Source organism: Perissodus microlepis, chromosome 18, assembly GCF_051167445.1.
Source record: "Perissodus microlepis isolate ML-2025 ecotype Zambia chromosome 18, ASM5116744v1, whole genome shotgun sequence".
NCBI classification, from domain to species: Eukaryota; Metazoa; Chordata; class Actinopteri; order Cichliformes; family Cichlidae; genus Perissodus; species Perissodus microlepis.
Window position 1 is genome coordinate 4,378,578 of NC_140478.1, and position 144,179 is coordinate 4,522,756.

The window sequence follows — 144,179 nt, forward strand, 5'->3', positions numbered from 1 at the left end:
AATTTATTTTTATATTTAATGAGTAACACTAAAATTTCTTTAGCTTTGGCTGGAGCAAAATCTTTCCCCCATTAATAATTGCAGTGGACTTTAGGGTAGTGATTCTGCAATGTAACTGAAAATCTTGCAAGCAAGAAGCTACACTGAGTAAATAGGTTTAAAAATAACGGTCCTGGTGAGTATAATGGACTGTCGATAATATTGATCCAGTTTTGAATAACCAAAGGTAAAAGGCAGAAATGCACTTACACAAAACCTCTGGAAAAGTTGACATATTTCAATTTCAACAGTTTATTCTGGCCAGCAACAAACATTCTAATGTTTCATTAGAAAATAAAAGTCATGTTATTTTTATATAATATAGTTACTAGCATTGTCCATGATATTACTTTATCTATGAACTATTTTTTTGTAACACTGGATAAGCACAAAGTTTCAGTCTCAAAAGCCCACCATATTAATGGTAACCTAGTAATTTGTTACACAGTGTTGCCTTTGGCCAATCAATGTTGACCTCAAGAAAACTTTCTTTCAAATTCAAAATGATATTGTCTTAAATTATTCTGCCAGAAAAAAATAAATAATTAACGATTCATCACAATCCAGTTCATTACATTTAAAGAACTCAAGCTCCCTCTGGTAGAGGCCTGGGAGCTTGAGGGTCCTGTGCAGCATCTTAGCTGTTCCTAGGACTGCACTCTTCTGGACAAAGATCTGAGGGCATCTCCCATTTTGACCATGGGACTTCCAGGCCATAGATGTTTCTGTATACTATGCCGGCCATTTGGTTATGGCGTTCCATGTATGCCCTGCCTGCTAGCATCTTGCACCCTGCTGTTAGGTGCTGGATTGTCTCAGAGGCATCTTTGCACAGCCTGCACCTGGGGTCTTGCCTGGTGTGATAGACCCCAGCCTCTATGGATCTTGTGCTCAGAGCTTGTTCTTGTGCTGCCATGATTAGTGCCTCTGTGCTGTCTTTCAGTCCAGCTTTGTCCAGCCACTGGTAGGATTTCTGGATGTCAGCCACCTCCTCTATCTGCCGGTGGCATGTACCGTGCAGGGGCCTGTCCTTCCATGATGGTTCCTCCACCTCCACTCAGGTATTGACTGAGAACGTGGTCGGTTGGGGCCATCTTCCTGATGTGGATGTCCGTTGTCTCATCCTGGTCTGTGTTACTGACACTCACCAGTCCCTAGCCTCTTTCCTTGTGGTTAGTTTATAGTCTCAGGGTGCAGGACTTGGGGTGACACCCTCCATGCAAGGACAGGAGCTTCCTGGTCTTAATGTCAGTGGTTTCTATCTCTTCCTTTGGCCAGCGTATTATCCCAGCAGGATACCTAATCACGGGCAGGGCATAGGTATTGATAGCCCAAATCTTGTTCTTACCATTCAAGTGACTCCTCAGGACTTGCCTGACCCTCTGCAGGTACTTGGTGATTGCTTTTCCAGCAGCCTCTTCATGGTTCCCATTTGCCCGTGGGATCCCCAGGTACTTGTAACTGTCCTCATTGTCTGCAATGTTGCCGTCTGGTAGGAACTACTCTCTCTCCTTATCATCCGAAGACACTTCTGCAGTCCGAACAACATTTCGATGTCCTTGGTATATATGCTGGCGGTGGGGATCAGTGAATCGATGTTTCGTTCACTCTTGGCATACAGCTTGATGTCATCCACGTAGAGGAGGTGGCTGACAACTGCTCCCTTCTGTATTCGGTATCCGTAGCCAGTCCTGTTAATGATCTCATTGAGTGGGTTCAGGCCTATGCAGAACAACAGCAGGGACAGAGCATCTCCTTGGTAGATCCTGCACTTGATGGTAGTGATGGGATTTCCGGCTCTTTTTAGAGATCCGGCTCTTTCGGTTTCGGCTCACTAAAAAAAGCCGGCTCTTTTGGCTCCGAACCGGCTCTTCAGGTTGTTTTCTTGCTTTAATTAATTTATTATTAACAATAATATGAAATTATGCACAAAAGGAATTACTAATGTAAAAAAAAAAAAGTGGTTTTATTTATATATGTTTATATATAAATATATACAGTGGCCCCTAGAGACAATGCATACAAACTCCAAAAAGCACATACAAACTCCAAAGCATGTACAAACTCCAAAACACATTTCTAGCGTTAACTGAACTTCAAAACAGAGCTACCTAGATCACTTAAATTACACAATTGAAAGCATATGTGTATTAATACACATATGCTTTCAATTGTGTAATTTAAGTGATAAATACACAAACAATTGTTTGAGTATTTCTACACAAGCACTCATATATATTCAAATAATTAAAAAAAAAAAAAAAAGTTAATTTACCTGTTACTACCACACACCAAATCCAGTCGTTGTTACTTGCTGGCTTGTGTAGCCTCTAGGTAACAAAAGCTCAACGCTGGGCGTAGCATCCTGGAGCACTTCTGTTGTGTTTTGTACGTGTTTTGGAGTTTTTACGTGCTTCTGAGTTTTTACGTGCTTCAGAGTTTGTACTTGTTTTGGAGTTTGTACGTGCTTTGTCTCTAGGGGCCACCATAAATATATTTTTATTTATTCACTCCACATAAAATGTAATAAATAAATCATATAATACAAAAACCAACTAGTCACAGTTCAACTTTTAACTATTTAAATTTTCAGCTTTGTCCTTTTAAACAAATTTAAAATGAAACAACACAAAACGCTGCAAACCACAACACAATTAAATATAAATTTAAATATGAAAAAAAAAGAAGATGCACATTCTCTGTCATATAGGCCTGCATGAATAAACTTTGTGAATCCTTTATCATCTGCAACTGAAAATAGTTGTGGATACTATACCTTTCTAATGTGAGGTTGTTGTCCTTGGCTCTCTTTCTCTCTCTTTCTCTCCCGCTCTGTTCCTGTGCTACTGAGTGTAACTACCGCCCCTCCCCCCTCTTCCCAGCGCAAAGCACAAGGCTCGCATGCGGAGTGAAGCAGAAAAAAGTGCGAGAGAGAGGGTGAGAGAAAGAAAAAAAAAACAAAAAAAAAACACGGCTCGTGATAAGGACCCGGCTCGCGTCGTTCACGTCAAAGACCCGGCTCTAAGAGCCATTTCGTTCGCGAGCGACACATCACTAGTGCCTAAAATGTTGCATAATGTTGCTGAGAGATCTTTTACTTTGTGGTAATCTTAGACGAGTAGTTTTATGGATAAAACCCACCAGGTCATTCAGTGTTCCCTTAGTGCTAATGTGTCAGAGATGTTGGTGTACTATAACTGAAGTAATGTTGTTAAGTCCTTAAAGTCATATTCTTTTATTGTCATGACTGTATTTGAAGCTATTTTTATTTTTGTATGATACCTGATTTATATGGAATATGGCTGAAGTAAACTAAAGTCTAAAATACTTAGTCAGTCATTTGTTTAATAGTAATTTAACATTATATAATTCACATATAAAACTATGAATTGTAATTTTAAACGGTTTAAAAGCATGTAGAATAGCATATGTAGGCAAGTATATTTCTCCTTTTATCAAGAAGCAAAAACAAAAAGGAAAAAATAAGAAACAGGGCAGGGTTCGATGGTTGAATCATCCGTCCCCACCAATGCCAAAACCAAATCTACACCCTTGTGATGAACGCTACACATTTGTATGCCAATTTACACCATTCTTTAAGCCACAACAGGACTGTAGACCAATGTGTTGTTGAGCATTTGTCATTCTGTTCCAAATCACAGCTAAATCACAATGTCAAATTAATATATAATGCCACTATAAAAAAAAGATTCATCAGATTCTCCTGTGAGATCCTCTTACATAGATACTGCATAGCTTTGTATTATAAGTTTAATGTACTATATTCACAGACATCTCAGAGAGCCACACTACATATACTTTTTCATTTTTCTGTTGTAACAGTAGGATGTCAGAGTGGCTCCGTTTGGATCTCCTGTTAACAACATGTATCCTGTAGCACTTTTTTAGGAAGTGCAGAGCATTTGTGTGAAACCAGGAAAGAGAGTGATGGACAGGTAGTTTGGTAGAGGCTGCCTGCTGAGCAGTTGTTCTTTGTGACTGGCTGGACCCTTGCTGTGCACACCAACACACCAAAGCCATACCCATATGGAAAAGAAATAGTAAAAACTTATATGTGATTACTCATGAAAGTGGCCACTTTCTCATTACTTTCATATATTGTTTTAGTAAGTATCCAAAACATACAAGTTTCATTATATAATTTTTCAACCTATAAACCATGGACAGAGACAGTATGATTGAGTTTGATTTTAGGCTGGGAATGAGCTACAAATGCATTTTGAAAAGCCTGGCAATGCAGGGAACCATTATTACGGAGAGGCATTTAAACAGGATATTGAGAGCCCAGTTGCTGTCACGGTCTGTGTGGCAGACCGTGGGTGTGTGGGGAAAGAGGACCCAAGATGCAGGACTCTGCGATGCAAACGGTGCGTTTATTTAGAGTGGAGTAAATGGTACACAAGCTAAAAAGTACCGTGCCGTGTCTCCGCTCCCGTGAAACTTGTGCTCGCTGCTCTCCCGTTCCCGCACTCCTGCTGGAAAACCACAAAGGCAGCCGTTAACCCACAACGGCGATAGACTTAGCATGCACTGACTTTGCTGGAAACACTGACGGGTAGTTACTCAACGATCCAGCGCCGAGGAGCTCTCAGCCACACTGCTTTGTAGCTCCTCTGATGAGGCTTGATCGGCGCCAGGTGTGTGTGGAGATCCTTGGGTGTGACCGGTCAACTGGCAGGGCCACACCCACCAGGCCTGAAGGTGCCTGTCACGACCGCGCCCACAAACACACACACACACACACCTGCCAAAACACAAACATGGAGCGCAGGAAAAGCAGCAGAGCAGAACACACCCATATAATATAATAATAATAATAATCATCATCATAGTCCATACTGCTCACGGACCCCGAGTCCCTGCAACCAGGTCCGTGACAGTTGCTTTACAGACGTAAGTACGACCTGGACGCCGGGATAGATTTTATTGTCAACCAACTGCAAGGGCCGGTTATCGGTCAAGTGTTTCGTGCCCACAAATTAGCATTTCGTGCGCACGTTATGCCTATTTCGTTCCCTTGATATAGTATTTCGTGGGCACAAATAAGTATTTCGTGGGCATGTTATACCCATTTGGTGCCCACGAAGTAGTATTTTGTGGCCACAATTTATTTATTTTTTGGACCATGTCATCAGAGGGGCTCCGTAAATTTCCCTTCTCGCCCCTGCTGGCGGTCTTTATGCTTCAAGCTATGGTCCTCTACCAGAGGCATGGGAGCTTGAGGTTGCTGCGCAGTATCTTAGCTGGTCCTAGGACTGCGCTCTTCTGGACAGAGATCTCCGATGTTGTTCCTGGGATATGCTGGAGCCACTTGCCTAGCTTGGGAGTCACCGCACCTAGTCCTCCGACTACCACTGGGACCATTGTTACCTTCACCCTCCACATCCTCTATCTCTTCTCTGAGCCCTCAGTACTTCTCCAGCTTCTCGTGTTCCTTCTACCTGATATTGCTGACATTCGGTATTGCTACGTCTATCAGTACAGCCATCTCCCTGAGCTTGTCGTGGGGTTTGTTGTCTCATCCTGGACAGTGGTTCTGACACTCACTAGTCCTGGCCTCCTTCCTTCTGCTTTGCATACAGTCTCAGTGTGCTGAACGGGATGAAACCCCTTCATCCATGGTCAGAAGCTTCCTGGTCTTAATGTCAGTGGCTTCCATCTCCTCCTTTGGCCAGCTTATTATCCCAGCAGGGTATCTGATCACGGGCAGGGCGTAGGTGTTATAGCCCAGATCTTGTTCTTACCATTCAGCTGACTCCTCAGGACTTCCCTAACACTCTTCAGGTACTTCGTGGTTGCAGCTTTTCTAGTGGCCTCCTCGTGGTTTCCATTTGCCTGTGGGAATTGCAGGTACTTGTAGCTGTCCACGATGTCTGCAGTATTGCCTTCTGGTAATTCAATCCCCTTGGTTCTGACTACCTTCCCTCTCTTTGTTACCATCAGAGGTGAGTAGTAGCGAGTTACATTTACTCTGTTACATTTACTTGAGTAAGTTTTTGAAAAAACAATGTACTTTTAAAGTACATTTTTTGCATGATACTGTTTACTTTTACTTGAGTACATTTGTGAAGAAGAAACGGTACTTTTACTCTGCTTCATTTGGCAATATTCGACTTGTTACTTTAAAAAAAAAAGATTCATTTCACACATTAGATAATACTACTAATAATGGATCATGCCACCAGTGGAGTTTCCTGTAACTCTTTTACCAATCATATGTGGCCATGCAGTCGCATGACCAGTTTGAAACAGTGGCGGTCAGAGCAGCCCAAGTGTTTTAAAGTAGCGGACACACGGAAAGAAGAAACACATGAAAACATGGCAGAGTCAGCTATATATATATATATATATATATATATATATATATATATATATATGTATATGAGAGAGGCAAAATGAATACACTGCCCCACCTGTGGTCCAGCTGTGACCCCCCCCCCCCACAAAACAAAAAAACCAAAAACAAAACAAGAAATGTGCATTATGTACATGTGTTTGACAGCATGTAGCACTGACTTGTTAGGTAGCTATACACACTCTATTTCATTTAGTAATGATTTATTTCTTCTTACCAACTGGCTTCACTACCTTCAAGACAAAAATAGGTTTGAATTTTCAAAGAAACTCTTGATCTAAAAGAAGTGAAACAAGGCTCTACCTTATCCCCATTTCTTGTTTTCTTAATTCCCTGCTGGCTTCTGGAATTATGGGAAAGCAGGTACTCGGCAGCATGCCAGCTACCCCTTAAAGTTTCCCAAAAGACACTTCTCAGGCTAGATCATCAGGCAGCGTGTGCACTGGCTTATCGATCCTTCCCAGGCTTTAAGAAGGAAAAAGAAGAGGAGAGGAAGTGGAAGATTCAAGCTGTGCTGCCATTGCAGCAGGATGAGCAGCTGTGAAAGAAGAGAGACAAACCAAAAGCAAAAGACAAAACAGCAGGAAAAGAGAAAAGAGACAAATATAGATTGTCGTGCCCTTAGGCCAGTTTGACTGTACAATGATACAAGCTCTGAACACACTCAGGCTGTGGTTAAGATCCTTCTGTAAGAGCACTGGGTTATAGTTTAATTGAATATGTTTCTTGCAGTATACAGTACAGACATTAAGCTAAGGCTAATTTAATATCTTAAATGCCTTCTATTAAGATAATTAACCCTCTTGTTATAATTAATTAAACTTTCAATTCAACTGCAGGCATAAATAAAACATTAATACTTTGAAAGGACAGCCAAGACTGCCAAAGTCTGCAACAGGTAGATACCACTCCCCAAAAAAACCCACCTCAACACATAACAGTGACCATGGGTCAGGTCTCAGGTCTGCATCCCAGTAGAGGTTCTTTTGATATAAGATGGAAGTGGGATCTTCAAAGTGTCCTTTTTTCCACAGAAAAATCTACAAGCACTGCGTAAGTCAGCATGTTTCAAGGCCCTATTGAAAACTTTCCCAGTTATCGATGAAGTTTAGGACTTTCTTGGAACTGAGACTTACCATTGATGCCAAACTAGTATGTTCAATTGAACATAAGATCACACAAGCTCTTCACAAACGGTGGTTTCACAGCAAATTAAATTAAAAGAAGTAGAGTTACATACTGATATGATATATGTATTTGATTACACTGATTTCTAAAAGTATACTTGGTTTATGATGCTGCCGCTGTCTGTAAGAATTTCAAGACATTGGTAGCTAAATAGTTTATAACACTTTTCTACTTTAACAGAACACTCAGAACACTTTGTGCAACTTGCCTCATTTACCTCTGTTCGTACAAACACTCTTTTTCTATCTGACATTCATACACCTTCATATTCTGAAGGAGTCATCGGAACACAACTTGGAGTTAGTATCTTTCCCAAGAATATTTGGCGTGCAGGTGGAGCATTGGGGTCAAACCAGTAACCTTCTCAAAAGTAGATGACCTGAGCTACAGCCAGGGGTGTACTGGGACAGGAAATCAGCATATATAAAGACATATTATGTACAGTACACATAGTAAAGTTGTTGGTTGCGACATGTTAGTTTTACTGCACTTCTGATGTGACAGTTTACTTTTAGCAATGGCTGATGGCTGATCTGTTCTGCTGTTGTATTTCTGTACTAACAGAGTACAACAACCAGCCTGAGTGTGTTCAGAGCTTGTATAAATGTACAGTGTAGAGTCCCAACAATGTATAGTTGTCTGTTTTCTCTTTTCCAATCATAATGATTGCTGGGCTTTACAAGTATTATTATATCTTGCTGGATGATTTTTCTTATTTAACAAGTGAACCATTTATAAAACAGTTGATGGAAAGCCAAACAAAGCTTACAAAAAATAAATACATAATAAATTCAATATGCAACTCAGTTTTTATCTGTCAATTTTTTTTTTACAGATGTTTGAGCGCCATGTACACTCTAAAAAGTAATTCAGAGGCTTAGTAAATATCACTATAAATATAAGTTAGATGAGCCTGATAAAATCTATGAATATCCTTTTAGTAATTATTTGAGTTTGATAAATCGAAATAAATGGCTAAAATGTTAACTTATGTGTACAATAACATTCATATTTGAATGTTAGGGGGTGATCGTGGCTCAAGAGTTGGCAGTTCGTCTTGTAATCGGAAGATTGCTAGTTCGAGCCCTGGCACCGACAGTCTCGGTCGCCTACTGGTTGCCTACTGGTGGTGGTCAGAGGGCCCGGTGGCGCCAGTGTCCGGCAGCCTCGCCTCTCTGTCAGTGTGCCCCAGGGCAGCTGTGGCTGCAATGTAGCTGCCATCACCAGTGCGTGAACGGGTGGATGACTGAATGTAGTTTAAAGCGCTATACAAATACAGGCCATTTACCATATTTAATATTAAGTACAATTTTGATTACGTTCAGTTTACAAAATTAAGTAAATGGAACAAAATTTTTGATTAACTGACATCTATATTTTAGTTACATTGACCAAGCATGTCAGTGTTATTTACTCAATTTTTTCATGTTTGTGTAACAACTATAATTGTTCATTTCAACTTAATATGTTTAAGCTTAAGTTATTCAATTGATCAAGTATATTGAACAGATTTGACTGGTTTCCAATGTACTCAATATTTTTAAGTGTAAAAGTGTTGCCTCAAAAATTTTAAGTAAATGTCAGTTTTAGTTTTTAGAGTGTACAACACAAAATCTGTTCGAGGTCAGTAAGCACACCAGAATTCATAAATAAGGCGCACCAGATTATAGATATAGATAAAACATATTTGTTTAATGATTGCAATTGATCTCATCCAGAAAATAATTAACTACGAAAGCATGATTCTTTTTTGTCATTAGGGCATAGCACCACCCGTGTTCCCTGGTTTCTTTCAGCAGCTCCTCCTATTGGCCTCCCTGTATAAATTTACACGTTCCATACATAAAATAAAGCAAGATCACAAGCAGCCCACATTTTGATACCATACTTTGCTGGTTTTGAAGGTGTATACTGCCTGAAATGGCAGCGGCCCCACAATCCATTTGTGCACAGTTACATTGGGTCCAGTGTCATGAAGCCAGGAAGCTGGTCCACCCACTGGTCCCACACAGTGCAGATTGACTCTGCCTTCTAACAGGTCTTGATTCCCAATCATCAAATCTGATGATCCTTGAGAATACATGAAGAGATATCGTAGTTTTAAAAATATCTCTCTATGTTTCAGAATGCCACAGACTTTCAATCAGCTCCGCTCTTGATCTGTAGACAACAGCAAGAATGACATTCCCAGGACAATTTGGCCCAAATACCATACAAGGGTTAAGTGTGGAGGCAAATTTACCCTCTACAGCATGGATGTCAAATATATGGCCCGGGGCCAGAATCAGCCCTGCAAGCACACTGCTGGATGACTTTGGAAAATAAGAAGAAGGGCATAAATTTTTGGCCTGTATTTTTTTTAGCAGTTTTACAGCTTTTCCTGCTGATAAAGACCTCCCCATACTACACCAAAGTAATTAAGTAATAGATAATAAAAAAAAATTGAATGATAGGAAAATTCCAGTTTTCCTCTGTCTGCTATAGAAATTTCAGTTAAATAAAGAATTTTTTTTTTCATATTAACAAACTCTTTCTGTGTTATAAATACAAGAGTCTCAGCAGTTAGCTACCAAAACTTTTTCTGTAACTTTTACTTATTTTTCATATATTCTTATATTGAGAAATCTCAGGATTTAAATGTGTACTTAAAAGGCTTTACACCGCCAGAAAGTGCAGTTTCACTTGTCCGGTCTACTTACAATTAAAGTGGGCCGTATGTGGCCCTCGATGTAATGTGAGTATGGCATCCGTGGACTGCAGCAGTTCATTCGAATAAAAATTGTGAGTGAGATAAAGCCAGAGGTGGAAAGAGTACTAAAATATTTTACTCAAGTAAAAGTACTATTACTTTGCTGAAATTTTACTCAAGTACATGTAAAATTACCTGTCTAAAAATGTATTCAAGTAAAAGTAAAAAGTAGCTCATTTAAAATGTACTCAGAGTAAAAGTTACATAGTTACTTTTTTGTCAGCAGGAGGACAGCCTCTTCTGAGTAGTGCAAAAAAGACAGTGGGATAAATCTCAAAGTAGTTGTTTTTTAATTAAAAGAAAAACTTTACAAATTAAAGTGCAGTGGCAGTTAAACTGCAAGTCTATACATCAAAATGGATAATGGTCACCAAACCAACCAACCAAACTGTCAAAAACATATAATTCTTTTACATGAGAATGTTTTCTAAACTGTCAAATAAGAGAACAAGTACTGAATTGAGCTGTACGGCAGCTGCTATAAAAACGTGTTTTAATTTTTTAAACTTGGCCCTGCTCTGTTAATTTTGAGGAGCAGTTCAATTCAATTCAATTCAATTCAATAAAACTTTATTGATCCTGAAGGTTGACCCCGAAGGAAATTGGGTTAAGGCTGCCGACCTTTGCCAGCGCCATCTTACCCTTCTGACCATACATACATTACACAAACATCACATGGGGAAGACAGGTCAGAGAGGTATAACAATGGAAAATGCACAACATGAGGAAAGATAAGGAGAAAAAAAATAACTCCTCCAGACTGAGCTCCAACAGGGAGATCAGTTTGAGAACAGAAAAAAACACCTCTGCACATAGCACATGTTATTCTTTTGCCTGCAGTGTGAACATATGTGGGTTAAGTAAGAAAGTAACCGCTTCTGTCTAATTTAACTATTTTTTTAAAATAAATTATTATTATTAACAAACAGGAAAAATGTAAGTAAACACATTTTCTTTTGGCAATTTACCAATCCAGTAAAAAAGAATTTAAGTTGCGTGGACAACAACGTGCCCAATAACAGCTTATGTCTTAACTTAATGTGATTAACACAGCCTTTTTGCTAAAATAAATGTACAAGTTTCATTTAACTTACCTCTACATGCTTGCGCAGGTTTGATGTGGAATTTTTAAAAGCTGCTAACTCGGTCTCTCTGGGCAAACACAGCTTACACTGCATAATAAAGCTGTTGCCTTTCTTGCACTTGAAGCCGAAATGGTCCCTTAAATACGGCCAGGGGTTCACATCGGTTTCTTCGAGTTCAGGGTCAGCAGAATTCGACGGGCTTTCTTTTTTCGCTGGATCCGTACCACTGATGTCAGACTCCATCTTTATCGTGACCCAACGCCAATTTGTTCTACTACCCATCATTCCCTGCAGTATTTCCGAAGTGCAATGTTGTTGTTGTTTTTTTGTTTGTTCTTTTAATTTACTCAGTAACGGGTGTGGTTGAAAATGTAGCAAAGTACAATACTTTTTAAAAAATATACTTAAGTAAAAGTAAAATTACCGACTTGAAAAATGACTTTAAAAAGTACAAATACACAAAAAAACGCAAGTAAATGTAATTCGTTACTTTCCACCTTTGGATAAAGCTGATATTCCCTTTTACAATTTTATTACATTAAAATAGCACAAGGCTTAGCATAAAAGCAGCTGATAGAAAAGTCTTCAGAAAAGTTACATTTTTTCATCTTGCTTTGAGTACATTTCCACTGGTGCCGAGTAGCTGGGGTTTATCGCTGATATCTAACTTTAGTTCCGTGTTATGGTTCTTCGCTTTTCTGCTCACCCGAGAGGTTTTCTTTGAGCAGGACTATGAGGGCAGGGAGAGTCATTAGATAGACTGGGGCACACCTACACAGAGCTTAACCCTCTGAGATCAAAGTCAACCCTAGTTACTAACCCTAAGTTTTGGAGAAAATAAAAATGGTTCTTTTGAAAGAAGATGCAAATACTATCAACCATATTTTATGTAAACATGCTGCAAATCTGCAGCTCTGCAGACTTTACCTGAGGAAATTAACTACTGTTAATTGAATTTTAAATAAAGAACTATATATCAACAGGAAAGCTAGAAAGTAAACCAGTCCAGAAGGAACAGCTGAACCCTGATATTAAAAGAAAAAGATGAAGGTTATAAGGTGTCATAAGATAGCGGAACAACAACATTTGAGCTTGTGTTGCTTAAAAAAAAAAAAAGAACATAATGACTAATCACAGATCATTCACCCATATCAATTTCCACCCAGATGCATTTACACTTTTTCAGTATCTGGTTAGAATACCTGTTAAAATGCATCGTGTGGGGGTTTGGATATCAGTCTATATTGAAAGCTTTTTCAAATAAAGGCTGGTAGGGGCTAAGTGCAAAGGGATTTTTGCCAGTAGATCATTTGATATATAAATTCAATTCAATTCAGTTCAATTCAATTTTATTTATACAGTGACAAAGCACAACAGCACAACAGGCGCTTTAAATTGTAAGGTAGACGCTACAATCCTACAAAACCCAACAATCATATGACCCCTTTTGAGCAAGCACTTTGGCGACAGTAGTAAGGATAAACTCGTTTTTAACAGGAAGAAACCTCTGGCAGAACCATTCTCAGGGAGGGGCGGAGCCATCTGCCGTGACCAGTTGGGGTGAGAGAAGGAAGACAGGATAAAGTCATGCTGTGGAAGAGAGCCAGAGATTAATAACAGGTATGGTTCAATGCAGAGAGGTATATTAACACATAGTGAGTGAGAAAGGTGACTGAAGAAGAAATACTCAATGCATCATGGGAATCCCCCAGCAGCCTGCACCTATCCGGTCTTTAAGTGATGATGTGACAAATCCCTCTTCCGGGCTTAAACTACTCTGCGTTTAATAAGGCTGTTGTGTATTTAACATGTTTTAATGCTTTATCTTGTATCTTGTTCTATTTAATCTCAACAAGCCCCTAAAAACAGTCAGTGATCACTGTCGGCCTCTCTCAGTTTTTATGACCTCTATTCATTTTAAAGCTCAGTTTGTAAAACCTTACGATGTAACTACAGCCCAGCCCATGCAGCAGTATATGAATGACTAACCTCGTATTGTGGATGGATTATCTCAGTTGTTCTCCCGACTCAAGTTTGGTCCGTTTACAGCATCCTGTCATGCGATTTTATTTGTTCGTAACCTTCAGGAACCCTCACGTTAACTTTTATCGAGTGGAAAAAAGTTAGTGTTCATCCTCCAGCTTCACTGTTTAATTATGCTAACATAGCTGTGTTGCTAGCAATCGCATAGCACATTGTTATATACCAGCTAGCCAAACTTCCGTAACCCTACAAATGTCACTGCTGTTTACTTTACTGTCTTCATTTATGTTGGAAGTGATAGCAGAGCTGTACGTCTTAATTTGTTTCGAAAATCTCTCAGTCAGAACATGGTATATTATATTTAGATGGAAACTAGCGAGCAAACTCCCTGCTAACTTCTAACTCCGTTAAATTTCATAAATTCTGTTTTCGTGGATGCCTGGATGTCAAACTTGATTGTTACACCTGGTAGAGCAGCCACACTGATCATTTTATTACAGATGAAAGAATTTAGACAGTTTTGAACTCTCAGTGATGCCGCAGTGATCGTGTGACTTAGGGACCTGCAGCCGAGTTTGGGCCCAGGCACGGCTAATGACGTCAGACTTAAAGACCGGATTGCAGCATAACTAGGGGAGGAGTCAGGGTCAGCTGATCCAGCCCAAACTATATGCTTTAGCAAAAAGGAAAGTTTTAAGTCTAATCTTAAAAGTAGAGAGAGTGTCTGTCTCTCGAATCCAAACTGGAAGCTGGTTCCATAGAAGAGGGGCCTGAAAACTGAAGGCTCTGCCTCCCATTCTACTTTTAAATACCCTAGGATACTCTATTCTAAATACTCTATATGTAGTATGATTAAACTCTATATCAAGTTTGAAGGAAAGAGTCGTAATTGATCCATTGAAAAGTTAGGATATATTTAGAGATACTTGACCTGAATTCCAGAATTGCCCCTGATATAGCGCTATTATTCTCACTTTGGCTAATCTCTATGAAAAACGAATGGAATAAAATGGCTTCTGAGGCCCTCCGGGTCAACAAAAGGAACAACATTAAAAAGCCTGTAGGCATTGTTTGTCAAGCCATTTTGAAACTCCTTTGCATGTTAAGTATTTTTCTAATACATCATGACCTAGATGATACATTTAAAAGTCTAAAGGGTGTTAGTGTTATGACACCAAAGGGTTTTATTAAATGGGCACACAGCAATTGTGATAGATCACACCAAGCTGCAGCTCCCTTGTCTTACACCAAGACTTTACAAAAGTCCCTGTCCCTGTCAAGAACAGCTGCTCTCATCTCTGCCTGCAGTTGAAAAAGAAGTGAAAAGTGAAAAAGATAATGCAAATAAAAAAGTGGCCTGCTGGATGATGATAGAGGCTTAAAAGTGGTTTGCAGCATATCTGCTCTCCACTGACAGTACTGTTTCCGCATTGCTTGTGAAATTAGGGAGGAGTGCTTATAATCTGGCTATTCAACACCTTCGTGTTTTAATAAGCTTAAGGTTGCCTTTATCCCCCTCTTCCCTAACCCTCTTACTGACAGTGCAACACTTCCATCATACAAACTAGGAACAAGACCAAGACTTTTTTCTTGCAGCTTGTTATTTTTTCCCCTTGCAGTCCTTTTTCAGTGTACTGGAACAAATTTTCCAGCACGCTGTTGTGGCTGTTAGTTATTTTTACTAGAATTTAATTCTACATTAGAATTTAGACTCATTTCCACTTGGCCTCTTTGACACTGATTAGCTATTGGATGTATCATAACAGACACAATGGTCATACAAATGTGTGGAAGAGAAACGTAATTGTTTTAGATGAGTTGGTTAGCCTTTTACTGCTATACTGCTAGAATCTGGTCTTATGTAAATAGGCCTGTTGGTCTGTTTGATTACTCGTATTTAGTAATTTCACAATTACTAAATATTTTGTGCCTGTGTTATTAACACAGCAATACCAGTACAGATTAAGGTCATTTCTCTAACACTGAAATTTGTCCACCGCAGAAGAAATAATCAACTCTCCTCTTGCTTCCATCACAGACGTTGTGAACAGCCACATTCTCTCCAGAGCCCAGGACACCATCAAAGACTGCTCTCACTCAGGTCACCATCTGTTTGAACTGCTTCCTTCTGCTAGACATTATCAATCCATAAAATCTAGAACTACCAGACTCAGTAACAGCTCCCCCCCCCGAAATGCAGTATTCTCTCTCAACAAAGACAGCTCCATAATGGTTTTACCTTACCTTTATCTGGCACCTTCATCAGGCACTTGATGTTACCTCATACATTTTATGTATATTATATGTTATATCAGATGTGAGTATGTGTTTATTTATTTTAAAGTACCACATAGGAGTACAACTTCTAATTTCATTTTAATGACAAGTACAATGACCCCACACCAAAGTGACAATACCCACTTCAGGTGAATAAAACCACAACTGCCTAGTGTTCCATCTCTACTCTCACATCATGTGAGAGCCTGTAAAAAATTACTAAAGAGTTTAATAATATGACTAAACAAGTGAAAAGGTTTACTGCAAGTTAGCACAGAGTGTTAATACTCCAAGAAGCCACGCTTGTCCTTAAACCTGGAAATACGGAAGGACGGCATCGAAAAAGCTCCTTCTAGCTATCACGGCAAACCTGCAGTAATGAACAACCCTGCAACAGAAGTCTGACTGACTGACTACATCACAGGGTATATACAGCTGATGCCTTTCGATCAAAGATCACTTGCAATGACTTTGGATCATTTGTTTTGCCATGCTATGCACTTGATATTAGTTACCTAATCATTATTTTTGCTAGCCTGGCACCATTTCCCAAATTTGTCATACATACCCTAATAGGACTGATGGAGAGGAGAATTCAGGCTACTTCCTCATGAATGATCTTTGTCTCTGCCTAGGCAGGTGAGAGAACAAAGAGACAGCCACACAGCAAACATGCACACACACAGACACATTCTTTTATAGTATAGCTAAATGCCACTAATTAGACCTTTGCATGTTTAATTACTTTTATGAGCAATTTCTCTTACACATGCATATGATGGTTTAATTAATGTTGTACTAGAGTGCTGCCATCCTCTGCCAGTAGGAACTTTTCAACATCTAAAATCTAAAATGTACCTGATGAACCCACTGGCTCTGCTCAAATGCTCTGCTCATGACAGGTTTGTTTATATGGATGTTGACAATGATTATTTTTGATCCAATTTCTCAAAAATCTAACCACATAGAGGTTGTCAAAAATGAAAGTAAAATAAAAGTAAATTAAAAAAAAAGCTGTCCCTGCCCCCTAACACAGATGGCAACATGCAGTCTCCTGGAAACCTTCTGGCAATAACACATTGATCTACAGGGTGGGCCATTTATATGGATATACCGTAATAACATGGGAATGGTTGGTGATATTAAAGTCCTGTTTTTGGCACATTAGTATATGTGAGGGGGCAAACTCCTCAAGATGGTTGGTGACCATGGGGGCCATTTAGAAGTCGGCCATCTTGGATACAACTTTTGTTTTTTCAATAGGAAGAGGGCCATGTGACACATCAAACTTATTGGTAATGTCACATTATGTCACATTACATACATTCTCAATATACAGAAACAGGAAAGACAGGCTGGAACCAGCCTGTGGGCTAGTGAGGATAAGCCAAGTCTAAACCAAGGCCTCTCCCCAACAGTTTTGACCAATTAGATAGGAGCACAATTTCGTTTATATAATGCTATGTAATGCTAAGTTAGGGTCACTCTCTTTCCGGAAGTTGGCTACAGCTAAGTGCTCTGCAGACTGTTATTATCTGATCAAAAGAGATCCATGTACATGCATTATTTTGAATTGCTTGAGATATTAAAAGGGGGCGGCACGGTGGTTAGCACTGTTGCCGCACAGCAAGAAGGTCCTGAGTTCAAGTGTTTGAAGTGTGGATTTGCAAATCCACACTTCAGAGATGCAAATTCAGCAGTGGATTGTCACTTCCTATTGTATTATTGGGCAGTGCATATCCACAAAATCTCATTTTGGTTCTGATCTATGGACCTTCATGCACGCCAGCCGACTCCCGTAGCCTTCTGTGCAATTTAGAGGCCCAGCCCTGTTTCTCATCCTCAGTGGTTTACTTACTTCCAGTGCAATACATTTTAATTTCATTTATGTCTACAATTTGTGATCAGTATAGACACAACAGCGGTCTATCCTTGAGGTGGGTGACTTTTAATATGCTTGAATGACTCATTGGTTAGTTTTACATCAAATAAGCAGAAAACAAACAAATCCTCCTTATTCATTTATTCAATCGTTTTTGACTCGCCCCACATACTTGTAAAACATTTATTTAATTCTTTAATAAAATTGCACCTGTAATAAATGAGCAATATTTTTGTATTCTCTTCTGAATGAGAGAATTTTTGACTAGGATTCTGCATGGTTACAACTAACCAAATCCTTCAAATAATATCCCAAATGAAATATTACAAGGACACCAGGATTATTTCATCTGCACACAGATTTTCTCCATGTTACAGTAAAGAGATAGTGTCTAGAATAACAACAATGCTGCTGGGGTGAAAAACACTAAAGGATGCTGCAAGAAACTACAGCTAATTTACTACAAAGAAAATGGAAAATAAGATGAACCAACTTGTTTTTTTATACAGGCACTGAATGGAAAGGATTTCTTGTTCTCTGAAGTAAAGAAAAGTTTGCCTAGAATTACAAATAACATAACAGAAGTGAGATAAATTATAAGGAGATAGCTCCTGGGCGTTGTTTTAAGTTATATTTTTACCTGACTTTACATAGAAGGCATCAAAAAGTTTCACAAGAGGAGGTGTTTTAAAATATCTCAGTTTCTAAGCAACATGCTATAATTATTTCCTCTGCATATCACAGGTATTTAAAAAGATGGGGAAGAGATAGTGTTCTGTCCTCACTAGAGGTGGGCCTGACTTAAATTATCCAGTTAGACAGACAATGAACAGAATGAGAAGAGAATGGTTTCAACTCAGATTCTTCTTTACTTTGGTATCTTCACTTTACAATGGCATGTTACTTTGAGTTTTCTATACTATCCTTTATCCATTGTCCTCTTTGTCTCTCCTTTCTCTTTTTTGTAAAACTAAATAAGCACTAAACAGATCATTGTCTTCTCATTCACTGAGCATACATAATGTATTAGTTGAGACTGAGTTTTAATGACAACCAGCAACAACATGAATCTTAAATTTGATTAAATTTAACATAACCTTCAGTGAACTAGCATTATTCCTTATAGCAAGTTAGCAAACACATGCTAATATATATTTGCTAGCATATAAATAGATATACAAATGAGTAATAGCCACACAGCTGAAATACAGTCCCGATCAAAAGTTTAAGACCACTTGAAACATGGCAAAAAAAAAAATCATATTTTGCATGGGTTGATCTTAACAAGGTTCCAAGTAGAGCTTGAACATGCAACAAGAAGAAATGGAAGAAGAAATGGAAGTGAGACAAAACATTTTTTGAGCATGCAGTTTATTGAAATAAAAAAAATGCTCAAACTGAAACAGGCTGTTTTACAACTGATCAAAAGTTTAGGACCGCATGCCAATAATAATAATGGATTGCATTTATATGCATATAAAAGGTCAAATCTGTGCAGATATGTGGATTCATTGTCATTTTCTGTCAGGTAGTCACACTGTCATGACGTTCTGATGGCAAAGGCAAAAAAACCGTTCCCTTTTTGAACGTGGTCAGGTTGTTGAACTCCATAAGCAGGGTCTCTCTCAGTGCACCATTGCTGCTGAGGCAGGATGCAGTAAGACAGTCATTTGGAATTTCTTAAATGATCCTGAGGGCTATGGAACAAAAAAGTCAAGTGGAAGACCCAAAATAATTTCACAGGCACTGAGCCAGAGGATCCAATTGGCTGTCTGTCAAGACACTGGACAATCCTTGACCCAAATTAAGGCCATTACTGGTGCAGACCGCAACCATCAGACGGCATCTGAGACTGAAGGGCTTCAAAAATGAAAAAGGTCTGTCCAAACGACTGTTTGGACTTTGCAAGAGAGCACCAAACATGGGACACTGAAAGGTGGTAGAAAGTTTTATTCTCTGATGAGAAAAATTTAACCTTGATGGTCGTGATGGTTTCCAACGTTACTGTCATGACAAGCAGATCCCACCTGAGATGCTTTCTACGCACCACAGTGGAGGGGGCGCCATAATTCTCTGTGGTGCTTTTTCCTTCATTGGAACAATGGAGCTTCAGGAGGTGTCGGGGCGTCAAACAGCCGCTGGCTATGTCCAGATGTTGCAGAGAGCATCCCTCATGACTGAAGGCATTCGTCTGTGTGGTATCGACTGGGTTTTTCAACAGGACAATGCTACAGTATGTGGCAGCACGAGGTGGGGAAGAATGGAGACTCTTCACAATTTGAATAAAACCCGACAATGCCACCCTGGGAATTTCACCCAGAGATTACTAGTTCGAGATGATACTAATCACCAAGAAGGCACTTAGGTTCGTTATACTCAGTACAGAGATGTGGTTCAATAATAAAACAGACTGACAATTTATTAATAATTATTTAAAACAGCATATAAAACAATTCAACAAAAGGAAAACTCACCAATGCACAAGTGCAGCACACTGTCACACGCTCACACTAATGAACTAAAAATGCAGGTGTGTAATACTCAAAGGATACCATCACCAAGGCACCCCAGTCCCTCCACGTCATGCCCTCCGCATCTGAATAAAAGAAACAAAGAAAATTGTAATATATTTCAAAAAAACTAATATGCACACGCTGGGGTTAGCCCAACTGCAGGAACACATTCATTCATTCATTCATTTATTTGTTCATTTTCAGGCACAACAAATACCTATATTGAACATAGAATGCACAAAACAAAAAAACTAAAATTGCCTGAAAAAGGAGTGGGACGAAGAAAACTTATTAAATCCCACCCCTATACTCACTCATCAACAAAAAACAATAAACTTCCCGCAGCTAAGCCCATCATTGCATACAGACCCATCAACAGCCCCAGGCACATACAAGCATCTCAACGGCAGCTCGCAAACAACAATTAGAGCCTTCATAACTGAATACAGAATATATAAATTATAAATTGCATTACCACAGGTAACAGGCAGTAATAATTACAAGTAACAAACACACATACATATACATACATACATATATATCTACACACACATGCACGTATATATACATACATACGCACACTCTTCTTTATTTTATTTTTTTTATTTTTTATCTCTTGGAATCCATACCAGCAATGGTAAGAGAACAGACATTACAGAGCACACTAAAAACCATCATTGAGTATACTGTGACCAGACCAACTGTTTGTAGAGGAATTTAAATCTATGAATATTTTTGCATTGTTTCAGTTGTAAACTCAGACTGTTCCAGATTTTCACACCACATACAGACACACAAAAACCTTTACGGGTTGTTCGAGTTCTAGGTAATTTGAATTCTCCAAAGCCTCTCACATTATAAACCTTTTCTCGAATTTCAAATCTAGTTTGTAAATTTGCCGGTAGAAGTTTAGTAAAAGCTTTATACAAAATTATGGATGTATTGTAATTAACCAGATCCTGGAATTTAAGTAACTTTGCCTGAAGAATTTGTGAGTATGATCTAGATAACCAGCCTTGTGAATAATACGCAGTGCTCGTTTCTGTACTGTGACTAATGGATTAGTTGTATTTTTATATGTATTTCCCCACACTTCCACACAATATGTAAGATATGGAAGAACCAGGGTACAGTACAGAGTACGAAGTGCATCTTTATCAAGGTATGGTTTCACTTTGTTCAAAACTGCGAGGCTTCTGGAAATTTTGGTTTTTATGTGTCTGACGTGGGGTTTCCATGAAATTTTGTTATCAATTACGACTCCCAAAAATTTGTTTTCACTCACATTATCAATTGGTACACCTTCAATGATAATTGGTAATTCTATATTATATTTTAAATTACCGAAAAACATTGCTTTAGTTTTATTTATATTTAATGATAATTTATTTATGTCCATCCATTTTTTTATTAATTTTAGCTCCCTGTTTACGGTTATTACAAGATCAGTATAATCATCGCTACTGAAAAATATGTTGGTGTCATCTGCGAACAGTATGAGTTTAAGTACTTGAGAAACATCAAAAATATAATTTATGTATACATTGAAAAGTTTAGGTCCCAACACTGACCCTTGGGGAACACCACATGTAATACCAAGTTTCTCTGAATGGTAATGCCCTATGCTAACATATTGTTCCCGACCCGTTAGGTAACTTTTTAACCAGTTACCAGCTTTCCCTCGACTACCATATCTTTCCAATTTATCCAATAAAATTGAGTGATTGATTGTGTCGAAGGCCTTTTTGAGATCGACAAAAATACCAACTGCATATTTATTTTTATCCAGTGTATCAGTAATTTCTTCTACTGCCTCAATTATCGCCATTGAAGTGGTTCTTTGCGTTCTGATACCATACTGACCAACATTAATTATTTGATGTTTTTCAAGGAATTTTTCTAATCTTGAATTTAAAAGTTTTTCTAGAATTTTTGAGAATTGAGGCAGTAGAGAAATAGGCCTATAATTGGTAAAACTGTGTTTGTCATTACTTTTATATAGTGGTATTACTTTCGCAATTTTCATTTTTTTTGGAAAACAACCGGACTGAAATGATAAATTACAGATATATGTTAAGGGACTAGCAATATTCAGAATAACCTGTTTAACCACAGACATATTTATGTCATGATAATCCATTGAAGACTTACTTTTACATTTTAATGTGATATTTATTACTTCTTGCTCATTTGTAGCTGAGAGGAACAGTGAAGAGGGATTTGATTTTATATTACTAATATTTTCATTTTTATGACACGGGATGTCCGCTGCTAGTTCAGGGCCAACATTTATGAAGAATTTATTGAACCCATCGACAATATTACTCATGTTGTGATTTTCACCATTTGCATCAATAAAATATTCAGGATATGATGTTCCAGAAGATCCTTGTTTAATTAAGTTGTTTAACACAGCGGTCCCCAACCCCCGGGCCTCGGACCGGTACCGGTCCGTGAGTCGTTTGGTACCGGGCCGCGAGAGTTGAGGCTCAGGTGTGAAATGTATAGTTTTCAGGGTTTTTATCAGTTTTCAGCGTTATTTTGTTATCGTTTTTATCATTTACTCGGTTTTCCTTGGACTTTTCACGTGTGTTATGAATAAATTTTCTTTTTTTCGGTACCGGTACTAGTTTTATTTTGTTGTATTTATCCGCGACACCTTAAAGGCCGGTCCATGAAAATATTGTCGGGGAATAAACCGGTCCGTGGCGCAAAAAAGGTTGGGGACCGCTGGTTTAACACATCCCAAGTTCCTTTTATATTGTTTTTATTTTCATATAATCTTCTTCTATAATAAAGTTGTTTGCTCGTTCTTATAATATCAGTCAATTTATTTCTATATGCTTTATATTGTAGTGGGTCAGGGCTGTTCGGGGTTCTGTTTGTACAGTTATGTTTTGTTTATGTTGCCATAGTGACAGGTGACGCCCTCTCGCTGCGACGGTGTGTCCTTCCGGGGTCAGAGGGCGCCCTGTGTTGTTGTTGTTGTTGCCGCGCTGAGCAGTTAGCTAGCGGCAGTGTTTTTCTGCGAATGAAATAAACGGCTGTGCTCCCTGGCTAGCTGAGGGGAAGCAAGACCAAACGATACCTCCGTCTCCTCCTTGTCTGAGCTCGCCACATTGGTGTCAGAAATGGGATAGCTCACCCTCGCCGTAATGGAGAGAGACATTCAGAGGCTGGAGCAAGCCGTCGAGGAGAACATTCCCCGCTTGGGAAACTGGCGATGGAAGAGAGAGGATGTGAGCGGCCATGTAAGTCCCCCGACGGGTCCCGATGGTGCGAGTGCACCGCGGCGGTGGCCCGTCGCGATAGATGCTAGGGCAATGCTTCATGGGCTACCTCTGTCGACCCACACGCCGAGCCCCCAACCGCGAGCAGTTATGCCTACCACGCCAGTTAAGGTACCGAAATACAACGGGCTAACCCCGTTAGAGCCCTACCTCTCACAAGTGCGGCTAGCCGCCAGACATAGTGGCTGGAGCGAAGAGGAGACTGCTACACACCTAGCACTAGCATTAGAGGGAGATGCACTGCAGATACTTCTTGACCTAGCCCCGGCAGAGCAGCATGAGCTCCAGGCCCTCACCGCGGCACTCGAGAGGCGATTCGGGCAGCGGCACTCCACTGATCAGAGCAGAGAGCAGCTAACCAACCGAAGCCGTTGACCAGGGGAGAGCCTGGGCACCTTTGCAGCAGACGTGTTGCTATATGCTCGTCGTGGCTACCCGGAGTTTCCAGCAGCGGCCCGTGAGGAGCTTAGCCTGCATGCTTTTCTGCGAGGACTTTTCCCAGAGCGACTACGCCAACACGTCCGCCTGGCCATGCCTCAGACCCTCCGTGAGGCGCTCCTTGAGGCTGAAAGGGCCGAGCCGGTGCTCACCTCGCGACCTAACCAGCAGGTGCCCCCCCCAAACTACCCCCAAATCAGAGCCGCAGACTGCGACGGGGAGGGGGAGGTCGCCGAGATGTCCCAGCTGCAACCCTCGGTGCCTCGGAGGCGTCCTCGTCGACCAACCGACCGCTGCTACCGGTGCGATGAGCCTGGCCACGTGGCGTGTGACTACCCAGCACCAGCCCCAAAGACCGGAACTACGCAGCCTCAGGGAAACAAGGAGGGAGCGGTGTAGCGAGGGGACCACCGCTCCAGCTTCCCGCCCCCTTCCAAGGACGATGCACAGTGGTGGGCCGAGTTGGGCACCTCAAGGGACTCCACCTGAGCTGCTGTGTTGAGGACCAGCCATGCCAGGCCCTGGTGTACACGGGGTCTACCATTTCCCTGATACGACCTGGCGTGCTCCCTGAAACATCCGGGCCACTGGTGAAGGGTTGGTTGCCCACAGACACCCAGCTGATGACAGTGACGGGGGAGAAAACTGTTATGCGGGGGAAGAAACCGTTGCGGATCCGACTGAAGGATCTAGAGCTGGTGCACGACTTCTGGCTCGCCGACATTCAAGACCAGTGCATCATTGGCCTGGATCTGCTGAGCCGCTGGGGGGCCTGCGTCGACACCGCAAAGCTGGCTATCACTCTTGGCGCAGAGACTTTTGCTCTCCAGCGCGGCCAAAAGCAGGGAGCGGGGACCAGACGAGACAGGCGTCGGGCAGCTGCCGCTCAGCAGATTTCGGATGCTGGTGGCTCCGGGTCATCTCCACTCGCCTCAGCCTCTCAGCCTGACAAACCTCCTTCGACCGAGACCATCGAGGCTGTTGATGACCTTTGGCAGCGCAGCAGCGTAGGCCTCAACGTCGACCAGCGCCAGCGGTTGAGGTGCCTCCTGGACGAGAATGTGGACATCTTTGCCGCCAGTGACAAAGACTGCAGGCAGACGAGTCTGGTCCAGCACACCATCGACACCGGCTCTGCTCAGCCCATCCGTCTGCCCCTCTCGAAATGGCAGGTAGCAGAAGAGAAGATCCGTGAGATGGCTGCGGCTGGGGTGATCGAGCCGTCCAATAGCCCATGGGCGGCACCCGTGGTTCTGGTGGGGAAGAAGGATGGCAGCCCGAGGTTCTGCGTGGACTTTCGCCGTCTCAATGCAGTCACCAAGAAGGACTCGTACCTGCTGCCGCGGATCGACGAGGCCCTAGATTACGTTACCGGCTCCAGTTGGTTCAGCTCCCTCGACCTACGCAGCGGTTACTGGCAGGTGGAGCTAGCCCCCGACGCAAGGCCTAAGACTGCATTCACCATTGGACAGGGGCTGTGGCAGTTCAGGGTCATGCCATTTGGGCTCTGCAATGCGCCAGCGACGTTTTAGAGGCTGATGGAGAGGGTGCTTGTGGATATCCCTCGTAGCCGCTGCGTTGTGTACCTGGATGACCTGTTGGTGCACGGTGGCGACTTCGACAGTGCACTGTCTCACCTGAGCGAGGTCTTGAGTGCCATCCGACGAGCTGGGCTGCGGCTCAACCCCGCGAAATGCCGCCTGTTGGCGAGAGAGACCACGTTCTTGGGCCATGTGATCAGCGCTCGAGGTGTCACCACTGACCCCGCAAAAGTGGCTGCGGTCCGGGACTGGCCGACTCCCTCGAACGTCCAAGAACTGCGGAGCTTCCTGGGCCTAGCCTCCTACTACCGTCGGTTCATCAAAGGGTTTGCGACAATGGCCAGCCCCCTCCACCGCCTGACTGACAAGGGACAGCTGTTTGGCTGGGGGGATGCCTGTGCTGCGGCTTTTGAGCAGCTGAAGGAGGCCCACACCAGAGCCCCAGTCCTGGCCTACCCCGACGCCCGGCAACCTTTCATTGTGGACACTGATGCTAGCAATGTAGGGGTCGGGGCGGTCCTTTCCCAGCAGGACGAGGCTGGAGAACAGGTGGTGGCATACTTCAGTCGTGCCTTGGGGCGAGCCGAGAGGAACTACTGCGTGACCCGGCGAGAGCTGCTGGCTGTAGTGCTAGCGGTGCGGCACTTCCAGCCATATCTGCACGGCTGCCGGTTCCTCCTGCGCACTGACCATGCATCTCTGACTTGGCTCCTGAACTTCAAACACCCAGAAGGGCAGGTGGCCCGCTGGTTGGAGGTCCTTCAGGGCTATGACTTCGAGATCCAGCAACGGCCAGGTCGACAGCATGGCAACGCTGATGCCCTCTCCAGACGGCCCTGCGTAGCCGTCGAGTGCCGCTACTGCCTGCGACAGGAAGAGCGGGCCCAGGAGGTGCTGGGGGTGGCTACTGCTCAGGCCACAGCTGGCGGAGGGGGGTGGCTCCCGTTGACAACGCAGCAGCTGAAGCGGGAGAAGGAGGCCGACGCGACGTTGGTTCAGGTGGGGGCCTGGCTGGAGGCGGCGCAACTCCCCACCTGGACGGGGGTGTCGGGACAGGAGCCCGAGGTGAAGGCCTACTACTCCCAGCACAACAATCTGGAGACCCACGACGGCCTCCTGTACCGGAGATGGCGGGCCCCCGGTCAGGGCAGAGATCTCCTGCAGCTGTTGGTGCCTCGGTCGCTGCGGTCGCAGGTGCTTGAGCTGGTCCATGGCTCGGTGGGGGCAGGACACTATGGGAACGCCAAAACTCTCCGCCGCCTCAGGGGACGGTTCTACTGGCCTGGCTGTCGACGGGATGTGGAACTCCATGTGCACTGCTGTGACACCTGCACGGCACAGAAGGGCCCAACTCAACGCTCCACTGCCCCCCTTCAGCAGTACCTGGTGGGGGCCCCAATGGAAAGAGTGGGAGTGGACGTCCTAGGGCCTTTCCCCGTCACAGAGTCAGGGAACCGGTATGTGTTGGTGGCTATGGACTATTTCACGAAGTGGCCAGAGGCCTACGCGGTGCCAGACCAGAGCGCAACGACGACGGCCGAGAAGCTGGCGGAGGAGATGTTCACCCGTTTTGGGGTCCCGGCTGAGCTCCACAGTGACCAGGGGCGTAACTTTGAATCGAAGGTCTTCGGGGAGATCTGCCGGCGACTGGGGGTGGAGAAGACGAGAACCACACCGCTCCACCCACAAAGCGATGGCTTGGTTGAGCGCTTCAACCGCACGCTGGCCACCCAGCTCGCCATTCTCACCAGCCGCCACCAGCGAGATTGGGACCGACATCTGTCCCTGGTCCTTTGGTCGTATCGGACTGCGGTGCAGGAGTCCAGCCAGTGCACACCTGCCGCTCTGATGTTTGGACGGGAGCTCCGGACGCCTGTGGATCTGGTGTTCGGGTCCCCCCCCGAGCCGGAGATTGATGGTGGGCCAGAGATGGACTACTACAGGAGGCTCAGGGAGCGGCTGCAGGTGGTTCATGTCTACACCCGCCAGGCCCAGGCCAGCGCCGGAGTACGACAGAAAAGAGCCTAAGACACCAAGTGCCGAGGGGGGGGTTTTCAGGCCTGGCGACAAGGTTTGGGTGTACTGCCCGGTTCGCAAGACAGGAGTGTCCCCCAAACTCTGCAGTCACTGGCAAGGGCCGGCAGAGGTCGTGGAGCGGCTAACAGACGTGGTGTACCGTATCCGCATGCCGGGCCCGGGGCGCATGGTGGTGTTGCACCGGGACAGGCTCTCACCGTACCGACCGCTCGCTCCAGCAGACGCCGGAGCAGGGGATGATGGTGGCACCCCATGTTCTGACCCAAGTGACTTTTCCCCCGCCGGTCGTGACCGGCCGGTGCGCCAAAAGAAGGCACCTGGACATTTGCAGGACTTTGTGTGGGGTAATGGGGTCGCCGGGGACGACTGACCCCTTAGGTGGGGGCTATGTAGTGGGTCAGGGCTGTTCGGGGTTCTGTTTGTACAGTTATGTTTTGTTTATGTTGCCATAGTGACAGGTGACGCCCTCTCGCTGCGACGGTGTGTCCTTCCGGGGTCAGAGGGCGCCCTGTGTTGTTGTTGTTGTTGTTGCCGCGCTGAGAAGTTAGCTAGCGGCAGTGTTTTTCTGCGAATGAAATAAACGGCTGTGCTCCCTGGCTAGCTGCGGGGAAGCAAGACCAAACAATACCTCCGTCTCCTCCTTGTCTGAGCTCGCCACAATATCTTTGTTCCACTTCTTTTGTTTTTACTTTGATGAACTGTTTATACAGATTGTTTTTCTTTTTGCAAGCATTAATAATTCCTTTTGTGAGCCAAGGACTTTTTATCTTTTTTTTCTTTGTCATGTGTTCGTTTACAGGACAATGTTTATTGTACAACATAGTAAAAATATCTAGAAAATTATCATAAGCCTTGTCCACATCTGACTCTTCATACACCGAACTCCAATCTTGTTGTGCGGAATCAAAATTGAAAGCATGAATTGCTTCTTCATTTATTATTCGCTTTGCTATCATGATCTTGGTATCTATTTTTTTTTTTAAATCACAGTCACACAAAGTAAAAACTGGTAAGTGGTCAGTTATATCACAGACAAGCAGGCCACTATTAGTTAGGAAATCCATGACATTAGTAAAAATGTTGTCAATAATAGTGGCGCTATGTAATGTTATTCTGCTTGGCTTCGTTATTGTTGGATATAGTGATAAGCTGTACATCGTGTCAGTAAAGTCATCAATGGCTTTTAACCTTGTTGGATTTAGCAAATCAATATTAAAATCACCACGGATGAATAGTAATTTTTGGTTCACCGAAGCAAACGTTTTTTCTATCCATTCATTAAAAGTGTCAATACTTGAACTGGGTGTCCGATATACGCAACTTATTATAACATTTCTCTTTTTTTCATTCATGATCTCAATAGTCAAACATTCCAAAATTCCATCAATAGCCATAGACATATGTCTGTGAAGGTTCTCAGTCATCCAGGTCATCGTAGTCAAAGGAGCTTGCAAAGAAAAGCGTCTGGACTTCTTTAAGTTTACTTGAAGACGTTTCACCTCTCATCCGAGAAGCTTCTTCAGTTCTAAGGTCAAATGGTGGAGAGTCCCAGATATAAACCTAGTGGGAGTATCCCCCGACAGAGGGACAAAAGGACCCCCTGATGATCTTCTAATCGCCTGAGCCAAGGTGTGAAACTGGGTGTGGGTCCCAATCAGCCAGAGTTTCGGGTGTGTTCATTGTGAAACCTGGCCCCACCTTATCATGCGAATTCCTGAGGTCAGATGGCCCAGGATGTGAGTGGGCGTTAAGGCGTCTGGGAAGGGATCTCAAAACTGGATTATAGATGGCAGAGAGTTGGTGTCGTAAACCCCCGCCTCTGTTCAAAGATGGTCGCTCACAGTGGACATAGATGGCTTCTTTCACTCCTCTTTCAAACCATCTGTCCTCTCTGTCCAAAATGTGAACATTGGCATCCTCGAAAGAGTGTCCTTTATCCTTAAGATGCAGATGGACTGCTGAGTCTTGTCCTGTGAACTGTTAACACAGACTTAACAATGTGGTGTATGCTGTACAGTGCAGCGAGGAATGCCCAGAATGCCCAGACCTCTACATTGGAGAGACCAAACAGCCACTTCAGAAGCGCATGGCACAACACAGAAGAGCCACCTCCACAGGACAAGACTCAGCAGTCCATCTGCATCTTAAGGATAAAGGACACTCTTTCGAGGATGCCAATGTTCACATTTTGGACAGAGAGGACAGATGGTTTGAAAGAGGAGTGAAAGAAGCCATCTATGTCCACTGTGAGCGACCATCTTTGAACAGAGGCGGGGGTTTACGACACCAACTCTCTGCCATCTATAATCCAGTTTTGAGATCCCTTCCCAGACGCCTTAACGCCCACTCACATCCTGGGCCATCTGACCTCAGGAATTCGCATGATAAGGTGGGGCCAGGTTTCACAATGAACACACCCGAAACTCTGGCTGATTGGGACCCACACCCAGTTTCACACCTTGGCTCAGGCGATTAGAAGATCATCAGGGGGTCCTTTTGTCCCTCTGTGGGGGGATACTCCCACTAGGTTTATATCTGGGACTCTCCACCATTTGACCTTAGAACTGAAGAAGCTTCTCGGATGAGAGGTGAAACGTCTTCAAGTAAACTTAAAGAAGTCCAGACGCTTTTCTTTGCAAGCTCCTTTGACAGCCATAGACATAGTTGTTACAACATTATATTTTATAGAGTTATGAACATATATAGCAACCCCGCCGCCCGCCTTATTTAATCTATTCATGTATTTTAAATCATATCCATTCAAACAAAAATCTATTCCTTTATCAACATTGAACCAAGTTTCAGTGATGGCTATAACGCTAAAGGGGCGAGAAAATTGTTGCAAATAGTCCTTAATGAAATCAAAATTAGAGTACATACTTCTGCTGTTAAAGTGAATTAATGAGAGCTTCCCGTCTAGGTTAATTTTTTTTTCACATTGTTCCTGAGTGAAATAATTACAATTTTTAACAAAATAAGAGAAAAAGTTACTTTCAGAATCTATTTCTGGATCTATTATATTATGCTCCTTTTATTCACAATCTAGATCAATTACTTTCTCTTGAAGAATTAATTTCAAGTGTCCATGTCATTTCCTGGTGTAATTGATACATTGGTGTCAGTTATACTTGTCCAGATCCTCCATGTTCCTCACTATCAATACTTTTGCCTCTTCTGGTGTCCCGTTTAGCTTAATGAAAATCTTACAGTTTGTTACCCATGTATGTTGTATTTTACCGTTCTTCTTCAGTTGCCTTGCCTTCCTCGCGATGTCTGCGTTTTTTCGTGTCAGATGCTCATTAATGAAAACGTCCGTGCCTTTCAGTTTGCGTCCTTGTTTCAGCAGTGCGACCTTGTTCTTCCGATTGACAAATCTCATAACGACGGCCGGCGGTCTGTCACTCCTCCTGGGCAGTGGGTGACATGCTTCTATGTGCTCCAGGTCCATCTCTATCCCCTTGCTTTGGAGGAAGGACGCCACCTGTTGCTCCACCGAGCGAGTCTCCTCGTCGCTGGGCTCCCCGACGTTCCCGGCCACTGCGCGCGCGTACGAGCGCGGCTTGATTTTAATACCGCTGATGACCACGTCGTTCGTACGGGTGTACTGCTCCAGCTCATCCACCCGCCGCTCGAGATCCATGATCCGTCTGTCCTTCTCGGCATTTTGGAGGCGTAGCTGTTTTACCTCCTCCAGAAGCAGCTCCTGCTGCGCCCTGACTGCGGCCACGTCTCCGCACAGCGCTCCGAGGGAGGTTTTAATGTCCTCAACCTCCTCTGGTGTCGGGCCTTTCTTGGGTGGCATACTGAAGCGAGAGCATGAGGCGGCCACCACGAGGGACGTTTATATTACTTTTTTTTTTCATACCTCATTGATGATCCGCAGCTAGAAAAAGGACCTCCTACCAGTGGTGTAACAAAAACCAAATTACAAATCAAAACAACAGAGAGCCAGACATACAAACTAAATAAAACCTTAAATTTGGAGCAGACGGAGTCACTGTATTATTGGAAATTGCCATCCGCCCAACTACTCTAATTTAAGTCAGTCAACATGCACGCCAGCCGGCTCCCGTAGCCGGTATGTATGTAGCCGGTATGTATGTAGCCGCTGTCCATGCCGCTGTCCACTGGCTGGCTGCAGCAGAGAAAAAGAACCCTCGCAAATGGAAACAGGCGGGGAAAGGCAAAGCAGCAGCACTTCTGTTGGCGTAGCTTAGAAAAGTCGTAGCGGCCCCACGGTAAAGCTACCGGGCGCCCACTAAGGTACGGAACTCCAAAGTGTTCAAAATTAAATAAATAAATAGGACATGATGAAATAAATAACTATGTGAATAAATAAGACACAGACATGTACTGTGAGAGTGATATTGTGAAATAATGGAACACATTTTGAAAAAAAAAAACTCATTATTGTGAAATATATTGCATTCTGCTATATAAATTTGCTTATTATTGTGAAATATTATTTCATGGTCATTATTTTTCCCAATAACAGAGATTATTGCTGAGGCATTTTATTTATTTCCAGCCGTTTTTAATCCAAAATGTCCTTTTTTCAAAGTCAGTCTTTATTTCAAAATCCCGTTCTTCCCGATGGCCTGTTTATTTCATAATGTGACTTTTCAGCAATTGTCTGTCAATCAAGAGAGACAGGGCGGAGCCAGTTGTATGATTCGTTGCTCCTTTACTCAGACATAAGTAAACAGAATTATAATTTAGAAATTGGCACGCCGTGTATGCGCTCACTCCACAGACAAGGTAGGAAAATATATCAGGCTAAGTCAATAGCGGTTGGTCTTCAGGGTTTCTACCGTATTTCATACGGGTCCACATTTCCAATGCATGCTATTTGCATCCGGACGCAATCTGTCTCTATACTGTCATTTTTCTTTTGAGCTGCTTTTAAGTATGGTTCTTCCTTCCAAAAGTTTAGGACCACATAAAGTGCTATCGGGCACTTCATGCCCTATATGGCATAGGGTGGATAAAGCAGAAGAGAACATTCAAACACTGGAAAACAAGGTGTTGGAGTTGTCTCGGAAACAAAGATGGAACCTGCGACTTCATAGGCTACCTGAAGAAGAAGGAGAAAATGTACGCAGTAAGGGTTATTGAAATTGCCAAAACATGGATCCTGACCACCGTGAAAAGTTCCCGGAGGTACTTGATTCAGTCCACAGGATCGGTCAACGATGTGAGTCCTCTTCTGCGCCACTGCACCGCGCCATAATCTTGCAATTTACCATGAGACACTTTCGAGACATCATCTGGAAGGCAGCGAAGCGATCTGACTACCTGAAGACAAGGAAGCTTACACACTCTTCTCAGGGTAAAAAGTTAATTTACTTTTCAAAATTTCATCTTTATCCTTTATTTCTTTCAATGCTCGAGGCCTAACGGACAATACCAAAAGGAAAGCTCTGTTTTTATATGCTAAAAGTTTGAATACTGACTTTTGTCTCTTACAAGAATCCCATTCTGAACCTAAGGACGCTAACTTCTGGAAATCCCAATGGGGCGAAGATTTATGGATGTCTCATGGCACAAACCATTCAGGGGGAACTCTGATTTAGAAGCATAAATTTAATGGAAAAATTATATCTTCAGAAACTGATCCAAAAGGACATTTTATTTTGCTGGTTATTTTTTTTAATGATCAGACCCTCTTACTGGGAAACATTTACATGTATAATAACAAACAAGAGAATATTGACCTAATACTTGTAGTAAATGAAAAAAATTGAGTCTTTAATAAGTAAATTTGCTAATCTAAAGATTATATTAGGAGGAGACTGGAATCATTCACTCAATAACACGATAGATAGATGGTCAAGTAAAAGTCAGGAAAGTAGTAATTATATGTTGGAATGAAAGAGACCTAATTGATATCTGGAGATTCAAAAATCCAACAATTAAGGAATTTTCATGGAAAAATAGATCAGGTTCATTACAGTCTCATGTTGATTATTGGTTAATTTCTGATCCTTTATCCGAATATGTTTCTACATCAAAAATTTTGCCAACACCCTTGACAGATCATAAAACAATTTTTTGGAGATATGTTTGTATGCCAGTAATCTGTCTAAAAGAGTGAATTCATATTGGAAATTAAATAATTCTCTTCTACTGAATGATTTTTTGGTAAAGGAAATTAAAACAAAAATAGATGAGTATTGGAATAAGGCATGTGTTGAGAATGCTTTTTGTAAAAATTGGGAGTTCATGAAATTTGAATTTAGGTCCCTTTTAATGAAAAGAGGAGCTGAAATAGTTAAAAATAGAAAAAAAGAAGAGTCGGAAAGAATTTCTGAAATTATCGCTTTGCCTAGATCACCTGATAATTTATCTGAAGATAACCAGAACAGACTTCAAATTCTACAATTAAAATTAGATAACATATACATATTTACAAGGCAAAAGGTGCCTTTGTGCGGTCAAGAAGGAAATGGCTTGAAGAGGGAGAACAAAACTCTAGCTATTTTTTCAAATTAGAAAAACATCACAATACACTTGGCAGCATGACTAAACTTTGTTCAGAAGCCATGGAAAAATTCTATAATTCCTTAGGTAATATTAAAACAATTAGTGACAATAATAAAGCTATGTGTGATGCCTCCATCACAACACTAGATATTGAAGGTGCTATTAATAAAATGAAACTTAATAAGAGTCCAGGGAATGATGGGTTGACTTCTGAATTTTACAAATTATTTTCAAAGGACTTATCACGCTTTTTACATAAAGTATATATTGAAAGGATTGCTAATGAAAAGCTCTCTCCTTCCTTGACTCAGGGACTAATTACTTTGATTCCTAAATCTCAAAAAGACACCCTTTTGATAGAAAATTGGAGACCTATTTCACTGCTGAATAATGAATATAAAATAATTGCTATGTGTTTGGCTAAAAAATTAAAATGTGCACTTAATGATATTGTTGATGAAACAGTCTGGTTTTATGACTGGCAGACACATAACTAACAATATAAGACTGGTAATTGATATTTTGGATCATTCAGGTTTAATCACAGATAATAGTTTCATTCTTTTTTTTTTTGGATTTTTATAAAGTTTTTGACTCCATTGAACATGTATTCATGTTCAGAGCACTTGATATTTTTGGTTTTGGAAATATGTTTAAAAAAAATCAATTCAAACTTTTTATGCAGATGCAAATACCTCAATCAAACTCCCGTATGGTACAACGAAAAGATTTGATACCAACTGTGGGATCCGTCAAGGTTGTCCAATTTCTGCATATCTTTTCCTTCTTCCTATGCAGTTACTCTCTATTCATTTAAAAAACAGCAGTGTAATGGGTTTCTCTGTTGCTGGCAGAACATTATCTATTACTCAACTAGCGGATGACACAACACTTTTTTAAAAGAATAAGTATCAAGTTGATGAAGCTCTCAAAGTTGTCAATAATTTCTTAATAACCTCTGGTCTTAAACTCAACATTCCAAAATGTGAACTTCTCCCTGTTAAATTCTGCACAGATACTATTATATCAGGTGTTCCTGTTAAATATCTTGGTATTATCATTTAAAAAGACCAAGATGCTAGATTATCTGAAAATTTCAACCCTCTCATAACTGCAATACAACAAAGATTTAATGTTTGGCTTCAAAGAGATTTATCCATTACTGGAAGATCCTTGGTAGCCAAAGTTGAAGGCCTCTCCAGACTTATTTATTCAGCTATGGCACTTGATGTTTCAAATGAATTATGCACAAAAATTGACAAAATATTATTTATCTTCATTTGGAAAAAGAGAATACATTATATTAAAAAAATGTAATGATAGAAGCATAAATTTAATGGAAAAATTATATCTTCAGAAACTGATCCAAAAGGACATTTTATTTTGCTGGTTATGTTGTGTTCTGGTGGCCTAAATTCTTTAGATTTCACTTCCCTAAATGCGTCTTTTAAAATCAAATGGATCAAACTCTTTAAAAAACAATCCCAATTCATTTTGGAATTTTATTACCAATCATATCTTTAACTCACTTGGAGGAATGCACCTTCTGCAAAAATGTTATTACAATATCTCCAAATTACTGATTAAACTCTCCAACTTTCATAGTCAACTCTTATTATCTTGGTTAATGATATACTCTCACAACTTTTCTCCCCATAAATATCTCATTTGGAACAATCAGGATATTAAATTTAAGAACAAATCATTATATATTTGGAAATGGGTTGATAGAAAAATTTTACTTGTGAGTCAATTACTGAATGATAATGGTCAATTATCTTCTTATAATTTTTGTCTGTTTATGATTTTCCTGTCACTCCAAAAGAATATGCTGTAGTTTTGGATGCAATACCAGATGGGGTGAGAAGGTTATTGGTGTCTGCTCCTAAAGGTAGAAATTGTATTATTCCAGAACTAAATCCCGCTAGCATATACAACGGTAACATCTGTCCTTTCACAAATGCCACAAATCAATGTATTAGACAAATTATTCAAAGAGATATTGTTTCCAAACCTGCAGCTGTATTCTATTGGAACAATATTTACAATGATGTAGACTGGAAAAACACTTGGATTCTATCAAGGAAATTTATTATCACTAATAAGGTAAGAGAAGTTACTCTTAAGTTGATCCATAGATGTTATCCGGTAAAGACATATCTGATTAAATTTAAGAAAAATATTGCTACTCTTTATACTTTTTGCAGCAATGCAGAGGAAACAATATTTCATCTATTTTGGGAATGCACGCATACACATATGTTTTGGATTGATCCAAATAATTTTATAAACACCAAAATTGATCCCTCATGTAAACTGAAGTTTCAACATTTTATTTGGCCTCTCACCTACTGATAAAATAAATCCAGGAAAAAAAAAAATATTATCAATCTTCTGATTATTTTTGCCAAATTTCACATACATTGTACAACAGCGTCCAAACATATTTGCTTTTAAAGCCCCGTTTTCCAATTATCTAGAGAATCTAAAGAACAGCACTAACTCCAAAGCATGTAAAACACAAGAGCTGTGTCGAATGTATAGTTTCACTTGTTTTTTATGTCGTTTATTTCTTTATTCTTTATTTATTAAGTCAGTTTCTTAGTTACTCAGAGAACTTGCTAACCGCTTAGATTGTACGTCTTCACCTCAGTCTGAGAGAGTATTGCAGCAGCGTACTGGAGATGAAGTGGTCCCTGGTCCAAGTTCTCATCAAAACAGCAAGGTGTTAACGTTAGCAAATGCTAACGCTATCACAGCTAGCTCCACTCCACGAAACGCTGTTCAGGGTAAATAACGATATGTTATTACTGCTTGGGTAGTCTGTTTGTCTGCCAAAAATTAACTTTTTAATCAGTTCAGTCACAGATTTTTTTTAATACTGTTTTTATCATAGCAAAGAATTCAATAAATTAGGGTAAGAGAAAATAATCGTCTTCTGGGTTAATGTCTGTGTCACTATTTACAGTTACATTGTTGTAGGTAATAGTTAATCATGACTGTTTTAAAGTGTCTTATCTTCTCTGCTAATATGGAAGACGAGTAATCTATGGAAGATGAGTAATCTATGTGAACGAAAAGAAAGCAATTTTAGTTCAATGTAGTGATTTTGTAAGCGGGTATAATGTTTGAAAATTAAATAGCAATTAATCTAAGCTTTTAGAATTTATTTTTAATATTGCTTTTCCCTTTTTAAAGCTGAAGTCGCAAGACTGTTTGCCCCGTACAGAGCGAGGCCTTCCTCAGAACCACTTTCATCTCTGACCCCGCAATCTTTCAAGAAAGCATGCCGCTCCATTTACACACACACCTTCTGTCAGACACAGTGCCAGCTAAAACAGTCAAATTTGACCTAGCAGCCGCTGGACTTGGAGAGAAACTGATTTCATTCCAAGGTGATGCTACATGTCATTTGTAAATATTTCAAGATTTAGTTTAACTACTTTTTTACTCTTATATGCACCGTTTTTGTAGTAATGTACAGTAAGTAATGTGTTTTACAGGAAGGGATGGTGACCCAGAAGTGGTCAAGGCGAAGATTGAGGATACCTTCCCTCAGCTAAAAGACACAGGAGGGTTTGAACTGCTGAGAATCTCGGGTACAACACAAAGCCGTAACCTGTGCACAATCCCAAGCCCAGACACTGGATATACAGTGTGATATCTCCACAGCCCATTGAGTGGAATTGGACAAGCTTTGATCTATATAAGGCCACTGCAGAAAAGTATTGATTTGGAAGACGTGAGTAATGACTTGGGTCAGAATATGTTTTTTGCATGTATTAATAAACTAGTTTAAATGGCTAGCTAAGCTTAACTATGTGTCAAATCACTTTAGCTGTCAGCTGGTTAGAAACATGACTGCATATGAATAATAATGGTTCTGAATGTGTATGTAAGCAATTGTTAGAAAAGGTTTAGAAGGAGACATGTCATTTTGTGTTTACAATTTATTTCTACTGCTCACATGTTGACAAATGCAATTGCAGAACTGTCAAAAAAAATTTTTTTAATCACAGCATGCACTAAGTGTGTGTGTATGTATGTATATATATATATATATATATATATATATCTATATATATATATATATATATATATATATAGATATATATATATATAGATATATATATATATATATATATATATATATATATATAGATATATATATATATAGATATATTAGTGGCGCAACGGATCAAAAATCTCACGGTTCGGATCGGATCACGATTTTAACTCACGGATCGGATCAATTTTCGGATCAGCGAAAAAAGACAAAAATTTAATATTTAATTATTTACTTATTGAAGTAATTTTTGCCTGTTAAAAACATTCAACTCTAGACTCATTCCACGCAATTATTAAAAAAAATTATGGTACAATATAGGGCAGTACAGGGCTTTGAATCTACCACTCAATTCAATTAAATTTTATTTATAAAGCGCCAAATCACAACAACAGTCGCCTCAAGGCGCTCTATATTGTAAGGTAGATCCTACAATAATACCGCTTATTATATCGCACTCCGCTGTGGTATAATGAGCGGTCACGTAGCTTTCCGTTGCCCTGGAGGTCCACCCATTTGTAGTAGTTTGAGTGGTGCTGAACCTCAGTCTGTTACTGAAAGTCAGGCTAGGCAGACTCGTAGTACTGCAGCAAGGTCAGAGGTCCCATCCTGTAGCAACAGTGATACCTGGAATCTGTCCTGCGGGGGTAGAGGTACCAGATGCTATCATCTTGGAATCCACCATAACCTCAGCAAGAGCAGAGCAATCGTCAGGTGATATGGTAGTGCAGGAAGATGCATCCCATCAAGTTGAGGAAAAGTCACTTCTAGGGGAAAAACCAGGTAGTGACAGGAATTAAGTTAGGAACATACCAGACAAATGGCAAAAAATTACATATATTTTTTTCTTTTGATTTATGTAATCCATACAAATGGGTACCTTTCAGAGTGGAAATGTGAACAAGATGCAACCAGAGCACCTGGCTCTACAAGTCCGAGTTACTTTCAAAGTATGAGACCAGAAAGGCAGTAGTCCTTATCGTCCCATAAGCATACTCCCGGTCATATCTAAAATAGCTGAGAAGTGGGTGGTTAAACTCCTCACTGCTCACCTAGAAAACACCCAACCCTAATTACATCCATTGCAGTTTTGATAATGCCAGCTTCAGTGCATAAAGAGGGAAACACATCATCATGTAGCAATTTCAAATATCTAGTGGCCTTGAGGTTTCCATTGATGAAGAATGGACCCACTATCGTTGTACCCCATATACCACACCAAACCATCACTTTTGTTGTTCCAACAGTCTTGGAGGGATCGATCCAATGTGGGTTAGTGTCAGACCAATAGCGGTGGTTTTGTTTTTTAACTTCACCATTCACATAAACGTTTGCCTCATCACTGAACAAAATCTTCTGCGTGAACTGAGGGTCCTGTTCCAATTTTTGTTTTGCCCATTCTGCAAATTCTGTGCGCCGATCTGGGTCATCCTCGTTGAGATGCTGCAGTAGCTGGAGTTTGTAAGGGTGCCATTTGTGAGTAGCTAATATCCGCCGAAGGGATGTTCGACTAATGCCACTCTCCAGTGACATGCAGCGAGTGCTACGCTGTGGGCTCTTGCTGAATGAAGCTAGGACAGCCACTGATGTTTCTTCATTAGTGACAGTTTTCTTGCGTCCACATTTTGGCAAATCCAACACTGAACCAGTTTCACGAAACTTAGCAAGCAGTTTGCTAACTGTAGCATGGGAGATGGGTGGTCTCGTAGGGTGTCTTGCATTGAAATCTGCTGCAATGACCCGGTTACTGCGTTCACCAGATATCAACACAATTTTGATCCGCTCCTCACGTGTTAACCTCTTCGACATGTCAATGGCTGTGAAGAAAGAGAAACTTGTAAATAACTCATGAAAGAATAAAGTTACGTTGAAACCAAATTTACCAAGTTCACTCAAATTTAGCTTTTCTTCGCTCAAAATAAATTTCTCCTCAAAATGCAACACTTGCACATGCAATTTCTTTTTACGTGCGCTCAGAATAGTGGCACAAAAATAATGCCATATCTCCCCTCTACTGCGCACTTGTACCGAACTAGCTGGGCATAACAAGTAGGGCTGAGTATCGTCACTGATTTCTTGAATCGCTTCGATCCACGATTCGATTCGATTCAATTCGATTTGAATCTGGGAAATTTTGCCTCAGACAGTCAGAAATATTATAATTCAGATCAGTACATTTACATATTTTTGTATCTATAAAAAGGAAGCTGACACTTTCCAGACTTTATCAAAGGTGTGAGCATCACAGCAGAGGCCTTTGTGTCAAAGTAGCTCAAGATAAAACACAGAAAAACATGAAGGTGATTTTCCTGGCCTAGGATTTTATAAAAATATTCTGCAATACATCAAAAATGAAAGAAAACCATTAATCAACTTATGAACATTACCTCTGAAGTTACAGCGGTTTTGCATTTTGTATAATTTTAAAAAGTTAAAATTTGTTCAGAAGCCTATTGAACGGCAGAAATTAGGTTTTCTTTTCGGAAGTAAGTAAAAGGGAAAAGAAACATCGGCCGACAGCGCTGTAAATAACTGTAGTCTTGTGTGTAACAAGCAAGCGAATAATGCAGAAAACAGATTTCGGGGAACTGTTCTTGAAGTACACTGAGAAAGAGAGAGAGAGCTCTGCATGAAGTGTGATTTTTATTGTGGTGGAAGCAAAACAGCAAAAGTAAGAGGGAGTCCATGACGATGTTTATGTGAAGCTTAGTTTGGATCTTCTTTTGCTGCTGGTTCGGTCAGTATTGTTTGGAGAGAGATCAAACTAACAGCTTTAGAATCAGCGCAAAAAGGGCGTAAACACAAAGCGCGGACCCGCCGAAACATCAGAATCAGCGAGCTGTCGGCTTTCAGCCCCGACCGTGTCCGTGCCGTCTGGTGAGAAAGGCGACATCTCACTGATTCTGGTCCGCGGGTCCGTGCTTTGTGTTTACATCTTTGTGCAGAAGCCGTGTACCTGCTCTCATTTACTGTTTGTACATGAGTTGTCAAACTATAACAAACTATAACAACACAGATAGAAAGAGGGCTCTCAAAGAATCAGCATGTAGTTATGTACCACCACTGAACACTAATATTTGCTATATATGCTATATACATAAATATATACTAGGACACTAATGAGAAGTGGGCTCATATGAGTATATATGAGTATATATGAAAGAGACTTTATGAGGTAAAATGAAAATTGAACTACAAAAGCCTCAGTGAGTTAACTTTTCATGTCCTGCAGCATGCCATTGCTTCCAGTGATGGCGTTGAGATGCCTGCTTAGTAATAAGAATTTAATGCTATCCCATTATGGTGTTATTTTTGTGCCACTATTCTGAGCGCAAGTAAAAAGAAATTGCAGGTGCAAGTGTTGCATTTTGAGGAGAAATTTATTTTGAGCAAAGAAAAGCTAAATTTGAGTGAACAAAATTCATTGCTGCGTGCAAAAACTGTATTTCAGTGTTTGCTATTATCCACACACACACAATAGCAGCCCCTCTCGCTCAGTTTTTGCATTTGCGCTTGCTCGCAATGTGAGCAAGCAATGTGGCATCTCCGAAAACGTTAGAGCACTTTTGCAAATATGTGATGTCTTGATAAATCGAGCAGATATTTGAAGTTTACACAGCAACATTCTCGCATGAAAATATCTTAAAAGTTTATTTTGTGACCCAGACAGAATAATATTTCAAACTCCGCCACTCTGCGTTCCTCCGCCACTGCCTCGTTTGAGTTTTGGACGAAATGGATTCTGGGATATTGCATTTCGTCATTTCGAGCTGATTGGAGACCAAAACAGCCAATCAGATTTTTTTGCATCCAAGTCTGTGATTGGCTGGTTTTGTGGCACAAATATAACGGTGTACAGACAGAGTTGAGCGCGCACGGGCAGAAATGTTGAGAGCACAAGCAACACATTGTGAGTAAGTGCAAATGCAAAAACTGAGCGAGAGGGGCTGCTGTTGTGTTTGTGTGTGTGTGGATAATAGCAAACACTGAAATACAGTTTTTGCACGCAGCAATGAATTTTGTTCACTCAAATTTAGCTTTTCTTCACTCAAAATAAATTTTTCCTCAAAATGCAACACTTGCACCTGCAAATTTTTTTACGTGCACTCAAAGTTTTTTTTACATGCTCAGAATAGTGGCACTAAAATAACGCCATATTCCAAGACATCCCCTTTTCCTCCTCATGCCTGGAATGAGTTCATATAGCAAAAGTAAAGTTGTGGTTGCAGTATTTCATCGTCTAGCTAGCTAGTAAACCGAAGTGAGCATAAAATGGAGTAATGTTTTTCAGTGCCAGGTAGCTTTCATTTGCAACTTTTCAAATAGGTCAACAAATATCACCAGACAAACAGTTCTGGGCAGTTTGTCAGTGTATATCTGTGAACTAAATGTACACCTGCTGTGTTTCCCAGGAAGTGAAAAAAATATTATTGTAAACACTGACAGAGGAAGGAAGATGTAAGAAAGAAAAGGAAAAGAAGATTTTTTTTTTTCCAAACAACGGACTCAGCAAGTGAAATTTGTGAAAGGGACTCTGGTCAAATCACAAGAACAGTCAATACATTTTATTTTGTAAAGTAACAACCCCACAACCTTATTTATTGTCATATTATAATACTGATTAGATTCACTTAATAATGATTGATGCTGACCATGCATAACTTTATGACATTTGAAGTGAAGTGAACAACATTGACTATCTCTTCATCATTGCATCTATTAGTGGGTGGGATATATTAGGCAGCAAGTGAACATTTTGTTGTGTTAGAAGCAAAAAAATGAGCAAGCAAAAGGATTTGAGTGCATTTGACGAGTGCATTTGGTCCAGCTGAAAAACATAATAGGGTTCAGCTTGATTTGGTTTACATGTAACCATAACTCACAATGGTTGTGAGGTATGGTTTACAGTTAATGAGATACATTTAATGAGTGTGAGCCAGACATAGTGAAAGCAGGATTCCTGCTGTTGTCAGCACAGGGTGGATCTCCTTTCTGAGATGTGTGAGCAGCTAACACTTTGTCATGTGCTGTTGTCCACAGCATGGCACTGGAATCAGTTAAAAGAGTTAATGAATGGACAAGAAAAAATATTTTGCAAAAAGAGCAAAAATAGAATCACTTTGGTTTCGTTATGCTTTTTTCACTGACTCACCAACATGGAGGCTCTGGTTTTGAACCCTCCTGGGTCCTTTCTGTGAGGACTTTTTATGTTGTACCTCTGCCTGCATTGGTGTCCTCCCACTACCCAAAGACATGCTCATTAGGTTAATTAGCTGTTCTAAATTGGCTGTAGAATTTTAGCATGGAGGGTTGTCTGTATCTGTGTGAAATCCCTGTGATGCACTGGAAACTTGTCCAAGGAGCCGGTTTCACCTCTGTGTTGGCTGTGATAGGCTTCAGCCCCCTGCAGCCCTGAGTTGCCCAGGCGCTTAGGAAAACAAATGAAGCGATTCTGCAAGATTCTCAAGCAGAGACCAACATACTGTTATAGGGCTGTTCGATATAACGATATATATTGGATGACGATATAAAAACGTCTATCGTTTCATTTTACGCTATTGTTTGTTTCGTGGTGTCACAAAATAAACTCTATACAGCAATATTTTTTCATCGTTTTGATGGTCACTGTAGTGGCTATATTAATTTCTTAAAGTTCTCTCTTTCTCTTACATTTTATATAACCACACTACAGACAGACAAGCGCCTGTTTTTATGCGCTGTAGTTAGCAACAACGACGGTAACACCATCGCGTGTCTGCTTGTTTATGTTCCACATAAACCTTTCACAATAAAGCTCAAGATCCTGTTGAGACTTTTCAAAATAAACTGAATCATGTGAAAGAGCAGATTATTTACGGATGAGAATTAAAAAAGAGCCGCCAGGTGCTAAAAAATAAACCTTAGACTCAAACGTTAGAACAGGCTTTTCCCTGCAGCACGCCGTGTAATAAATACTCACAAAGAAAACGGCGGCCGTTACAACTTATGTCTAAAAATGTATCGTTTCATGCATCGGTTAAAACACTCGACTCCAGCTACATGACGCGCAGCTGGAAACACTTCACACAAGACGAGCTGCCCGAGATTCACAGAATTTACAGAAAATGTTACATTTTTGTGATTTATATCGTTATTGGGACGATAAAATTCTTATATTGGGATATGAGATTTTGGTCATATCGCACAGCCCTATACTGTTACTACTGTTGTAGACAGAAGAAGGATGTTCTTTTTGCTCAAGCACAGCACTACAGTCACCATCCTGCCTCAACTGTGTGTGTTTTCAGGCATGGAACCTTCATTATACACAGATGACTCATATCCAGTTTTTCTTTTGCAAATGTATCACAGAAACTAAATGAACCTGCAAGTGTTTGAACCTCGGCAGGACCCTGCTGTATGAACTTTACACATTCTCCCATGTATGGTTTTGTTAATATTGTATGTAATATTCCTTTTTTAAGGCATTTTGGTTGAAATTTCGATCTTATGTCTTTTGAGTTATTGCACAAATTAATAATTAGGTCCTCTGGCAAACATCAAAGTAAGCATGTGTGATATTTCCTCTCCGTAACAGCAAGACAAAAATGATCTCAGAGTAATTATCTTTGAATATCAATAAAAAAGTAATAGCAGAATTTGAATTTTAATGACATTGTCTAAAGTAATCAAATTTAAAGTGCTATACAACATTTCTGTAATCTTGTAATCCTTGTACTTTTGCTAATTTTATTTTAGTTTGGCAAACTTTTTTGCGTTTACAGCAAATAAGTTATAGTTCCTGCTAGATTCCTGATGTAGCAGAGTGGCTTGACTACCTTCCAACATGTCATGTACAGAAAGCCTCTGAACACTTTAAACAAAAAGACAAAAAGATACTTTGAATCTTAACTTATTGATAATTTATGGATGACTTGTGCTCCGAGCTTTCTGCTTAGTGTTTCGAGTGAAATTATTCCAAAATGGAAACATTAGCTAAAATTATACAGAGGAACTTATCCAGTTCACAAGCAAATACGAATCTTTTTTTCATAGTTAAACAAATCAGGAGAAATTTTGTGACCCTCAAGACCTTCACATTCTGTGTCTGTTTCTGAAATGATCCCCCGAGGCAGCTATTGGACATCCACTCCAAGAGAATGTTTTACTCGGACCACCTGAGGTATTCAATGGCCTTTAATGACTGGATAAGGGCTCATTAAACATAACATCAGTGCTGAAGTTTTATTCCACCTCTGGATCATGCTGCTCCTCACAAAGACAGAATATATTTTTAAAGTGTTTTTTTGAGAGTTATTATGCTCATTTTCAGATTCTTATTTTTAAACTCTTGAAAAGCTTTGAATGATTCCAGGGTGAAAGTAATCCTTTTTATGCTATGTAGACCTTATTTCATCCACAATCTGAGACAGGCTCCCAGTTTTTTTTTTTTAGCATCTCATCTCATCCACCCTCCCTTCAGGACAACTTTCCTCTGATTAGCTGACACTCTTATTGCTCCCACAAATAGATCTCAGGAATCGCAGTGCATTCTGGGTAGTGACAACCATGTTGTTCATGCAAAACTAAACAAAGATTTCTGTGTAGGTAGACATGGTTGTCTTAATTGCAGTAACTGGACTAACTTTATTAATTTATTCATTTCACGCACGGGGGAAGTGGCCATCCTTGCACTGGCAGCTGTAAACAGTCTGTGTGATCTGTTTGCTCTGTGTTTAGTAATAATAACATAGCAGACCTATAACTCACACAAATGAGCGTAAGTGTCAGCTTTCTTTCTCTTATTCTTTCTTCCTGTCAGTCTCTGGATGTCAAACAATATCAAACAGATACTTTTAGACATGTCAATCACATGAGTCAAGAAGATGCAGGCCAGAGGGTAAGACTGTAGATGAAAAGATGAGAACAAATGTGCCAATCTGGTAGCAGGTCAGTGTAAAATGAACTAAAAGAAGATCAACTGGTTTCTACAGCTCTTGATTAGTGTGTGTGTGTGTGTGTGTGTGTGTGTGTGTGTGTGTGTGTGTGTGTGGTTTTGTTCTTACTCCTACAACGAAGCTTACAACAACAAGTTCTAACAAAAGTAATTCATCATCCCTTATTTCTTTATATTTTATAATAGTTACATTTGGCTTTGAATTTATCTCAGAATCTAATCTCACATGTTCACACTATTACCTGCCAGGTGTTGGGTATTGTTGATGCATTCTTCTTCTATAGTATAACCTTAAATCTTTCATAAAAATCAAGGAGCCATATAATTTTTTTAAATAAATGAATGGGTAATGGATCCTATTGTCTGTAGTTGCCAAGCAGAGATATTTGAAAAATCAATCATGTTTCAGAACTGGTTCAAAATGATTGCAATAATTATTTAATATTAATGTCTCAGGAGTTGTTAGGACCACATTATTTTGACTTTCCGTATCATCTGCTCTGTCTCCCTGTTTCTGCCCCTTACTCATTCAGTTATTACTATTTTAACTGTCAACAGCTTTTGATTCATTCAGGGTAATAATACTGATAGAACACTTAAGAAGACAATTCTGTTTTTATCTGGGCCATTAATCTACATTCAGACCCCATCAGCCTAACTCACAACCCAGCTCATTTCATTGAAATTTTAGATGAGCAAGCAGTATCTCTTCAGATCTTTTGAAAATGCAAATGCCACCGTTTCTTATTCAGTACAGTTGCATTCATGATTGCATATGCGACATGTAGAACTATAAAATACAGGACTACTTATTTGGCAGAATATAATATCAATAATATCAATAAAGCATGACGTTTCTCAAATCATTTTATGGAAAAGTGTCACGGTAAGTACTGGTTAGCTTTGGCCCAGGCACGTGCAGAGGGGGGGGGGGCTGGAGGGGCTTGAGCACCCGCCCCTTTCCTGATGTGTGCCCAAAGTGCCCTTTTGTTGAGGCAACTTTAAAATAAAAAAAAAAATTGTATTTATTTTTTATGTGTGTGGGCGTGCGGAGTCCTGTCTGTGCCCCTCAACAATAATATTTAACTATTAATCACAGTTTTGCTAAATAAAAGGATCTGGCTTGCATCAGTCACATGATCACTATTAACCAATGATCGCCCTTGACGGCAGAACGTGCTGGTTACGAGCCGGGAACGAGCTCACAAAGAGCACGCGCATTTTTTGCAGTCCGGAGCTGTAGGAGAAACACAAATTACCTCAGAGACACAGACTTACTATATTTATTCCATACAGACTGATGCGACAAAACCAGTAAGTAGGTGTACAGCGTACACCGTAGTGTGTAGCACCCAGGAGTATTGGCTTATTATGTACACGTTGGTAAGTTGTCTTGTGGCAACTGACGAACTGAAAGAAATGAGCGTGCTGTGTGTGCAACAACGCGACAAACATTACCTGTCCTTTTATTAACTGCACAGGTAGTGCTGGTCATAGCTGCTGGCTAACTGGGTAAGGCTGTCATGGGTCTGTAGCTCTGTCACCGTTTTAGGGAACATGTTTAGTTTTAAAGTAAGTTTCCGGGCTTTTCCTGCCTTTCTGGGGGGATTATATTTCACTAAAAAAGAATCTAATATGCATGTCCACATAATTATGCATTATTATAATATTTTAAAAAACACACTGTATTCTAAAGAACATACATTAAGAAGCAGATTATATTAGATTTATATTTTAAATAAGACAAAATTTGGATTTTACAGCAGTAAAATTATTGTATCTCTACAGTTTAAAAATGTAATAAGCTTTGCCCCTGCACAGAGTGGATAGTGAAACAAATGGAATCATCATAAATACATTAAATTCATATTTATTACTTCCCCCTCCTCATTGCTTTATTATTGTAGCTCTAGTAATAAATAATAATGTAAGGATTCTGAATCATCACCGTGATGCCCATAGTATATACAGTATTTGAAGAAGGTCTAAAATGTCACTGTGTGTGCGTGCATGTGTGTGTTTTATGTATATGGATTTTTTTAAATTATTACTCATGATATAACATTGTCTAGACATGGCTGGTAAGGACATGAGGAGGAAACAGTAGGAGCTGTGTGAGGCTACTAAAGGCAGTGGATCCCTCAGCAGCTGGATTACAAAGAGCACATGTACCAGTTGTACCAGCTATAACATTTTTCTGTCATCATTTTATTATAGATTAAGTGCAAGAGTTGTTAGGTGTGGATAATTAGATTATACAGGGAGTGCAGAATTATTAGGCAAATGAGTATTTTGTCCACATCATCCTCTTCATGCATGTTGTCTTACTCCAAGCTGTATAGGCTCGAAAGCCTACTACCAATTAAGCATATTAGGTGATGTGCATCTCTGTAATGAGAAGGGGTGTGGTCTAATGACATCAACACCCTATATCAGGTGTGCATAATTATTAGGCAACTTCCTTTACTTTGGCAAAATGGGTCTAAAGAAGGACTTGACAGGCTCAGAAAAGTCAAAAATAGTGAGATATCTTGCAGAGGGATGCAGCAGTCTCAAAATTGCAAAGCTTCTGAAGCGTGATCATCGAACAATCAAGCGTTTCATTCAAAATAGTCAACAGGGTCGCAAGAAGCGTGTGGAAAAACCAAGGCGCAAAATAACTGCCCATGAACTGAGAAAAGTCAAGCGTGCAGCTGCCAACATGCCACTTGCCACCAGTTTGGCCATATTTCAGAGCTGCAACATCACTGGAGTGCCCAAAAGCACAAGGTGTGCAATACTCAGAGACATGGCCAAGGTAAGAAAGGCTGAAAGACGACCACCACTGAACAAGACACACAAGCTGAAACGTCAAGACTGGGCCAAGAAATATCTCAAGACTGATTCTTCTAAGGTTTTATGGACTGATGAAATGAGAGTGAGTCTTGATGGGCCAGATGGATGGGCCCGTGGCTGGATTGGTAAAGGGCAGAGAGCTCCAGTCCGACTTAGACGCCAGCAAGGTGGAGGTGGAGTACTGGTTTGGGCTGGTATCATCAAAGGGGCCTTTTCGGGTTGAGGATGGAGTCAAGCTCAACTCCCAGTCCTACTGCCAGTTTCTGGAAGACACCTTCTTCAAGCAGTGGTACAGGAAGAAGTCTGCATCCTTCAAGAAAAACATGATTTTCATGCAGGACAATGCTCCATCACACGCGTCCAAGTACTCCACAGCGTGGCTGGCAAGAAAGGGTATAAAAGAAGAAAAACTAATGACATGGCCTCCTTGTTCACCTGATCTGAACCCCATTGAGAACCTGTGGTCCATCATCAAATGTGAGATTTACAAGGAGGGAAAACAGTACACCTCTCTGAACAGTGTCTGGGAGGCTGTGGTTGCTGCTGCACGCAATGTTGATGGTGAACAGATCAAAACACTGACAGAATCCATGGATGGCAGGCTTTTGAGTGTCCTTGCAAAGAAAGGTGGCTATATTGGTCGCTGATTTGTTTTTGTTTTGTCTTTGAATGTCAGAAATGTATATTTGTGAATGTGGAGATGTTATATTGGTTTCACTGGTAAAAATAAATAATTGAAATGGGTATATATTTGTTTTTTGTTAAGTTGCCTAATAATTATGCACAGTAATAGTCACCTGCACACACAGATATCCCCCTAAAATAGCTAAAACTAAAAACAAACTAAAAACTACTTCCAAAAACATTCAGCTTTGATATTAATGAGTTTTTTGGGTTCATTGAGAACATGGTTGTTGTTCAATAATAAAATTATTCCTCAAAAATACAACTTGCCTAATAATTCGGCACTTCCTGTAGTTTATTGCAATAACAAGTTGTGCCTTGTTCTCAGATAGACAGCAAGTGGAGAGTGATATATGAAATGATGGGATGGAAGGAAGAAGAGAAGCAAAGAGTGATTCACAGGAAGAGCCTAATTTATTTCTCACAGTTTTTGTTGCCTTATGGTTCCAAGCACTGTCACCAATCTTTGCATTTTGTTATTATCTCATGACACTTGTTTAATCAGCTACCATCTCTCCTATGGACTTTTTAATGTCTACAGTCTCAGATCAGCACAGCCCTGTCCTCCAGCACTATCAGCAGCAGGAGCAGCAGAAACCCCTCAACAGCAACATTGTACCCATCAGGTAAAACATAGGCTACGTTTGCTTTGCCTTGTCGCCACCTCACAACAGTGATATAGTATGATGCAATCCCATATTAGATTCTTGATGAATGTGTGTTGTTGTTATTCAGCCTGGTTCAATGTGCCCCTTTTTAACTTTGAGCACCCGCCCCTTTAAACGTCTCTCCACGGCCCTGCTTTGGCCTCCCTGTTTTCTTTGTCTCGCAGGTCCAGATCAGCTTGTCTCCACCCATTGTATCCCTGGTCATCACACCTGTGGCTCATTTCCCTGATTTCCCCTGCTAGTACATAAAAAGCAGCTGAGGTAACTAGTCTTCACCAGATCGTCTGCTTAGCCATTAAGAAATCAGGCTGTCAATCTGTTCAATCATCATGGTGAAAATTATTATTGTGTGCCAACCTCTCTGAGGAATCACTGCTATTGTAACCTACTCACCTGGTTCATTCCTGGAAAACATTCCCTGGAACCGCAACAACATTTTTATATATCATTCTTGTGTATATCCTCTCTCTCAGTGGATTACCTCCTTAGACTCAGATTCTGCCCTGAGCTTGCCCATCACTGTTGTTCTCTCTGGAGAGTATCTCAGTACAAGATTTCTGGGTTTCAAGAGCTGTGCTTTGTGTACAATTAAGTAATGAATATTGCACAATTCAGTCTCATTCTGATCATCTGTTTCTCCACTGGTGCTTGTGCCTTGATAGGAAAGTAGAAGCTTGGGAAACATATCTCAGGTTTACAACCATAGGATTAAAAATCCCAGTCACAGCGGGGCCACAGCCAAGTGTGCTCCTTATGCCATTACCAAATGTGGATAAACAAGTGGAGCATCAGCAAGAACATGTGGCCCAAAATCTGCCAAACCGAACATGTGGAACATCAAGAATAACATTTAGAAACTGTGCGACTGTTGGCCTCTAAGTTAGAGGCTTTAGAAAGGAGACTTTGCAAACCAATTTCTGATGTCAGTGGCTTCATCCATCATTTTTTTATAGTTGATGTGAATGAATCAGGTCACCTTTCAGCCTGTGGGATATGCCTGCTCACAAGTGTTAAGTGAAGAGTGCTTCAAAGTAACATTTTACTGTAATCACTTTACATTTTCCATAATACAGCGTTGCCACACATTACTCTACAAAATTCAGTAATCTTATTTCAGTTATGTTCGTGCTGTTACTTATGTTAAAAGGTTGTTCAGATATCTACATGATAGGCATATAGGAAAAACAACAAACTTTCTTTTTATTTTACTGCATGACATGACAAGAGCATGATGTGAAGTGTAAACTGCATCCAGGACAGGAACAACTGCTAACACAACATCGGCTCTTAGCAAACATCGTCTGCATTGGTTTACTGCTTCATCTCTGCCATTTACCAAACAGCATGTGATTTTTCTTGGGTTTGATACTAACAAAGTATCGCACTTCCCACCCATGACTAGGGATGGGTACCGGTATCCGGTGCCATGATGGCACCGGTTCTGACATAAACGGTAGTAACCAGACCGAAAAGCAGCGCACATTTCGGTGCTTTTTTTTCCTGAGATGTCATACACTTTGGATTCTAGCAGAATGATGACAGATGATGATGGCAGCAGCAGCCGTTCTTCTCTGCGTGAGTAGCTTAATGTTGTTCGTGTGTAAGCTAACCATGTTATTAAATTAATGCATGTAAGGTGAACTAGCAAACACCGTCGTAGTTACATGCGGCTGTCTTCTTGTTTGATGGCAGATACTCCCTTCACCCTGGCCAAAAAAGCTAAAATGACCAAAGAAAAAGTGGAAAACAGTTAAACATGAGAGGTTTTTGGACAAAGTTTGTGTTTTTTCCATTGTTTAAGCACTGCTTCCAGCCAAGAGTGGTACCATAAATCCCCTATAGCTGCAGAAAAGGCTAACATTGTTATCTTTTTACAAAAAAACAGCTGAACATGAGAGGTTTTTGGACCAATTTTGTGTTCTCCATTCTTTAAGCACCGGTTCGAGCACCGGTTCGAGCACCGGCACCGTTTCAAAAGTACCGGTTTGGTACTGGTATCGGATAAAACCTAAACGATACCCATCCCTACCCATGACACAATACAGTAGATTTCAGTGTCAAATATGTATCCCAGATTTCATCAGTAGGAGGTAGTGCACTACATTTGAATACTTGAAAAACTGGGGTTTTCCCTTTCTTTTCACAGTAGGATCAGTTAAGAGGAGTTACATTTTCATGAGTCTGTTTTGGCTCAGCTACTCAAATCTCTCAGAGCCCTGCAGGGATTTTCACCTGCGGCCAGGTGCACTCAGGGGATGCAGCGCTCGCAGGCTTTCTCTCCTTTTGGTAAAGTTGCAGCAGAGATTTTTACATTTGAACTTTTTTGTAGGTACTTTGCTGTTACTTTTTAGCAACTGGTCAACACAATCCTTTTCTGCAGAAGACTATGAATGATTTGCAAAAAACATGACACTGATACCAGTTCTTTTGTTTCCCTTTTTTTTTTTTTTTGTTAGTAATGAGTTCTTTCATTTACTTTTGAAACTCTGTGACACTTTCTCTACAAAGGTGTTATTAAAATAAGCTCTCTGTGCCTACTTCCCACATACATACAGCTAGAGCAGAAACCTAATTGGGCAGGATCATAAGAGAATGAAGAACACTAAAGAAGCAAAGCTCTTTTTTTTCTGGTATTCTCTCTCTGCATACTCCAGTCTCATGGTCTACTTCTAATTAGCAAATGTTAAATTTATATCCTTTGTTGTGAGAGGTTAGACAACTAAGTTGTTAGAGGATGCCCTTGTCTTTGTTAAAAATGGCAGTGTTGATGTTTTGAATCACATTTTTCTTTTTATCAAAGAAAATACAGCCAGGTATTGATTGCTGTCACTGATTACACCCTGCTACGTGCTGTCTCATCACTCAGCAACCAACTACATAACACCTCAGGGTGCTCATTTGGCTTGTTATTTTTGTATGTATTATTTAATTATTGTGTAAATGTAAAGTAACTTTTATTTCATCCAGTGGATTGTATAGCCCCCAGTTATATATTTGATTTTATTGTATGATTTTGACTGCGGCAGTCATGAGCCTAAAATTGATTATTGTGAAACTTAGTCTTATTGGTTGCATGCTTACTAACTATTTTTGCTTAGACAGATGTACCACATCTATGTATCGTGTATATAGTAGATTAGATAGCCAGCACATATTATTCTGAAGTGGCTATTCTAAAGACAACAAAAAAAAGTAGGGATTAAGAGTTGGCTGTATCTGAATTTTGTTACCTTTGCTATACTCTCCAAAATTTACTATTGTTAGGTGACTCTAAAGGGGTGGACTCATGCAGCAGAAACACACAGAGGCTCGGGAAGTTGCAGCGTATGCTGTTTAATTACAGTGACAGGGGTATTTACAAGGGTGAGGGCTATTTACAGTGGCAGGGTAAATGTAAGATGACGGGGAGAAACGAAAGCACAGAGCTGGGGCGTGCGGGGAGGATGGGTAGCGTACTGGGGCGATCTAAAGGAGAAGGACAAAACAGAGTTAGGGGGTGACTCATAAAAACCGAGAGCAAAACGGATGCGGACCGAGAGAGTTGGAGAGCTTACTTGATATAACTGAAATGCAGACATGGGCGGAGGCCTTCTAGAGCCACAGGTAGAGGCGAGGCAGATCTCCGTTCAGACCAAGGAACGCAATCTCCAGAGTCCAAGGCAGGCGAGCGGGCAGTGGGACAAGCTAGTGGAAAGGAAAACAGGCGAGGAGACAAATCCTGAATACTTAGCAGATGTAGTATAAATCTCGAGAGTCTTTACAAAAACACGTTACCACTTGTGGAAGCAATACTCTGACACCAGACGTCCATCGCATAGCTCTTTAAAAACGCTCCCTCTGATGACATCTGATGCACCGCACGTTTGCCAGGGATCCCGCAAAGCACCGCGCCACACACCTGTGCTGAAAAAGGAAAACAAACCCAATAACACCAGACACAACACACCAGCTCCTAATAACTAAAATTAAGATGAGGTATATCAGTCTCACCTTAATTTCAGCACAAAAGCAAATCTCAAAACATCTAATTTTTGGATCAGGTCTGTGAGAGGGTAAAGACTTCTATCATCAATTCTAAACCTTTAGAAGTATTTTCAAATTATTTCTAATTTAGCTGTAAATTTGCCACCAGGGGTCATTTGACTGTTCTATACAGTCCTATAAAGTTAACAGCCACTTGAAACAGTAATCTCTGCCTCGATTAGACAGATTTAGTCTGTGCATGCAGACTCAGATTATGCGTGTGGTTTTAGAGAGATAGCACTTTGTTGTTTGAAAAAGTTTGATTGAGGATTGATGAAATAGGATAAATAACATCTAGAGGATGAAGTCAGAGTGACTAAGCTGTCAACAGTGGAGGGGCAAGGATCTTTCATTCAGCTCTGTAATCCAGGTCCCTTCCCTCATTACCAGATCAACAATAAAAGCACGTTTCTGAAATGATCCTCCCAGATGACCTTGAGCTCCCCTACTCCCACATCCCCAGTTGGTATTCACCAGCAATGGCAACTAAGCCTGACCAGCAGTTATTTCACACTACATCAAAATGGCATGTAGGGGCACAGAACCTCATCCCACCACTGCTGAGTAAAGACAGGGAGAGGTGAAATAGACTTGGAGAGAGAGGATGAAAAAGACAGGAAAAGGGGAAAGGATTGAAAGGTGAATAGGGAGAGTATGAATATTGAATAGTTAATGTAATTTTCTTCATCTATGCATGTGTGCTTACACCATGGAAGGAATATCAGTAGCAGAAAAAGACTCACATGAGGGCAGCTGTAAGAATTGCTAGTACCCAATCTATTACTCTAAAGTGGCCCTTGACCCCTAGTGTGCCCACCTCACCAACTGAACTGAAGCTTCACAATGGTTTGAATAATTACTAATGATCTTTTTACTGTACACTCTTAACCCCTTAATGCCTTTTTTTCAATCACATGGACCATCAGTGTGTGGTCCATGTAAGTAGAAAGTAGCTGTCCATGAAAGTAGCTGTACGTAATGATACATCTGTGTGCTGGTTAGAACTTTTTTCGTCTAATGGTTACAATTTGTGAAGAAATTCATGAAGTTATTAATAAACAGGTAGTTGATTTCATTCTCACATTGTATGGGGAAAAAAATTAGGATCTCTTCAACAACTGACCTCAGTATCACTGTCACTGGACAAAAGTGGCTTCACTGAGGCAACAACTCTTTTCACAAAGTTTTATCTTCTCCAGAGTAAATAGACATTGAGGCATTTTGACAGCTAACATAAACAGTTAATGACAACCTACGCTTACTACTACTCACTGCAGATGAACAGCAGCCAGAGTTCTTTGTCCACTTTAGCTGGGATTAGAACAGAACCAAAAAATCAATCCACAGAGTTTCAGAGTCCCAACAACAGTCCAAGTAGTTGGCCTGGCAACAGAACACCTCTGGTGGGGAAACGGTATTGGAGATGGAGGCTCTTGAAACCAGGCGGCATGGCAGCATCGGCCTTCGGAGCAAATCCACTGGCTCTGGACTCCCTGGCTTGAACTTGGGTGGAGTGGGACACACACGGTCAGGCCCTGGTTTAGGTAGCCTGGTTCCCACAGGCTCTGGACCCACTGGTTCAAACAAAGCAGGACCCACTGATACAAGCTCTTAACTCTTTGGCTCAGGTGGAGCAGGACCCTTGGAAAAGATTTTTAGTAGATACACCTATGGAATCAATTTGAAAATCCTATATGACTTCCTTCCTGAGTTATCATATTCACAGGATTTTCAGAAAACTGGACATCTGACCTCTGACCTTGAGGTTGAAGTCACGGAGATTTTTTAGTAGATACACATACATTGCCTCGTTTTTTAATGATCACATTGACAAACTTAGGTGCCCATGCTGCCTGTCCATGGTGATGACATTACCCCATCACCCTTCTATGGCCGTGGCTAAAGCTAAAACATTAAACTCAAAGCGTGGGGTTAAAGACCCCGGATCATGACAGAAGCCAATATTTCAGTGTGATGTTTAGCATAGTGATACTAACTAGTATTAGTATTACTGTGCTAAACTAAAGTATTGAATTTAGTAAATATTAATACTGCTTGTCAGCATGTTAGCATGTATAAAAAATTTGCACTTGTGAAAGCACTTTATTATGAACAGTAGTTACACTTTGCAGCATCCTCTTATTGGAAGTAGTAATAGTGACAGAGTCCCCTGTGCGTGTGCGTTATGGCTTTCTTTCCATCCTTACTCTTACCTCCAGCACAGCTATGTCATGTTATGATGTGATGCAGCTGATCGTGGACCCTCAAAACAATGGTTGCTTTTGTCTGCACATTTCAGAAGTGTCGCAGAAGAGCCTCTAAAAGCTACATCACTAAAAAGTAGATGAGATGAGATGATCCCAAAGTGAGACACAGGAATGACACAGGAAATCTGTTCAATTTTTAAAATAAAAGAATAAAATAAAAATAAATTTGAAGCCATGTTAAAAATGAACTTCTCATGCATGCACCTCAGGTTTTAACTTACCTAATTTTTGTGAACAGCTTCTAAGTTTTGTATTGATTCTTTTAATTCTTGGTGATATTGGCACCTTAGCTCTCTCTTTGATTTTAATTTAGAATAAAAACCCTTTGTTTTGCTCGTGGTTCTAGCTCCCTGCTTATGTTTGCTCCCAGACACTTTTACTGTTATTTCCCCATATCCCCGGGAACTACAACACTATGTAAGAAATAGGTTGGCCTTAATAAATTAGTCCACAGAACTGGAACTAAAGGCAGAATACTTTGCGCTTCAGTTTATGTTTCAGCTAAATCTTGTTGTCCATTGACAAGGACATGGCAGCCATCCGTTATAAGAGGATGATCCTCAAATCATGACCAGTAACCCTCCATTCATTCCTTAAGCACCTATTCGGTTCAGGATTGTGCCTGGCCAAGTCACTAATCTATCACAGGCCAGATGAAAAACAGATTACACTAAATGTTAATTATAGCCATTTTGCTTCAGCTTGATTATCTGGTGCCTTCAAGTCATTGTGAGCTTCAGAGTATTTTTTTTGTTTGTTTTTGATTATTTAGGTTTATTAGGCATCTCTTTTGCGGTTTCTTTGAATGTGTTTTGGTTTCTTCTTTTTTGCGTCTCCTCTGGATTATTTTCTGTGTTTTGAAGTTGCTTTGATTTGTGTGTGAAATCATTTTTTTTCTCTTTAGGATCATTGGAAATATTGGATTTTAACATGGGAGACTACTGTAATTCCAATAACTGTTCCATCTTGCCAGTTGTTTTGCAGGTTTACAAGTCTGAGCTGTCTCTTCATTCAATGGCTCTGGCATTCTGTTATGTATGCACACATACATATAGATGATATAGTTAATCCTAACTGAAGATGGTTATATAATTTTAAAACTAGAATGTTTGAAACAATTCACTGCAAGCTTATTAAGTTCATATAATAACCTGTCAGATATTTTTGAAATGAGATAACTAACAAATATACAGTGTACCTGTTCAATCTAATCCAATGTCCTCACAACAAACCTTATTCTCTGGGAGTTATATTAGGTTTAGTTTTGTTTACATAGTTTCAAAAGGATAGTGATTCAACTCCACAGCAATTTTGCAGGTGTCATTGTGGTGGTTTATTGAGCTGAGAGATGCTTTGTAATATTCCGCTGTCAATAAATGGAGCAAAGCATGAAAACTCACTTGCTGGAAGATGATTAAATTGGTACATTCAGTTTCATCATCAGTTCAGAGAGTCTAAAAATTGACTGGTGCAGCAGCTGTCTTTTTTTCCCTCCCTTTTGCTGAAATGTTCAGATACAACTGGTGTTAATAATAATGATGAAATATTGTGTTAATTATACTTTAAATTCTAATTAGTTAACGTTATCAAGAAAAAGCATACACACCAATTGCTTTAAAAAACAAGTAAAAAAACAAGGAACTATGTTGTACTAAAAATGTATTTTTTAGTATAGGTTCCATACATGAAGGTTTAAGCAGCATGCAAAATTAATTTGAAAGTTTCTACAACATATGATTTCTTAGTTGTTTACTCGAATATCATATTTACTTGTTAAAGTAATGAAAAAAAAAGTGTAAAGGGCCATGAAGGCCAGTTTTGGACCGAAATGCAGACACAATGGACAGCTGTTTATTCAGAGCACAGGTTTTATTTCACTCCAGAATCTTAATCCACAGGTTTTGGGGGAGGACAAGTTCAATGCAAGAGAGGAAAAGGTAGATTAATCTGCTGGATATGAACAGGAACATCAAGGTGAGTACTTTTAGGAGTATGAGGGAAGCAGATTTGCTAAGTTGGAGAGACGGAGATCACTGAACACGGGACGTACAGAGCATCAGACTGAGCGAAGGAGTGAGAAGTCAAGACCTCCAGCTTTTTCTCCTTCCCAGAATCTGGAGGATTGTTGCCAGGGCAGGCAGGTAAGTGTCCAGCATGAAACGCGGAGACAGAGTTGGGTAGTGCCAAGAGTAAGGTGAGTAATGTTAACACAAGAAAGAACAAAACAATAATCCAATAACATGGATGTTGATTTACCAGTGTGAGGTAGTAGTGGAGTAGAAGTGGAGTGTGAGCTTGAGCTGGTCTTTAAATGCTGGCGGATGTTTGATGCTCATGATCTGCAGGTCAGGTCAGGAGGGAATCTGGACTCAGGGGCAGTGATGGAAAAATACTCCACAACATGACACTCAGCGTGGACAATGACGAAAAGGTCCAATCTCCTAAAACAGCCACATATATTCAATGGATGTAATTAAAATAAAGGTACAGTAATAAGCATTTTATTTCTTTTCTTTCTGATTACTAATAAATACTCCTGATCTGAAAATGTAATAACCAGTTTCCATACACTCATCACAGATGTGAATGTCATGATAATGTATGCGTGTGTGTGCGTGCGTGCGTGCGTGCGTGCGTGTGTGTGTGTGTGTGTAAGAACACAAATAGTTTCTGCTGAGCTAATTGATTATAATGACATAAACTAGAGAGGTCAGGCAACTAAAGAAATATCCACGTTTCTATAAATGATATTTAATATCAAGATTTAAAACTTCAGGTCCAATATGATTGTTAATTTAAAAACAACTAGCATGTTTGGCAAGATCAAATTACTGTTTTGCTATCGAGTTCTGATGAAGTATTAACTTTATCTCTTTGTCAGAAAGATCGAACAGTAATTACAGAGGTGAAAGTGTTGTTTTTTGCTTCTTTTCGATGTGTAAAGATCCATAATGTTGTTTATAGTGTCCACAGTGTTTCCGTGCAGGCTGGTGTTCCTCTCTATATATGGGGGCATGTGTACTGCCATCTACTGTAGGCAACATGCTGACTGGGGATCAGAACCTTATACAAACTCACTTCAAATAAACACAACTATCTCAAACTTACCGAAAAATATGTATCTAGTAAAACAGTTGCATTCTCTAAAACAATCACACAATATATAAATTGAAAGTTTACATTTGATAAGACGCTGCAGAGTAACAGGTAAAAAGATTTCTCAAGTTATATTACTTTCACAGAAAAATGCTATTATACATTTCTTCACCAAAGGTGTCTATAATAATGGTATTTGTATTTTTGATCCTCTTAGCAAATCTCAGATGTGTTCACACACACTCGTCTGCAAAAGCCCTTTTAAGCCAACGATGTTACACGCCGCAGGCATTTTGTGGGTATTTCTGGACTGTGAGGTGATAATTACAGTTTACACTCTGCAAGCTGCTGTAGAGATGCAAAAACCAGTAATTCTGTCAATTCAATGTATTTTTGGAATAATTCTTTGTTTATTCGTCTGTAGGCTGGGACAGTGACTTGTCTACTATCTTGCTGCTGCTACATCTGCTACCACCATCTGCACAAGGGCGAAAGAGACCAGGAAAGATGTCTGCATCTCAAGCTGTCAATAACCTCATCAAATTCCCAAAGGTGTGTTGTTTAAAATATACTTTCCATCACCTCTATTTACATGTACAGTGAGTTGAGCTAATCTACTGTCAGAGGATAGTCACTTAATACTGTTGTTTAATGTGTTGTTGTAGGCTGGAACCAGTGTACAGCAGCATCTAGACAACATCACCCGAAGCAGTTAGCCCTACCTTCTTACTCAGGGATCCACAAGAAGCAGCATTCACACCTTCATTGTGATTGAGAAGCATGCACTTCCATGTAAAGCGACAGGTTCAGTAGGAGCCCTTGATGAACTCTTTAGGGCCCATTATGTCTTTGGTACATCATACAGTTCATCCCTGACCAACTTTTTTACTTTTCTGCAAACAACTACGACATTGGGGAAATGTCATATTGCTTTCTCTAGTGAGCATCATAGAACTGTGAATTGTAAAGGTTTGTTACGTTAATTAAATGACACTGAAATGAGAAACATAATAAATGCTGTTACTTTAACCTGTATATTTGTTATTATTTCCATAATGTAGGATAGATCAGTTATTTAGTAATATAGCATCATAAGATGAATATGAAAAAAATCACACTACAGAGAAATAAAAATGATATATTATTACACATCAGAGTGTTATTATTAAACTAAATTTGGAGTAAAAATAGCTCTATAAAGTGTAATCAAATTACTCTGAACAGTGTGAATAACCCTCAGTGTTAAATATTTTTACACATTTTGTTGTTAATTTTGACACTAAATTGAGTACAATTAACACTGAAAAGTTAACACTGGCCATAGAGTAAATTTAACTCTAATTTTGAGTGGGACCAAATGTTATCTGAAGCAGAGTTAAAATCAACTCTGTAAGTGTAAAATTGACACTTGGTTTTTTACTGTGTAGGAGGCGTGAGCAGGATTTATAAGGTTTATATAGGCCAGGGCAAGACACGCGCAGGAATAGTTGTTTAGCAAAAACATTACAACCCCAAAACCGCAAATCAATTTAAATATATAGTACTGTATAAAGTTGTTGTATTTTGGATTTTCTCTAATCCACACAGGTTCAAAAGTATACATACAGTACATACATACAGATCAAATATATATGTATACTCACATCTTTCACTAAATGATACTGAAAGTTCTATTATGGATTTATATTTGACAAGACCAAAGCCTTTTAACTTCGTGTTAATGATCATGATTGATGACAACTGGTAGTTTCTCTACGCCAGCATAAAAAGGATTTGTTCATTGGTACTCACTGGATAGACCAATACTAGGAACAATGTACCAAGCCAAGGAATTCAGTGAAGGAGATGCTTGGATTTACACAAATTGGCAAGGTCTCTTAGAGCCATTTCTTAACAACTAGTGATTCAAAGCACATCATTTTAAACTATTGTAATTAATTACAAATGATTTAGATGTGTCTCCACTTTTCCAAGGCCTGGAAGAAGACCTAAACTGTCACTCTCAAATGACAGAAATTTGCTAGGCTGTTCAGTGACAACCCGGGAACCACCTACCGCCAAAATTGACATCTAGATGCAGCAATTTATTGAAAAATACATGGTACAAGTCCAACCAGAAACAGAGAAGCACATTAAACAGAAAGGTATCCCTACCTACCACTGTGGTATACCTACCACTGGTAGCAATGCAGCAGCAAACCATGTCTGAGATTCAACCATGTTTTACAGATGGAGCTGCACAAGCCATTGATTCAAAGTACCTGAGAATGGAACACAGAAAAATATGAAGGATATTTTCCTGGCCTAAATTTTGTTTTGTCTTTTATAACATATAACTCCTTTCAAAATATGCTGCAGTAGACAAAAACTGAAGAAAACCTCCATATGTTGGATCAACATATAGAGATTATCTGTGGAAAGATCAACGTTGTTGAAGTAAAACAGAGCAAAGTTACAGTGGTTTTATTAGAGATATAGCTAAGTGTTTTTAAATTTGGACACTATGGACACTTTGGCACCATCAAGTTTAAATTTCTTAGTTATTGAAAAACATAAATTAGGCTTTCTTGTCAGAGGTCATTTTTGCAATGGGGAACATTGGGGGTTCAGCAGGTTAACATTCAAAATCAAAGTGATTTCTTTAGTCAGGATAAATTCATTCATCTGCATGGATGAGCTAATGGAAATCAGCTTGAAACCCAATTTCTTGTCTTAGCTACCTAGTTAAGGATGTTAATTAGATCAATCGCCACTTTTAACTGTACTAGAGCAGGTCTCTATACACTCCACTGACTCCATTTTACACTATATTGTATATATTGTATTGTCGAGAAAGGTGGGATTGATGGATGCATGGTTAACCTGATCCAAAACCCAAAGAAATACAAAATCTAGTTCTTAAATTATGTTTTCTTTTATTAGGGGATTAAAAAGGCAATCGAACCTATCAAACTAGCTTTGACTTTAGACACTCAGTCAATAATAAAGGTTGATTAATAAATTTGTATTATTATTGTTGATTATTGTTCCATGAGAAAGCACAGTTTTCTGAAAAAGCATTTGACTGGATAAACTACAAATTTCTATTTGCAGTTCTACACACATTTGGATTTGGCTCATTCTTTATAGATTGGATCAAAACATGATGCGGCACTCCAAATACATGTTTTTGGACAAACAATCTTACTTTCCAAAGATTCAGTTTGCAAACGGCCTGCGTCTCCTTGGCCTTTCTCTGTCTGCCTCTGGCTCCCGTTGTTGCGGCTTCTTACCGTCATTACATAGCTGGACTGACCATTGGGCATACCGGGAATTTGCCTGGTGGGCCGATTGTGATTTTTCGGTTTTATGGGCCGATTTTTTTGTTTGTTTGTTTGGGGTTTTTTGTAACGGCATGAACAATGAAAGGTGGTGGATTGGCCAGATGCTGGCCAATGTGTAAAAATAACTCAGTTGCTTGGTGGTGGCTATGGCGGAGCCTCCACAGAGGCCAGCGGGTGGATGATGGAAAGGGGAGGCAGGAGGAGGAGAGACCTGAGGCGGCCGCTGGTCTGAGTGTCAGGTGAACTGAACTTCAGGTGAGAAGTTATGACCTGCAGTATATCTGGGTCAGTTATAAACCAAGTTTAGGTTCAATTCAATTCAATTCAATTTTATTTATATAGCGCCAAATCACAACAAAACAAACAAAACAACCGTCCCGTAAAAAATGGAATCGTCACGTATTCAGAGAAAATATTACGCGTTTTGTATTGAGCTGAAAAGGAAAACAGTTTGTCCCGTACTTCAGCTACAATGAAAAAAGACACAAAGCTGGAGTTATTCTGTGTCTTTATGCTGCACAGCTGCTGCTTCTTCTCTCATTCTCTCCCCTCCCTCTCATGTTTCTACTTCAATGAAACTGATCAATGATCAGCTGATTGGCTTTTCTGTCACAAGTCCCGTCTCTATTGTTTGTTTATCGCCCACTTTGCGCCAGAAACACGAAACCAACTACCAGCTAACCAGCTAAACAACAGCAGCACGTTTAAGATTGATCAGCTGTTATTAGAATTTATTTAATATTAATTTCTAGTATCAGCTGATGTTTGCTGGAGCCACAGCTGTAAAAGCTGCTGGTCATGATCTGGTGAGAGGGAAGCATGAAGATGAAACCGGGAGATGTCCTTACTGAATCATCACAGCTAAACAGGTGATGGAGAAACAGGTTTACCTTTTAGGTGACATGAATGAAAGTTATGAACTGTTTCTGAGAGACAAAAAACACCGGGATCCTTTTTCTACGTAACTGACAGCTGGTAACTGTGCAGGGGCGGGTCTAGCAAAGTTTTGCCAGGGGGGCAGGTAGGGCATTAACAGGGAAAGGGGGGCACAAAGAAATACTTTTCTTTCTTATTCTCATTTAAAATGTCTAGTTTTTAATAAATAATTATCTGAATCTTACAACCAAAGTTTTTATCTGATGTAAAATGTATAGAAATCATACATATACCAACAAGACTGTACATCACTGTCACAACAGCGTTTGTTTTCATTTAAAGGCTTTATGGCTTTTCCTAGAATACCTGTTGGGCCGGTCTCTAGTCAAAATGCCCGGGCTGATTTTTTGTCTCAGTCCAGCCCTGCGTCATTATGAAATACATTTCATGACAAACACTATCATGCTCTCTCTCTCACACACAGACATGCACACGAAGATCTTATGTTTGTGTATTTGTTGTTTTCTTTTCTTGTTCAGGTGCTATTTGACTTTTGTCTGTGTTTAGTTACAGATCCTGCAGGTGATGACCCTTTATGCTTTGGTAGAAATGTCCTTCCTTTTTTAAAATCCTGTACTAGCTTTTATTTTTAATAAGTTACCGTTCTAATGGTGAAACGAGAAGACTTCTGTTACATCAAAACAGAAAACCTACTTGGCTTTTAATGTCTTGAAAGTGTTCAATTTATTTTATTGCCTGACAGTGTAAATAAGTAACAGCAAATGTCACATTAATGTGAGTGATGACTCTTTATTTCTTCGTGCATTATGGAAAAATAAAATAAGCAGATCAAAAACAAAAATAAGTCTACTCCTTGTCTAGTATCTCAACCAATTAAAAGTTCATATTTTTTTGCCAGTGGTTTTTGTATTTTGTTTTTTTCTGGTTGAGCTTTTGGCTTATTTCCCTTTTCACTTGGCTCTGATTCAGCCTAGAAAGTAAATGTTTAAATGAAAGAATTGATGTAGTTGCTCAGTAATCAAAATTAAATTTGTGTAATGCAAAATGCAAGTGGCGATTTGGGAGATAATTTGTGCAAAGGTAAGTCATTTGTCAATATAGAAAAACTGTCTTTCCTGGTCCATTATTTATCACAGGGAAAGCATGTCAACAAAGGCTGGATGGAAGCCAATCCCCCACAGTCAATCCTGGTTCTGTATTTATCAATCTCTCCCAATTCTTGCAAAATTACAGAGTAGAGAACATTTAAGGATGAAGGTGCAGGAGTGTTGTCTTTTCCAGTGGTCTCTACACAAGAACTTTCTGTGGAAGCTTTTAAACCTTTTTTCTAACCACCATTTGAAAACCTTACTGGGTATTGTTCATTGTGCCTTAATACAAAAACACTGAGAAACAGAAGAAATAGATGAACTGACAATGAGGAAGCCAGTGAGAATTTGAAACAGTAATTTGCAGTGAAATCTATCTTAAAATGCACTGTATACCACAATCCAACCTTTCTCTTATTTAAAAAAAGAATCTTGAATGAGTCATTGTAAAACAGCTAACTGATCACTTGACAAGGAAATGATTATTTGAAGAGTTAAAAGCATAAGGTTACCAATGACTGCCTAATGACTCTGCATCTCTGCTTTTGTATCACATTATACCTCAGTGCGTCATTCGATATTGTTGATCAATTTTATTACATATACTGGAATATACTGATGATATTAAAGGACATGTACTGCATGCACTGCAGCAGTTTGAAATATATCTATCTGCCCTAAAAATCTTTAAATAAAAACAGATACTTACTCGGGATGGCATTACCTTGGCTTCCACCAATGCTTTACTACTTCTGTACTTCTTTTATACTTCTATATGTACTACTGACTATTTTAATTCAATATTATGAGCTTGTTCTAAAAGTTCCCAGAAAACCCTTCAGTTGATGTATCAGTCTTACTTGTTTCTCCTAGAGCTTCTAAAAATAGAACAGGAGGCAGAGAGGCAGATCATTTGGCCCCTCTCCTGTAGTTTCCAGTTTGTATTCAGGAGACAAGAGAGCCTCTATGCTTTTAAGATTATGTTCAAAACTTTCCTTTTTAATAAAGCTAAAGGATTCAGCTGGATCAAATGACCATAAACAAGTCCTTAGTTATGCTGCTATAGGCTCAGAGTGCTGTGGGACTTCATGTGATGCACTGAGAGTTTCTTCTATACTCAGCTCTTTTTACTTCCCACTGCTGTACGGTCATTAAATTTTGTCCTCTCTCTCAAATAGTGTATGTTTTGAAAGAGGAAAGAGGAACTCTAGACAAAAAATGTCTAGAGTTCCTCTTGTTACATCATTCTGTGGGACTATAGGCAATGACAAAAAAGCCATTTCGGATATAGTTTGCTTAATTGTAGCAATTATCATAATGCTTTAACCAGAACCAAATTGCAAACTTATGAAAAAATCACTCTGGAATTGGGTCAGGTTAATAAATTTAAGCACACAGTAATTTTACCCAGTTTTAATACAAAGTTCCACAGAGAACTGGAAAATAAAATCTTTCTACTATATATGTGAGATCATTAAATTGTCAGAATCTCCTTCCATGTGGCACTTAAAGATTAATAGCAGCCAGGACACCAGAGAAAGAAAATTATTGTTCATTTTGCAGTACCATATATTAGTCATCATTTTCTCCTTTCAACGCAGAGCTCTTTAAAGGAAATTGCAGATTTTTATTTTAATACAAACTTTTGACATTTTATTATTTCTTAGTGAATTTCAGGCCTCTCTACACATCTTATTAAAAAAAGGACTGGGAAATCAAACGTGCCAGTTCTAGTAGACTCTGTTCTCGAGTGATGTTTCCCTCAGGCAACATTTAAATGTTCTCATATCTACTCACAATTCTCCAGCTTCTTGGGCTTCAGGAAGCACAGTTAGTAACTGAGTGTACTCCTCCTTATAACTTATAAAATGACATGCGACAGAAAAGTTGGGGCTTCAATTCAGAAAAGATCTTAACTTAGTGAGTTATCTGCTATGACCCACTTTGTTCTCTTTTATATGGGTGTTCTTTGTGCTTGTCTTTAAAAGTGTACACTAGTGATATAGCATTTAATGTTGGTTGCATTAGTCACTACACTACTAGTAGTGGTCACTACAGTGGACAGCTATTCAAAGGTTGTTTTCTTGTATTTGTGTCAATGTTGATGGTATACTTGCACATAAACCACTACATTGGACACCTAAGTGAACATGTAAAAGACTCTTTGAAAAGTACATGTTTAAAAAAATGAAATTCAAAAATCTTTTTTTCATTCAGATGACTGAAAATACTTAAGAAAAAAATCCAGATTGAGGTTGTCATAATTACATTTAGATGGACCTCTGTTCTTCCAGTCGGTCTGTCCCACACAGCAAGCCATTTTATGGTAGATAACATTAATAAAATGCAAAACAAATCAAAACAAAAATAAAACCTCAGTTATTAAGGAGGTGGTTATCCATAGAGCCCATTGACTCCCCTTTGGAGTAAAAGTGGAGTCTTAAGTGGACACTACAGAAAAGCTGCTCTGAACAGAATTTGTTCAACACTAAATAATTGAACATAAAAATAAAACATCCTGTAGGTGTCAGGAGTGGTGATGAGCTGTACCACAGCAGTATCATTACCACTACTGCTAGTACGCTAATCTAGTAGTACATTGCTACTAGTTTAAAAAGTATATATCATAATATTATCTCATAAACAACATTACTGGTTTATTTAAGAAATGTTCATAAAATAAGATATATTGCTGCTCTCTTTTTCATTATTTCCTGTGGGATATTGCCTGCTCTCTCTAACTTTGATGCAATCTCTGCCTTTCATGTATTCTGTCCTGAATTTTGAAACACTTTTCACTACCTAAATTACATTTATTTTTCTATATGCCATGTAATTCTGGAAATGTATTAAAGTCAGCATTGTATGCTGTAAGTTTCAGATATTAATCTAAGACTAAGCAATCTGACTCCCATTAGTTATAGTATTTTGACAAATGTTTCAATGATCTATAGAACAAAGCTTAGGAAAAAGAAAAACAAGCTACATGGTAATTTGTGTTGTTGCAGAGCTGTTAGACTGCACTTGTTTGTATAATGGACTGATTTCTCACTTAAAATCTTAAACGCTACTAATCTATTGCCATACTTTAAAAAAAAGCAAATTGCCAATTCAATAATGTTGTGGTCATTGCTGACAAAAGTAATGTAATACACATTACTAGTTACTTTTCTTTAAAGTAATGCAGTGCATTGTTTAATTAATCACTGGATAAAATATTTAGTTACACTACTTGTTATATTAACTCAGTAAATTGATCTGAAATGTATTGTCACATAATTACCAATTTAAAATATATACTTTAAGGCTATGATTCTATACAGTAACACAAATCTCAGTCCTAATGACACATAGAATCTTTCCTGTATGGACACTGTATGAATCTCTCCCTATGTATGAACCCAAAACCAACAAAACAAAGCAAAGATGAAAACCTGCCCATAGTCTTTTGAAGAGATCATCTCAATGAACTGCAACCCTCATTGCTCATCACTGCCTTTGTTGGCTGTTGAAGTTAGCAGTATCAGCAGTCTGTCCTGGATGGAGTTTCCAGGCTATCAGTTTGTGCCCTGAAGCACAAGTTCAAAAAGAAAAGAAACCCTCCCGACACTCCCATGGAACATGAGAGAAAAAAAAGAAGGTCATAGGGACTTATGACAATTGAGATGCTTTTGGCATAACATGCTGGTTATGTTCAAAAATCCTCCAGTGTGGCCAAATTAAATAAATTCTGTGAAGAAGAATGGGCCAAACTTCCTCTACTGTAATGCGAAAGTTATGGAAAATGCTTGATTGCTGTTCTTGATTGAGTGATTGCACAACAGTCGTGGTGTTTAAGGAGGAGGTTCCCCACTGTTACAGGTTTTTGTCCATTTGTGGGTAATGGCTCTCACAGTGGTTCTCTGAAGTCTTAAAGCCTGTAGAAAAGGCTGTATATTATTATTATTATTATTATTATTATTATTATTATTATTATTACATTGTTCTATTTAAAGAATTTCATGATTCAACAAGTCTGGCAGTAGTCTAGCCAGGATGTGGAGGGTGAAACTGAACTCAGCTTTCCAAAGAAATTTGGATTTACTTTTTCAAATAGAACCAGCTATATTTTTTCTTTTAATAAATGAAGTCATCATTTTAAATCTGCATTTTGTTATTACTGCGTTTCTCTAATATTCAAATGTGAAATTTGTTTGCTGATTTGGAACATTTAGGCGTGGCAACGATGCAACAATCTAAGAAATCAAGAAGGGGACTAGCACTTATTCACAGCGCTGTATTTTGGTGGTTGGCTTGTAGTTTAGAGCACAAAACTGAATCATACTAATCATGCAGCACTGAACTGCAGGCAAATGAACAGAAGTGTGTTTCAGCTTTTAGTTGCATTTTTGCATGGATAATTGTGCATAATTAAAACATTTCTGCAATTCATTTCTCAGCAATGCACACAGCCATTTCAGTGTAGTTTCTTTTTAGTTTTTTATATCTCTACGGGAATCATAAATGATATATTGACATGCCTGTCAAAATGCAGTTAATACGCACATGTTCATGTGTCTGATTATATTCTGAAGTTTAAATTATGTAGTATCAATTATAATAATAGTGATTATAATTCCATGCAGCCTCACACTACAAATAAGGCTCTACCTCTACGGTCTTAATCTTTCAATTTAAAGTGCCTTGAGGGACTGTTGTGGTGTTTTTTTTTATCCTAAGAAAAAGTTATGCAAGGGTTTAATTTTGTTAATACTTTAACTCCACAAAGAGACATCCATTTACAAAGACTCAAAAAGACAGTCTCATGGTTGATGACTAAATTGCGTGTCAGTGACCCCGTTTGGTCACCGTAGCTAAAGGTGCTCTTCAAGTGTGTTCTTTTTTTCTGTACTGTTCTCATTGTATAAAAATTATTTTATCAAATAGTTTCGCTTTTAGTATAGCTGTATTTAAGTATAAGGATGTCCTTCCCTTGGATGGCCCTCTTCAGAAATCAAAACACTTAACAATTAAGCTGAGTATCATACTCAAACACCAGCTCTCTATTCACTGTGAAATATATAAATATTGATATTACTAGAGAACTAATATGTCAAGCAGACAGCTTACTGAAAATTAACATCTTCCAATTAGCATATATATTAATATAGACTTAGACTTACAGAAAAAATATTTTCAAGAAATGTGCACCTTAGCAATTCCATACTATGAAAATAAAGCTAACTCCAGTTTCATTGGGGACTTTTTATTTATTAATTTAATGCAATGCAATTGAACTCTGTCTCAGTCTGTAGTAAAAGAAATGCTATTTCCTGCATTTTTGACTGAAAACAGATTCTTTGTTTTGTTTTCTCTGTTGATGAGTTCTGATTAAACATGTTCAAATGTGTATGTGTTCAAAAAAATCTCTCAATTTTCATTAGGAATCTTGACTCTGCCTTGGCCATAAAACCAGCACCCTTAACTACTGCAATAGGAACAAGATCGGTGATCATCATCTCTTAAGTATTCTGTCCATCTACTGGGTCATCCTGTCTTGGTTTTCTCTAAGATTTGATTGTTGTCTGTGCCAGTGGTGCATCCTATTGCGCCTTATAGATGTCTTTGTAATTTGACTTTTTCCATGTGAGTACTTGCCACCTGTGAAAATATTAAAAACCAAACAGCAGGGTAAAATTTTTAAATTTGAAAAAGAACATTCAACACTGCTGCAGAAGCTACATCTACTAGTAGTAAAAATAAAAGCCAAAAAAATATTGCTTCTTCAAGATATTTATGTTCTAGAATCGATTGTCATATTAAATATCAATATTTTAGTAATTTGGGGTAAATTTGTAGATTATGATTAACAGGAACACAGTGAAAAGTAACTACAGTACATTATTGGGATTGTCTAAATGATTGGCAGGAACTACTTCTTCATCCTCCTGTCATAGTGATATACAAAACACAGCTGTATAAATGCATCATGGCTCACATGTGCTCAGTCACTCAGTTGAGGAGCAGTAGCTCTGAGCCCCTACTGGATGGCTGAACTCCTCAACCTACCTTTAAGGTAGAGGTCAGCCACCCTTGGTAGAAAGCTCATTTCCACTGCTTGTTTCTGCGATCTCGTTCTTTCGGTCACTACCCAAAGCTCATGACCATAGGTGAGGGTAGGGACGTATATCGACCATTAAATTGAGAGCTTTACTTTCACATTCAGCTCTCTCTTTACCACGATTGGCTGGTACAGCATCCACCTCACTGCAGCCGCAGCACCAATCTGTTTGTTGATCTCCCACTCCCCATTTTGTGAAATCCTGAACAGGACCCCAAAATACTTAAACTCCTCCACTTGGGGCAATAACTTGTCCCTGACCCGGAGTGGGCACTCCAGCCTTGTCCGGGTGAAGACCATGGCCTCAGATTTGGAGATGCTGATTCTCATTCCTGCCGCTTCAGACTTGGCTGCGAACCTCTCCAGTGCGAGCTGGAGGCTGCCACCTGATGAAGCCAACAGAACCACATCATCTGGGAAAATCAGAGATTCGATTCTGAGATCACCCAAGTGGAAGCCTTCCGCCACTTGGCTACGCCAAAAAATTCTGTCCATAAATATCATGAACAGAATTGGTGACAAAGGGCAGCCTTGGCAGAGTCCAACACTGCAGCAGAACATGATATCAAAAAAAGCCCTGAGTAAATGTGGTTATCCCAGCTGGACATTTGTCAGAGCTGGGAAAACACCTAAAGCATGCTCCAGCTGGTCCATGAGAAGAGAAGGACAACTGCTGCCTTAGTGAAAACCATTATGGTTCCTCTATGTGTCCAGAGTATCAGAACAGAGGAGACACATTTTCTCTAAATACTGCGTCTCTGTGGCAAAAATTGGTCCACCCAAAGGATCAGGTGCCCCGACACACAGACACAGTAATAGAGTATACGCTGTTAAGTGCCAGGAGGATTGCTGTGATTTATATATCAGGGTAACCAAACAACATCTCACTAGATGGATGGTACGACACAGAAAAGCTAACATGTTGGGACAGGCTCTGCAGTCTATTTACACCTATAGGCCAGTGGCCACTCTTTCAGTGATGAGCATGTACGCATCCTGGCCTGGGAGGAAAATATAATATGCAGTCCAGAATATGTTACTGAAACTGTTGTTAATACATCCGCAAACTTTGTGACATCACACTGAATTTATAACAGAGTGTAACTTAAAAATATGCAGAATTAATTTCTACTTGGTGCAATGATCTGACAGAATATGCCTGTTTATTTTTATTTAGGTTTCTCCAAGTCAAAAACAGTTTTCAGCGCAGAACTGCGTTCATGAAAACTCCAACGTCAGAGTATTAGTCTTTTTTTTTTATCTTGGGGAAAATGAGAGTGCATGGTCTCTTCTCCTTGAAACAAATTGAAGGTTTCAACAGAAACAACAAAAACTGAGGGAAAAAAAAAAGATTTTTGGAATTCACATTGAGTATAGACTGTATTTTTTGGTAGTCTTCTAATGTTCCACTTTCATTTTCATTTTCATTTTCATTTTCAGGAGTACACATTGACAAAAAACTGGACTGGGCTAAAAACACCACAGCACTTTACAGGAAGGGCCAGAGTCGTCTCTATTTTTTGAGGCGACTGAGGTCCTTCAACATCTGCCAGAAAATGCTCAGGATTTTCTATGAGTCTGTTGTGGCCAGTGCGATCCTCTATTCTGTTGCATGCTGGGGGAGCAGGCTGAGGGTCGCAGATGCCAACAGACTTAATAAACTAATCCGTAAGGCCAGTAATGTTGTGGGGATGGAGCTGGACTCCCTCAAGGTGGTGTCGGAGAGGCGGATGCTGTCCAAGATAAAGACAATGTTGGATAACACCTCCCACCCACTCCATGACATGCTGGTCAGTCACAGGAGCTCGTTCAGTGAGAGACTGAAATTACCGAAAAGCACCACTGAACGACACAGGAAATCTTTCCTGCCTGTGGCCATCTCCCTGTACAACGCATCCACTTAACACACTGGTTACTGCTACAACTACACATGTTTCTTTTCCAGCTATTTATTTATGAGTGACTTATGTATGTATATATATGTATATATTGTACTATTCTTAGTTAGCGTATTGTCTGTCTTGTCTTAATGTTGGTTTATAATGGAGCACTGTAACAAAAAATAATTTCCCCCAGGGATTAATAAAGTATTCTGATTCTGATTCATTAAGGCCCCATGAGGTTGCTTTGTTTGTTTGCTCATACTTCCAAAGACATTGTCCCAGCCCCCATAAAAGTCAGCCCAATCAGCTGATAAGAGTTACACGCACATTATCAAGTTAACACTGGTGGAAAACACTTTGATTTGTATAGTTGGAAGGTTAAAACAGAGCTTGAAAATACATTCTGACTTAAAATGACTTAAAAAACAGCCAATGTTCAAAGAACAACTTTAAAATTGGTCAACCTGACTTAAAGTTTTATCCATTTAATTTACATTTTCAAAACTTAACTTTAAGTTTTTGTATTAATGGGTGAAGAGGTTTACAACAAAAGCTATCAGAAGAATGTGAAATTCCATTCAGTTTTATTTATATAGCACCAAATCAAAACAGTGGCAATGCACTTTGCATTATGAGACAAAGACCCTAAAATAATACTGGGAAAATCATTTATAGCTAACTATCCACGTTAGCTAAGTTTTTTTTGAAGAAGGTGCCATCTCTCCTTCACACACTAAGCGGGAGGAAGTACCTCTAGTAAAGGACCTGTTGAGGAGTAGTAGTAAGTGAGGGCTAGTACGTTTAGGTTTAGCAGCTAACCAGATGGTGTATCGGTCAGGATACAGGAAAGAGGACAAGAGGCTTCCGCTTTTCTGAACTGTCACAGCCTGCTGGTTTATTATCGCCTCAATGCTCAGTGTTGCCAGCAGTTTCTAGTCATGAACCTGACACTTGGAGCATCACCGTGAAGGATGGCAAACAGGAACACAGCCCACATGAGGAGGTGAAAACAAAACCAACCCGGAAGTACAACCTCCCCTCTGGAGTAGCAGCGCAGCACCTCAAACTTATGGCTTGAAGGACCCGAGCTTGAAGCCTGCAGAGGTGAGAGGGAAATTCTTTCTTAAATGGGCCTTTCTATTTGTCCCAGTTCAGCCCTGGTTTATATACACCAATTGTGTATTTTCAAAGTGTATTGAAAAGTGAACGGTAAGCAGGGAATGGTGTGGTCTAGGTTTCTGTGAATGTTGTAAACAATTTTATGATCATGACCTGACTGATTAAAATTAAAAGGAGTATTATGTAAATATTAATGACTTCAAAATTTTATATAAAAAAAACTTAAAAACAAGTTAGTGATTTAAAGTGACAAAACTATTTAAAAAAGCAGCATTAGTTTTAATGTTTATATGCCGATTTCTGTAGATTATGAGATTATAAGTCTTATCTAGTGGTTATCTCAACTTGTGATAGCAGTGCACAGTAGGACACATACAATATTGTTTACTGACATAAATGTTATTAACAATGTATATGCAATACCAGTACTGTGGTATACCAACCTCTAACTGCCATGACAGAATTAGTGGAGTGATGTTTTCTCAGAAATTGAAAAGGAAACAACTTCATAAGAAATGTATCCTGTAAATTGAATAACTATATGAAGTATATGCATATAAAAAGTAAACCTATAACAAAAAGAAAATAAAACAAAATAAAAGGACATGGATAACAGTCTGAAAGTGTACTGTGAAAGAGATTGAAACACTCCTGTATGTTGTACAGGAAGGATAAAGGCAAGTTAAAAAAAAACTGGGAAAAAGTTCATGATGATTAATTTAGATGAAAAAGTGGTTCTAGCTTGCTGTATATTTTAATACAGTTGTAGATATACATTTCTGTTTCAAAAGTAATTTGCATTTAAGTCATTAATTTGAGAAACTCAAATCAGTAAATAGCTTTTCAACTTTACAGTCTACAACTCCGTGTCACACATCTCTAATATTTATTTTAGTGTTCTTTAACATCTCACTCATGTCTGTGCCTTTATAGTAAAGAGGGCTGAACTGATGAAGCAGCAACATCATATACAGTAAATAACACAGTAATGTTCAACAGAAACAGAATGAAAGAAGTGTGTGTGTGTGTGTGTGTGTGTGTGTGTGTGGCACTGGATATAGCTATTGGTGAGTTGCTTCTGCAAAAAAACAGTAAAGTTTATGAAGTTTCTGGTTGAGAATAAGAGCAAGAACATTTGATATTAAACACACAGTTATCAGGCATGCTAAATGAAAAATTTATGCTGAAAGTACCAAAACTTGCATGACAAATCAAAATACACCATTAATGTTACAGTAAATGTCAGTGTACCACGCCTCACCAAAACTAAACTGTGCTAGAAATCAAGCTATGTTTTGTTCTTTCCTAGCCAAAGGCAGCGGTACTAGTGAAAAGTCAACATGATGCTGAAGGCTCATTGCACACTGCATATAAACAACAAAGCCTTCCCAGGAATTCTTTTTGCTAAAGCATAAGACTTTTTTCCCTTTCTGATTATGAATCTTCCAAGATGTTATGTGTGGGTTGTGATGCAGGGTAGGGGGTATACTGTTGTCACTTACACAAAAGCTGCCTGATGAAATAACATAACTTTAAAATTGGACTTTATTTCCAAATATGGTCAGATTCATTTCAAAATTTGGGTTCTTCTCTGTGGTTGACTGTTCATATAAGCCAGGGGTGTCAAACTCAATTGCACAGGGGGCCAGACCTCAAGGCACACTTTAGGTCTCGGGCCAAACAAGATAAACATTTATTGAACACACTAAAACAATGTTTTTAAACATAAATTGAATAAAACAGACAGGAATATAATTCCAGAATAAATAAACTTAAAAAAATTAACTTTAACTTTAAATATTTTGCTCTCCATAAAAATATATCCTGTCAAAATTATGCAAGTTAGAAATAGAAATATGAACATGCTGCCAAAACCCCCAGAAAAAATAAATGAAAACATATACAATGTCCGAGCTGCATGTAGGCGGAGCTGGGGCATTGCTTCAGGAATGGAACTAATAAACTCTGCGGGACATTCAGTGTCGTACTTTCCCTTGAGTGTATCATTACACTGCAGCTCCATCTGAATCTGCACAGGTGCAGTTTCCACGTCAACTGTAAATGTGTTGTGAAGCAGCTCGAAATTCTCATTTTGTGCTTCAAAGTCACCAAAGCGCCGCGAACTCAGTGCGCTCAGTTTACCAGCAAAGTGCGCATTTGGGAACATTGTTGCGCTGACTTGGTTCAACATTACTTGGCAACAGGGAAAGTGAGGCAAGTTGCACTGGTGCATTTGTGACAGCTTCACTTGAAATGCCTTCACCGCATCATACATGCCATGTCCATGTCCTTGCTGAGCTCAAAAACTCTATTGAGAATTTTTCCCCAACGCAGCCAACGGACCTCTGTATGATAAGGAATGTCGGCAAACTCTGAATCTATTTCCCACATAAAAGACTGAAACTGACAGTGATTTAAACCTTTAGTTCGGATAAAATTTGCATGCTCCATTTTTAGGACTTTACCACACAGCGTTTCCTGGTGTATGATGCAGTGATGTGCTGTTAACTCACCAGTACAGTTCTCCTGCATCTTTACTCGCATCCTGCTGACTAGTCCACTTTTTTCACCACACAACACCTACGCTCCATCTGTTTTAAGTCCAACAAGTTTGTCCCAGGGCAGTTTCATGTTGGTTATACTTTGACATAAGTTTCTGCTCAGGCTCACATTTGCCAAAATCTGCGTTTTGTCTGGACACAAGACGTTGCACACCTTCATCATGCAGCTCTTCAGAAACTCTCCCTCGGTAAATGGCCGGCCTGATTTGGCTATCTCCTCTGCTACAATAAAACTTGCTTTCACAACAGCTTCACTTTGTGATTTTGCTCTGGTGAAAAACGTCTGCTGAAATGTCAGATTCTTCTTTAGCTCTTCTACTTTCTGTAGTTTCTGCTCTGCATTTAGGTTTTTCAGCTAATCCTGATGTTTTGTCTTAAATTAAATTCCTTAATTACAGCCACATTAGTTCCACTAATAAGACACACGGGTTTACCGGCAATGTTTGTAAACATATATTCAGTCTCCCACCGGTGCTGAAAGGCTCTGTTTTCAGAATAAACTTTTCTCTTGCCATTGTGAGGGGCTAGCTTCGCAATAACAGAAGTTTGACTTGATTGACGCGGGAATGTTCCCAGCTAGCCTAGCATTGGGCAAGGAGGCTGCAGCGCTGCATTATGGGATCTGCAGTTTGTGTGTTATTAGCGCCTCATATCGCCGGGCCATGCATAACAATAATAATAAATCTATATAAAATGATCTCGTGGGCCAGATATAAATGTCCGCCAGGCCAGATGTGGCCCGTGGGCCTTGAGTTTGACACATGTGATATAAGCAGTGTGTTGGAAGCAAAACAGTCAAGTCAGACGCAGGTCTCAAATTTATTGCTTCTCGAATACTCAAATTCAAGGTCATCAGATCCATTTTTGTCCAGAATAAAAAGAGTAAATAAAGGTCAGCACCAATTCTCCATGTGTCCCTGCACGCATAATGTACTCATATAATAATGATGACAGCATTGTTATGGTGTCACCATTAGCTTCTATCAAACAGTGTGGGAGTCCATATGCTCTACAATGGAGAGAAGTGATCTTACCCATCAAATACTGTATCATTTATCTGATTTAAAAATAAACAGTAGTGGACTTCTGAATCACCCAGAATAAGATGTTTCACTTAATATGATGAAAAAACATGAAAACAAAATAACACTTCTGTCTAGTATGGCATTTTTCTTTTGAGGTCAAAACTTAGACTCTGTCAAGGAGGTCCCCTGTATATAGAACCAAGTAAAGACCTTGTTGAAGGCTAATAGGTTAGTCAGCTGTTATGCGTATGGTATGCACACACTGCCTTGATATCTTGGTGTTTAAGAGATGCTTTGACAAAGTTTTCTAGCCCTAGCTAGCCCTAGCTAGCAAACTTTGGTAGGCAAGCAGGTTAACAGCTCCAAGGAACTGAACTACTGGGAACTGGTTCTTCACAATCCCTAGTTGTCCATAGGGTATTTGGGAAAGATTGTTGCAAGACCAGAAGTTCATTTGTACATATATTACTATGAATTTAGGAGTGGCAAAAAAGTATTTGGGGTGGTTTAGAATATATATGACACAGCAAAACTGCTGGAGAGGAAGGATAGTGGATATACTGGACAAAGGACGTTGAATATGGAGCTGTCAGGGAGGAGGAAAAGAAAAATGCCACAAAAAAAGAGTCACAGTGAAAAGAAAGTGGACATGGAGAAGGTTGACGTGTCAGAGGAAAATGCAAGAGAAAGGGTTAGATGTAGGCAGATGATCCACTGTGGTGACCCCTAAATGGACCAGCTGAAAAAAGATGTACTGCACAAACTCATGTTGACCATCATCAACGTATTGACAGATACATATTTGTTATATTTGGAGTTCAGAAAAGAGAACCTACTGTACATTTGTTATCTTTACTCAAAGGCATATTAATAAAAGTAATAACTGGTGGCAAATATGCGAGTATGCATAGCTGAACTGGCCATCGGGCATACCAGGCATTTGCCCGGTGGGCCGATGGTGATTTTTCTTTTTTATGGGCCGATTATTTTTTATTTTTTGTAACGGCATGAACAATGAAAGGTGGTGGATTGGCCAGATGCTGGCCGATGTGTAAAAATAACTCAGTTGTTTGGTGGTGGCTATGGCGGAGCTTCCACAGAGGCCAGCGGGTGGATGAGGGAAGGAGAGGCAGGAGGAGGAGAGACCCGAGGCGGCTGCTGGTGTTCTGACAAAACGTCCTACTTTGGCAAAACGTCCTACCGTAAGTGTATGCACATTTCTGCTGTCACAGAGTAATTCCAGCACAAATGTAAGTAGGTATGACGGTTTGCCACTTAACTTTGCCCATCAGAGTAAGCTTGTAGCTCACATTCATAAAGCCAGGACGGTTTGCCACTTCATTTTATCCGTTAAAGTATGCTTGTAGGTCACATTCACAAAGGTAGCATGGTTTGGCACGTAATTTTACCCGTCAGAGTATGTTTCTAGCTCTTATTAACAAAGGTAAGATGATTTGCCACTGAATTCTAGCTGTAAAATTATGCTTCTAGCTCATATTCACAAAGGTAGGACGATTTGCCACTTAATTATAGCTGTTAAAGTATGCTTGTACGTCACATTTACAAAGGTAGGACGGTTTGGCACTTAATTTTACCCATCAGAGTATGTTTGTAGCTTATATTCACAAAGGTAGGATGCTTCGCCACTGAATTTCGTGTTGTGCGCATGCGTGGAAACAACGGGTAGGATGGTTTGTCAGGAGGATGGATTCCCAGAACACCTGTCCGAGTGTCAGGTGAACTGAACTTCAGGTAAGAAGTTATGACCTGCAGTCTATCTGGGTCAGATATAAACCACGTTTAGGTGGAGTTTATTTTTGTTGTGCTGACTTTTTACAGTCAGTTACAATAACTCGTACTGTGTACTAGCTAGCATGACGGAGTTTCTATACAGCTGGGTGGGTGCTATAATGTTACTGATAGTGAACCTTATTTTATTCATAAGGTTAGTTAGTAGAGTTGCCAACCGCTCCTTAAAAAAATGGAATGGTCCCTCATTCAGAGAAAACATTACGCGTTTCATATTGAGCTGAGAAGGAATGCAGTTTGTCCCGTACTTCAGCTACAATGGAAAAAGACACAAAGCTGGATTTATTCTGTGTGTTTATGCTGCACAGCTGCCTCTTCTTCTCTCATTCTCTCCCCTCCCTCTCCTGTTGCTACTTCAGTCATGAAACTGATCAATGATCAGCTGATTGGCTTTTCTGTCTTGTTTGTTTATCGCCCACTTTGCGCCAGAAAGAGGAAACCAGCGGATGTCGCGTTAAACAACAGCAGCACGTTTAAGCTTGATCAGCTGTTGTTAGAATGTATTTAATATTAATTTCTAGTATCAGCTGATGTTTGCTGGAGCCACAGCTGTAAAAGCTGCTGGGCATGATATCGGTTTGGATATCCTGGTGAGAGGGAAACATGAAGATGAAACCAGGAGAATCATCACAGCTAAACAGGTGATGGAGAAACTGGTTTACCTTTTAGGTGAAGGGAAGTTATAAATTGTTTCTGAGAAATAACACCAGGATCCTGTGCAGGGGCGGGTCTAGCAAAGTTTTGCCAGGGGGGCAGGTAGGGCAGGGGGTTAGGGAGAGGGGGGCACAAAGAAATACTTTTCTTTCTTATTCTCATTTAAAATGTCTCGCTTTTATTAAATAATTATCTGAATCTTACAACCAAAGTTTTTATCTGACGTAAAATGTATAGAAATCATACATATAGCAACAAGACAGCGTACATCACTGTCACAACAGCATCTGTTTTCATTCAAAGGCTTTATGGCTTTTCCTAGAATACCTGGTGGGCTGGTCTTTAGTCAAAATGCCCGGGCTGATTTTTTCTCCCAGTCCAGCCCTGGGAGTATGTGTGTCTTTACAAGTGAATTTCACAATGAAAAGGCGCAAACTGGTCTGACAAAAACAAATAAAGAAACAAACCCCCCCCCAAAGATACCACAGTATAGAAAAGAGCTTCTGAAGCAAGTTAGATGTTTTAGTAGTGAGAGATTCTTTGTTTGTCATTTTTAGTGGAAATTGGCACATCAAATCAAAAGGCAGCAGACAGTGCTGGAATCCAAAAGTAAACCTGGCAGCCGTTTTAAATACTGTTTCAATTCTTGCTTTGCACAATCACAGAAAAATACATGGTATTGCCACTACCACCGGCATGTCTTTATCATCAGGGCAAAGGTCAGAGAAGAGCTCTAAGTAGTCTACCTCACACCAGCATGTTCTGCATCAGGCTTACAGACAGATCGTTTTAAAACTTATTGGACTGATTAAGGAGTTCTTGGTGTGTTTTGTGTGTGTGCGTGCGTGTGTGGCTAAAAGATAAGCAACAGCATAGCTGCACTCCCTTAGAGGCCTGTATAATTCAATCTGCAGAACCTTCAGAGAGTGTGTCTGAAACACTGTCTGCTGCTGGATCAAAGAGGGGTAATTGCCTATAGTCAGTGTTTGAACTCACACACACATGAGACAAGGCCTTGTTCTTTTTCCTGTTCACCACACTGAAGGCTCACGTTCTGCCTTCTGACTTAACAGAATGGCTAAGATAAAGTGCCTTTTCTTTGGTTCTCCTTTGTGCGAGCATGCATATGTGTCTATAAAACCAGTATATCTACCAGTGTTCTTTTCATTGTAGCCCTGTCTTGTTGTTGTGTTTAAACACATCACTGTTTCTCACTTTATTTGTGTAAACTGGACTACTTGAATGCTTTCCAGCATTTATTTATCCACTAGAAATAACTTTTAGCATCTTTTCTGTAGTGGAAAGCAGGAAAACTAAGTTAATCTTAGTTCTGCAGGCTCATGGAGGCTGCTCATCCCTGAGACTGGTTCTGCTGGAAGTCTCTTCCTTCTGACTGTCACTAAAGCATTTGCTCATAGGGGGTCATATGATTGTTGGAGTTTTCTCTGTTTTCTTTGTATTATTGTAGGGTTTTTACCTTAAAATATAACTTCACCTCTCGTCTGGACTACTGTAAAAGCTCCTCAGTCAGCTCCAGATGGTACAGAAGTCTGCAGCGACAGTCATCATCTGCACCAAGTCTACTGACCATACTACACCTATTCTCATCCAGTTTCACTGGCTCCCTGTTCCTCAACATAATAAATAGAAAATTGTGCTTTTCATCCCAATGATTTGGCACCCCCCTATATCAGAGACCCTTCACCATTACACCCCTTCCCATGCCCTCCATTCAGCTTCAACTGCTCTGACTACTCCTCACTTCAAACTTAACACCATGGGTGCCCTAGCTTTCAGTCGTGCTGAACCTTGTCTCTGGAACTCATTACCACTACACCTTCATCAGCAGTCAATGTTTTGCATTTTTATTATTATCTTTTAATGCTGTTATTGTTGTTTGTGTTGTAAGCTGACCTCGAGTGTTTTCAAAGGCACAAACAAATTAAATGTATTATTATTTTCATGTCACTTTCTTTTTTGTAGATTTGCCTTGTTTTCAGTAAAAGCCTTTCAATTTGTTCAGTTGACAAATTGTTCTATTTAGCTTGTAGTAGTACTACTTTTTCTTTATACAAATTTGGGAAACGGGAAATCGAGTGTTTACCAGCTAAATCTTGTATCTGCTGGGAAAGGTCGGCAAGACAGTGCCCTCTCTTTTTCCCATTATGAGTGTGTATAAAATTATTTAAACCTTTAGTAAGGGTTTCCTAGATAGTAATGTAAAATTTGGTGAATGTACAATTGATCTTAAGGAAGGGATTGATTTGATCACAATTAAAGTTTTGATATGGTTTGTGGGATAGTAGTAATATATCGAGGCACCATCTACTTATATGTCAAGGCTATAAAGTTTGGGAAACTTACATTTACTTGGACAGGGGAGTGGTCTTGGATCACAATACCATGGTATTGTGGTACATTGCCTGGAGTTGGAACTGGTATTCTTTCAAGGGTCACATAGTTTATATTTATTCACAATCTGGACATAGCGTTTTCAGTGGGAGAAACATATTGTCACTCATTCAAGTGACTTCTTCTCACCAGAGGTTTCCCCAACCTTATAAACAACATTATAAACAGGATGTGCACATCCTGGACAGGACAGAACGCTGGTTTGAGCAGGTAGTCAAGGAGACCATTTACATGAAAAGGGAAAGACCATCTCTGAATTGAGGAGGGGGCCTAAGGGCACATCTTTCACTATCTTTCAATGTTGTGATTATAGCTCTTCCACAACTCGTGGTACTCATGGTCATTGATTAATTGGCATTGATCAATGGGCTTTGATCAGTGGTTGTTGATCAATGGTCATGACAATTTTGCATAATAATGATCAAGACACTGACCTCACAGCCCATTGTTCACCACTGGTGCCAATTTCAGTCATTATGGATATGTACCGTTTATAAGGTTGGGGAAACCTGCAGTCAGCCAGGACTAAAGGGGAGAGTTTTGCGTTCAGTGCTTTTTATTTCCACACACAGCTCACTCTGCTCAGCCTGCTCAGTCCTTTCCTCCTCCTCCTCCAGACCCCATCAGCTACTGAAATAGGGGTAAAGCATAATTAGTGCAGGACAATGATCCAAAACACACTCATCCTTGCAGAATTCAAGCATGAACCAACTTTTTATAGTCATGCCACAGCATCTCAATCGGATTCAGATTAGGACTTTGACTAGGCCACTCCAAAGTCTTCATTTTGTTTTGAATCATTGTCCTGCTGCAGAACCCAAGTGTGTTTGAGCTTGAGATCATGAAGAGATGGCTGGACATTCTCCTTCCAAATGTTTTGGTAGACAGCAGAATTCATCCTTCCATTTACCACAGCAAGTTTTCCAGGTCCTGAGGCAGAAAAAAGGCGCCAGACCATCACACTACCACCACTATATTTTACTGTTCATATGATGTTCCTTTTCTGAAATACTTTGTCACTTTTGTGCCAGATGCAACCTTCCAAAAAGTTCAACTTTTGTCTCATCTGAATATTTTCCTGAAAGTCTTAGGGATCATCAAGATGTTTCCTGTCAAAATGCTGACCTTGACTGACCCCAGTGAGGTCTGCAGTTCTTTGGATGTTGTTCTGGGATCTTTTGTAACCTCTTGGATGAGTTGTTCCTGTGCTCTTGGGGTAATTTTGGTAAGCTGGCCACTACCGGGAAGGTTCACCACTGTTCCATGTTTTTGCCATTTGTGGATAATTGCTCTTACTGTGGTTTGGTGGAGTCCCACAGCTTTAGAAATGGATTTTACAGACCGAGAGGTTCTGAATTTCCTTAGATTGCGGCAAGATGTCTGGCTTTTGAGAATCTTTTGATCTACTGCGCTTTGTTAGGCAGGTCCTATTTAAGTGATAGGTTGATAATAATAATCAGGCATGGATGTGGCTAGAGAAAATGAACTCAGCTTTCCAAAGATGTGATTTAACATGTGAGTTAAAATGTCAAAATCTATGTACTTCATCAAATTATCTAAAGCCTTCCAGCAGGTACTACTGGAGTCTTTCTTGGGCCACTTCTGGACCCTGTCATTGTGTTTGACACCTCTGCTTCATGACCACAGTGTGTCCATCTTCTGAAGGGTGCTTCAGTAATGATACCACACCATATTACAAATATTATAGCTATACATATTTCAAAGTAGTTTCTTGAACTTGACAAAGAGCTCACTGTAGTCAAATGGCCTTCAAAGTCATCACCAAATATCATTCTATAGCATCACTGGTATGTGGCAGAAAAGGATATTCACATCATGTATGTGCAGCTCACAAATCTGCAGCAACTGCCTGATGCCATCATGGTAAATGGACTGAATCTTATATAATGCTTTTCTACTCTCCCAGAGTACTCAAAGCACTGTATACAACATGCCTCATTCACACCGACTTCCTTCTATACTTAAGTACAATCTAAGCATTCACACTCCGATGGATGCATCGGAAAGTAAGCAGGTTAGTATCTTGCCCAAGGATACTTGGCAATGCATACTGGGGAAGCTAAGGATTGAACCACCAACCTTCCAGTCACTGGCTGATCTGCTCTACCACCTGAGCTACAGCCACCCTGATCACAGAGCATCAGCTATCATAGTGAAAAATCCCAGAGGAATATTTCCCTGCAACAAAGAATTAAGACAGTTTGGACTGACAAAGTAACTAGTGAGTGTACCTGTAATATTGCATGTATTTGATCATAAACCAAAAGTTTGGGCAAAAAGAAATTTAATACTAATCTAAGTGCAACAATAATGGTAAGAACATGAAGACTAATTATTCTCTTGGGGAAGCAGCATATTTCTTAAATAAATTTCATACAATCTGTCAGTTTCTAAGACTAAAAATTTCTATTATGGTGACTTGAAAGAAAAAGCCACAGGAACACAATGGGCAGCATTAATGCACTGACCATGGACTATCAGTCAGATCCTTGTTTGTATCTGACTGCCAAAGTCTCTTCAACCTATTTTTCAACCTATCAGGAATAGTGATGGCAATAACACCGTTACTAACACTGTTATTTTTTTCAGTAACTGGTAATCTAACTAATTACTATTTCTATCGTTACAACGCCATTACCATTGCTAAAAAGAAAATGTGGTGCGTTACTATTTTTTAACACACAAACGATTGAAGCTGTCTTCAGCTTACCGGGACCAAGGGGGCGAAACAATCACACAAGTGCTACTGATTGGCTGAGAAAAAATAACGTAATCATGGTAAACCAATCACATGACCAGTTTAAGATGACATAGCAACAAGATGCTATGTGTCCAGGTGGAAAACAGAAGGAGTGATACCTGCCTGATACCTGCAGGCCTGAAAGTGATGTTCTCCTCTATGGAGGACAAATTATTTTTTGGAGTGGCACAAATAATTTGTGTGCCACATTATTTGATGCAGAATATCCGATTGTTCTGTAAATAGTTTGAAATGGTTATTTAAAAAACCCGGCTTGGCTGCATCTATAGGTAAATAGCTGCATATAACTTTGTTGTTTGCAAAACTTGTGCATAGGTTTTTAAAATTTACAATTTGTATTTGCGTTTCAAGTTATGAAAATGATTTGTTAAACATGTTTGTGGTTTTTACAGTAAAAAATATAAAGTGTTTCTACTTGAATTTTATGGGTTTTTTTGTCTCATTTTTGATCAATTGTGTTAACCCTTTAAAACCTGAACCATGAAATAACTGCCAGAAATCTTTTTTTTTTTTTTAATAATGGAGTGTTTGTTGAACTTTTAGACAAAATATATATAAATATATATCTATGGACCCCAGAGAGTAAGTAAGAGTTACTTTTCTTAGTAATAAGTTACTTTTATAATATTGTAACTCAGTTACTAACTCAGTTACTTTTTTGAAGAAGTAACTAGTCGCTATAACTATTACTTTTTCAAAGTAACTTGCAAACTGATCATGAATATTTAAAGTTCTATGGCAATCCTATAGTTGTTGAGATGTTTCAAATCAGACAATCTTTTAAATGTTTGGATATGTTCTTCATCAATCATTTTATGTATTGTGGAAAGTTTTAATGCCTTTTTACGTAAATTCTGGCAAGTACATACAACTTTACTTCCACAGCACCTTTGCAAAGCAAAATTGTATTTATTATTTATCCCAAGCTATTATCTCTAGGGCCTAAACCTAACCAAAAAGTACTAGACAGTGGAAAATATTGTGCAGAAGTTATGCTACTTTGTGCTCCTTTATCCCTGAAAAAGGCATTGCGACGAATTTACCCAAGAGACCTCTTCTACTCAGTCTGTGTTTTTTTATTCCAGCACAGTCACACTCTTTTCACCATCAAACGTCCTCTGAAGCACCAAGGGGCTAGCTTGCAGCTTTGACGGAAAGCTGCCTCTCATGTTGGCGTGAAAACAATGCAAAGGGCTTGAGCACTCTCTAGAACAAACTTGTGTATGTGTTTCCCAGATTAACTGTGCGTTTACAGAGCCCCATCCATCTGTGTAAGAGTCTGGATTGATGTTTAGCTAAGGAACAAAAAAATCTTTACAATGGAGTAAATCCCCCAACTCTAATTCTCATTCCCAAGGAGCACTCCATGTACTCTCCTTCCCATCTGGCCTTTCTGATCCCGTATTTCATATGGGCAGACATTTCCCTTCCACATTACTCTAAATCATAGATGAAGAAAGAAGGGATAGAGAATCTGAAGAACAGAGGGCAGATGATTAATAATGTTATGGTCTCAGATTATGCAAAAACAAAAGAGCAAGTCAACTGTATTAGAATATGAGTTCAGAGTTCAACCATATTATGACAAAGAGGTTCTGGAAGTGGTTCATCTACAGTTTAAATGCTCTGGCCCAGTTTACAAGTTTAAAAAAATGTGACCCAATTTATCTGCATTGTTAAGCACTTTATTTATAGTGAGCTACAAACTGCAATTTATCTTCATGCCCGTATTAGAAGTATAATAATATGCTTTGTAGCAGCAACCTTTTTTCTACATATTGCTGTTGAACTGTGAGGTATTTACTTAAGGGAGACTTACTTTTTTCTTTACACATGAAGGGATGGCACCAAGGTCTTGTGCTGGGAAACATAGAAGAAAACCTCAAGAGCTGAATATTATAAGATGGACTCATGCAACATTTATATTTAAAGCATCCCTAGCCAGAGAGATAATCTGTGGGTGGAATACAGATCTCACTGTACCTTTTACCAAATAAATGTAACATTTGTAAAAAGCAGGTGCAAAAATTGAAGCACTGTATTGTCAAGACAAGACAAGATAAGATAAGACAACATAAGATAAGAAAAGACCTTTATTAGTCCCACACATGGGAAATGGTCTTCATGTACAACGCATTTAGACTGTAGACTGTTTAAAATATGTTTCCAGGCACCAAATCCATGTTAGCATTTTGGCTGCAGCCACATTTGTAGTTTGGAGCCAGAAGTAAATATATTTAAATGAGGGTGAAGTGCTAAATTATAAGCTACTGTTAACAAGCTGCTTGCGTAAACTGTACAAGTGCAATGTACAGACACAGATATCTGCTAATTAGTTCTAAATAACATACTGAAGCACAGATTTCAAGCAGGCTGTGCCACACAGCAAGCCATATTATTAGTCATATAAGTCCAATCATGGTGGAGAGGCCGATTCAGCCATTTCAGTTAGGGTGAAACCAACAGACACCAATGCACTGTATCTCGCCACTTTGCCCATCTGTTATAGTGGCTTTGCTGCTAGTTCTGTTAACCCTACAGTCGTTATAAGCATGGGGAAACTATCAATAGAAGCCAAAACAGTTTTTTGTTCCAGGCTTTAAAATTGTATTTTATTGCTACTTAGTTGGGCATTTTAACACAGTAGTTTTAAGATCGGCAGGACGCAGACCATGTGGAGTAGAAACAGGACCCAAATGCAGACGACACAGCTAGGCAGGAAAAGGTTAACAGATAATGAACCATTTATTAATAATAAATAATAATTTGTATCAATAATACAAAACAGACAGGCAACAGTGAACTAAAAAAAAAAAAAAACTAAACTGGGAAACACTAGGAAATGGGAACATGAAACCTGATAGACAAAGGACAACGGAAGACTGAGACAATAAATACACATTTGAACCATGTTATATACCTGGAGACAGCTGGGGAACACAGCAGGAACAAATCAGACATAACGAGACAACTGAAGCAAACTGAATATAAGAGACAATAGACTATCAAAATAAAAAGGGAAACTGACAAACAGAGAACTCAAAATAATAATCATAATAATTCACAAGATATAAGACTCAAAATATAAAACACTGGGTAAAGACCCAGAACCATGACAGGTAGTCTTTGTGGACTGACTCGCTTTTTGCTGAAATTGCCACTAGCAGATGTTTTTGACACTTCCCCACAGTAACTTCATTTTTCAGCCTTAAAAATTTTAAACACACAACAAGACTAATAGTAGTAGAAGTGTATCTTGCAACATGTTTACCAAGCAACAATAACCAGCGCTGAATAATGTCACTGTTCTGTTTGTGAAAGTTTTTGGAATCTACTTACATCTGATGGATGTGAGGGTTACTGAAGTTGGGCTAGTTGACATATAATGATCTTACATACAACTGTGTGGCAGGCAGAGGTAAGATCCAAACGCAGGACTCAGAACCAAAGGGAGTGAACTAAAGGAGGCAGCTTTATTTGCTGTAACTTCATTCAAAAAAAGTACAAATGTAAAAAATCTCAGGAACTAGAAACTGGGAACCGGGGACTAGGAATTTGCGAGGGAAACATGACACACAAGGAAAAACACAGTAAACAGGGACAACACACCAATGAGCAGAGGGAGACGAAGGACTTAAATACACACAAGGTAATGAGAGGATGGGCAACAGGTGGATGCATAGCTTGAATGGATACAGGCTAATAGGACAGCAGAAAGAAAACTAACCACAGGATGAGAGACTGTCAAAATAAAACAGCAAGTATGATAAACACGGAGACAAAGACTAAGACACACAGGTTTGACACTGGGACTGGAGAGATACAGACTGGGACTGGGACCATGACTGGCTGAGGAGATGGAAAGAGAACACCAGACACAGAGACAAGAGAAAAACCACATGATGGTAGGGCTGACTGAACAGAGAAGAATACATAAAATATTGAGACTTTATACATGACGTAAAAATAACCATGAACCTAGGAATCACATAAAATATTTAAAATAAACAGTATAATGTCCAGAAGCATAGAAAACTGGGTCAAGGACCAAAAACCATTACAGATGTACTATCTGTGGCTAACTACAGAGCTATGGTTAGGTCAGAGGTTCCCAAAGTGTGGGGCCCACCACAGCCATTGCAGGGGGGGGCGTATGAAAAGAAAAAAACAAGAACGCTTGGACACTGCTAGCATAATGGACAGGTTTTTGACGGGGCTCCCACACAAACGCAAAGCAGGAGATGAAGCATCGCCAAATATGTTTCCAAACCAACTTCATTCTAAGCCAAATACTAGAAAATATGGTGAAGCATATCTTCCCTTTGGCTTCACCTGCACAAGTGCCAAAGTAGGTCTCTGCGACAGAATTACTTTCCCCTGCGTTGGGAGCACGTGCTGGGCTCTCCAAATCACGGACAATCCCACATTCTTGATTTTTAGTTCACAAACACTTGTTGTAATGACTAACTACTCCTGACATTTTGGAGATGTTTGCTCTTTATACAGTAAAGTTACAGCGGGATCCAAATAACATCAGGCTGATCCTGCCACGATTTGTTCCCCCTGTCTAAATCACAGACAAACAGTATCCCACAGCTGTTTATGTTTTTGCACAGAGAGGCATTTTTTGAAAAAAATTTATTGATAGCAATGTTTGAATATTACACAGGAAAAAAACAACGACACGTAAAATAATCACACCGTGAGGCCTCTGCCTTTCTAAATGGAGGGACAGTAACTGCGTGTGTATATGTAAGCGTGTAAAACCTGCAGATAGATTAACAGTGTTTTGTCTCTATCTGCCATTGTAGAAATTCATCTCATGTAAACAATAACGTGGCGCACAGCATGACGTAAAAAAAGGCACATACCTTTGACGTTGCGTGTATTCCTCGTCCACACGTAAAGGCAAAAAGTGATTTTTAAAAAATCCTCCGTTTTCGGTGATTTGAAACGCCGTTTACGTGTGGATGAAAAGCCCAAACACATAGAAACAGCTGCGTTTTCAAAAATACCCGTGTAGGTGTGGACGTAGTGTAAAAGAGTTAGTAGTTTATTTCATTGCTACCTGTAATTTATTGCAGTTTACTTTTATTCATGTAATTGTTTACTAAATGTTTGAGGTGTGAAATAAACCGCAATGGAGTTTGAAAACAAAATATGGGTGTGTGTAGTTGGTAGTGATGTGCGGATCGATACTGAAATATCGATTCCTCCGGTACCAGTCATTTATGTTCTAGAATCGATTCTCACATTAAAATATCGATATTTTAGTAATTTCGGGTAAATTTGTAGTTTATCATTAACAGGAACACAGTGGAACCTATTTCATTCGGATTGTCTACAATTGGAAGGAACTACTTCCTCTTCCGCCTTTCATAGTCATGTGCGAAATATGGCTGTATAAGTGTGGCAGCCGCTTGGCGTGCGCACTCACAACAATGGCTGAGCGTAATTGGAGTTATGTGCGGACGTATTTTACATCCACAAACAGCCGAGACGTGGTTTGCGATACATGTGGCAAGAAAGTGAGGTGCTGTGGCAACACCGCAAATTTGTCAAACACCCCAGAGTAAATCATATCGCAGAATATGACGAGCGTAATGTTAAGGCGAACTGAAGAGGAGTGGACAGCGGCAGGTGCTGCTAGGGCGAGACAGACGTCTCTCATGGAGTCCTTTAGTGCTGCAGGCAGGCAAGGTGTTCAAATAGCGCACAACTTCAGGTTTTTTATTTCTATATGATGAATTCTGCATTATTAAGTGATAAGAACAAGTAATCTGATGTCCTGTAATCATTATGACGCTATAATTTGAAATACAATAAATATTATCGGATCAGTATCGTCGATACCACCCTGAATTTTACTTGGTATTGGATCGGAAAGGAAATCAGTGGTATCGCAGCGGTCCCCAACCCCCGGGCCTCGGACCGGTACCGGTCCGTGAGTCGTTTGGTACCGGGCCGCGAGAGTTGAGGCTCAGGTGTGAAATGTATGGTTTTCAGGGTTTTTATCGGTTTTCAGCGTCATTTTGTTATCGTTTTTATCGTTAACTGGGTTTTCCTGGGTCTTTTCACGTGTGTTATGAATAAATCTTCTTTTTATCGGTACCGGTACTAGTTTTATTTTGTTGTATTTATCCGCGACACCTTAAAGGCCGGTCCGTGTAAATATTGTCGGGCATAAACCGGTCCGTGGCGCAAAACAGTTGACAGTTTCAAAACTGTCATTATCAAGTAGATCACTTATTAGCAGTTCCAAGACGTTTGTGCTTTGGTTTATGTAAGTGAAACTGATTAGTAGATATATCTACATGGTCACTAAATGTGGTCACAAATGTGGTCACTTCTGACTCCAAAAAGAAAATGGGGATTGTGAAAACTTTAACAGCGAGGCTTAAAAATGTGGAATTCAAAGCCAATCGGTCATTTCATCATCATCAGACACACACACAGAAGCACACACAGGCACACACACATACAAAACATGAGTGATAAACAGAAATAGAAGCTTCCGAGGTTTACAGTTTATGCTTACTTTGCTTTATGTTTACACAAAAATGTAAATAATCTGTCAAGTTAAACAAGAAAACAAACCAGAAACTGTCACTCAATTCTAAAAATGATTTGAATTTTAGTCAAATGTATTATACTTGTAGTAGACATTTCACACCCAGAAACTGAATGTGCTACATTTAAAATATATATTCAAATGAAACTTTAATCATTAAGATAGTAAAAGCTACTTCAGGCTGTCCTCTTATTCACAATGAGCTGCCACAACAGATAGAGCTGCAGATTTGAATCGGCAGATTTTATACACCGGGTGCCCTTCCTGACACAACCCCAAAGAGATTTGTGTCTCCTCCTGGGATCAAAACAGGGATGTTTCACTTGTTAGGCAAACGTGTAAACCACTACAAAATGGAGATTAAAGTTGTTTAACCAGTAGCTACACTGACTGTTTCCATGAAATTGCAGTCCACTGAGGCCTTCTGCCATGGCCTTCATTCAACAAAGATAAGTCTGATTCTGAATGTAAACAGAAGAAAGAGAAAGACAGAACGAGCAGTGAGACAAAAGCAGCTCAGCATAAGATCCCTGGACCACAAACAGATGTTAGTGGAGATGAGATGGACATGATGTCAATAACAGATTTTGCACAGTATGAACTGAACACTGACTTTATTATTTAATTCCTTTCCCGATGAAAAAGGTTTTGAGACTTGTCTTGAGAATAAAAGAGCTGAAAACTTCAACAGTTTAAAATGTCACAGACATAGCAATAACCATGTCAAAGAGCAAGGAACAAACTACACTGGTTTAAAATCATCTCAATGAATTCCAGCCTGTTTTAGAAGGGATTAGAAAATTGTATTGGTCACATTAGGGTTGCACACATTCATATTGTGTGACAGCTGAAATCCTGACCACTGATAGCCAGAATTCTATCTGTTAGTAAATGATTTCTTTCCACAGGTAAATCTAGAAATAGTCCTCAGGCTGCCATAGGAAACTGACAGGGTAAACTCAATGCCGTTTTTAACACCTTTTACTATTTAGACCTGTTTTCAGTTATTAATATTTAATGATTTCTGCTTTTATGTTATTATTTAATTATCAAAAATATTGACAAACACCACAATTACCTTGTAATTATTTGATTATTTTGGACTGATCCATCATAGTCTTAGTGTTACAGACCATGTACACAGCAAAATATGATGGCATACTTGGCAGAACAACCGCAATTAACCTGGATGTTTTCCTGGATTCAAATTTAATTAACTTGAAAGAAAGTATTTAATTGGAAACAACAATAACAACATCAAAAAAAGGAAAAGTTAATTGATGCCAAGCTAGAAGAAACACTTATTTAGGCATTCATTATTCATGTGCCCGAAGCAGCTCACAAATCTCAGTTTGCCAAATCACATTAGTGTGTTAGGACTATCCAGCAGGTGGCCTCAGCTCCCTGGAGTAGTGACGTAAAAAACAACAAGGATCCAAAAGAGACATTCAAAATAATATGAACCTAATTCCCTCTCTGTAGCTCAAGTTTTCATTCCAAAATTAGGCTTAAAAAGACAGATAATTTAGATATTCAGCATTGCTGCCAAGTAAGCCTTTTGGGTGCACAATATTTATAATTTAAAAGTATTGCTGAGAGATAGTACCTAATAATATTTTCAGTAGGGCTGGGCCATATCATACCGTTCACAGTAATACCGGTATAATGTTAGGCAATAATAAGAAAATGAAATATCGCAATAGAATATGCGCAGTGCCTTTGTTTTCATACGCACATGGCGGTGACGGAGAATGAGAAGGGCGAAAGTGGATTGTTGAATGAAACGGATGAACCAAAATTGGTTTGTAAAAATGCTGCAACTTCAGTGATGTGGAACTGGTTTGGCTTTCTTCTATCAGATACACACCAAAGCACTATTTTTGGTAGAGCATGCAAGCAGGCCGTCATTATTACCGTGTTTTTCGGAAAATAAGCCACACTTAAAATCAATCCTTTGAGTTTCTGAAAAATCGACAGTGCCCTTTATAATCCCGTGTGCCTTATGTATGAATTCTGGTTGTGCTTACTGACCTCGAACCGATTTTATGTGGTACACGGCGCTCGAAAATCTGTCAAAAATTCTTTAGTACGACTTTGACAAGCTACAAACCCGCACCGCTTGATGGATTGTCGGAGCATTATGGCTACTGTAGTCAGTAGCCATAATGCCTCGCAGAGTGATACGTACTGTGCCTCAACATAGTATTACAGTATTGTGTGTGTATAACCTCTTTTTAAGTTTTGTGGATATTATACATCGTTATGCTCAGGATACGTCGGCCAATTTCCACTGAAAATGATTTTGGTTAAACTGACAGCAAGGAATTTGCATTTGCACTGTTAAATTTTTATATAACTTTAATGCACATAAAAAACAGCTGCTTGTTTAAGTGAAAATACATTGATTTTTTTTTTTTTTTGCACTAATAAAGTTGTGGAGTTGTAAAGTATTTTGTCTCGCATCAATTATATTGTCAGTTATATCGTAATTTTCAAATATATACCGTGATAAATATTTTTGGCCATATTGCCCTGCCCTAACTTTCAGAGTTTGTCTTTAGACTATATTTAATTAATCTATGAACATTTGCATAACTTAAACAACATTTGCATGAGTATAATGCATACGTTTCTGTGCAATAGTAAAATGATGCTTCTGATGTTCCTTCTTCCCGTATGGACTTATGTAGCAAAGAAAAAATTTGACAAATAACTCTAAATATGTCTTATATTTTAGATTTCTGAAAGTAGCCACTCTTTGCTTTGTTGATCACACTGCAAACCATTGGCCTTCTTTCAATGAGCTTCATGATGGTTTTCACTTCACAGCTAGCCTCGTCAGGATTCATTTGTGGAGTTTCTTGCCTTATTAATGGGTTTGGGACTATCAGTTCTGGTGTGCAGAAGTCAGATTGGTACACAGCTGACAGCCCTATTTGAGAACCGTTAGAAGTCATATTATGGCAAGAACCAGTCAGCTAAATAAAGAGAAATGACAGTCCATCATTACTTTAGAACTGAAGGTCAGTTCATCCAGAAAATGAGCAAAAACTTTGAATGTGTCCTGAACTGCGGTTGAAAAAAACCATCAAATGCTATGTTTTAACCATGACATAAGGTGTGTCCAGACTTTTGGCTGGTAGTGTATCTATATATATATCACCCAAGGAGCAGTACCCTCCATGTAGAAGGAGGCTAGAAGCCAAGATCAAGGTAGCACAGAGGGAGGGTTAGCCAACTCTCAGAGCTGCAGAAAGGTGTAATGAAGAAGGTGCCTAAGAAGTACAGCAAGCTGTCCATAACTGCAGCCTTGGAAACTGTCAAGCAAAGGCTCACAGCCTTGGTCAGCCGCTTCAAGAGGTACACCAGAGAGCTCGAAAGCAAGAGTGGATTTAAGAGCAGACCACAGCAACCTCCCTGAACAGGGTCCAGTAACCATCGCAGTGGCAGACATCCAAGAAAGGGTCTCCTGTATGAAGAGTTGGACAGCACCAGGCCCTGACATGGTTCACGCCTACTGGCTGAAGAAGCTGACGGCACTCCATGAGTGTCTGGCAGCACAAATGAACCAGCTGCTAGTCGATGAGAGACGCCCAGAATGACTAACCAAAGGCCGCACAATCCTGATCCCCAAGAACCCCCATAAGAGGTCCATCCATTTACTGGCCAATAACCTGCCTCAGTACCACATGGAGGCTCCTGTCAGGCATCATAGCTGCTAAGATGAACAGGCACATGGGTCAATACCTGAGTGGGGCACAGAAAGGAATTGGCAAAAATTTGAGAGGCACAAAACACCAGCTCCTGGTAGACTGAGCAGTCGCCTGAGACTGCAAGACTAGGCCGACCAACCTGTGCACTGCCTGGATTGATTACAAGGTCAATGACTTGATGCCCCACACCTCGATCCTGGAATGCCTAGATCAGAGCTTCCCAAAGTGTGGGCCCCCGGGGGGGGGGGGGGGCAGGGCCATTGCAGGGGGGGCGCGGTACGAAAAGGGGAAAAAAAATGCTTGGACACTGCTAGCACGGGGCGCCCACACAAACGCAAAGCAGGAGATGAAGCATCGCTGAATATGTTTCCAAACCAACTTCATTCTAAGCCAAAGACTAGAAAACATGGTGAAGCATATCTTCCCTTTGGTTTGGTGCCAAGGTAGGTCTCCCCTGCATAATTGGTTTTCCCTTCGTGGGGAGCACATGTTGGGCTCTTCAAATCACGGACAAACAGTATCCCACATTCTTGATTTTTAGTTCACAAACACTTGTTGTAATGACTAACTACTCCTGACATTTTGGAGATGTTTGCTCTGTATACAGTAAAGTTACAGTGGGATCCAAATAATATCAGGCTGATCCTGCCACGATTTGTTCCCTCGGTTCAAATCACGGACTAACAGTATCCTACAGTTGTTTATGTTTTTAAACCCATTTTGCACAGAGAGGCATTTTTGACAAATGTATTGACAGCGATGTTGAATATTATTACACAGGAAAAAAACAACTACACGTAAAATAATCACACCGTGACGCCTCTGCCTTTGTAAATGGAGGGACAGTAACTGTGTGTGTATATGTAAGCGTGTAAAACCTGAAGATGGTAAGTTTAACAGTAACAGTATTTTGTCTCTATCTGCCATTCTGCAATTCATCTCATGTAAACAATAACGTGCGCACAGCATGACGTGAAAAAAGGCACATACCTTTGACGTTGCATGACGAACTCTGTAGTCCTCGTCCACACTTAAAGGCAAAAAATGATTTTTAAAAAATCTCAGTTTTCGGTGATTTGAAACGCCGTTTCCGTGTGGATGAAAAGCCCAAACACATAGAAACAGCTGTGTTTTCAAAAATACCCATGTAGGTGTGGACGTAGCATAAAAGAGTTAGTAGTTTATTTTCTTACTACCTGCAGATTACTTGTATTCATGTAATTGTTTACTAAATGTTTGAGGTGTGAAATAAACCGCAATGGAGCAAAATATGGGTGTGTGTGGTTGGAGGATGTGTTTGTGCGTGCGTGCGCATGCGGGGCGGGGGGTTTGTGTGAACATTTTTCTTGTAAAACAAAGGGGGGCCTAGCAAAAAAAGTTTGGGAACCACTGGCCTAGATCAACAGGACCCTAAGAGCCTTCATCAGGAGCTCAATGGGGATGTGTCGTATAGCACTAGAGGCCAACTTGCGGGTCCAACAAGGAAATTGTGAACACCACAGGCCCACACAGCATCCGATTCCAGTTGAACTGTTTATTTTACAGGCTGTCAAACACACTCAAATACTTTCTTTGCGGCAGCTCAGCCACAGAGCTTCCTGAATGTCACCTTGACTGCTCTGTCTCTGCACGCACACACCTCCTCTCTGGTCCTCAGCGTCACCACAAAACGAGAAGCTGGCGCTGCCCCTTGAGCCCACAGCCCCACCCCTCCACCGCAGCGGAGCCAGAGACCAGACCCCTGCCACACACCCCCACTGCCCGACTGAAGCCGGGGCTACATCCGGCTGAACCTACACCCCCCTTGAGCAAATTCTCTTGTGATAACCTTCCCAGTACAGCTTTGCTCTCAGGACAAGAACATACTGAATTTCACGGGGCTTGGACCTTCTTCCCAGTTTTCTTTAATAAGACTGAGCACCCCTTGCGGCTTCCTGCTGAACAGCAACTCAAAGGGATAAAATCTCGTGGAGGCCTGGGGCACCTCCTGCACTGCAAACAACAGAGGATCTAGCCACGGATCCCAATTGCAATTATCCTTGTGAAAGAACTTACAAATCATGGACTTCCAGCCCTCCTGCCCCGGCGTCCGTGCCGCTCTCCCTGGCTCAGGAACAGTGCCAGCCGCTTCCGGACCCTGGGAAGGCAGAGAGGAGAGAAATGGTTTGGTTTGATTTTATGCTCTAGTAATGAAATACTGTCCACTACTACTGATAGTTTTAATTATACGTTAAGGTTCCAAAATGTATTCTTTACACTCTCAGCTCGACATAATTTTTGTTTGATTTGCTATTTTTATTAAGATTGATCCGTGAGACAGTCCTGGTTGCATCTGCGGCTTAATTGTTTTAAGCTTTCATTAGCTCAGTGATCTAATATCCTGCAGTTTCAGCTGCAATGCTGCTTTTTAAACTTTTCTTGCAGACCGAAAAAGCTAAAAAGCTTTTTATTTTCATGACTTACAAAAGGACAAAAAGATGTTCTGAACTCCTCCTCTTTCCTAATTGCTGTGATGTGAGATCATTTTTGGTCCATTAACTTGCCATGAAACCAAATGACCTTCAATTAGTTCGCAGGTTCAAAGACAGAAGGACCTCAAAGTGAGTTACACATAAGTGTATCATAAGTAAGACCCATAGTGAAATCGATAGGCTGCCGAGTTACCCAGATAATAGAACTATAAGCAGTTAATGTTTAAAATATTTATTAAACACACATGCCACATTAAACACAACATTATTATATGATTTCTCAGCAATTTTAGTGGTGTGAAAAAGTGTTTGCCCCTTTTCTGATTTCGTTTTTATTTATTTATTTTTTGTATGTTTGTCACACTTAAATGTTTCAGATCATCAAACAAATTTAAAAATCAGAAAGAGATAACATAAGTAAACACAAAATGCAGGTGTTTATTATTAAGGGGGGGAAAATCCAAATCTACATGGGGCTATGTGAAAAAGTTATTGACCCCTAGACCTAATAACTGGTTGGGCCACCTTTAGCAGCAACAACTGCAATCAAGCTTTTGAAATAACTGGCAAAGAGTCTTTTACTCAGCTGTGGAGGAATTTTGGTCCACTCATCTTTGCAGAATCGTTGTAATCCAGCCACATTGGAAGATTTTCAAGCATGAACCACCTTTTTAAGGTCACGCCACAACATCTCAGTGGGATTCAAGGCAGGACTTTGAATAGGCAGCTCCAAAGTCATCATTTTGGTTTTCTTGACAAAATGTTTCTTCCAATGAAAACGCTACATCCAGATGAACAGAATTAACTTTTTGGAATTTCCTTACCTGGATAATTGATCATACATCAACACAAGTGCAATCAAGCATTTGCAATAACTATCAGTGATTCGACTTGTCCCCTGGCACTTCACACCCATACACTGTGTTGTGTTCAGTGCTTTTTATTTCCACACATAGGCTAGAACCGCTTGCTTTGTTCCTCTCCGGCTCTAACTCTGCTCAGTCTAATCAGCTCACTCTGCTCAGCTCACAGTCCGTTCCTCTTGCTTAAGCAGCTACTGAAAAAGGGGGTAAACATAATTAGTGCGACAGGAATCAGCTGTGTCCACAGCCTCCCCTGGCACTGCCCTCTGAACCCTCCCCTGCAGCTGAGCAACAAACCATACCCCGCCATAGACTCTTATACAGTGTGGTCGAGGAACTTTGACTCGGCCACTCCAAAGTCTTCATTTTGCTTTTCTTAAGCCATTCAGAGGTGGACTTGGTGTGTTTCGGATCATTGTCCTGCTTCAGAACCTGAGTGCTCTTTAGCTTGAGGTCATGAACAGATAGCCGGACATTCTCTTGACATCTGTGAAATATTTTTGTTTTTTAGTTTTTAGTGTTTATTTTTATTAATATTATTTTTCTTTGGCATTTTGCCTTAATTGGATAGTGATAGTAAAGATAGACATGAAAGTGGAGGTAGAGAATGGGGGACAACACACAGCAAAAGGCTGCAGATCGGACTCCCAGCCTTCTGCTTTCCGGCCATGTGGCATGTGGTCACCTCGTCATCCACTGAGCTATATTGTCACCCTGTTTTTAGTGTTTAATCAGTTCTTTAAAACAACTAAAAATTAGTGTACAACACAGTAAACATAATGAAATTTGTTTTTTAAAACACTATACTCTTTGTGTTCTAAAACTATATAGTTTTAGTTTTTCTTGAACTTTTATATTTCAGCTCAATAAGGAACACTTTAACTAAATGAGCACTCCATCAATTTTTGTGCATGAGCTTCAGTTTATTCAGAATTATGTGCTGCTGAAGTGTATTTACATAAGCTGCCAGGTAGTGCAGATTTCATTAAATAACATTACTGTCTTTCCATTTTGTTTTTGATTACATTTATTTTATATTTATTGTGCTTTTTCCTAATATTAATGCCTTATAACTGATGATAGATTATGATGATCATATGTTAGTAAAAATAATAAAGGGTGAAAGGAACAAATGCTGTCACCATAATTCTGTAATTTTTAGATAGATTTTATGAGTATTTTGCTTCTTTGTTTGTGACATTTAGTAAATGACATGGATGATTGACTGGTATGGCCTGAATCAATGATAATGAGTCACTCTTAGGTTAGCTCAAGGATAGTGGAATTAAATCAGCACAGACCATGTGTAGACTAAAGAAACAGACATTGATGCAAGATTCTGGAGGGATGAGCCTCATGACACCAGATTCAGGCCTCACAGGGGCAGAGAACACAAAAAGTCACAGGCCTCTGTCGGGTAGAAAAGGCCTCCACATGCTCCAGCTAAAAAAAGACAAACCACAAATCGCAACACTAAACAAAAAACCACAGATGGAGGGAAATAAACACAACAAGCCCCTTCTACAATGGGGAATTTGTCATGGAAAAATAGTCTGAGCATTGTAACCACACTGTCTTTTTCAGATGGACTGAGCAAAAAGGTCATAACAGCATTGGTACAGGATAGAAAAAAATCAACTCACAATATCGCATTTGGGTGCGGATGCATTTTTTTCTTTGTTTTCTCTCTGTTTCTCCACATCTGCAAAGTTGTATTTTTCCTACAGTCATGTAGACACCTGCTGATAAAAACGAAGTGCCTCAAGACCTTGGATATTGGAGCTGTTCATCTTTGCACACACTGAATACAAGAAAGTTCTTATCATATTCCAGTAATATATAAAGATTACAATTGTTGAAACAGTAATTTTCCACTACAGAATCCAGACCTAACTTCAGAATTTGAATCCGCCATTGTTAACTCTTCTATTTCCCTACCTGGAGCCAGCTGAATCTGAACCAGAGCAGATCATCACCATGTCCCCAGGCATGCTACACTTGGAGTCTGAAATACTATTCTACCAAATGCTGTGAACCAGAAGACTCACCAATGAAAGTACAAGAAGAAGAGAAGGGGGGATAGATACATGAGTGATTCTGAAGAAGTAAAAAGTAAAGAATATGGTATAATGAATCAGTATATAACCATAAACAGTGTGACTGACTGTGTGGGACTGTAATATCCAAGCTGGATAATGATTATTTGTAATGTAATCCAACAAGAAATTAGGAGATCCTTAAAACCTAGTGCATTTTATCCTAAGGGAAAAAAATGCCACCTTCCCACACTGCTGTGAAAACATTGCAACTGAAAATTAATTCTATTTTTTATTTTTAAATCCCCAAAATATAATTAATATTTGATATGTATATTTCTGGCTGAAGTACTTTTAAAAGACTGAGTCATTTTAGGTGGAAAGTTTCTGGGAAGCTGATATCCTATGACCCGTCTCTGTCATGATCCTGGATTTTGGACCCAGCGTTTTCTGTTTTTGACTCTCACCTTTTGTTTGATATTCTCTATTGGAATATTACCTTTGCTCAGGTTGCATATTCATTCATATTTGGTATTCATAGTTATCACTGTTTTTCTGGTTTTTCCTGTCCTCCTACATTACCGAAATCAACCAGCTCATCTACAACCACTGAGATGCTTGGCTGCAAGATGAACAGTCACAAGGAGCAGTGCCAGCTTCGTTGGAGGATACTAGAAACCGAGATAAAGGCAATGGAGGAAAGTTAGCCAACTATCAGAGCTGCATAAAAAGGTGTGTTAAAGAAAGGGATACCTAGAGAAGTATAACAAGCTGCCCATACCTGAGGCCTTAGAAACTGCCTTAGTCAGCTGCTTGAAGAAATACCGAAGCCAGGAGAATAAACCAGCTGTACTCCACTGAACCATCCAAGGTGTTCTTTCAATGGCAGGGGAAAAATATGATAATACAACATATGTTATTCACAGTTAGATCCAGCAAAAATTAAAATTTACAACACAATCATAGTTTTCCATCCATCTATTTTCTTCCACTTCTCTGGGACTGTGTCATGGGGCCAATAGCCAAGGCAGAGAAGCCCAGACCTCCTTCTCTGCAGCCACCTCCTCTAGCTTATCCAGACCAGCCAAGAGATATAACCTCTCCTGTCCTAGGTCTGCCATGGGGCCTCCTCCTGGTAGAACATGCTGGCAGGAGGCATCCTTGTCAGCAATGTTCCCTCTAATTTTTCATGTGTCTGAGCGAACACACAAACTCCCTGAGCGATCCCTTGGACCACTGTGAGCGACATCAGACGTGTGCACTGTGGTCACGCCGGCATCTAATCCATCCAAGTTACATGGTTTATTAAAATAATCAAATTACAGCATTTACATTTCTGTTAGACTACTTTTAATTAACTGCTTTAGCCCACTTACAATGAAAATGTAAAAAAAAAAAAATCTAGTCATTGACCTGTGTAGCATGTTAACACTATTGGAAGTAAAAATAACTTGAACTCCAATTTCGAAAACACAACTTTCTTCTTCTGTTTTTTTTATAAAGCTCTGACTTGTATTATGAGTCTGTGGTCTGGGAGAGAGTCCTGTAACTCTCTGTCTGCAAAATACAGGATATACTGACCAATGTTGGGCAATTAATTATATAGTTACTTCTTCAAAAAAGTAACTCAGCTTGGCAAACAACAAAGTTTTTTGCAGCTATTTTTTTTTTTTAAATGCGGCCAAGGCATTTTTAAATAAACAAACTATTTACAGAACAATCAGCTGTTCTGCATCAAATTTGATGCCACACAAATCATTTGTGCCACTCCAAAAAAATAATATTTCTGTCCACTATGAGATAAAGGAGAACAACAGCCTGATACCTGCAGGCCTGACAGCAGGAGATGTATCACTGCTGTATCACCTGTAACATTCAGCAGTCGCCTCATTGTTCTGACACACACAAAACTATTGACTACACTACACACTAACTACACAAGATTTGCGCTAAACGTCTCAAATCTCTCACATTGCAAAGCACCGCCGTCACTCCTAAAACTCCCCCGTTTCTTAACAACTAGATGCCACCTTGCCGTATCATTTTTGATTGGTCGACATGGTACTTTTTTGGACGAATAGGAAAGCGAGAGGGGGTGGGGTTTGTTTTTGTTCACAGGTGGAGAGTGCATTCGAGCCTTTTTTCTTATAAAACGCCGTTTTTACCGTTTCTTCCCGCAGTAAATATAAACAACGATAGTATTCAAGAAGGAAACCAAACATTGCATATTTTTTTTAAATCACAACTCTGGTTTTACATGGTCTATCAACACAATTTAAAAACTGGTACACTTTTTCCATCAGCTGTTCCGTCTGTCCTGCTCACATCTCCAATGGTTGTACACGTTGTCATTAACGTGGCTTCACTCCACATCAGCCACGCCGCTTTGCAAGCTAAAACACAGGTGTCGGCACATAAGGACGCTGTCATAGCCTGTCAACAACGTTGATTGGCTGCATATATACGAATGTAAATCGCATTATTGGCTGGACTGTAGGATAAGGTGGCATCGTTCTAATCCCATACTGGAGCAGCCAGTCACTTACTGACTAATACTGCAAAACAGAATTGTTAACGTATTAATTTTAATTTCAATTCAGGTTAGATTTTTTTTGTGCGCAACACAGATTTTCTGTGCGCAGAGACCGTGCCAGCAGTGCGCAATTGCGCACGCGCGCAGCTTAGAGGGAACATTGCTTGTCAGTTGCCCGAACCACCTTAACTGGCTCTATTAGATGTGGAGGAGCAGTGGTTCTACTCTGAGCCCTTCCCAAATCCCCAAGCTCCTCACCCCATTTCTAAGCAAGAGGCAGCTAGCCTTTGGAGATGGCTCATTTTCCACCGCTAGTATCCATTATCTTGTTCTTTTGGTACCTACCCAAAGCTCGTGACTATAGGTGAGGGGAGGGACATAGACTTACAGGTGAATCAAGAGCTTTGCTTTTACACTCAGCTCTCTTTTCACTGTGATGGGCCAGTACAGCATCCGCATCACTGCAGATCCAGTCCATCTGTCAATCTCATGCACCCCTCTCCCCTCACTTGTGAACAACACCCCGAGACTTCTGAAACTCCTCCATTTGGGACAGTAACTCATCCCTGACCCGGAATAGGTAGACACCCTTACCCGGCTGAGGACCATGGCCTTAAACTTGGAGATGCTGGTTCCCATTTCTTCCATTTCACACTCGGCTACAAACTGCTCCACTGTGAGCTGAAGGCCACCACTTGATGAAGTCAACAGAACCACATTGTTTGCGAAAAGCAGAAGACCCCTAGAAATTCTGTTCATAAAATGAACAGAATCAGTGACAGGGCAGTCCTGGCCCGACTTACTGTCAGCAACGCAAACCAAGCTCTTACAATGGTTATATCAGGACTGAATGGCTTGTAACTATGGGCGAGACACTCCCATCAGATATCTCACTGTGTGTCACTTCTTGTCTTATTTTGATAGTCTCTTGTCCTGTGTGTGTTATGTGTAGTTTTGCTTTCCCTGTCTAATTAGTTAGATTTAGTTTGCCTGTGTTCCCTGCTGTGTTGCATCTCCCTGATTGCCTCACGTGTGTATTTCCCTTTTTTCCTTGTCATGTTGTTATCATTTTCCCTCATGCTGTGTGCTCTCTAGTCTGTCAATCAACATTAGTATCTGTCAGTTTGCTCCAGTTTACTCAGCCTTATGTTGTGTTATACCAGTCTTTTTGCCAGCTAATAAAGCTGTGTTATGATAGAATTAGGTATTTTCTGTTCTGCAGTTTGCCCTCTAGTGGTTGCTTTGTGTATTTTATTCTGTAAGATCTAGTCAGGTATGGCGTTATTTTTGTGCCACTATTCTGAGCGCACGTAAAAAAAAAATTGCAGGTGCAAGTGTTGCATTTTGAGGAGAAATTTATTTTGAGTGAAGAAAAGCTAAATTTGAGTGAACAAAATTCATTGCTGCGTGCAAAAAATGTATTTCAGTGTTTGCTATTATCCACACTGTCATGGTCCTGGGTCATTTTGACCCAGCGTTTTGTGTTTCCTTGAAGTTCATTTTTGTGCCTTGTGTTTATTCTGATTTTGTATTAGTTTAGGGTTGAACCTGAAGTTTAGTGTTTTATCAGCCCTACCTGTGTCTGTCCTCGGTGCTCTGTTCAGGTCCCCGTGTTGTGTTGTAAATCAGTCTGTGTGTTTCCTGCTTTACTTTGAAGGCTTGTGTTCTGGATTTCCTGTTCTATTCTGAAGGTCTGTGTCTGTTGTCATTGTGTTCAGCTTGTGTCCTCCAGTCATCGTGTGTATTAGGATCAGCTGTTCTCCCCTCCTGTGTGTGATTACCCGATTACCTTGTGTGTGTATATTTAGTGGGTGTCGGTCTGTGTTCATTGTCGGCTCGTCTGCGTTCAATTGTGTATCTCTGTGTTTTTGGTATCCTCCGTCAGTCTGCGTCTCTCTGCCTTTCACCCCGTGTCCTGAGGATTTCTAGTTGCTCTTTAGTTTTCCCAGTTTAGGTTTCCGTTAGTATGTCTCATGATTCGTTGTCTGTTCCTGCCACTGTCACCTGTAAATAAACTCTCACTCATATCATCAGTCGGCTGCCTGCATTTTGGGTCCTCCTTTCATTCCACAACACGACTGCTGCCCCAGCCGTGACACACACACACAATAGCAGCCCCTCTCGCTCAGTTTTTGCATTTGCGCTTGCTCGCAATGTGTTGCTTGCGCTCTCAACATGTCTGCCCGTGCGCGCTCAACTCTTTCTGTACACCGCTATATTTGTGCCACAAAACCAGCCAATCACAGACTTGGATGCAAAAAAAATCTGATTGGCTGTTTTGGTCTCCAATCAGCTCGAAATGACGAAATGCAATATCCCAGAATCCATTTCGTCCAAAACTCAAACGAGGCAGTGGCGGAGGAACACAGAGTGGCAGAGTTTGAAATATTACTCTTTGTGGGTCACAAAATAAACTTTTAAGATATTTTCATGCGAGAATGTTTCTGTGTAAACTTCAAATATCTGCTCAATTAACCAAGACATTGCATATTTGCAAAAGTGCTCTAACGTTTTCGGAGATGCCTGTTACCCACCAGCTGACCGCATAGCTGGACTGGAACCGGCCATTGGGCATACCGGACATTTGCCCGGTGGGCCAATGGTGATTTTTCATTTTTATGTTTGTTTGTTTGTCTTTGTAACGGTATAAACAATGAAAGGTGGTGAATTAGCCAGTTGGTCATGATCAACTCTGGGCTGGACCAATTACAATACATCCGTATTGAGGGGAAAAGGAACACGATTCGTCCTGTGCTTCAGCTAGAATGAAAAAGACACAAAGCTGGAGTTATTCTGTGTCTTTGCTGCACAGCTGTTTCTTCTTCTCTCATTCTCTCCCCTCCCTCTCCTGTTGCTACTTAAATCATGAAACTGATCAATGATCAGCTGATTGTCTCTCTTGTTTGTTTATCTCCCACTTTGGGCCAGAAAGAGGAAATCAGCGGATGTCGCGCTAAACAACAACAGCACGTTCAAGCTTGATCAGCTGTTGTTAGAATTTATTTAATATTACTTTCTAGTATCAGCTGATGTTTGCTGGAGCCACAGCTGTAAAAGCTGCTGGTCATGATACCGGTTTGGATATGTGCTGAGAGGGAAACATGAAGGTGCTGACATAAACGGTAGTAACCAGACCGAAAAGCAATGCACATTTCGGTGCTTTATTTCGGTGCTTTTTTTTTTCCTGAGATGTCATACACTTTGGATTCTAGCCAATCATTTTACCTTTGCAAGCGTAGTAGGCGGAAATAAACAACTATGCATTTTCACTAGGTTATTACATGTTATTCGAAATTAACTGAGAAACAGTGAAATTTCAATAAAACAGGATACAGTCATTTGGAAATTATTTTAACCCTAATCTTTATTCTGATGATAGTACAAAGTCAACTTATCAAATGTTAAAAATGAAAGCTCTTGTTTCTTTCACAAACTATACACTCATACTGGATTTCATGCAAGCAGCTGTTGTTTTTTTTTTTACCCCAAGAGTCATATTGAAGTACTTGATACCCAAGTTTGTGAATGAAGTGAAGTACTTTCATGCTGATTTAGCCATGTTTATTATGCTAAAAGGAAACTATACCAAGTTGGTGTCATGCAGCGAACTGATGTGATCAAAAATGGGTAATTGATTTCACATTATTGTGATTTATTTTGTGTATATGATACCCATGAAATATTTCAGGGCACTTTGCATTTATTTAACTAACTTAATGCTGCTGAACAGCTTTTTTCAGATGCTAATCAGGCCTGTTAAAACGTTATTTTAGCATTTAAGAGAAAATAGACTGTATGCTAAATCTCATAAACACGAACAGTCATGTTCTGTTAGTTATACGATTTGATTTATATTGTTAAAATTTATTGCTGTAAATTGCAGTTTGCCTTTATTCCCAGATAAAAAGTGATATACATGTTCTGATTTTATTTAAAAGCTAAGGTGCAAGATGTTTCTGTATTTTTTGTAATGGATTGGGGAATGGGAGCTGGAAGAGCAGTCTTCTTTTCTAATTTGTCAGTCTATATATCCTACTTTGTTTTCCTCACCTCCTCTCCAGCCATTCTAACTCTCTCCCACCAAAGATGCAAGCAGAGGAGGTGACCAAGAGACATGAGGAGCGAGAGGACCTCAGTCAGTCATCACTATAGTGATGAGACATCTTTATGCTGGAGCCTAATTTTAGAGTGATGTCAGTTAAAAGAGGTGTGGCACATCTGCTGTCTCGTACCAGAGCACTGCTGTGTCTTCTGATGTCTGACAGAAGAAAGCAGTGTAAAATGTAAATGAGAAAAGTCCAACCTCTTACATAGATCGATAGATAAATGGATAAACACATTGATTGGAAATCAGTGTGCCTTTACTTTAGTAGTTCTCTATTACCTGAGCTCACCATGTGTGAAATTTATAATTAATATCTGAACTCAACAAAAATATACTTCTTTTGAAATTCAAAACATAAAAAATAATATAAAAAATGTCTTTATGTCCCTTAAATACATTGCTATAACTCACACCACTAAATTGTTTTGTTCAGAGAAAGTAGAGAGGAGACATATGTGGAGTTCAGTCTGCAGGCTCTTCCTCATCAGTAGGAGTCTTTCAAGAACCTATCACACTCAAATCTTGTTTCCATGTGACAAGGCCACAAAATGACATGTCCAAACTGATATCACTTGTAAAAATCTGTTTGTGAGAAAACATCTGTGAAGCAGTTTTTGCTTGTACACTTCTGTATTCTGAAGTCTATCAGAGTGTTATGTGGATGAAATTCTCACTTACCTCATGTGGGCTGGATGTGTTCAGCGGATCTTACAATTCCCAGTTCTGTGTAAAATACTTCTTTTTAAACTTGTGTTTTTGTTTGTTTCTTGGTGTTTTGGAAACTATTTGTTTCAAAGGGACTTAATTGCATCTGAAACTAATCTGTTTGTGATATTGAGATCCAGGAACAGACAACAATAGAATTATGATAATGTTATGTCTGATAGGTGTACGTGGATCAGTGAACGAATTTCACAATAAGACAGCTGGAATTGCTGGCTGAGTGCAGAATCCCTTTTAAAGAGGCATTTTAAAATAGCAAGTATAAAAGGAGACTGCGTCTTCTGGTGTTTTTACATCTGCTGTGTTTAATCCATTTAGATCGACTCGGGTCTGTTTTCCCTGTTGGCCCAATTGGGGGCGGAATAAAACAATTGCCCAGAAATTGTTCTAAAAATTTAAAAAGCTGTGCAAATATTGTTTGTTTGTAATGTAAAATTGATAACTTGATGAAATCCTCATACTACAATTACATAACAGCAAAGGGGTGCTGCATAACTATAAGTAGGACTTTGTTATATTATTATAAATTAAGTAGGATGGGTGTGTTGGCACCACAATACAGCAAATTGAGACCAGCATTTCTATAAAGACTAACCATCCAATTTTTAGCAGTTGTTGGCTTTTCCTTCTTTATAAAGAATAAACCGTGATGTGGGAATCAGATCAACAAAACAGTTTATATAGCATATTGCACATCAGTGAATCCCAATCTCTATTTGCCTGACCTCCCCATTAGTCACTGATGTGGAGTCATCAGGCTGGAACACAATTAGCTGGAACCCGAGATAAAAAAGAAGTTAATACTGCATAACTCTTCCCTGCTGCTAACTCCATTTAACAATTTACAGTCTGAATACATTTCACTCTTCACTTGGATTGATTTTTTTTTTTTACGCTTTAATTTGTACACATTATTATTCATAGGACAATATTTTGGGGTTACGAGGATTCAAATAAAGACACTCGGAGTCTGATATTGAGAAATTTGTTTTCATGATCTGATCATTGGCCTAATTTAGAAATGTTTGGATGGACCAGCAAAACAGCGTATACTGTCAGTAGATAAGTTTGTGAGTAGAACTCAATCAAGCTTCTACTATGTAAATGAGTGAATAAAAACCAGTCACATACAGCAAGGCAACTATGGGCAACAATCTTCCACCGGCCCTTCCTGAGCCTGATTCTACTGGAGGTTTCTTCTTGTTTAAAGAAGTACTTTTCATAGGTAGTCATATGATTATTGTAGTTTTCTCTGTTGTATTATTATAGTGTCTACCTTACAATACAAAGCACCTTGAGGCAACTGTTGTTTCAGTTTCAAAGTTTAGTATTCAGATCTGTTGTGTTAAATATTTTTGCATCCCGTTATGAACCTCAGTAAACGGCTTATCTTTTGTTAAGTTTCCTGCCTCCAAGCATCTGCTTTTAGGTCCTCTTCTCTACAAAACGTGATCTGTGTCCCGCAGACTGTACAACAAACAGCATTTACAATCTGTTTTGCTGCCCTTATGTGAGTCAAAAATAACTCTTAATGCCAGTGTGTGTTGAACCACCCTCATTTCTTTCTAATTTGCTTCCAAGGAGCCAGACCTTTTATATAATTTTTTAAGTAGTCTTGAACAATAGTTCTCCAGACTTTCTGAAGGTCATTTCTTTGGACAATGGCTGCTTTCTCATTCATTTTGAAACCAGTCCCAGTACTGACCATTTTCAGAGTAATGTTTTTTTGTTTTGCCACTTATAGCTCATTGAAGAATAAAAATGCTACTAACTAAAGGGATGAAACCATGTTGTACCTACACATAAAAGACAACTTAGGAAAGAAAACAATTTTTAGTTAACTTTTAGTAACTTTTAGTCACTCCCTTACTAGCAGTCTTAACACATATATTGTTCAAATTTTTTTAGATAAATAAACAAAATAAAGCAAAGACAATAGCCAAAAACATGGCATATAATTTAATGCCAGAGGCATTAAAAGGTTGTCTCTGGTAGCAGTGCTGATTCTACGATTGAATCTATTCAGTTTTATCACTCAGCTCTCTAATGGCCCTTTATTTGATGTTAGGCTTTAGTTCTCTTTTTTTCTGCAAATGGAGGCCAAGTTTGTGGATAGTGGCTCTTTTGTGCTGTAATACTTTTGCTGCTGCCCGTATTTAACTGTGCTTATCATTTCATATTTTTGTAATTATATATTTTTTGTTGTAAATTTAATAAAGAACAATGTCATTGCAAAGAGTATCTCTCGTTTGAAAGCTGTCAGCTAAGAACAGAGGTCAATATTCTGTCTCCGCATTTTTCTCTAGATGGTAAATGATTAGTTGTAATCCAAAGCACTTTATACAAGTGCTTTGAACAGCATTCAAAGCACTTTATACAAATTATTGTGGTTTAGTAATTCAACAAATTGATAAAATACTCACTCTTAGAATATAAACTTCCAAAAAAAGGAAAATTGAAAAAGGCAACAATAAATAATAAAAACAATTGTACTATGTAGGTTTGCAAGAAACCGCTTATTGAACAAAATCACATAAGAAACTCTTCATTAAACTATTTTTCTGACATAGTTTTGAGAAATAGATGCAGATACAGTTAATTACAGTTAGGATGAAGTTAAGATAACAAAAACTGGAAATACTGTATAACTGTATAATAGTTAATTGTATTGTCAGCCCAATTAAAAAGTATGTTCTCTATTTTTGGTTTTGAAACCAGTAACTTACACAGTGTTACAATCCAGAAACTTAACTCGAAAAGTACTTTTCTGATTTCTATTGTTGTTGCCTTGTTGAAAAAATGAAATCTATGCTCCAGTAGCATCCCACACTGTGGTTATAATTTTGTGCTTGATATTTTGAGACTGCTCCACACAAAACACTGACACATAGAGCGTTCACCTACGTGTGTACTTTAATAACCTGAGCTTGATTCCATAAATTCCTCCAACGCTCTCTTGGCAGCATAGTAGAACATTTTCTGCTTTTTGTGGGATATGAAGATGCAGCCAAGCAAGAGCTCCTTTGTCCTCCACACAAACTACAAGCGCTTCACTTCCCTAAGGTCACCTTCTGTCTGCAGGTGAGATGTCTGAGATGCTATAATAGTCAACAATAGTCAGCTTTTACCTTGTATGATGTAAGTTTTTTCTTTGAAAACCTATTATATGCTCAAAAGTATTTTTCTAGCATACAGCATCAGAAAAAAAGACCAGCTGAAAGCAGAAATATAAACTTGTTGTTCTCTGTGTCTACATATACGTATATATATACGTAGATATACATATATATATGTATATATATATATATATATATATATATATATATATACACATTACCTATATATATGTATGTGTGTGTGTGTGTGTGTGTATATATATATATATATATATATATATATATATATAAAAAACACCCATCTCGCCCCTGCGGGCGGTTTATCCTTCAAGCTCGGGTCCTCTACCAGAGGCCTGGGAGCTTGAGGGTCCTGCGCAGTATCTTAGCTGTTCCTAGGACTGCGCTCTTCTGGACAGAGATCTCCGATGTTGTTCCCGGGATCTGCTGGAGCCACTCGCCTAGCTTGGGAGTCACCGCACCTAGTGCTCCGATTACCACGGTGACCACCGTCACCTTCACCCTCCACATCCTCTCGAGCTCTTCTCTGAGCCCTTGGTATTTCTCCAGCTTCTCGTGTTCCTTCTTCCTGATATTGCTGTCATTCGGAACCGCTACATCGATCACTACGGCCGTCTTCTTCTGTTTGTCTACCACCACTATGTCCGGTTGGTTAGCCACCACCATTTTGTCCGTCTGTATCTGGAAGTCCCACAGGATCTTAGCTCGGTCATTCTCCACCACCCTTGGGGGCATCTCCCATTTTGACCTCGGGACTTCCAGGTTATACTCGGCACAGATGTTCCTGTACACTATGCCGGCCACTTGGTTATGGCGTTCCATGTATGCCTTGCCTGCTAGCATCTTGCACCCTGCTGTTATGTGCTGGATTGTCTCTGGAGCATCTTTACACAGCCTGCACCTGGGGTCTTGCCTGGTGTGATAGACCCCAGCCTCTATGGATCTTGTACTCAGAGCTTGTTCTTGTGCTGCCATGATTAGTGCCTCTGTGCTGTCTTTCAGTCCAGCTTTGTCCAGCCACTGGTAGGATTTCTGGATGTCAGCCACCTCCTCTATCTGCCGGTGGTACATACCGTGCAGGGGCCTGTCCTTCCATGATGGTTCCTCGTCTCCCTCCTCTTTCTTGGGTTTCTGCTGCCTGAGGTATTCACTGAGCACTCGGTCAGTTGGGGTCATCTTCCCAATGTATTCTTGGATGTTCGTTGTCTCATCCTGGACTGTGGTGCTGACACTCACCAGTCCCCGGCCCCCTTCCTTCCGCTTAGCGTACATCCTCAGGGTGCTGGACTTGGGGTGAAACCCTCCATGCATGGTAAGGAGCTTTCTTGTCTTTATGTCAGTGGCTTCTATCTCCTCCTTTGGCCAGCCTATTACCCCAGCAGGGTACCTGATCACGGGCAGGGCATAGGTGTTGATGGCCCGGATCTTGTTCTTACCGTTCAGCTGACTCCTCAGGACTTGCCTGACCCTCTGCAGGTACTTGGTGGTTGCAGCCTTTCTAGCGGCCTCTTCATGGTTCCCATTCGCCTGCGGGATCCCCAGGTACTTGTAACTGTCCTCTATGTCTGCAATGTTGCCTTCTGGTAGTTCAATCCCCTCAGTTCTGACTACCTTCCCTCTCTTCGTTACCATTCGACTACACTTCTCCAGTCCGAACGACATTCCAATGTCATTGCTGTATAGCCTGGTAGTGTGGATCAGTGAATCGATGTCTCGTTCACTCTTGGCATACAGCTTGATGTCATCCATGTACAGGAGGTGGCTGACAACTGCTCCGTTCCGTAGTCGGTATCCGTAGCCAGTCTTGTTAATGATCTCACTGAGGGGGTTCAGGCCTATGCAGAACAGCAGTGGGGACAGAGCATCTCCTTGGTAGATCCCGCACTTGATGGTGACTTGTGCTATGGGCTTGGAGTTGGCCTCTAGTGTTGTACGCCACATCCCCATTGAGTTCCTGATGAAGGCTCTTAGGGTCCTGTTGATCTTGTACAATTCTAAGCATTCCAGGATCCAGCTGTGGGGCATTGAGTCATAGGCCTTCTTGTAATCAATCCAGGCAGTGCACAGGTTGGTCAGTCTGGTCTTGCAGTCTCGGCTGACTGTTCTGTCTACCAGTAGCTGGTGTTTTGCACCTCTGGTATTCTTGCCAATCCCTTTCTGTGCCCCACTCATGTATTGACCCATGTGCCTGTTCATCTTAGCCGATATGATGCCTGACAGGAGCTTCCATGTAGTACTGAGGCAGGTTATTGGTCGGTAGTTGGATGGGACCGGTCCCTTCTTGGGGTCCTTGGGGATCAGGACCGTTCGACCTTTGGTTAGCCACTCCGGGTGTCTCTCGTTAACTAGCAGCTGGTTCATTTGTGCTGCCAGACGCTCGTGGAGTGCAGTCAGCTTCTTCAGCCAGTAGGCGTGAACCATGTCGGGCCCTGGTGCTGTCCAACTCTTCATACTGGAGACCCTTTCTTGGATATCTGCCACTGTGATGGTTACTGGTCCCTGTTCAGGGAGGTCGCTATGGTCTGCCCTCAGATCCACTAGCCACTGAGCATTGCCGTTATGGGTTGCGTCCTTCTCCCATATGCTCTTCCAGTATTGCTCCGTCTCCAGCCTTGGTGGTGCTGTTCTCTTATTGTTCCCTTGCCACTGAGAGTACACCTTTGCTGGTTCTGTGGAGAACAGCTGGTTTATTCTCCTGCCTTCTATCTCTCTGGTGTACCTCCTCAAGCGGCTGGCCAAGGCTGTGAGTCTTTGCTTGGCCTCAGGTATAGACAGTTTGCTGTATTTCTTATGCACCTTCTTTGCCGCACTTTTCTGCAACTCCGTTAGTTGGCTAACCTCCCTCCGTGCTGCTTTGATCTTGCTCTCTAGCCTCCTTCTCCATGGAGGGTACTGCCCCTTGTGGCTGTTCAACTTGTAGCCAAGCATCTCACTGATCACTGCTGCCGTATTGTAGATCAGTTTGTTAGTGTCGGTAATCGTGGTTGTAGGTATCGTCCGTAGTGCTGCATTAACATCATCTAGCAGACCTTCTGAGGGTACTTCACGTAATCTTGGTAACCGGCTACGGGGGATCCAGGTTTCAAGCTTGGCCATGATCCTATTTCTCAGGTCAGTTCCTCTCGCACTCAACGATCCTTCTCCTATCGCACTTGGGGCTATGTACCCAATCTCGGGTGGGGGTGATGATATCTCCCCCCTGACCTGGCGTCCTGACTCCTCCTTGCCGTAGCATTTATGTTGTACCTTGTCAATCTCTAGCTGTGATAGCAGTCCCTTCTTTCGAATGTTGGAACACTGAGCTACTAGTTGTTTCGCCGTCATTGCGGATGTTGGGTATCGAAGAATCCATAGGTCCCTCATCCTATTCATGTAGCCCCTTCCGCCAGGGTTACTTGTGTAGTAGCATTCCAACAACGCCCTGTTTTCGTCTCTTGCCCACCGATGCCTTCTTGTGTGGATATATATATATATATATATATATATGTGTGTGTGTGTGTGTGTGTGTGTGTGTGTGTGTGTGTGTGTGTTGAGGTTAAGGGTCCTGCACAGTATCTTAGCTGTTTCTAGGACTGCGCTCTTCTGGACAGAGATGTTGTTTCTGGGATATGCTGGAGCCACTCGCCTAGCTTGGGAGTCACTGCACCTAGTCCACTAGACCACTGTTACCTTCACCCTCCACATCTTCTCCAGCTCTTCTCTGAGCCCTTGGTACTTCTCAAGTTTCTTGTGTTCCTTCTTCCTGATGTTGCTGTCATTCGGAAACGCTACATCGATCACTACGGCCGTCTTCTTCTGTTTGTCTACCACCACTATGTCCGGTTGGTTAGCCACCACAATTTTGTCCATCTGTATCTGGAAGTCCCACAGGATCTTAGTTTGGTCATTCTCTACCACCCTTGGGCACGTCTCCCATTTTGACCTTGGGACTTCCTCGGCCAGATGTTTCTGTATACTATCCTGGCCACTTGGTTATGGCACTCTTTGTATGCCCTGCCTAGCATCTTACACCCTGCTGTTATGTGCTGGATTTTCTCAGGGGCATCTTTACACAGCCTGCACCTGGGGTCTTGCCTGGTGTGATAGACCCCAGCCTCTATGGATCTTGTGCTCAGAGCTTGTTCTTGTGCTGCTATGATTAGTTCCTCTGTGCTGTCTTTCAGTCCAGTGTAGATGTTGAGTGGTTGCAATGAATATAACCAATTTTATCATAGTTACCACTCCTTCCCCTTAATAAGCTTTTAAAGAAAAAAAGAGTACTATATTCCGATACAGTAATTTTGTGAACCAAAGGTAAAAAAGCCAATAAACAAGAACCTGGACATAAAAAATGGATATAGTTTTAATATTAGATTTAAAACTGTGCTGTTCAAGCTTTGAAAATTGGCTGGCAGCTCTTTTTTGGGGCGAGTGAATGAGAGTGATGAAAGCCCGGTCTTTTCTTTAGTAACATTGAGAGGTGCTGAGAGGTGACGTATATAATTGTATTTGTTAAGTCCTCTAATTCTGACACTGTTCCTTAATGTGACCAGTTTTGGATGAAAAATTCACAAAAATAGCAATTTGTGCTTGAACATTATAAACTCATAATCCCATTGTACACAATGGGTTTTAATTGTACAGAACACATATAACCGCTGCTATATGAATCATCACATTCCACACATTTTCGATACTTAAATAGTTTTTTCACAAAATTATATCATAGAAATTTACTGAGGCCCGTGATACTCTAAACTAGGGCTGGGTGTCGTCACTGATTTCTAGAATCGATTCGATTCACAAGGTCCCAATTAGATTTGATCCACGATTCAATTTGATGGATTCGATTTGAATCAGGGACATTTTGCCTCAGACAATCAGAAATATTACAATTCTGATCATTTATCAGTACATATCCATATTTTTATATCTATAAAAAGAAAGCTGACACTTGTGAGACTTCATCAGAGGCGTAATGCTGGGCTTACACGGTGCGATGTTTTTTTGAGTCGTGCGACCGTTTTGGTGATCGGCCCGAGTTTGGCCTTCATCGTGCGTCGTGCATCGTGTAGTATACGTGGGGTAACGAGAAGCGATTAACACCTCACGACCAGCTCCCGATCATCAAATCCTCCCGACCGTCGTGAGGGTGTCGCCGCAGCCGCTCACACTGCGCACGCGCAAACACATAAACGTCGGTGAAAAAGACAGAGTAGCACAGCAGTGCAGCGTGTGATCTGGGCACAAGCGATGGAGGCACAACTTGTAGAACTTTGGAAAACTCATCCGAGCCTTTTCGATGTGGCCTCACAAAATTATCACGACCACAACAACCGTGAAAATAGTTGGATTTACTTTGCTGCTCAATCACAGCTGCTTGATCAATGTTTTTCATTAGCAATTTAGCAAAGTTGATGGTGGTGGTGTACGTGTCTGTGTGAGTGAAAGACAGAGAGGGAGAGCAAGCGACAGAATTTCTGTTATAACCTTTATTTTATGGACACACAGTTTGAGCACTCAGGTCGCATCAGAGCATCAGGCTGTATAGTGTGAGACCCTGCATCGTGACCTACGAACTTCTAATCCCTGCGAGTCAATCGTACAGTTTGAGCAGGAGCTGAATCGCGCGACTGAAAAAATCGCACAGTGTATGCCCAGTTTAAGCATCACAGCAGATGCCTTTGTGTCAAAGTAACTGAGCTTAAAACACAGAAAAACATGAAGGAGATTTTTCTGGCCTGGCTTTTTATAGCAGATAACCTTAAAAATATTCTGCAGTAGAACAAAAACAGAAGAAAACCATGAATCAGCATATAAACATTACCTGATGCTGCTGAAATGAAGCAGAGCAAAGTCACAGAGACACGGCTAAGCATTTTGCAATTTCGCATAATTTAAAAAAAGTTCTTCAGTATTGAACAGCAAAAAATAGACTTTCTTGTCAGAAGTCAGTTAAATTTTAAAAAAAAAACAGCGCCGTCAGCGCTGAACATAACAGTAACTTGTGCGTAATAAGCAACCGAGTAATGCAGAAAAAAATGCAGATTTTTAGATGTGAAACTGTTCTTGAAGTACACTGAAAGAGAGAGAGAGAGAGAGAGAGAGAGAGAGAGCTGTGCATGAAGTGTCATTTTACCGTGGTGGAAGCAAAACAGCAAAAGTAAGAGGGAATTCATGACAGTGTTTATGTGAAGCGAAATGTGAAGCGTAGTTTGGATCTTCTTTTGCTGCTGGTTCAGTCAAATTTGGTTGGAGAGACGCAAAACTGCAGCTTCATTATCTAGGGCAAAAAAAGGACATAAACACAAAGCGCAGACCCGATGAGGCATCGGAGTCTGTGAACTGTCGGCTTTTGTGCAGAATCCGTGTACCTGCTCTCATTTATGTTTTTAGTTGTTTGGTTTTTGTCGAAATTTTGTGAGGTTTATCCTGAGATTCGGGCGTTTCGGGCAAAATAAATTTATATTTAAAAATCGATTCAGGATTTTAATGAATCAATATCGCTTTATTCAAGCTAGAATCGATTTTAATCAGAAAATCATAATCAAAACCCAACCCTACTCTAAACTGGTTTCTCAAACCAGTGCCCAAGAAGACGAAATAGTCTAATGAGGTGGAATGAAGTGCTTCAGCTTTTGAGATGATTATGATTGGGAAAAAAATCATTCAGCAGTTGTTTTGTGTCAGGAGGGACATTAGAGGTTGCATCTGCATCATAGCCACATACTGTATCAAGCTACTAAGCTACAACTTCAATAAATGTTCTTTTGGAACACAAGTGTGTTTTCTTACAAGTGGAAGCTGGTAATTAACAAAGACAAACAAAGTTGGTTTTTGTGTATTTTTTGAGAGACAAAAAAGACTGTGGCAGGTAAGAGCCATGACACGACCACGTTTCACCAATCTTGAACATTTTCTTTATTGCGGTTGCTGTTCACACAACTCGGCTTAGTTTCCCAGCTGCCAGCCACATACCACAAACAACAGAAACACCACAACAGGACCCTACACCGAACTTAAGCTGGCGAGGGGTGATTGCAATGCTGCGCAGGTGCGTCCGCCTTCCCTGCCGTGGCACCGCCGACCACGCCCCGCCACAAAGACAAAAACAGTAGCTGATCGAAATCAATCTTTACCAAAAATCTGTATAATAAGACCTTATTAATGGCCAGGACAAATGAAATAACACTCCAAGGAAGGATGTTCTACCAACCAGTCAACAACCAGAATACTATCTCTTCCCCTGTATTGTAAGTGATGAAGTTACAAGATGATAGAGTGGCATTTTATAACATGCCAACTACTTCAAAATGTATAACTAAAAGTTGAATTTTGTTCAGTACTTTTAAATCAAGCAGATGCTGGCTGCTGTCATTGACCAATTACAACCAACAAGGAGACAGTTGTAGCTTGTAGTTTAAACTTTTACCTCTTTTTGTCTTTTTCCCTAAAAGTCTTGGGGATCATGATGATGTTTGTTGGCAGATTTTAGAGCCTTTTTGTTCTTTTTTGGTCAGCGGTGGTTTTCACATTGGAACCACTTTTGCCCACTATGTTTGGTGTTGTTGAATCACAAACACTGACTTTAACTGAGGCAAGTGAGGCATGCAGTGTTTTAGTTGTTGTTCTGAGTTGGTTTGTCACTTGCTGCATTGGTGGACAGTGTGCTCTTTGAGTAATTTTAGTAGGCCAGCCATTATTCAGATGGTTCACCACTGTTCCAGGTTTTCTCTCAGTATGTACAATGGCTCTTTCTCACCCAGAATCTTACAAATGACTTTGTAAACCTTTCCAGACTGAAATTTGTCAGTGCCTTTGTTTCTCATTTATTCTTGAGATTCATGAGTTCGTGGCATGATGTGCTTGCTCTTGAGAGCTTTTAGCCTACTTCACTTTGTCAAACAGGTTCTGTTTAAGTGACTTCTTGATTCAAGATTTCTGACAGTTATTGGACCTGGGTTTGGCTAGTGAAACAAAAATCAGCTTTCTAAAATGTGGGTAATCGCGGTTTACATAGTCTTGCTACTTCCATCATAGCAGAAAGAAGACACGAAAATAGACCAATCTTCAGTTGAGAGAATACCTGCGAATACTGCATTCACAGCACGAGGTTTGTCATTAATATCTTGCAGTGACTTTGGATTGTTTGCTATGAAAAGATGACCATCTGAAACTTAGTAATTATTTTCTGAACCATTACCTAACTAATGCTAGGTGTCCAGGGCACCATTAGGCCATGGTGAAGCTTAAATGAAGGGGAGGGGGCGTTGGAAAAGGGTGATACAAAATATAATGAAATATAATGAAATATCAGAATTTGACTCTTATGGTAATGAGACAAATTTAGTTTAGCAGTTTGAGGGTGTGGATTACTAATGGGAATACATTTTACTAGAAATATGAAACCATGAGTATCTCTCAGCCACCTTCATTTGATCAAGCTCTCAAAGAAAATAATATTCAAGACCCCTGAGCTAGTATAAGGTATTTACTCTTATTGATCCATTGTGATCATGTCACCTTTTTGCTCCTCATTGCAAAGTGAACTAGAATTACTTTCTCACAATTATATGCGTTGGGTGAACAGTCAAGTTGCAATATGCATTCATGTTTTCTTTTTCAGATGTTTCACTTTGGACTTGAGTTTGCTGAATTTAGGCAATAGGTCTGATTTGTGATACACCAACAGACTTTATTTTGTTAAGCTTTGTCGTTCTTCTTCATGTCTAGTGCATTAGTGTGTCAGTTGATTAGAGAAACAAAACAGTGTAAACTGAATCCTCTCTCTCCTTCTGTTTATGAGCTATAAAGATATGACCAAAGGGGGTCACTGACTTTGACCTTTCACCGTCATTTCCAATAGGAATGAACAGATACTCTTGGAATATATTTTCTGCAAACACCATTTACTTTTTGAGTAGTACTAAAATTTGAACAAGAGCGATGCAAACTAGAAAAAGATGTTGTTGTTGCAGTCACCATTTCTGTTTTGTGTTGCATTTTTCACTCTTCAATCACGACATGGCAAGGGTTTTGTGAGTGTTTGCAGACAAGTTGGTGTCTGCTATGCAAATACTGTCAATCACAGCAACCTGCTAGCTACTAAAGTGGCCGGAAGGCGGTGTTTTTCTCCAGCAACCAGCGGTTGCCCTAACCAGTCTCTAGGCCTGTGTGACTAGAGCCTTAGCTCCAGCAGCCTAAGCGTATTGCAGCATAACTGAGGATTTAGGCTTCCCTGATCCAGTTTTAAGCCTAATCTTAAGAGTAGAGAGGGTGTCTGTCTCCAAAATGGAGCTGGTTTAACAAATATGGTAAATGGCCTGATTCCTATATAGCACTTTTCTACTCTTCCGGAGTACTCAAAGCACATTATACAACATGCCACATTCACTTTATTCTATGCTTTAAGTGCTTTCTATCTAAACATTCACACTGATGGATGCATTGGTGAGCATCTACCTTGCCTAAGGATACTTGGCATACAGATTGGGGCAGCCAGGGGTCGAACCACCAGCTTTCACAAATAGTAGGTGATCTGAAAGAGGGGTTTGAAGGTTCTGCCTCCCTTTTTACTTTTAAATATTCTACGAACCACTAGTAAAGCAGCAGTCCGAGTGTGAAGCGCTCTATCTGGGTAATACATTACTCTTACTCTTTACCATATCACCCCAATAGAGGTGATACAGTCAAAAATCAAAAGGAATGGCTGCTAATTAACTCTAGAGAAGATGGGCGTGTCAAAGACTAGGGAGAGAATAACACACTCTCTCACAAAATAATAACAGCCATGTTGAGGCTCAAGCTGCTACAAAACACACCAAGAGCTTTGGGGAAATGGCATTTTAACCACCTGGTATCACCTGAAAATATGAAGTGCTATAAAAGCAGCACTAGACACACACTCTGCTTTCACTCACTGTGCATCAGTGTCAGGATGACCTCTCCCCAAATCAGACTTGGTCTTTGATTTGTTCTACTTTCTTGTGTCTTATACAAAAACACCCAGAGCTGAGAACCCACTCATTAATACAGTGCATTTCAAAAAGTAAATCCCGAACAACTAATTTCACTGTAACCTGGATATTAGTGGTTACTGCTGCCTTGCCAACAATATTCTCCTAGGATGAACGGATCATACATTTACTGCATGACTGAAGCGCTTTAAAAAGCCTTTGTTCACTTTCAGAAAATAGCAGACTGTATGCACTGCAAAAACTCAAAATCTTAGCAAGTATATTTGTCTTATTTCTAGTCAAAATAATCTCATGACATTTAAAATAAGACAAAATCAGCTAAAGAGTAACATCTCAGTGAGATATATTAACTTGTTTTTTGGGTTTTTTTTTTTTGTTTTTTGTTTTTTGCCTGTCCCGTTTGGATCTTTAGCCAACAGAATTGTTGTCTGAAGGCCAAGAAAGATGCCAAGCGGATTTACTTTAGCAATTGGATCATCATGGCCTTGCCATATTGGTCCATTTATAATTATGTAGGGGAGAGAGGGGAGAAGAGATGGTGAGAAAGGGGGGAAGAAAAAAAAGAAGAAAAACAAACAAAACACCTGGATCACCTGTATGAAGATAAGAAAAAACAGAAGAGAAAACAAACAAAAAAGAGCAACATAATAAATACAACACCATCACAATAAACTAGCTAACAGTAGATACTAAATATTACATGTTATTGTGCAGTACGCAAGATCGACAGCGCACAATGTGCTTTGAGGTAGCAAACAAGAAAGGTGTAGTTTGTATCTGTGCACACCTGTGTGCATCAGCACGCTTGTATTCAAAAGGTTTCTCCATGTAACGATCTGCTAGGGAGTGTGGGGAGTCATAGCCCCGTCCCCCAGGGCATGAAGCAGGTATGGAGGAGATCCAGGCCCCAGACATCCAGTGGCCCCAGAATACGAGGACCCAAGGAGGACCACCGGGGGGCAACCATGCCACCCTCCTGGGAAGAGCCGAGGAGAGCTCCAAACAAGGGGGTTGCAGTGACGTGCCCGTGGGCTCTGCCAGCAGCCAGCTGTGCCAGAGAGGACCGGGCCTCAGGCCCAGAGGCCAGAGGCCTGAGGGCCCCCCACCCCCCGGAAGGGGCCCAGCCAAGCCACAGGCACCAGGCCCCGCCAATCGGCCACCAGGAGTGAGCTGTGAGTGAGTCGGTACATACATGAGCGCCCAGCCCCAGATACCAAGAACCACCAACACACCAACGTCTGAGGGCATCAGCCACTGGCAGGGAGTGTGGTGAGGGGAGATAGGCCTCCGTACCTCGGAGAGCCTGAGATGTTGCCAGAGAGGTGGAGTCTAAGACCCAAGCTGACATATAGACACAGACGAACAGGCGCACGCAGACACAAACATGCATTCCCACCCCCATATACACAAACAAATACTCGACACTTACCCAACGTGGAGACAGACACAAATAGACACTGTACACACATTCACACTTCCCAAACATACTCTATATCCCAGGTTTGGGTACCCCCGCCCCCAGAGGGGCAAACCGTACCTGGACCCAGGAGATGTAACCGCCTCCAGACCGCCTCCTTATCTGCAGTAGCAGGGAGGCCCCGCATCCCAGATTAACTTGTTTTTAGACTGTGGATCTTGAAACTCGAAAATTTTCACTTCTTTCATTGGCAGATTTTTTCCACTTAATACAAGATATTTTTGCTTGAAATAAGAGGATAAATCTGCCAATGGAACAAGTGAAAATTTTCTAGTTTCAAGATCCACAGTCTAAAAACATGTTAATATATTCAGTTCATTTCAATTTTATTTATATAGCGCCAAATCACAACAACAGTCGCCTCAAGGCGCTTTATATTGCACAGTAGATCGTATAATAATAGCTACAAGAAAAACCCAACAATCATATGACCCCCTATGAGCAAGCACTTTGGCGACAGTGGGAAGGAAAAACTCCCTTTTAACAGGAAGAAACCTCTGGCAGAACCAGGCTCAGGGAGGGGGCGGGGCCATCTGCTGCGACCGGTTGGGGTGAGAGAAGGACGACAGGATAAAGACATGCTGTGGAAGAGAGCCTATGTCTATTGCAGCACAACTAAGGGAGGATTCAGGGTCACCTGGTCCAGCCCTAACTATATGCTTTAGCAAAAAGGAAAGTTTTAAGCCTAATCTTAAAAGTAGAGATAGTGTCTGTCTCCTGAATCCAAACTGGAAGCTGGTTCCACAGAAGAGGGGCCTGAAAACTGAAGGCTCTGCCTCCCATTCTACTTTTAAATACTCTAGGAACAACAAGTAGGCCTGCAGTGTGAGAGCGAAGTGCTCTAATAGGGTGATATGGTACTACAAGGTCATTAAGATAAGATGGGGCCTGATTATTTAAGACCTTGTATGTGAGGAGCAGGATTTTGAATTCAATTCTGGATTTAACAGGAAGCCAATGAAGGGAAGCCAAAACAGGAGAAATCTGCTCTCTCTTTCTAGTCCCTGTCAGTACGCTTGCTGCAGAATTTTGGATTAACTGAAGGCTTTTCAGGGAGTTTGATGGACATCCTGATAATAATGAATTACAGTAGTCCAGCCTGGAAGTAATAAATGCATGAACTAGTTTTTCAGCGTCACTCTGAGACAGGATATTTCTAATTTTAGAGATGTTGCGCAAATGGAAGAAAGCAGTCTTAATATATCTTACTGAGATGTTACTCTTTAGCTGATTTTTGTCCTATTTTAAGTGTGATGAGATTATTTTGACTAGAAATAAGACAAATATACTTGCTAAGATTTTGAGTTTTGGCAGTGTGGGTATAGTATGTCTTTTTACAGTGGGTAGAGTTTAGACTCTTCATTATTCTGGGAATTAATATGAGGAAATCAATGACTTACCATATTAAGTCAGGGATAATAGGAATGCAGTACTCATAAATACTGAGATGAAAAGTTTAGAAAGTACTGTGTATCCTCGACCATCATTCTGACAGTAAAAAAGAGACTCGGTGCACTGCTGAGAGGGCAGAGAGTGAAATTACAATGTTCATTAAGCTGTCTCTAAATCCTCACTCAGCTGAGAGCAACATTTGACACACTGGTTAATACATCAGTACACACACACACAAGTTCACATACATAATAAAGTATGGGATAATTCCAATCATGTTAGGTCATGTTATGAGAAATTGCAAATAGTCTGTTTAATTATCTCAGAAATTGCTTTCATCTAATATCATGACAGGAGTGCACCAAACCCAGCGAGTACATGGTTGACTGTAATGGTCTCCAAATTTTCATGTTACATTCTCTAAGTCATCACCACATGACTAATAAATGTTTTACCACTAATATAACTGTAGTGCAAGTTTAACATTAAAGCATTCATTTTCATGACTGGCAGTACCTGCTAAGTTAATCTTTCTTGTTAATCTAGTGTTTACACATAAAACTGCTTAAAGGTGTTAAAAGGGAATCATGCTATAGGTGTACTCAGCTGAACTATTTAAGGTGTATTCTCAGTGGCAGGGGAAAATATGAGAACAGCCCCACCAAGTCTGGAGACTGACCAATACTGGAAGAGCAAATGGGAGAAGGACCATAACAGCAAAGCTCAGTGGCTAGTGGATCTAAGAGCAGACCACAACAACCTCCCTGAACAGGATCCAGTGACCATTACAGTGGCAGACATCAAAAACGGGTTTCCAGTATGAAGAGTTGGACAGCACCACTGGCTGAGGGAGCTGACCGCACTCCATGAGCTTCTGGCAGCACAAATTGACCAGCTGCTAATGGATTATAGATGCATGCAATGGCTAACTGAAGACTGGGCAGTCCTAATCCCTAAAGTTCCCCAGAAGGGACCAGTCCCATTCAACTACTGGCCAATAACCTGCCTTAGTACCACATAGAAGCTCCTGTCAGGCATCACAGCGGCTAAGATAAACAGGCACAATGCTCAATACATGAGGGGCACGGAAAGGAATAAGCAGGAATACCAGAGGGGCGAAACACTAGCTTCAGGTAGACAGAACAGTTGCCTGAGATTTTGGACTGGAGAAGTATAGTCGAATGGTAACAAAGAGAGGGAAGGTAATCAGAAATGAAGGGATCACACTAACAGAAACTACAACAATGCAGACATTGCAGACAGCTACAAGTACCTGGGATTCCCACAGGCAAATGGGAACTATGCCCTGCCAGTGATCAGATACTCCACGGGGATAATAAGATGGCCAAAAGAGTAGGTGGAAGCCACTGACATCAAGACAAGGAAGCTCCTTACCATGCATAGAGGGTTTCACCCCAAATTCAGCACCCTAAAACTGTAAGCTAAGCAAAAGAAAGAAGGTAGAGGACTAGTGAGTGTCAGAATCACACTGCAGGATGAGACAAACATTCATGAGTACATCAGGAAGATGGCACAACTGACTGCGTGCTTAGTGAATACCTCAGGCATCAGAAACCCAAAAAGGAAGAAGAGCTATAGGAGGAACCATCATTAGAAGTAGTCCAGCCTAGAAGTAACAAATGCATGAACTAGTTTTTCAGCATAACTCAGACAGGATATTTCTAATTTTAGAGATATTGCGCAAATGAAAAAAAAAAAGCAGTCCTATAAATATTTGTTTAATATGTGCATTGAAGGACACATTCTGGTCAAAAAATGATTCTGAGGTTCCTCACAGTGTTGCTGGAGGCCAAGGTAATGCTGTTCAGAGTAAGAATCTGGTTTGATATTTCTAAAAATTTTAGGCCCAAGTTCAATAACCTCAGTTTTATCTGCATTTAGAAGCAGAAAGTTGGAGGTCATTCAAGGTTATTATATCTTAACTAACTGGTATGTGTTATGTGGCTTCATGGATAGATAAAGTTGTGTCATCTGCATAGCAGTGAAAATGTATGCCATGCCTTCTAATGATACTGCCTAAAGGAAACATATATTAATGTAAACATAATTGGTCCTAGCATGGAACCCTGTGGAACTCCATAATTAACCTCAGTGTGTGAAGAGGACTTTCCATTCATGAACAAATTGGATTCTGTTTGAAAGATACGATACAAACAACTGCAGCACAGTACCTGTAATACCTACAGCGTGCTCTAATCGCTCTAATAGGATATTATGGTCGGCAGTATCGAACGCTGCACTGAGGTCTAGCAGGACAAGCACAGAGATGAGTCCACTGTCAGAGGCCATAAGAAGATCATTTGTAACCTTCACTAAAGCTGTTTCTGTGCTGTGATGAGCTCTGAAACCTGACTGAAACTCTTCAAATAAGCCATTCCTCTGCAGATGATCTGTTAGCTGTTTGACAACTACTCTTTCAAGGATGTTTGATATGAAAGGAAGGTTGGAGATTGGCCTATAATTAGCTAAGACTGCTGGGTCTAGAGATGCTTTTTTTAATAAAGGTTTAATTACAGCCAGCTTGAAGGCCTGTGATACATAGTCGATTATTAGAGATAGGTTGATTATATATAACATTGAAGCATTACTCTCCCTTTATGCTATAATTGGCAGGAAACTCTGTGATGCATTTTTCTGTAACCCAATTCTCGCTTACTCTGTACAGATAGAACAGTGTGTATATGCTCTGCAAAATCAGAAATTACCTTTCCTGGGTGTAGAAAAAGAACAACATTAAATTGTACCGAATCAGCGTTTTATGTCCAGTTTTATGATGTCAGTTAGTCGATGCCATAAACCTGAACTGACTAGGATATAACCTAGCGCATAGTTATTACAACATTTTTATAAATTTTTCAGAAGTAGGAAATGGCGCATAGAGGCATTGTTGTAGATTTTTTTAGTTGTAGAATTTGTCTGTTATTCTTATGGGCTGAAGGCCAAGGTTGAGTGGTGGCACTGGTCTCTGCTCTTATAACATATCCCACCCCAAGAATAAGTATCTGTTGTGTTATTGATGTGTGGAATCGGCTAATTACCAAAGATAACAAGGTGAATGAATACATTTCCTAAGAAAGTTGATAGAGGATGTGTACTATGATAAAAAGCGTGGCTAGTGTCAAATTCAAAGCAAGCATATATTTTAAAAGTTGTGTTACAGTATTTAATGTTATCTTCTGTTGCTGATTTCAGTTACATATTTTACCCAGCATCAAAAAGTGTAGATGTGCTGTAAAAATATGAACAGACATAACAACCAGATAATAAGGAATAATGGTGAGTAAACAAACTGCTAACAGTCAGGGAACATGTTGGCTCCTCACAGCTGTGAGCAGAATGTATCTGTCACTCACATTGAGTGATGAGGTTTGTTTTCTGAGAGGTATAATCCATCACTTGAATTAACTTAACAAGGAATAACAAGATGGGTAAAAATGATTGCCAGGTTGTTGAAAATTTCCCATGTTTTAATATGTGTGCAGAGAAAAGCAGACACAGTTCTGTCGCTCAGAATGAATGATGCTTTTACACTTGAAGTTTGGTTTTTGTGAGTGACACATTCCATTGGTTAAATCAACTTAACGAGAAGCTACAGGGCAGAGATCAAACTGTCTGGCAGCTTGTTAAAAACACAGCACATCTCAAAACAATCTGATAGAGTCATACATGGAATCAACTACTGCCAGAAAAAAACAAAACGTCTGACTCGACATACACATGGAGTTGTTGATTAGCAGCAGTTAATCCACGCTCAGTGAGCAACATCTGCATCCCTGTCAGACAAGACAGCAGTTCTGATGTGTAAATACACATGGTGTATGAAATAACATGTGAAATGTAAAAACTTCACAACCTTTTCTAACACTGCTGTTTAATTAATTTATATAATATCACATAATTATAATGGAATGAGTGGCTTATATTGCCGAGGCAGCAGTTCACTACTAGGCCTATTTTGATGTTCAAATGATGACTTTATGGTCCAGTGTCCATATTTCTCTGTATCAGGAATCTTATTATGATTAATCCCTCTTGTGCTCAAGTACTGCTGCCCTTTCATATCGTCTGCTAGCTTGTTGTTGTGACTGTTTTTGTATAGCTGAGTATTACATTTCCACAACTGACCTTAAAATGAAACTGCTGATGTTTTTGGTTGTATAGAAAAGGAGACGGACACTGTAGATCCACATCAGTGATACATATCTAGTTAACGTTGACACTAATCACATGTCCAGATGTTTCTGGGCACGTCTGATAATAGCTTAATGGCATAAAAAATAAGATGAATAATGGATGTATTTAGATGAACTAGTTGGGTTTCATTCACGCAAATAAAAGGTGCTCATAAGTTGAAGTAATGGAGAAAAGAAATCACACACTCACCGTCTTCTTTTAGGTGTCAGGACAAAACAACCTCAGACACACTACTGTTTTGTAGTGCATCATTATTCATCATTGCTGTGTCCTTATTCATGTAACAAAACACGATTAAGGACAAATGCAAAATGCAAAAGTATGTAGGCTCCATAATTCAACAACCTATAGAATCACCTTCAACAGCGATAACTTGAAGTGATTATTTTCTCTTTAAATTAGTCAGTCTATCAAATCAGTGCAGAATATTTTTAGCCCACCCTTCATTATAGCATTGCTGGTCTGAAATTTGAATAGGCCATTACAACAAATGTATTCTTCTACTGGTTTACTCGGGATCACAAACAGTTGATATTTAAAAATCAGTGATTCATCAGTATTTTTGTATCTAAATTGGTTTATTTTTTTATATTCTACAAATTTAGAAGTGACATAAACCATGTGTCATGATGAAGGCCTGGCTGTCTTAGAAAATTTAAACACACATCTACTAGTACTACTGTTACCACTACTACAATAATAATAATAATGATAATAATTTCTCATTAGAGTAGATCTCTGGCTGTTTAACGTAATTGACTTCATGTTGGTCAGAATACATACTTTGCACATTAACGCATTTTTTATTGATTTTGTGACTATCAAAAAAAATATATTCTTCATTTTATTGTGCCACCTTTTAACAAAAAAACACCTTTCATGGTTGTTGGTTATGTTGTAATAGTTTTGATGGTGTTCAGTTAACACTGTTGTGCTTTGGAAATGTGTGCATTTATAGCATAAGAGGAGAAACATTTTTCATAACCCCATTTTTCCAAAAAATGTTCATTAAAAATTGTTGACAGATTTTTCTGTGTCATTCATATAATGTAAGGTGTGAACGACCAGAAATGATCTCTTGTCACTTATTATACTTGTCAGAGCCAAATTGTCAAACATAATCATCTGCAAATTAAAGGCTCATTGGAAGAAAAGTATTTAGATATCTACATACCACTAAAGGAAAGAAACCAATTCTAAGAAGTACTTTTAGCCAAATTCATTATGGGTAATGAATTTATGTGTTAAATCATAGTACAATTCTCACTGTTACTGTTACTGTTGATTATCTTTAGATTTCTTACCAGAAGAGTTCTGCCATTCACTGATTCTGGGCCAAATTTGAAGAAAGCTAAGAAACGCTTCTTTTTAAAAAGATGTAGTGGATTTTTTGTGTGTGTGTTTTACGTTATTAATTCATCACACTATGACCTTCCTTTCAGTGCTGTCAACAGCCAAAAGTGAACATGAATGTTCAGACAAGATATCCACTCAGGGAGATTGAATGGCAGGGAAGCAGGATGAGGTATCGTTAATTAGCAGCTGATTGACTGCAAGACAACCAGGCATTTAAAATTGGAGGGCAAGGTTCAGACAGCAAGTCTCCACAAAAGTGAGGTTTATCAGCTGTGCTCAGAAGTCTCGGGAACAGAGAGACAAGGAAGGTGTGCACCTTATCTTTGAAAGAGGTCAGTTCTCAAGAAGGAAAATATGCAGTGGGGAGAAGACAGAGAGGGATTAACTCCAATTCTAATTATGGGACTCCTGCAAATGATGTCCCAGCCAATCAATGCAGGAGGTTGCAGTAATTCCCGTTTGAGCCACAGCAGGAAATAAAATGGAAAATGGTTGCACAGATACTTGGGAAGTGCCCTCCCACGTACGAGAGCAATCTGCAGACAGGAGGAGCATGTTTTAATCATTAGCTTCGGTGTGACTGTAATGTAATTCAGAGGTCTGATTGTGCTCACCGAATTAATTCACATACATTATATGGACAAGTACAGTATGTCTTTGGTCTGGAGGTGATGAAATATTTCAAAGAAACCCTACAACAGAAGCACTGTTGTTGTCAACTTTCAAATAATTTCAGCCAAATACACACAAACGCATGCACATTCTTGAAAGAGTAGTTGTCAAACATGTATTTTTTTATTTAGTTTTTGTCTAGTTTTTGAATTTAATTCAGGTCTATTCATATAGCACCAAACAGTTGCCTCAAGGCGCTTTATATTGCAGGATTTTTACCTTACAATATTATTTTTAGTAGACTAAATATAATACAAATATTGTAGACTCAATTAAAAGCCAATTTAGTTGACTGAAATTGTAAAAAATGTAAAAGTTTGTAATGTTTTTCCCACCTTTCTATACAGTTTAATTAGTTCTGATTGGATCACAATTATCCAGGATGTTTTCATTTTTTTCACTGACAAAAACAGTTTTTGTCTTTGTCATGTGCATTAGTTTGGTTGTCTTGTTTTTTATAAGAAAAATAAGGTCATTGATGAAAACCATGATAAAAATTATTGCAAAATTAACACTTCGTGCAAGTGAAGCAAAGGGAGGTGTTACAAATTTACTAGTGTTATTCGTCTAATCCAGGACGAATGCCTGTAATCTCAGAGGAAATGATGACGTTTAAGTACTCCAGCTGTTCATGGGGAATCATGGGGACTGTAAGGTTTATACCCCTCAGTCAAAAGGCTGATGGGGTATTGTCATCAATCTGCTGGATGGACAGGCAACAGCGTGGATGCCCACCTTTGTGAACACTATAACTTGAAAATGAGGTAATGTAGGAATTTCTCATTGAGAGATTACGTGCATCTCCTAAAAATCTTGGATGAGTTTAAATCATGTCATGTATTCTGAAAACCTTGTGAATATGATAACTCCAGAAAAAATCCCAGCAAGGAGGGGTAGCACTGGTAGAGGTCAGTATTTTTGGAGAATAATATGGGTGACCCTGGTGAGCTGATTAAAACCAGACAGAAAACAATGAGTAGTTTGATGCAGCGAAATGTTTCCAGACCACCTGACTTCAGGACATTTTTTTGTGGACAGGGTTGTGTACACACTGGGAACAATTTGCTCGTCATGCATCGCTTTGAAGTTGCCAGCTGGTCACTTGGGGTGTTGCCCCTTCCAGTAACCTACTTACTGTAACCCTCTAATGGATTTACTAGCAGGATATATGCCAACCAATGGTATTCTTCACTCTCATTGGTAGCCTTTTCAGTTGCTTGCCTGAATATTTACGTTGCTGCAAATCACTTCCAGTGTCTATGTGGCTTAAGTGTGAAGTATTGTGTGGCCTGAATATTTAATTTGTTGCTACTAGAATGTTTAAATCCAGTTCAAATGGATGACCTGGGGTGACACTGCTCCTTCACTGAAATGTTACTGGGCCCCCGTCTTGTCCTCCCCTAAACTGGGTTATCAGATCAGGGATGATCTTTGCAAAGCATGCATGAGACACTGATTTATGTTTACCACTCATAAAAAAATGCTGTCAGTCTGTAATGGAGACCAGGGGTTCCACTACCCTTAATTGTACTTTTATTAATTTGAGTGATTTGTATTTAAAAACTACAAAAAGAAAATAAACACGGATTTGTGGTTAGTGATTCTTTATTAGGTTCATGAGCTAGTATTTAATTGAACTACTTGTGGAAGATGAAAAGACAGGGGGACTGGCCATCCTACCTGTGTCAGGAAAAAGAACCGGAGTTAGAGCTGTTCACATTTCTGGGCTATTCCAGATGCTCACCTGAATCAGGTGGAACATAAAAGGAAGCCAGTTGCTTTTAGAGGGGTTCTTTGTGATCTTGTCTGATCATTTCCTGATAACTTTTAAATTTATAATAATTGATTACACAGCAGTTGGGAGTAGACTTCATCACAGTAGATACCTTTCTGAAAGTGCTGTAACTAAGTTTAAGAGTATAATCCACTCACTGTTATCATCTTCAATGCCCTGTACCAACACAGAGTAGCTACCTGAATGCTACTCCAACAGAGGTTGATTATCTTGTTTATAACTTTGCCTCCTCACCTCGTATGACTCTAGAAACTGTAGATCCTGTGAAAAATAAGGCTTCAAATCAAAAGTACTTGACTCCATGGTATAATTCTCAAACATGTAGCTTAAGCAGATGACTCGTAAGCTGGAGAGGAAATGGCATTTCACAAATGTAGAAGATCATCATTTAGCCTGGAGAAATAGTTTGTTGCTTTATAAGAAAGCCCTCCGCAAAGCCAGAACATCTTACTATTCATCACTGATTGAAGAAAATAAGAACAACCACAGGTTTCTCTTCAGCACTGTAGCCAGGCTGACAAAAAGTCAGCGCTCTGTTGAGCCAACCATCCCTTTAACGTTAACTAGTAATGACTTCATGAATTTCTTTACAAATAAAATTTTAACCATTAGAGAAAAAATGACTCATAATAATGTCACAGATGTAACATTATCTACAGCTACTTTCAGCACCATTGATATTTATTTATACTCTTTTTCTCCAATTGATCTTTCTGAGTTAACTTGAGTAATTACTTCTTCCAAACCATCAACATGTCTCCATTCCTACAAAACTGCTCAAAGACGTCCTGCCATTAATTAATGCTTCAATCTTAAATATGATCAACCTATCTCTAATAACCGGCTATGTATCACAGGCCTTCAAGCTGGCTGTAGTTAAACCTTTATTAAAAAAAGCATCTCTAGACCCAGCAGTCTTAGCTAATTATAGGCCAATCTCCAACCTTCCTTTCATATCAAACATCCTTGAAAGAGTAGTTGTCAAACAGCTAACAGATCATCTGCAGAGGAATGGCTTATTTGAAGAGTTTCAGTCAGGTTTCAGAGCTCATCACAGCACAGAAACAGCTTTAGTGAAGGTTACAAATGATCTTCTTATGGCCTCTGACAGTGGACTCATCTCTGTGCTTGTCCTGCTAGACCTCAGTGCAGCGTTCGATACTGTCGACCATAATATCCTATTAGAACTATTAGAGCACGCTGTAGGTATTACAGGTACTGTGCTGCAGTTGTTTGTATCGTATCTATCAAACAGAATCCAATTTGTTCATGAGAGTCCTCTTCACACACTGAGGTTAATTATGGAGTTCCACAGGGTTCGGTGCTAGGACCAATTATGTTTGCATTATACATGCTTCCCTTATGCAGTATCATCAGAAGAAATAGCATAAATTTTCACTGCTATGCAGATGACACCCAGCTCTATCTATCTATGAAGCCAGATAACACATCCCAGTTAGTTAAACTGCAGGAATGTCTTAAAGACATAAAGACCTGGATGGCCGCTAACTTTCTGCTTCTTAATTCATATCAAACTGAGGTTATTGTATCGGCCCTGAAAATCTTAGAAATATGGTATCTAACCAGATTCATACTCTGGATGGCATTACCTTGGCCTCCAGTAACGCTGTGAGGAACCTTGGAGTCATTTTTGACCAGGATATGTCCTTCAACGCACATATTAAACAAATATGTAAGACTGCTTTTTTTCATTTGCGCAACATCTCTAAAATTAGAAATATCCTGTCTCAGAGTGACGCTGAAAAACTAGTTCATGCATTTATTACTTCCAGGCTGGACTACTGTAATTCATTATTATCAGGATGTCCAAAAAACTCGCTGAAAAGCCTTCAGCTAATCCAAAATGCTGCAGCAAGAGTACTGACAGGGACTAGAAGGAGAGAGCATATTTCTCCTGTTTTGGCTTCCCTTCATTGGCTTCCTGTTAAATCCAGAATTGAATTCAAAATCCTGCTCCTCACATACAAGGTCTTAAATAATCAGGCCCCATCTTATCTTAATGACCTTGTAGTACCATATCACCCTATTAGAGCACTTCGCTCTCACACTGCAGGCCTACTTGTTGTTCCTAGAGTGTTTAAAAGTAGAATGGGAGGCAGAGCCTTCAGTTTTCAGGCCCCTCTTCTGTGGAACCAGCTTCCAGTTTGGATTCAGGAGACAGACACTATCTCTACTTTTAAGATTTGGCTTCAAACTTTCCTTTTTGCTAATGCATATAGTTAGGGCTGGACCAGGTGACCCTGAATCCTCCCTAAGTTATGCTGCAATAGGTATGGACTGCTGGGGGATTCCTTTGATGCATTGAGTATTTCTTTTTCAGTCACCTTTCTCACTCACTATGTATTAATAGACCTCTCTGCATTGAATCGTACCTGTTATTAACCTCTGTCTCTCTTCCACAGCATGTCTTTATCCTGTCTTCCTTCTCTCACCCCAACCGGTCGCAGCAGATGGCCCCGCCCCTCCCTGAGCCTGGTTCTGCCGGAGGTTTCTTCCTGTTAAAAGGGAGTTTTTCCTTCCCACTGTCGCCAAAGTGCTTGCTCAAAAGGGGTCATTGACTATTGGGTTTTTGTCTCTGTATGTATTATTGTAGGGTCTACCTTATAATATAAAGCACATTGAGGCATATAAATAAAATTGAACTGAATTGAATTGAATTGTGTCGTGCGTAAACTTGTGTTCTCTTTAATAAAGTCTTCATGCCATCATGCCATTTTGTTTGAATCGACACATGACCGTCAGCATGTCATACCAAAATTTAAATTATATGTTTTAACAACAGGTTTATAAGTATAAATACGTGGTCATGACATTCACATCAAGTAATTGTTAGGTTTGGCAATATTTTGGGTCATTTCAGTTATTATATTATACTGAAATATTTCAACAATTACTAGAAGGATTGCTCTGATATTTGTTATAGACGGCAGATGCATGAAACTCTGTTTAGATCTGCAGCCGATTCAAAATTTTGTGTGCAATGGCAAAAATGTCTTCACTTTTATAAAGCGCTGTGTATGCATGAAATCCTTTTATAAATTCCGATCTCTGTGCACAAGCCTCATCTCAGCTGCAATCATTAGCCATTAATGGATTAATTAATTTATATCTGCATATAAAAATGCTGTCAGCACCATGAGTAATGAGAACATCGCAATGACATAAGAAGCAGTTTTATTTAATGTGAAATTTAAAGAGAAGTGAGAAAAGAGAACATGGTGTTCTCAATGACTTCAGTTCAGTAATCAAAAAAAAAACTTAATGAACTGTAACAAGTACAGGAGATAATCCACTCGGTGAGCATTCACCCATGGCAGAGGGTAAAAAAGAAACAAAGAGAGAGCGAGAAAAATGGTTGGACTACAAGTCAGCAAAAACTTCTCATAAGACCAAATTACCCATAACCATTAGGCGTGACTGTAATTATTTGTAGAACTTTTAGTTTACAACAACAAAAAACAAAAGGTGCACAGTGGTGGGCATTCTCTACGTAGGCCCTTCATTTTCAACTGGCAGCCCAAAGACATGCCAGAAATACATGTGAGATAAATTAGTGCTTCTAATCTGGCTCTAGGTGTGGATGTGTGTGAGTCTGTTTCACTGTGTTAGTCACTGTGATAGCATGACAAACTGTCCTACGCATACCCAGCACTTACAGTACAGTAATGTAAGGAGTCGTCAGCTCAGCCGAGGTCATCTTTGCACCAAACCCATTTCTTGACTTCTCAGCTCTGTATCTTTAGAATGTGCACACATGAAATACAGACAGTGAAAGTGAGGGAGGAGAGCGATAAGAGAAACTCCCATAACCATAAATAATAGCAAAATAGAATAGACACATGAAAAAAATACTAGACAATGTTTAAGTCAAGCCTGAACTTGCCTTACATGTCAATGAAGGGCTCCCCAGTCTCTTCCTCACAGGGAACAACATGTTATCTTTGGAAGGACAGATGGGACTGGGGCACACAAATTTTTCTCACACCTTGTAATTGTGAAAAAATTGATATTTTTGAGAACTTTTTGATTGTCAAGGAAAGCAATTGACCTTACACATAGAAGAGTATTCAGTAGAAAAGACTACCTTTCAGAAAACTGTTGTAAGACTAGCTTTCTTCACCAGCAGGGATTCCTCCATATGCAGGGATCTCTGATAGGTGAAAGACCTGAATGCAGGTTTGTCCCTTTCCTGAAAAGTGCTTTAAACTACAAATCTATATTCCTGTACATTTTCATAAAATCATTCATGACATTTAGTACTGCAGTTACACAATAGTGCATCTAAAAAGCTATGCTAATAATAAAAAGTCAAAATCAATATTTCCACTGCTGTAACAAAAGAATATCCCAAATATGGAATAATTAAATTATTATTATATTTTTCATTCTCTCATTAGAAAATTGGGAATTTGTATTTATTTATTCATTCATTCATTTGTATTCATATGTATATATTTATATGCATGTTTGTATTTATTTATTTTGTAGTTTACGTCAAAAAAATAATAGTAGTAGAAGTAGTGATGCTGTCAACAGATGCAAAGTCCTGGAAAAGACAATCAGCATCTCCACAAATCTTATTAGCAAATGGAAGTACGCAGCGCTCTAAAACCTTCTAGGAACTGTGTTGACTTTGGACTACAGGAGTGATTTAACAGTAGGAATGTTACAGTTGTAGCTCTTTTTTCTGAAGATGTCTGTGCATGATGAGTCTTGGTGCACGGACACCAGCCTCAGGACACTCCTTGTGAAGCTTTCAATGAGAATCCTCTCAGGGCTACAGTCATCCCTGTTGTTTCTGCACCTTTTCCTACCTCACTTTTTCCTTTCAGTTCCTTCTTTAATTTGTCTCAATACAGCACTTAAGCACAACCATTACTTTTCAGCAGTGATATTTTGTGTTTTTTTCTATGTGAATTAGCAAATTAAAAAAATGTAGCATGGTGATTAATAAACTTTTAAAGTCATAATTGGTGCTTTTCTCCACTCTAGACAGAGCAAGATTAGCTTCCCTCAGCTTGTGGTGTATTTAATGGAAGGAGATGATTTGAAGTTTATCATTTTATCTCATTCATGTATAAAAAAGAAATGTACAACTAATACTATGGAAGGATTTCCAAAGGAAATCTTAATTTTGAAAGTATTTAGATATTGTCATCAGAAACTGCATGTGCAGAAAATCAAGCTAAAGCTCAACTTGGTGCAAATACACACACAATCTGCTGTGTGTCTGAAGTTACTGCAGGCTGGAGAGCTGCACACAATCCTCTAATATTACTGATGGCGTTGGTATTGCGTTTCAAGACGAATTTGATCTGAAAAAGCGATTGAATTTCAACTAAGTAATTAAGCAAGTATTTTGAGGACGTAATTGAACCTTATACTGGGGCCAGTTCTTCATGGTGTGCAGAATTTTTTTTTTTTTTTGCCTGTCCCGTTTGGATCTTTAGCCATCAGAACTGTTGTCTGAAGGCCAAGAAAGATGCCAAGCGGATTTACTTTAGCAATTGGTTCATCGTGGCCTTGCCATATTGGTCCATTTGATTGACCTTTATTATAATTATGTATTTATTTTATTTGATTTTCAGTTGTTATAGATGGGACAGACATGACTGGGGGATAGGACAGGGAGAAAGAATGAAAGAGAGGGAGAGAAAGAAAAATTGAGGGGAGAAGAGATGGTGAGAAAGGGGGGAAGAAAAAAAAAAGAAATACAAAACACCTGGATCACCTGTATGGAGATAAAAAAAAAAAAAAACAGAAGAGAAAACAAACAAAAAAGAGCAAAATAATAAATACAGCACCAAACTAGCTAACAGTAGATAACAGTAGATACTAAATATTACATGTTATTGTGCAGTACACAAGATCGACAGCGCACAATGTGCTTTGAGGTAGCAGCCAAGAAAGGTGTAGTTTGTGTCTGTGAACACCCGTGTGTACACCTGTGTGCACACCTGTGTTCATCAGCACGCTTGTATTCAAAAGGTTTCTCCATGTAACGATCTGCTAGGGAGTGTGGGGAGTCATAGCCCCGTCCCCCAGGGCATGAAGCAGGTATGGAGGAGATCCAGGCCCCAGACATCCAGAGGCCCCAGAATACGAGGACCCAAGGAGGACCACCAAAGGGGCAACCGTGCCACCCTCCTGGGAAGAGCTGAGGAGAGCCCCAAACGAGAGGTCACCCAGCAGTCACGGAGCAGAGGACAGAGGGGGTTGCCAGAGAGGACCGGCACAGCCAGAGAGGTCACCCCACCCCCCGGAAGGGGCCCAGCCGGGCCACGGGCGCCAGGCCCCGCCAATCGGCCACCACGAGTGAGCCGGTACATACATGAGCGCCCAGCCCCAGACACCAAGAACCACCAACACACCAACATCTGAGGGCATCAGCCACTGGCAGGGAGTGTGGTGAGGGGAGATAGGCCTCCGTACCTCGGAGAGCCTGAGATGTTGCCAGAGAGGTGGAGTCTAAGACCCAAACTGACATATAGACACAGACGAACAGGCGCACGCAGACACAAACATGCATTCCCACCCCCATATACACAAACAAATACTCGAAACTCACCCGACGTGGAGACAGACACAAATAGACACTGTACACACATTCACACTTCCCAAACATACTCTATATCCCAGGTCAAGGTACCCCCGCCCCCAGAGGGGCAAACCGTACCCGGACCCAGGAGATGTAACCCTTCTCTCTGGGGTGGAGGAAAGCAGACCGCCTCCTTATCTGCAGTAGCAGGGAGGCCCCGCACCTCAGACCCCAATCCGACGGCCAGCATCTCCTCCCAGCCCCCCAGCCCCGATGGTTAACAAGAACGGGGGTGAGTGAAGACCCCAAACCTCCCTCCGCCCGCTCATATGTAGTCTTGCTGTCACATTAGTTTGTAGTTATATTTTACAATATGATTAAACTTATGTGTTTCTTCCCATTAGTCTTCTCTCAGGATGATGAGATCTAACAGTCTAAATTGTTCTCCCACAGTTGCTTATTTTGAGCACTGAGGTGATATTACCTGAAATGTCTTTGCATAATAATGGAAATTTAGATTTGTGGTGTAATTGCAGGATGATTAGAGTTACATTAAGCAAAAATACTTAAGTCTACAGGGAATGGCTCTGTTTTGTACAACATATTATTTGACCACAGTGTCCCTCAAGCTTAGAGGCAATGTTATGCTAAAGTGGCCTTTCATTGTGATTCATGACTGTATCCAAACAGGTAAAACTGAGACTCTCAAATGAAACTTGACTCTAAAGAATGAAGAAATCTTCCTCAGTGCCACCTAGGTACAAGTTGCAGTCTGTGTCTCTGTGTCTTTTGGTAAATGGTAAATGGTCTGTATTTGTATAGCGCTTTACTTGGTCCTAAGGACCCCAAAGCGCTTTACACTATACACAATCATCCACCCATTCACACACACATTCACACACTTTTCCCCTTTAACTCTAGTATGAAGTCCAGCCAGTCCTCTGTCAGAGTATCAAAGTAGTTGCCCAAACTCTAGTGGCAGAATGGCAAAACACGTGCCAGTGACTGTTGTTTCTGCCTTTGCCAGATTAATCATTGCTGTGGTACACTGCCATGACTACCGTTTTTGCCCCTCTACAAAAGCTGAGGCTGCTCATGGAGAAAATGACTGTATCAACTGGCCAACTTCACTCCTCTAGGCTGAAGTGCGGGAGATTCATGCCAGCTTTTCAACCATGCTCAGCCTCTATGGTGCCACACACACCCACAATCACACACAACTACATACACACACACACACACACACACACAAATTCCAAGCAAAAACAGATTTCTTTTTTTAAAAAAGCATGTTGTGGCACCTTGTAAACATTAGCTTGGCATTGACTACATCTGACATCGACAGAAATATGTGGTAATTGAATCTGTGATTAAAGTGAATTATCTGGTTTAATGGTGTTTGCGGTTCCACAGTGTACTAGTTTATTCACTGGTTGACCTGGGAGGACACACAAGTCATTTTGGGGTTGTGTCAGGAAGGGTACCTGGCATAAAACATCAAACGTGAATAAGGGAGCAGCCAAAAGTAGCTTCTTATTATCTGGTTTAATGCTGTTTTTTGAGTTTCTGTCTATGCTAGCAATATGTGAAAGAACTAATCTTTTCAGCTGAGACTTCTGAGTGCTGAAATTGTGCATAGATGTTTTGGAAAGTAAACAAGCTCATGGGTGCTTAGCCCACCATATAATATTACCAGATCCAGTCAGCCAGACAATACTTTTTGTATTCTTAACTAACATTTCTAACTAACAGGATTAAAGCTAATAAGCTGGTAAGATTTAAACCATGTGTCACAGGACAGGGTGATGAATGCTCTACGTCCAATTTTACGTTTGGAAACCACAGGAACTCTAGGAACTCTCTACGGAAAACTATTTGGGATACCAAGCAGTGCTCGGAGAAGCTCGACGAGCTATATATGGTGATACTTTTATTACATGTGGTTTCACTTACCTAATACTTCTAGCTAATTAGCTAACAGTTTGCTTAGCTAATAATGCTCACGTTAAAACAGCCAGAATATATTCTTAAAAATTCTACTCCAAGCACCCAAGAAGATTGACTCCTCCTATCACTGAAACCTATTAGGTTGTGCTTGTTATCCTAGGAATCAATAATGACTTGGCTCAGCCTCTCCATCATGAATTACATCTAACATATGGTTAATTACAGCAGTTGACAATCAAACAGAACAAACAACAAGAAGGCCAAAGGCTCACAGCCCATATTTCAGCGTGTTCCAACACCGCAGGTGTTCATCTTTTTTTCTTCCATTATTTCCCTCTTTGCTTTTTGTCAAGCCAAAGCCAAGATAGCATCACTGCAGGAAAGGAACCATCATGTCATGAAAAATGTCCATGTTAAAAAGAATGTTGGAATGAAAGATGGGGAAGAAGAATGATGAGAGAAATAAGAGGCTGAGACCAGATGTACACATTGTGGAAATATAATAGATTTCTTCCCTATGAAGCTCATGTCTTCAACACGGCCAGGACATCCATCATGGTGCAGCTGGCAGGGAAGACTGTCCCATGAATACTTTATAGTTATAACATTTATTAATTTTCTCATTTATAATAGGACTGAAAGTCTATCTGACCTGATATCTCTGTACACATTTTCACAGATTTTCAGGGAGTGTATCAAACCTCTAAAGTAAAGGTGACAAAATTATCTACCTTCTTCACATTATCACATTAAGTTAACCATTTGCTGGAGCACAGATGACTCCCACTGACACTGATTATTATAGTAACTCAACACAGCCCACCTAGTTCAGAAATGACCTACAGCAGCATTTGGAAGGATTTGACACTAAAGCAAATCACTGAAGATTATAGAAATCAAATGTCTATATTCAAATGACTCAATCACATTTTTTGTAAGTCAAAATCTAAAAATGCAGTCTTTGCGCCTAAATATGCAAATAGGCTTGATGATATTCCTGAATGCTTTCCGGTATGGGAGTACATTATTCCTTTAAAAGGCAATGCCTATATTATTTCTCCATCTGCATTACACAGATGGAGAAATAATAATGACCTTTTAATAAGCTATCATCACTAAATTCTTATTATCTGTTTTTCAGGACCTTCAAAGGTACTAATTGTAATTTTCTATCAGCAAAAACGGCTTAAACCCTTCCAACAGGATGTGATGAAATGATTGCTTTAACTTTGTAGGTTTTTTGTCACGGTCTGGCTGGCAGACCGTGGGGGTGTAGGGAAGGAGGACCCAGGCGCGGCGCTCTGTGTGTAAACAGTGCGTTTATTTACAGTGTATGAAACTAAACAACAATAAATCCCCGTGCTTTCCCCAGACTCCCGTGTCGTGTCTTCTCCCAGTGTTTGTGCTCTCCGCTCCCGTGTCTCAGCACTCCCCCGTGCTGGCTGCTGTCTGGCACTCCACCCCTCTCCTGGGGACACAATAGAAGCAGCCGTCAGGACACATAGAACCACGGGCATACACACACACTAACCAAGCACAACGGGGTGACTAACGTGGAGTCTCAAGCAATGATCCCGCGTCGGTGGGAGCTCCAAGACTCTCCTAAGTAGCTCCCCCGACGAGGCCTGATCAGCAGCAGGTGTGTGGCGTCGGGTGTGGCCAGACCGTCAGCAGGGCCACACCCACCAGGCCTGAAGGCGCCCGCCGAAACACATACACACACACACACACACACACACACGCAAACAGGGAGAAAGACAGCAACACCAAATATACATACAATAATAATAATAATATAATTCATAACTGCTCAGGGATCCTGGGTCGCTCAGACCCAGGACCCTGACATTTTTAGTTTGTTTTTTTTCCATTTTCAAGCTTTAATATCTCTGAAATCTTTCACCCGAGGTCAACAGTAAACTGTGGTTTATGCAGAAATCCAAATATTTCAGGGACATAATGCATTAGTTATTCTGAAATTAACTTGAGCTGCACTCCTGAGAATCCTGAGAGTTGTAGAGCTATGGTACCATATATTAACCTATTAACTAAAGAAATGTGAAGGACCTAGATCAAGCAGTTTTTTAGAATTTTAAAATGACACCTCAAATATAAATTTGGTAAATTGGGATGAAATGACCCTTCTGTCTAAAAGAACACACAGGCAAAAAAAATTGAAAGCAATACTTGGGCTACGGTTCAGATTATTAATAATAATAGCATCAATAAAAAGATGAAAAAAATTGCTCCACCTTATTCAGCTATTTGTTTATTGCACCACGAAGTTAAGTGACTAATATGAGAGTGTTAGATGAGGTTTTAAATGCTCCCCATGGACCCTCGAGATTATGACCTCTACATTAAAGAATATGTGCAAGCTCTTATTCTTGTTCCATTTTTGCACTATACAACTGATGATGCAGCAGGCACTGAGGACTATATACTGTAGCTAAATACTGTCATCTGCGTTGATTTCCTTATTAATCACAGTCGAATTCACTGCAGCGAGCGTGGAAAGAACGTCGCACCGTATCACGTATAATTTCATTCACATATACGTTTTTGTGAACTCCATTGTACACGAAGCGATCTTCACGGGGGGGGGGGGGCAAAACGATCTGGTCGATATGCCCCCGAAGGCCGTTAAGGTGCTACCGGCAGAGGATGACAGCTATGTATGTCAGTGTTAGCACGCTGAACGCTATGCTGGAACAGCAACGGGAGTTTTACAAAGCGCTGATTCACCAACAGCAAGATAACTTTAAGACATTTGTCCAATTAATCATGGATGGAACTAACAAAAGGTTGGACAGCATTCTAAGGGATGTACAGGATGTTAAATCCAGCCTGCAATTCACGGATGGGGTTGTCACCGAGCTGCAAACTGAAGAAAAGTGCATTAAAAGCAAACTAAAAGAGTTTGAATCGGCGGTCAGCAGCATACGCGAGGAACACAGAGAATTAACAACCAAGATGGATTATTTAGAAAATCAATCGAGAAGGAACAACATTGTGGTGGATGGATTAATAGATGAAAAAGCAGAAACGTGGGAAGGATCAGAGAAAAAAGTCCGACACATGCTGAAGAACAAGCTGGGCCTGGATAGTGACAGCATTCAAATTGAACGTGCTCACAGAGTCAGTCCATACAAGGAAAATGCACGAGCCAGGCAGATTGTGGTCAGACTACAAAGGTTTAAAGTTAAACAATTAATTTTCTCAACTAGAAAGGTACCAATCTTTACATCAACGAGGATTTTTCAGAGTCCATCAGGAAGAAGAGGAAAGAACTGTTACCACAGCTGAGAGCGGCCAGAGACAGAGGTGATATTGCAGTCCTGAAATATGACAAATTAATTGTTAAACCGAGGTCACAGAACGCCGGAATTAATATTTAGACTTCAGCAATGTTGTCATTTGTAGCTGTTGAGATCGATCGGTCTGCAAATGTCTGACCCTATACTTATACCGGATTCTCCGGTAAAGATTTTTCAGTAGCCTTAAATATAAGATTCAGGAAATTCAGTCACTGTTGTCAACAAATACGATAAG

At 40.1% G+C, this 144,179-nt stretch overlaps 1 protein-coding gene and 2 long non-coding RNA genes across 4 annotated transcripts; 1 reads left to right on the forward strand and 2 right to left on the reverse strand.

Annotated features, from left to right (window-relative positions):
- Positions 1–12,818: 12,818 nt before the first annotated feature.
- On the reverse strand, positions 12,819–31,638 carry LOC146367053 (uncharacterized). Its single transcript, XM_084913328.1, has 2 exons — positions 30,636–31,638; positions 12,819–20,175 (listed from the first exon to the last, which is right to left on the reverse strand). Exons 1-2 carry the CDS (start codon positions 31,198–31,200, stop codon positions 20,090–20,092), a joined length of 651 nt encoding a protein of 216 aa, XP_084769454.1. The 5' UTR covers positions 31,201–31,638; the 3' UTR covers positions 12,819–20,089.
- Positions 31,639–47,086: 15,448 nt separating this feature from the next.
- Positions 47,087–60,485, forward strand: LOC146367054 (uncharacterized). 2 transcript variants are annotated; one of them, XR_014797631.1, is made up of 6 exons: positions 47,087–47,197; positions 49,944–50,028; positions 50,235–50,331; positions 58,259–58,844; positions 59,881–60,008; positions 60,122–60,485. It is a non-coding gene; the product is annotated as an uncharacterized LOC146367054 (long non-coding RNA). The 2 variants fall into 2 exon arrangements; XR_014797630.1 differs by having other exon boundaries at positions 58,259–60,008.
- Positions 60,486–141,927: 81,442 nt separating this feature from the next.
- LOC146367055 (uncharacterized) lies at positions 141,928–142,397 on the reverse strand. The gene is made up of 2 exons (XR_014797521.1): positions 142,181–142,397; positions 141,928–142,095 (listed from the first exon to the last, which is right to left on the reverse strand). It is a non-coding gene; the product is annotated as an uncharacterized LOC146367055 (long non-coding RNA).
- Between the last annotated feature and the right edge of the window lie 1,782 nt (positions 142,398–144,179).

Bases quoted from the DNA above. Each gene is read 5' to 3' on its own strand.
- LOC146367053 (XM_084913328.1), bottom strand. From the start codon at position 31,200: ATGCCACCCAAGAAAGGCCCGACACCAGAGGAGGTTGAGGACATTAAA. The intron at 20,176-30,635 runs GTAAAATACAAC...TCTTTTATTCAG, and splicing joins AAGGCAACTGAAGAAGAACG to ATGCGGAGGGCATGACGTGG.